Consider the following 124,317-nt stretch of genomic DNA (forward strand, 5'->3'; position numbering starts at 1 on the left):
CTTTTTTCTTTAACAGATCTGTGTGCTGCTTTGGAAACTGAGGACATCGACTACTTCTGACATGTGCAGATTAAAAATCTTGTGTAGTATTTTTCTAAGTTATTAACACCTGACAGTTTAGCTTTAGCATCACACTGCTAACATTTAAGTAAACATACACTCACTTAATTAGATAAATGACTTCACCATACTTACATCAATAGGAGAGACTTTTAAAACCTGAAGACACATTCACAGCAGGAAATGTTAAGCAAAAGAACAAGTAACACTGATCCTGGATCTCAGATGAGTGGGGCCTTGACTGTCAGAATTCTGCTCTAAGTATTAAACATTCAGTCTGAAGCATACTCGCACTGCTTTTCTTTTACAGGTATGTGTGCCACTTTGGAAACAGAGGACTGCAGTCATTTCTCAAAGCACAAACATTTACTTCTATCAATAAAACACATCTAAAAACTTTTGATGTCTCATTATTCCTCAACAATGTTTGGTTCAATAACAGCTCCTCCCAGGACATAAGGGAAGGAAGTCAGATTACTACCTGTTCTTCAGTAAAGGGCCTCAGAATAAAAAGAAAGCTACAAAGCTCATTAATACATACTGAGATTTCACCGTGGAATAACTTGACTTTCATATTAATCTGAGTGGGTTTAAGTTGCTTTGAACAGTTTACTGAACACAGAGGTTGAGAACTTGGAAGTAGTCACAGTCCTGTTTCCAAAGCAGCACACATCTGTAAAAAGAAGAGCAGTGTGGTTAGAGTGAGCACGTTTCAGACTGTTTGAAATAAAGGTTTAATACTTTCAGGTCAGCATGCTGACAGTCCAAACAGCTGGAGGCAGAAATAAAACCTGATCTCATCCTGCTGATTAAAGAGTCAATGATAAGATAAACTTACTGACTCATTCTGTGCTTTTCTGCATCTCGCCATCATTAACACTTGTCTGATCAATGAAGAGTGAAGCTGCACACTTTTACCTCTGCTGAAGAACAAACTGATGACGTGTGGTGTAAATGATCTACAGCCTGAACCTCTGCATTGATACCTTTATTTACATGTTGCCCTCCAGGCTATCATTGAATATGGAATGAGTCAGAGAGCACATTTAGATATTTTATGTAAACATGACTTTATTCTAATTCAAAACACTAAACACTTTCTAACAGAGACAAATCATCTTACCACAGAGGTTCAGCAGCTCACCTGAAACACAGGACAAACACAGAGGTCAAGATGCGAGTTCATCTTCAACACACTCAGCGTTTACTTCACTTTATCCCACATGACTAACAGACATCAGAAACACGAGGATGTGACGTCAGCTGTTCATTTCACTCTTTGCTTTAGGATTCAGTGAACCCATGTTAGTCCTTTCTCATCCTCCCATTAAACACTAATATAATATGTTCTCTACTTCATGCTTTTAGAAGAAAAGAGAGGACTCATGTGATCTTGTAAATTTAGCATCTATTCCTTCTGATCCACAACCTAAACATTAGATCACAGGCTGTGCACAAACTCTTCAGTCTTCATCATGTTGATAAAATGTTCTTATCTTAAAGCTTCAGCAGAGACTCCGTCATCACTTCAACGATCCTTCTTCTCAACGTGTCGTCCAATCAGGCCGCAGATCTACACCGACGTCGCTGGACTTCCTATAGAGGAAGAGAAACACATTTTAGTTCCTGACGTCAAATACAATAAAGAATATATTTGATAAATACTGAGGATTAACAAGAAGACTACAGAGAGAAACCTGTTTTAATAAAGGACATAAGATAATTCAAAACTGACTATTTAAGTTTTATGAGTCACCGATTTATACTTGAACATATTTAGAGTGTATATACTGAAGGTTAAGAAGCGTTAATTCAAAAACTTGTAGCTGGAATAAAATGTTTAAATTGTAAATGATTCCATCATATGTTTAAATCATCATTTAAGTTTAAACAGGAAGGACTTATTTTAATTATTACTTTAATAAGCAGTTTAAATATATATATATATATATATATATATATATATATATATATTAATAACTACCACTAATATGTATGTTGATTAAAAATGTCAAAGACACCAAAAGAAACTTTGAAACATATTAGGGGGTTAAAAGTTGAATAAAAAACTTTGAAGACTCAATTAAATACAGGTTTAAGGTAAAACTGTATAACATTTCTGATACAGCAGTTTAAACTCCAATATATAATAGCTTTTTTAGACTTACAATATGAACTGTTTATAAGGAGTTCATTTAACTGCTTATCACTTTATTTGTTGTCTACGAGGACATGCTGCATTCAGAGAAATGCATTTTATGGCTTAAATATCATTTTACATACAAACAGCGCCCTCTGGTGGATATTTGGAAATTCATACTAGTAACAACCACATAGCGTAATTTCCCATTTTAATTAACTAATTCGGTGTAGACAAACTCTTCAGTCTTTATCATGTTAATCAAATGTTCTTATCTTAAATCTTCAGCAGAGACTCCATCGTCACTTCAACGATCCTTCTTCTCGACGTGTCGTCCGACCAGGCCGCAGATCTACAACAACAAAAACAGGATATTTCAGAGACACGCTTCTCTTCTTTGTTTTCTCTTCTTACTCTGCACACAACTCGATCAACACTACAGAAACGTGTTTACGCGTAAATGTTTAGCGGAATAAATCAGAGGAACAAACAAACTGGTGGACTCACCTCAACAATCCTCCACAGTCCACTCAGAGTCCATCTGCAGATACCTGCTCACAGCTCACACCTGTATCCCATCACAATCACACACAGCGCCTCCAAACACTCACACCTCTTCTTTCCGTCACTTTCGTATTTTTAACACTTTGACTCAACAACAACACCGTGTTCACTTCTTCATCTTCTCACATTATTCAAAACCAAAGTACAAACTGTTTACTGGTAGCCTTAGCACACGTATTAGCACGCCGTAACGTTACCTGGCTGACGTCACACTGACGCTCTTCCGGTTTTTCATTTATTTTATTTTTTTTGTGCGATCTTACATGCAGACATAAAGCAATAAATACTTATAGATATTCAGGGGTTCACAGTAGAGCAAATCACTCTACAGATCTTTATATGGCTCCGTCATAGTGTCTGTTTGGGCAGCTTTGTTTTTCTTCATGACTTTCGTTTTAATCAAATTCATTCATAAATATTGTTTTAATGACGAGTACTCAAATATCTTGATTAAAAATGTCAACGACACAAAAAGAAACTTAAAACAAATTTGAGGATTAAAAGTTACATTTAAAAAAGCGATGAACAAAGACTCCATTAAATACAACATAACTTATGTGAATACCAGCAACCACCAGATGGCGCCCTTTGTATGTAAAATGATATATTGGCCATAAAATGCTCTTCTCTGAATGCAGTTCCTTGTAGGCTTTACAAACATCCACCAGATGGCGCCAGTTCTCATTTTAATTAACTAAGTTGGTCTAAATGTTATAGCAAAAAAACAATAGGCCAAATTCAAACTTGACTCTGCTGACAGCTACGATTAAATAATGGTCACATGTAAAATACAAACAGACTGATGACTTACTGAGTATCTACACTTCTGTTTCCCCTGGTTGATCGGAGGAGCTGATAGTCGCACAGGTTTAATCTTAGTCACGTAGGGGGCTTCTAAATGAAAAAAAGGACATATGGTAGCTCTGTGGACTTCTTTATTATGTTTCTCTGTAGTCATAAAAACAGACATGTTACACAAAAAACCTGCATGCATTTATATTAACACAGGTTTTAAGAAGAAATACTAGCAATGCAAACATTCATGCTTCATTATTACAGCATATATCGTCACCTTTTGGACACTGTTTGGGACCCCAGACCAGTTGAGGCCCCCTGAGGGCTTACAAAGTTTAAACCAAAGCAGTAGCCCTAAGTATGTATTTTTTGCAATGACAGTAGGAAACCTTCTGTGATATGGCTGTTTGCGATGTTAAATGACTCTTTTGAGTTTTAAAAGATATTCAGTTTACTGTGCCAGTTTGAAGGCTCCTTTTGCGTTAACTGACATCATTTTAGTTGCCATTCAATCTGTGTTTGTGTCTTTAGCTCTGTCTGCTAAAAGCCCAGGCAGTTCTGATGAGACAGCATTTTGTTCAAGATGTCATCTAAAATGTCTGTAGAAAAAAAACATTTGATCAGGAATGACTCTACCACTTTATTTCAAAAGTGCAATATAAAAAAAATATCTTACTATATTTTGTACTCTCTGACCAATTAGGAGTATTTCTCTCTTCTCAAAAGAAGCAATATCTCACCTATGCCACAAGGGGGCAGCATATAACCGGTACAGACCCAAGAGTTAAACACTCAGGACAAAACCATTCATTCAATGACGAGTTCAAATTACAAGTTTTAATCTGAACGTATGTCTGGCACACACAAGAAGTTTGCAGCATTTAAATAAACATGTGATGCATAAATAAAGCGTAACATTAAACTAATTAAAATATCATTGTTAGCACCTTTTTGTCCCAATTCTGAACCTGTAGTGTAACGTTCTCACGTGCACCACAGGTTATATGTACACAAAACCTGTTATACATTTGCACATTTATACACCTTTTCAAGAGTCAAAGTGGTCAAATGGATCTCACTGTTAAAAATGAAATAAGTCCATTTTCCTCCCTTTGCCCTGACTGTTTTATTCATCCTCTCCCACAGCCGAGCTCACACATCTCCCACTCATTCTCCCTGGTCTCTTTTCATCCTTTGAACCACATGTCAACTGACCTGACATTTCAACATCTCATAGGCTCTTTTTTTTTTACTGTACAGGCTGCAAGTCGTTTCTACCAAAGCTGGAGAAGGATGAGAGACTTTCTGAACTCTGAAATCAAGAGGGTCCTAACTGTCTTCACTTCCTTCCTGAGGCTTTCTGGAGGCCTTTTAGACATGCAAGGAATCCTCAATAAAACACTTTCAAATTGCATTGAGTCGGAAACGATTCGTGAATTATGTTTGGAATCAAGTGTATGACTCTCTTTTCAGCTGCAGTACTTTCCCCACTGATATTATAAATAAAATTAATATAAAATGCTTAATATAATAAAAAGGGGCAGAAGAAACACTGACATATGCAGAGACTATAAGCATGACACACAATCCAGTGAAGAGACTGTACAATTCTTGCCTCGTCTTTTCTCTCTCAGTCACAAATACAAAAGACGCGTAAACACATGCAGCGTTTGTATTTTACAAACATCAAAAAGCCCAGTCTGTCTTCTGGCTGTCACAAGCTCTAAATTAATTGGCGTCGCCCAGCATCCCACCCACATCTTGTCGTCTTGCTGCCCACAACCCTCCCCAGTCGCAGTTTATTTATTGAACAAACTGGCATTTGACTCTCCTGAAACGCCTCAGTGAGTTGACACCTCAGCTTCCATCCCCAAACCATGCCCGTGTTTGTCCCCATCAAAGCAGCAACAGCAGCAGCATCCAACTGGATGGAGGGGGGGGGGGGGGGGTTTAGAGAAAACTCCTGACAGGGAGCATTTGTTGCTGCTCCAGCCTGAGCGGGAACAGCTGGGGTTACTATACTGTACATGCAGCCCTGAGGAGTTAGTCAGTGACATGAGGATGAACGAGAATAATGTGTTTGTCGGACTCGTTTTTATTTTTTCTAAAAGGAAGTGAGGGACCGAGTGTGCTGCACAAACTATAACACACACACACACACACACACACACACACACACACACACACACACACACACACACACACACACACACACACACACACACACACACACACACACACACACACACACACACACACACACACACACACACACACACACACACACACACACACACACACACACACACACACACACACACACACACAGTCCAGTGACTCTGCAGTCTCACATTGTGCCCTCTGGACAAACGTCACTTCCCATCAGTCTTGTGTGCCCTGTCGAACGAGCTCCTGGAGCAGCGGTGTTTTCGATATTGAAGTAATGAACAACATTAAATTTTTATGCTTTAATATAACATTCTTTATGTTGTCCCTGATTTTTAAAAACATAGTTTTTCATGTTGGCATATGTAAGGAATAAGAGCTCATGTCATTACTTATCAGCAGCTAGAAAGCTAATTAAGCTATTAGGGCAGAACCTTATTAGCTGGCTGTGAAATGTAACAAGCAGTGAATACTTGTTTTTCTGTGTAAACACGACAGATAGTCTTAAGATGGACAGAGAAACCTGAGAGTGAAGCCAAATTATTAGAGCTCCCCCTGCTGACTGCTTACAGTATAGGTCATAAGCCACACATCCTCCATGTAAACAGATGGGGAGTGGGTCAAACTCTAAAGTCCAAATACACGTTGATTTCTCATTATTTAAACCCGGATTCTTTTGTGATCATTATTTGTTCAAATGCTAATTTAAGCCTAAATGTTCATATTTTCATACTTGTGTCTGTATTAGTTATTTCATGCAAAGAGAGAATATGTATGTTTCTAGCATTGGATTTTATTTTACTATTTTAAAACACGAAATAAAGAAAAATACTTAAACCTAATATAGCTTTCTGTCCCACATTAGTAAATTACAAGTTAAACCGGTTATGCTTCATGTAATGTAACCCAATTAATATAGTGTGGCAAGTTCAGATAGTATGGTCCAATTTACAAAAGACACATTGACATAGTTCAGAGTACACAGCCAAGCTAAAGTTTTAAGAGGCTCGACTGCAGTGCAGCAGTCCTCTGCAGCCAACGTCAGCATTTACAATGTATGCCAAGTTCAGCTGTTTACTTACATGTGTTGGAATAACGATCGTGCTAGTACGCTTCATGCACAGTTCAGTGTGTTTAAGCTACACAGGTGCATAACGCTGTATGTGCAGAGTTTGTGATTGGAAAGCTATCGTCACATTAATATAGTGAAAATCTAATTCAATAATTATAAAGTGTGTGCAGATGAGGATGTGACGTTTTATATGCTTTCTGTCCGTCCATTAAACCTTTTCATTCAACAATATACACATGCATTGTGACTTGCTCGACGTTTCGCTGGTAACAATTAAACATTCTTTTCTCAGGCTTTCAGTACTGCTAGATTCATTTAAAGCTCCTGTTCGGAGTTTTTATCTGGTTATACAACAGACTGAAATGAATACTGATGCCTCTTTATGAGCTACAAAAGCAAACAAGTCCATAGGCATTAAGTTTGACTACTTCTATATAGTGATGGACTTTAAATGCCTGAAAGTGCTGCCGCAGGGTAGGTGTCACGATGGAATCAACAATATTTACCTTATTCAAGTCATTTGATTACCTGATGAATTCAGTTGCTGAAGGAAACTATTCAAAGTACACATCATATAGGCACAAATGATGCACTCCCCTTGAGCTACTGCTGTTCCTGTTAGTCGTAACGCAGTTACAGTCTCTCCGCAGGTTGAGGTCACGTTGTTGAGAAAAACACTGAAGATGATGTGTTTTTTTTCTGTCTGTACACATGTGTCTCGGTTTTGTAGCCTTGGGTTTCCCCCGAGTCCACACAGTGCAGCATATTAAATTTCACATGTTTTGCAGTCAGAGCAGTGCTTCGTGTCAAGTCTGTCGTTACATTTGAATGCTGTGAGAGTCACGTTACATCAGGACGTCACGGCAGGAATTACAGGAAATACAAGGCTTGGATTAAGAGGGCTCATGATGTTCCAGTTTTTGTACAGTATGACTGTTTCTTTCATTTATTAGGAGTTAAAGAAGAGGACATGGATATAAACTCGACAAGAACTGACTGTAATGAAATCTGGCAACCTAGGTTTACTGATCTCCATCGTTGTGATATGAGCAATGCACGGAGGAGATAAAGTCATCTCTTTTTTCCCCCCTGTTTCCAAGTATCTCAAAATTGCCAGATGGCTTGCGAGACTCTCTCGGCTGCCAGACATTTAGCAGATATCAGTCTTCACGTATCCTTCTGTTGAGCTTTGACACTTTTTGCCTCTGTATTTCTAAGACTTTTCACTGCATGAATCATTCACGCTATAAAGGCACGCCTTTATCGCGGAGCTATGAGTGAATGATAACGATTGACAATCCCGCGACAGTTTGACTAAAATGCACCGCTCAGCTTATTGTTTGATGGATTTTTACATCAGATTTGCCAGGAATATTTTCCTCTGCCAATTAATCGATGATTGTAAGGTCAACATGGGTTGCCAGAGAGACACCAAGACAACGTCATCCTCACTACCAACACACAACCACAGCTGTTAATCAGTCTGATCTATAGGACAGGCTGACATTCCCACTCCAGATGAATAATTAAGCCCTTTGCCATTTTATTTAATTAGAGCTCATATTATCATCATCTCACATCTACTTGTGTGTTAACAAGAAGGAGAAGAAGACGACGAGGATAATCACAATCAAGACACTCGGTGAGAAATGCGATAGAAAGGTCAGGGATGATAAGAGTTAATAGCATGTACTTCTTTTGTGCTGCTGTTTGTAACGAGTAGGATTTTCATGTTCAGTATCACGAGTGCAACAATAGCTTTCGCTCCAAATTGTTTGCACCTTCTTTGTTTTTCTATGAGCAATATATTATAACGTCAGTACTCGAGCACTGTGGTAAAAAAAAAAAAGGCACATCAGAGACGTATTCTCTTTCGACTCCCAAACGGCTCCTTAATTTAGGATCTTTTGGAGTGTAATTTTTCAGCCAAACTTTGCAAAAAAAATTGGTTTGGATGTTGAAAAGCCTTTTTTACGTTCAGTGTTTTTGTGAGAAGCCATTTCACTTTTTCCATTCTGTGCATCTATTCTATTACAAAAGCTTTCTTACTTACGATTTAATATGTCAGTTAAACTTTTCAATTGCAGAAAAACACAAAAATGCAAATACCAAATCAATACAAACAACTGCAAACAAATCCACAGAACACAACCAGAGCTTTTTGATCGATCGTCTGCTGTCTCACTCACATGCCACCAATCAAAACAAACTTCTGCCATTAGCAGAGCTGGTGCTAGCCCGCTGTTAGAGATTCACAGATTCACTGTATAGCATCTTGGAGCCGCATCTTTTGATAATAACACATAACTAACTCACAGGGTAAATAGTTCAGAGACGTGCTGAATTAAAATAAAAACAAGATACATGCTCCTAAAAATAACAGCTCATAACGAGTTTCCACTTTTGACAGAACTAGCTCCTCGTCCTGTGATGCAAAGTTCTCCTTGTTATTGCAAAGTATGATCAATCAGTTCAGTCGTCAATGTGCGTTTGTAAAAGGCCGGGAGGTGGAGGAAGGGACACGGGGTGGAAGAAGGGTGGTAGGTTATTTAACAGCCTGACTGCTTGGGGGAGAAAAGCGCTCATCATCCAGGCGCTCTTTGCTCTGATGGGCCTGTATCTTCTGCCTGAGGGGCTGCAGCTCAAGCAGGTGATGAGCCCGGTCTGATTGGCCACTGATGATGCTGTGTGACCTGGTGAGGGCAGCAGGAGGTGGTAGTGATGCTTGCATGCAAGCACCAAGTTTGCCCCAGGGAACATGAACTGACACCAATTCATAGACATATTTAAAGTGGAGCGCCCACATTTAGAGCCTTCATAGCCAACTCAATGTAATGTGGCTCGGTCACCTCTTATGGGCCTCCCTGTGTGGTGATGAGGATTTGATTTTGATGGTTTTGTCGGCGCGGGGCATTTCTGAGCGTTTCCCAGAGCCAATGACAGCAGACTAAAAGCAGGGGATACAACTCTGTGATTGGACGCCGTTCAAATCAATGAAAGTTGCAGAAGAGACGAGACGCGGCGCGTTCAAGGCGAAGACGAAAAAATATATATAAATGCGGCGAGGTGAAACGCCACACGGATTAAGCTTGCTCCAAAACTCAGTCAAAGTAGACGGACATTGGGGACGCCGAGACTTGATCGTTTAAGGAAGTATTAAAAATGTCAAGCATGTTTTACCAGCGAGAGGTGCTAGAGATAAGAGTGCCGTGATGAGCAAAATGTCAAGGAAGACTTCAATTAAAGTTGCTATTACTACACACACAAACATACACATAGTTTAGAACAAGAGCATCGGTGGAAAGATCACCTAAGCTGTGTCTTTGAATATTTTATTATAGCTTCTTGTAGTCAAACCTGAATCTCCAATATCTGTATCGATATCTATCATTTTGGTGAATATCAGGAGAGTGAAAATCAAAGAGGATGATGAGAAAATTAAGTTGATCAGTATTCCTCGTCAGCCTGCAAATGTTCTGAATTGACTTCAACATTCGTGCTCCTCTCAGTCACATGCAAATGAGCATGGGTTATTACAAAAGGGCACTAATGCAGAACCTCATGAGGAGCTGTAGGAAAAAAAACAAAAAACAAGATGAAAGAATAAATATATTCTCGGGGGGGGGGGGGGGTCACAAATGAGGAACACATCCTGATTGTGTGATTTAGTTCTGTGACCCACACAAACACACACACGCACACACACACACACACACACTTCGGCCGATTAAAATCAATGTGCGTTCCTCCCACACAGTGCCGTCGAGGTGTGCTGGACACCCAAGGCGAGTCGACGCTGTCAGCTACCTGATTAGCTGGTGGCAGAGGAGGAATTAGGGGGTGCAAACACATTCGGCGCTTTCCCATCACCCTCTCTCTCTCTCTCTTGAAAATCACAGCCGGTCCAGATGTGTGTGTGTGTGTATGTGTATTTACACAAATGTAAAAAAACAAACAAAAAAAAACTGAATTAGCCTCTGTTGTAAGCCTCTGCCTAGCTGTACATTACATCAGGTCATACACCTGGGAGGTAAACAAATCCAAAAAGGGAGCAACCAGAAACCAGACATACACTTGAAAACTCCCCATGAAAGAATGATGGAACAATGCGACGTCAGGGAGCACACAATGAACTTGCTATAGCGTTACATGTCCTGCATGTAACATGCATGTTATTGGATACGTGCTTTCACTAATGCCTGTTTAACTTGGCTCAGTGCTGCTCCACGTCCGTCCTGCATGTAGTTCTTAAATGCTGCTTCTTGTTTGGCCTGCATGGCTTATGTGTTTTCACTTCTGATCTGTCCGCCTTAATTACTTCCATGTTGTTACTTCTAGCTTTTTGCAATGTCTGAATTTGTTTTGATTTTCCAGGAAGCCGTTTGTAAAATCTGTCCTGGGACAAAGGATAAAAATTAGCCTTTTTTGCAAACTCTGGCATATTTATTAAAATGTTTTTTTTTTTTTTTAAATATGCATTGTTCCTGTAAAATGGAAAAATAAAACAAAATCAGGCAGGATCAGAGACTGTAAATATTAATGGACCTGATTAATGGTGCCTCAATCTAACTTTAAGTGAACCTGACGACAGGCTCAGAGCTGGACCTGAGGCGGGTTTGAAGCCTCTTGATAAAGAGTTACACAGGTTACGTAGCTACACGCCTCACTGTGGATAACATTTTTAGTTGACAAAATAAAGGAGGGGGAAAAATGACCCATTGTAAAGCGTGTGCCCACGATGACAAGAACTAATCAGACCTATTTCGTTTTTTTTGTAGACATACTTTCTTGTGCTTTTCTTAACAAAACGGTACAAAGAAAAAAAGCTTTACGGCGACCTTTTCAGCTGAGTTTAAGTAGAAAGGATAATCTTGTTCTGTGGTAAAAATGTGTCTGTGGGACTTTTGTGGCCCCTGGAGCCCGCCCTCAAGCGGACCCCAGATCAGGGGCGATTCTCCAGATAACTCCTCTTCACTTTCCTTCATTGATACATTCTGGTTTTCACAGGACTAATGCTGCAACCCTTAGCTGGGCATCGAGAGTGAGTGCTGTCAGATGGGGCCCCATTAGGGAGGTTTCCGACTGTCGTTGCAAAACGTGCACATTTTGAGGCAATGCTTTTGTTTAAAGTTTGTCAACCCTTAGGAGGCCCCCTATTGGCCTGGGGTCCCAAGCGGTTGCCTGTTGACAAGCAGCACCTTTGCCCCTGGATGAACTGGAGGATATTGCACTTCAGCCTTGGCTTCATTTTTCAAAACCAGAGATTGCTGCTTGGGGAGTTTTTAAGGTGGCCAAGTAGCTCAGTCAGGTCCAACAGCTCTTCTTGGAGGAGGATCTCTTCTCAAGCAGGCTGGATTTGAGTGCTTTTGCATATAGTGTACAGATTAAGAGGGTGATAGATGTTGAGTAACTGAAGGCCTGTTTGGTATTCTGCCACCCCTTAAACGAGCCACACACGCTTCACACAGCCACCCCAGACTGATGCATTTCACAGTTATCTTTAAAAGACTTTCCAGTTAAGTAATCAGTGGGCAGATATTGGCGGTCCGGCTGCTCAGAAAGCTGCAGTCTGTGTCACCTTGAGCTCTCATACATAAAGAAGCAGTATACATAAAAAAGGAGTTACGTGAAATCAACGCTCAACAGGGCCATACTGATTATGTGTTTGAGGAGTCGCTGCGAAATCCTCAGAGAAAATCCCCGGAGAATAAAACACCTTTATCTCTGGGAAAATGGAAAAAATCTCACAAAGCGGCTGCATGAAAAGAGGAACAGCTTGTCAAAAGACAATCTGCAGGATGAATAAAAAATGTTTTTTTTTCAGACGGCAAACTATGTCATCTACATTCTGTTTCTTTCTCTATAAAAGATGAATATTGTAAACAAGGGGACAAAGTTGACAGAGTTGTGAGGCTTAACACATGTTGAGTTGAATGCATTAACTCCGAGACAGGAATAATTCGTTCAGGCTCGACTCCCAGACCAGAATATTTCACGGTTAGCTGAAGTGATGGAGCAAAAAAAAAAAAAAAAACTAATTTCCATAAACAGGCTTTTCTTTGGAGCCGAGCAGTGAGACTACATTTTCTTCTCAGATGATTGAACTTCTGTTGTGTCAAGGTTGCAGCAGCGCTAAGTTCCTTGAAACGCTGTCGAGTGCCAACAAAACATTGGCGGCAACAACTCGACATTAAAACAAGCAGTCACGACCGAAGTCGGGCCGAGGAAGGCGAGAGATCGGGCGGCGAGAGCATCAGCGTGATTCTTCAGCCTGGATGAACAGACTCTTTTGATAATAGAGACGATCTTGCAGGTGAAATGGTGCCTGACTGCCATTACTACGATGGTTACGCTGTTTGAAGAGATTATGAAAAACCGGACAGCTCTTTGTGATTTAGTTTACATCTTTCCTGGCTGTCACTAACCTTGTTTTAACTTACGTGGGGTAAACACTACAAGATAATCGGACCCCTTCAGTCCAAACTCCGCAAAGACCAGATTATCTGATGGTTCCAAAGATGATCTTCTCAGATCCTCCTGTGGTGTGAGGTGTGTTGATTTTAAACTCCCGCATCTCCTCGGAAAATTATCTAGGCAGCCCAGAATTGAAATGGTAACGTGTTCAATATGTACGGTATGATCAGAAATCCTGTCGCGTACGGAAAACAAAGAGGAAAGCTCGTGGAACAGAAAAGCCAATAGGGAAGCGCGCTGAACGCAGCCAGGAAGCAAAACGAACATCACCATGACGACAACAGCTGACGCAAAGCATAAAGTGAAATGGACATAAACAGAGGCGCTGCTTGTATACAGGCAAGGCAGGCAACTGCTTGGGGCCCCAGGCCAGTAGGGGGGCCCCCAACAGAGGACAAACTTTAAACAAAAGCATTGCATAAAAATTTGCAAATTTTGCAACGACAGTCGGAAACCTCCCTAATGGGGCCCCATCTGACAGCATTCACTCTCAATGCCCTGATAAGGGTTGCAGCATTAGTCCTGTGAAAACCAGAATGTATCAATGAAGGAAAATGAAGAGGAGTTATCTGTCTGGGTAATAATAATAAACACGAGCTGGAGGGGCCCCCAATGAGTTTTTGTCTGGGGCCCCAACAGTCCATAGAATCGCCCCTGGACATGAATACAGGACCAACATGTTGATTGGTGGCAACAACAAGTGTTTATACAGTGTGTCCTGTAAAATCAAACCACAATCAATCAAAGAAAGGAGTTGGATGAAAATGTTTAGCGTAGTGGATTTACCAGCCAACAGCTCGCCACATTCAGCTCGCCACATTCAGCTCGCCACATTCAGCTCGCTCCGGTGGGCAGCAGTGTCGTTCTTTTCCATCACTGCAGAGGCCTCACGGTGCACCTAAAGGGACAAAATAACGTGATTCATCAGGATCAAAAATAATGAATTCATTCATTTCAGACCTTAATTAATCGCAATTAAGTAATTAACACTGACAGCCTCAATTGAGACCTTAATGTATGAATTATTTTCAACGGGAACGAATCACCTGACTTTCACGCTTCATATGCAAGTTCATATGGAGCCTCGTTAACCTTTAATTATATGTTTTTTTAAAAAGGAGTAAAGATGATTACAAACTGTGATGCTGACTCAGCAGTGAACGGGAGACCTGCACTCACCCTCCGGTGCAGCCATCCATTTCATATGAAACCATGTTTGAGCATTACGCCTCGACAGTCATCCAATCCAATGCAGGTAATTTCCAATCCCTTGTAATAGCGAGAAAAAAACCCCAAATTGTCTGTTTTTAACACTAGCAGATGTTGAATCCACTGCTGCTGAGTTTTATACAACATAGTCAATGTGTAAGTGCTTGTTCATTGTCGGGCACAGCTGCCTGTTAAATCATGTGTCGCAGTCATTAGACACTAACACACACACACACACACACACACACACACACACACACACACACATGGATGGAGAGAGAATAAAACATGGGCACAGTTTCCAATTCCACCCTATTATTAAAAATATATTCAAACTCACCACTGATGTTTTCAAAAGGAGCTCAATCCAAGGTTTTTTTTTTTGGTTGGAGGGAAACAAATCATGATTGGGCCTTTGTTCTGTGTTTGTAGTTGACAGCCAGCAGACTGCCAGTTTGCCGTTTCCGCTGATTATTGTTGATGCGACAGAGTCTGTGTGTAAATCGTTCACCTGGTGCTGCTCTGCAGTCTGGTTCTCCAGAAAACAGGGCCATGGGGCTGCGGACATGTTGCATATGTTGCTGTGAGTCCAAGTCCCTCTTCAGCTCAATCTCTGTGTCCTCTTGCTCCAACTCCTCTTCCCCTTGCTCGTCTACTTGGCAGATACCATGACAGATAAGTTGGCTGGCACCTCTCCTGTTTGACGGTTGGGTGGCTATCCCTTTACAAACTAACAAGCTACGCTCAGGTGAATGATGAAAAAATGAAAATAACAGAACTTCTGAACTCAGATCAGTGTCAGGTATGATTGCTGTATAACTCTGCATCACTGCACTTCGCTGAATCGGGGCTGGTGGGCAGTGGAGGTGATGACATTGTCAGCAGCGGAGCGTTCAAAAGTAAATGAAGGTGGAATGGGTTGAATTATTTTGATCCTTATTTTTGGGGGGGTTAAAAGTAAGGGCCACACAATTGTCAGTATGGCCATAGTATAGCCTCAGTATGTGCAGTAGCTAGTGCAGTTAGCTGGATTGGCTCTGGTTGGCTAGTAGGGGCAGATCAGGGGGGGGGGGGGCCAGAGCCGAACTTGAAATGTGATGTCCCACCCCAAAGAAAAAATCCTGTGCTGTGTTGCAAGAGTCTGCTTGTAGCTTTGTTGCACGCACCGATAAACATTTAAAAAAGTAAATGATAACTTACAATCCAGAAAATATTATAAAGACAGTCCAATCGGCTTACATCTTACAGTCGACGTACATTAGATGTCCTCACTAATCCTCCCTCCACTCATGTTTTTCAGTTCTCTTGTAAATATTAGGTTAATAAACAATTTATCAAGCTACGGTAGCTAGCTTGTTAAAACCGCTGATAAGATCGATGAAGCATAACGGTGGTGATGTCAAACGTTCAAACCCATGGATACTTCTGGGTTGGCCTTCAAAAATACATCATCATTTTTCAGCTGTCGGCCATATCTGCTCAGAGCTCCATCTCAGAAAAATAAACATTTGGTAGCTAGCTAGGAAGAAATCAGACATTTGTATCAGCACAGACCTGGAGGAAAAAAAAAGTATTAGACACACAGTTAAAATTACACAGCAGTGTTGTGTTTCAGACTCGTTCTGCTGCCCACATGTGGCAAATCATTATTTAGCCAAATAGTGAAATTCACCTGTGTGTGAGCCAAATGTTTAAAAAACAGAAATCCACCCACAAACATCCTCTGCAAACATGAAACACGGGCTCAAGGGTAGAACCAAAACTAAGAATGAATTAAAAACTTTTGGTACAGATACGTCATTATGTGCAAATGGCATTAAGTGTAATGACACCTGACGTCTTTCCTCGCCTTTGCTTTCACAGCCTGATGATACCAAAGAAAATGTAAGTTGTTAGAAATGTGTGTGATCGACACACAAACGAAGCCCCCACTTGTTGTTTGCGACCTTTATCACACGTTTCAGGGCACACGCAGGGAAATCCAATCTAGCATCTGTGTGAGTACAGAAAGGTCAAGTTGTTCAAATGAGATTTTATGGGATTATTTTAGTGTTGACTCAAGCGAGGTGTGAAAAATGAGCAGAGCAGTTTGAATCTAGGCCAGGATACAAAAGTAAATGTAAGACGACTTCAAGTTTTGCAGCCATGCCGTGAAAAAAGATTTTCCTCATAAGAAACTCTTGCAAGTGTTGGGAAGGGTTTCCCCTCTGAAACTTTACATTTTTGTAGTCTGTCTATCAGCCACATTCTCTCCCTCTCTTCTGTCAGACTCTTTGAAACGTCCAGATGGATTTTATTTCTCAAACTCTCTTTTCTGACGGCTCACTTCTCGACTGTGGTTCGGGTTGTGCTGGAAACATAACTGGTTGGTGTAAATGTAGTTACACCTCATTGGGAAAACAGAAAAATGTCAACTCACTTCACTTCTATTCAGTGTAAGAAAAAAAAAAGAGCAATTATCGAACTTATAAATAGATATCTTACATGCCAAATGGTTTAGTCTGTTCAAAAAATCAAAGCATCGAATATCAATTTACAAAGGGACACTCACGTTCAAAGGCGAGGCGAAGGCTTGGTGACACTCTCAGGGATTAGAGGTACGCAAATACGGTATGTGAATATCATAAAGGGCATTCATAGTGTTCCACTCAGGTCACAGGAAGAGTGGCACGGATACCTGTGTAACAGATTGTGATCTTACCCATTGGTTTGATATTTTCGTGCCATATTTGGGCAACAGGGAGGCTTCCTCACAGACACAACAGAGGCGCTACTTATCAGCATTGCCCTCAAAATGTGCAAATTTTGCCGTGACAATCAACCTCCCTAATGGGGCCCCATCTGAAAGCACTTACTCTCAATGCCCTGCTAAGTTTTTCGTGCATTATTGCTGTGAAAATAATCAAGGATGCCAATAAATTTTCCCGAGGGACCCAACAGACCCTCGAGAATCCCAATCTCCACCATACAGCGTTAGCACTGAACCCTCAGGGACTCATGGACAGTGGGTGTGTGAGTGGGACGATCATATGGTGTGAATATGGAACGGTAAGTATTCAAATTACGCGACCGACACTTTTTCTAAACTCCTTTACAAAGCTGTATAATTAAGATGTGGCACATTGTGTAGATGTGTGATAAAGTTGGTGTTAGGGAGAATCAATATGCTCAGGCTGTGTGACTCACTCGAGGTTTCTCTGCGGCTGCTTGATGTCCACTGTTGTCTCATTGTTGCCTGAAGTCAGTGAAATGCTGCATGTTAAAAAAAAAAAAAAAAAGCCAGCTCTTGGGAAATGATCCCTAAAGGAAGGAGAAAGAAAAAAAGTTCAACACTAAATGAGTCAGGATGGCAGTTTGTGACTTCTATGACAAAGCATGGCTTCTCTTTGTGATCTATACACAATAAAAAAATGATACATCTATTGATCCTTTTGTCTTTACTTCAGCTCACTGACTGATTGTAATGCATTTCATCAAAAGGCAGGAAAAAAAAGAAACGAGCCAAGCTGACAATGAGACGCTGTGCAGGAGGAAGAAGCAGCTCTGTTACATGTTCAGACGACTCTGTTGAAGAGCATTTAATTTGTGAGCGCTCGTTACTCGGGCTGTCAGAAGTCCCATACAGCCCTTCTATCTCCTCTCTTTTCCAAGAGAACGGCGTAAACATTTCAACCGGAGCCATTGTGTCTTCTTTGAAAAAGCGGGGCATTATCATATTTCTTTGAATCCTGAGTCTCTCTCACTGCATTGTACCCCTGCAGTGGTGGAAATTGGATGCAGGTTTGGGTTTGTGCTTCGCTGGAAAAATGTCACACGCAAAGTAGCTCCTGTACATATGGTGGGTCCATCTGGAGGATTGATCTTGTGAACAGCTTTTCACAGACAGTATGCAAATGTGGACATTATGTACGTATTAATGGAGAGGTCATACATGCATTTTCAGCCCTTAGATGCAGGGTTTTTGCTGCTGAAAATCCCATTATAAAAACACATTTTCTCCCTTTTTGTCTCCTGTGTCTCATTTGTATCTTTCTATAGAGCTTTTGTCTTTTACAGCTTTAAAACACGGGCCGTGTTTATCCCTAATTTTAATATCCCTATATTGCCCTGTCTTTATCCTTTCCTCTCTTTTCTTTGTATTCTATCACTAAAAGGCCAATTTCCTTCCAGGGAACATTGAGCCTCATGCATGAATCATGCAGAGCTCCCTCTAAAAGTAACATTATATAACTATTTCACCTTAAAATGACAGCTTCAAGGTACACTGCCTTGTAATTGTGAGAACGGTGTCTGCTTCTTTTTCTGCTCCGTGCCCAAAATGCATGAAATGTGCAATGTAACTTTAATTGATGGGGTACAATCATCCAGGTGACGTTTTTTTTCTCCAGTAAAAAGCCTTGGAGGATTTTTCTCTCAAATTCTCAGTCTTGCATTTTATTATCAGGGGAAAAGATACCTGAGAAGGAAATGACTGGAAACCTGTAGTGGCACCAAACAAGTTTTAGATTTGCCTGCCATGATGCTGGTTACACTTCGGCCAAAAGTTAGAGAATTTGGACAAGAGGGCGAAGCTGGAGAGGAGAGAGGGCTTTGAAAACGCCAATTCATCAAAGATAAACCGTCTGTGCCTACAGCCAATTCATTAGCTTGCAAATTAGCAAGTGAATAACCATGAACAGCGTAGATTCAACACAGACATGAAATCAGGCTGTCAAGCTTGCTGTTTAAGGTTTACTCAATGATTCCCTCTGCCAGAGAAACACTGAAAACTGACTCACACTTCCCAAGTAGAGAAGCTCCCCATTGGTACACTGAAAGGCTGTTTACATTACCTGTCAAATGTCAGCGCTGTCTTCCCAGTGCAGTTTTCAATAATCCCATGCAGGGTTTTCTATCTTCCCTTTTGTTGCTTTGCACGGGAAAGAAAGACTCATTCATGAAGTATATTAAGCTTTTTCTTTCAGTACAGTTCTTGAATCAGAATCAGATTTATTGTCCAGGTATGCATCCAAGGAATTTAACTGCAGTAAATCGTTTTCTCCAAATAAACAAAAAAATACATAGCATTAAATATTAACTATAGACGAACAAATACAAATATGTGCAGTGTGGAGGAGTGCAAAACATGCTGAAAGGAACATAATAAATTATGTATGCAGTATGTAACAGATGGGTCCATGTACATGAGGTGGAGTATTTACTTTACTGTAAAAACAATATCAGACCAGGATGATACAGTGAGGTTATTTTGTTGCAAACAGTAAAGTTTCACAAACCCGCATTACATGGTCTGTTATTGGCTGAGTCTGTAAAGTGGACCACGATTTGTCCAAAACGACTAAAAAGCTCATTATAAAGAATACGGGCTCATTTTTAACGTGGCTTGAAAGGCACGGGGAAACATTTGGGGTTAGCGAATCGTAGGAGAATTTGAAAGTGAAGTTCAAGGGTCAGTATTTGCATGAAGAGAGATCGACTTCCCCTTTCTTTTTCTCAACAGTGCTCAAATATTCATGCGTCAGGTATGGACTGCATGTATTTGGATTGAAGCGCAAACAGACACATTGCGACCTGCCATGCTCGTTCTAGAAAAAACATATGATATACACAAACTGTGCGACAAAGACAACCTGTAAAGCAAATCCCTTAAGCAAACCATGCTTATTGATTTAAGACATTTGCATACCGTGTGACTCAGGTAAGTCAAATGTTTGTAGGTTCACACCTAAACCTGTGGCATGGCATGTTTTGAAGTTTAAAGCCACAAAAATATTTGCACTCCGAAGCAAGAGTGACATGTGACTCCTTACAGTCGGGATGCTGAAAGCCGACACTGCTGCTTTACATGTTGAAAAGACTTTCTGAGAAACTAATCCAGAGGAAGTGAGAGGTTAATATTTCAAAGGAGATCAGGAGTGTGGCTAACTTAAGCAGTGCTAGCACACTTGCAGCCTACATGCATCTTTATTACCATTTTGTACATTAAAATACTGGGCGGCACTACTAAGAACAGCAAAATGGTCCAATTGATGAAAGTGTGATCACAAACTCTAGAGGTCTTAGTCCAATTGCTTCGATCTAGCTGAAAAAGTCCGGGGCATTTAATGTCAGCCAGTTTCTTAGAAAAAGAAAGCTGTGAAGTAAACAACACAGCAGAGAGGTTACAACTGAGAAACAAACAAAACTGAAGATGTGAGACACGGAGTAAACGCTTAAAAGGAAGTTCAATTAAACTTTGGAAATATTTCAGAAACTATTTATGTCGAGGAAAAGGGCAAAAGACTTGAGGCAGTTACAGGCCTATAAACTCCAATCAGGCCTTTGGCTACGATCAGCCACAGCAACAAATGGCTTTGTTGAACCTTTGAGGATGTTTTCCAGACTGTTGCCTGTTTTAGCTGCCTGATGGTGATTGACTCCCACCTACGATAAATAAACTCATTTTCAACCGCCTCTCTCTTTCTGTGTGGGCGGACGCTGACCATTTATTTTACTGGAAAGAACAAAATAAAGGACCAGAGGAATATTGAGCATCATGTTGATTATTCAACTGTACTTTGTTTAGCTGTAAATGGGAGGTGGGGAAAACTGCCTCTTTTGCATAATGATGTTTTTTAAGTACGTGAACCCAGTTAAGACTCATGTTGGTCCATCAGTCCCTCAGGCCCGCTGCCTGTCAAAATGATTGACAGCAGCCCGCAAGGTAACTCAACTCTAAACCTCTCCACTGGTTCAGTCACAATATTATGTTTCTCCTCGCTATATTGAGTTACGTTTCAAGTATCAAGTGTCATTTTAAATCAGTGAAAAATGTCTTTCTCCATTCGACAGACAGACACATTTATGACTTAAACAGTGAGCGATGAAGGTGGGAAAATGTTCTGGGTTACTTCAGCAGGCTTCGTCTTATTTTAACCATGTATGAAAATAAGCAACGGAAAAGACAGCTGCAGTAACTTCAAAGACTGTAAAGCAACTTGTGGCAAAAAAAATAAATAAATAAATTCGGATAAAAATCATTGTGACCATTGAATTCAAATCCGTTCATTTCGTATCCAAGTTGACATTGGTGACAAATTGGAAGAAATAAAGTCTCTAATTTATGCTAGCATGGGACTTTAAAGATAAATCCACGTTTTTGTTGTTTTATCTTCTCGAAGCTTTAAGTTGACACCCCACGCAACACATGATGCCACAGCTGCCATTTCAGACTTATTAAGTGTTTGTGAGGTGGTCCTCTAAAAGAGACACGTTATACCAGCTGATGACCAAAAGAGCAAAGTGCTAAAGGCAATAAATGTCATTAGCTGTAACTCCTCCAAAAGATACCTGCTGCCAGAAAGACTCAATCGGATTCTTTTAAACGTCTCATGTTACACTCTTTTTAGGGTTCATACGTCTCATTTATGTGTCAACTAAAGTGGCTTCACAAAAGTGTCTGTTTTCATGTCTCATCTGTATTTCTAAGGGTCCCATTATCTCCGAGTCTGATCTGATTGGTCGGCTGATTTAATCCCTCGTAGTCAGTCCGGCCAGTTCCCGCCCCTTTTACCATATTGGTGATTATACTCAGGATTTTTACAGATATTATTCAGTGAATTCTTCAAACCAATAAAGAAATAGTTGCAAAGCCTAGCGTTGTTCATGCTCGTCTTTGGAAACCCACCAAGCTGTTTGTAGTGGCCCATTTGTTTTCTACAGGAGAGAGCGCGCCAAAGGGAAGTTCGATACGTACTGTCTAACTCGTCACCCTTTAGCAATGCATTTATAACTCTGAGGACAGACAGTGACAGTCCGGTTAATGTTATATATGCAGTATGTATGCTCACTGCTAACTTTGATACGCATTGCAAAACACATTATACTCCTCATTGCTTATTTAAACCGAATAATATCCCCGCGGCGAGGCCCCTGCTTCCCTGACTCAGACGACCAAAGAATACAAACAGGCTGCCACAATGTCACAGCTGTTGCTTTAAGTGTGATATCAATCATTAACGTTGTACACAGTCTTTAGCAATGTTATAAAACAACATTCACTGGGTTTTCTTATCGCTATTAATGATTATTTGCTTCGATATTTGTTTTAGCTTCGCAAGGCTCTCGACTTTGTGATGCATTTTAGGTCCAATTTCCAATGTGTAAAATGACTTGCAGCGATTTTAAACCGCAGGCTGCTATGTAAAGAGTCCATCAGTGTTAACTAATCCCATTCCTACAGGTGTAGGAGCTCCTTGGGATTGAGTGTCTTACCTAATGAGACATCGACATGAAGCTGCAGGAGCTACTAAACTGCAGCTTGAGAGACGATCGGCTCGACTTATTTTGGCGTTCCGTGTGTCGTGTTTGACAAGACTCTGACCCTTCTGTTTTTTAAAAGTCAAATTTATCACCCAGTGAATCTTTTCTCCATCTTTTCTTGATATGTTCTTATGATGGAATGGTTGTTGATCTCCTGACTCACACCTACACAGTGTGTGCAGGCATTCAAATAACAATACAGTACAGTAATAGACAATCATTTAGCTGATTTCGTTTGTTTGTTTGCTTTTGTAGGTCAGATAGAGGCATTACTTTCAGTCTGTTTTTATACCAGCTATGAACTCCTCAAGGAAGCTTAACGTTGCATTTTACTTTGAAATCGTTCTTGACATTTCTCCAAAATTACATCCATGTTGTTTCTTCATCTCTGTGCGTTCACCATTAAATAGTGAGCCATCGAAGAAAGTAAGATGTACTCTCAGTGTGGCCCTTTTTTTCCCTCTGTGTTCATGTCAACTTTAATCAACAACTAATCTGCCAGGTTTAGATGTCACATGAAAGGGCATCTTCATTTCCAGGGAAGACGACGCGATCAGGACCCCGGGGGGATGCAATAGTCCTGATCTGAGAAATCCTTTGGAAGCTGAGAGAGATGTGCGATATTTTCTGCCTCTGTTCTGTCCGTGCGTGTTTGTTTGTAGCGACAAAAACGTAAAATATCAGTTGGATTTATCGCTATATATCTCGTATTTTCTCCTTTTATTGTTCTATCTTTCTTCTGGTTGTCATCACACACATTCCCACATGTCACTGAGGCAGCATCCTCTGACCGCCCCTGCTGGCTCACCGACTCTCAGTCAGCCATCTGAGCCAGCAACAGGCGGCCTGACGCCACCGTGCCATGTGGCGAGGCTTCGGAGATCACCGTTTTCATAATGAGGTGTCAGCAAAGGATGACGGATGATGCCTCTCCTCCTCAGTTTGGACTCCGAGGTGCAGGGACTTGGCACGCAGGGCCAGAGGGAAGTCAGAGAGCAGAGGAAATGTCGGACATGTGGGCCGAGTGACTGTGTCGCATGATTTCCACTGTGACGCAAGCGAGTGCCACAGTCCCTGATATTACAGCCAGGATTAGTCTGATCTCCTTTCCAGCTTTCATTGCTATTGATAATGTGATTCCCCCGGAGTCACAGGAGTTAATCAATTCTTTGTGCTGTGGGCCAGTGAATTATATTTATTGCCACTTGTTATCTTGGTTTGAAAATGTGTCCTTGCTACCTCTTATGTGATTTCTTAGCCTTTCTTTGCAGCTATGCGCGGTCTCCATCATTTCTACACGTTTTAGCTACAGCTGCATGTTGCTCACACAAAGCCCTGTGCATGAAAAAAATCCCCTTTAACCTGCCGCTTGGAAACAGGTCAGTGAATGTGCATGATTCCCTTAAAAAAAAAAAAAAAAACCTAACGAGAGAAACTTTGCAAAATTTTGATTAGATAATATCTTAAGAGCTTCAAATCTGTGTTGATACTGTTGAATTTGGTCCTTTAGAATTGCCCTGTTGAGTTCACCCCAGTATAGTCCTCTGTATATATCCCCTCCTACTACTTTGAAGTTGTATTTATGTTGCTATTTTATTCAGTTTCTGACTTTTTTTTATTCTGTACTGCTGCAACGCCTGAATTTCCCCATTGTGGCGATCAATAAAGTTACATCTTATCTTATCTTATAAATGTTAATTGTCTCTTAATAGAAAACACATTGACCACATGAATAATCAGCTAAAGCTCCACTTTCACATGTTGGTCAAAAACACATCAACATTAAAACGTTTACATGCCCAGATACATTAGTCCAATCGCAGCTTTGCTCAAATTAGCAACCAATCACCAGTGTGCATGTAAACCAGAGGTGTTCATAGTGTGAACGTTGTTGTTTGACGCTCACTCATTCTCTCCAGCAGAGAACAGAGTTTGGTGTGCAGCTGTGCTCAGTAATTATTTCATCCATTCGGGTATTCCTTATTAGAAAATCATCCTGATGTCACGATCGGGATGGAATTCAATTTTGTTTTGCTAATAGCCTTCAATTCGTTTCCTGAGCCACGTCACGTCTGTACCTTCACTCATGGAGTATTCTTACGAACAAATTAGTCAGGAGATCATTTTAAACACGAGGCCCCTGAGTGCTTCCTGTTGTCGCTGGAAAGATAACTGGAGCTGTAATGATCATGTAAATGAAGGCCCTGAAGAAAGCGCTCATTACTGGAACAGTTATTGGGAAAATAACCCAGCAATGCGGCGCGGTTGCTTTCAAATACTATGAGTTTACGGCTCATCGTGGATATTGATTTATTCGTCAAGGCTTGAGAAATGTTCCTCCAGGGTTGTTCATGTTGCAGTAAGATTTCTTTTCTTTTGCCTCATATGTTCTGATTTTATTTACTCTGTCCCCAGTGAGTGGGGTTTGCATTAAAAATAAATTAAATTTGGCCAACGCAGACATTTCTCATAACAGGGTTGCTGATAAAGTAGCCTACAGATCTTACACTCTCGTGTTCACTGAATGCTGGATAATTTCAGAAAGGCGAGTCTGAACACTCAAATCAAGTACAACGAAAGCTAGCTATCAAACAAGTCTGGTTTAATTCACTAAACTAGTGTTAGTAAAAAAAAATATATATATATATATTTGTGATTTAAAACTGAATCACATAAAAAAAAAGTGTATTGTACACCTGCTGTGAGGGATGATATGCAACAAAGGGCAGAGGTTGGATTTGAACCCACAACCTCTGTGACAAGGACCAGCCTCTGCACACGTGGCACGCGACACAACGTTGAGCTAGGCCAACCCAAAGTCCATTTACTCCGACGGGAAGCTCGGTGATATCCAGTGAACGCGCAAAACTCCTCGTCTTCATTTCATTTCGTTCGGACGTCAACTCAAGGACATTTAAAAATAATTTGGCGCAAAAAAACATATGTAGAAAGTGAATCTTGCTTTTAGCTATTTTAAATCTCTTTAACTTTAATCTCCCTTTTCTTTTAAGGCCAGACATTTCTTGCAGTGGTTGAATACTTCACTCGTTAATGATTTGACAAAGTTGGCATGCCAAAGTGGACGAGTGTATGAATTATCCATCCAGAGGTTTGGACATGTTTCTATGTTTGCATGTGATGCTCTCATGCTTTGTTGCTGTAGACTCACCAAATGCTGCTCATTTGCAGCCTCGTCGAAACAACATATTGAGGCATTAAAATGAACCCAGCAGCCTTCTCTTTGGATTCATTGTTGCCTTATTGCTCTCTCAATATCTCACTGCTCGTAGATCACAAACATGCAAAGTGTTCTGGGTATAAAAAGCTGTTTTAATAAGACAGCAGAACGATTTCTCTTATGGCGAAGTCAGGCCGACAGCAGGGGGGATATTACACATCCTTAGCACTCCTCACATGAAGTGTTTTATATCTTTTATCCCTCGTTTTTGCCCCACAGTGAGGCACTTGAATCCATTTTCCCTGTGAGTTAAACTTCAAAGTCCCTTTGAGGCTGCATAATAGCTAAACATGTGAGAGAACATCTTACATGGAAAATACTAAATGTTCTTGAGAGAAACAGTCGAGTGCTTAAAAACTAAAAAAAAGAGTTAAGACATTTATTTTTTCCTCAAATTGAATTTAAAAAAATGTTGGTTCCCATGCTTGTAAGTGATATAAGAACCAAGCTGGACGTATTCATCTCAGAAATAGATTTTCTCAGGAGGACTCTTCTCCATCTGTTCGGCTCAGATTGATTGTGGTTACAGTGAGATCCTGCAAGAAACAAGGGGAAGGTTGAACTGTCTTTTGATGGTCGGCTCCAATCGGCTTGGATAAACAACATCTTGAACCAACGCAGAAAATGAGAAAAAAAACGGCGGCAGAGATTGGAGAGTGAAACTGTTATACATCACTCTTCTTCACACTACTGATGGAAATGAACGCTCGGCACTTGCCAAGCAGGACCAGGACACGTCACTAATGCCAAATAAGGAAGGTGAAATCCAAACCCAATTCTGTTTGCACCCTCGGCGGAGGCTGAGCGATTACTTCCTGCAATAAAATATAACTGTGTGCCAATTCCATCAGCAAGCAGAGAAGCCCTGGGAGAGGACGTTTCCCACAAGTTGTCACATTTGAAGTTCTTAGATTGTCTGATTCAGATATATTTATAGCTATATCTCATTCCCATGCACTGAAAACAATATGCTCTAAATTTAAACTTTAAACGCTGCTCCCATATGACAGATCGTTTCCCCTTTCAGCTGTTCTTTAAACGTCATTTTCATAGCAACACAATGACACATGTCCAACATTAAAAAAAGCTAAACCCTGAGCGGTGAGAAAACGTCACAAGGACATCGTGATGACTACAATAAATCCGTTTTTATTTCCGTCTGACGTGTTCAAGGTTTTCCTCACAAAGGAGCTTTATGGCTGTTAGCACATTCTAGTCTAGTAATGGGAGTCATTAAAGACGTCAGAGCTCTGAATGGTAGGACAAGTAGGACAGCTAGCTTATAATAGCTTTAATGCCATTCATGAAGCTGCTTAAGTGTAGGCAAAAGTTTGACTTACTGAAGGTTAATTCTGTCAACTGCAGTGAAGGAAAGGTTGGCTGTCACAAACCCCGATGGGATGTTTGGTATCTCTCACACTGGGAGCACAAAGTGATGCTTAAAAACAGTTTGTGTAAAGAGTGAAAGTGGGACCAGTAACCAACCCAAAATTTAGCTTGAATTAAGTCAATAATAGTTCAAATAACAGCTGAAAATGGCAGCCATCTTGAATTTTTCCAAATCGGGGGTGATGGGGTGCGTGCAAAAGTAAGTCCATTTATGATTCATACATTGAACAAATCACAGCCATCACACATCAGAAAACAGTTAGGAGTGGTGGCCATTTTGAAAAATGGCTGCCATGGCCGCCATATTGAAAATTAAAGATCCATATCCAATTATATGGCTGTGGCTTCCACTGTATCACAAAAACGACAACATTGAATCCACAAATCAATAGAAAAAGTTAAATTGCAGCTATATCACAATATACTTTACGACCTCATTGAGGGTAATCCCCTGTATTTGACAGCTGTGAGTGATTTTTAGAATCAAACACAAATCTTTACTGTCTCAGTTGTTCCAGTAGTTCAGTCATTCAGCTGTGCAGTCACAGTCTAATGGACAGCTCTAAGTCTAACTGGTAACACTGATATGGATGGATAGTGTTCACCATTGTGGGACTCATAGAGCAGAACATTTCCAGAAGCTTCTGCTCACTCCTCATGTGCTGTCTCCGGTGACTCAAACATTTGAAGCTGCAGTGGACTGCTGCTCTGTTGTTCTGGGGAGCCCGGGAGCTGTCAATCAAATGGGATCTGTGACTGTTCATTCAGTGTGGAGAGAATGGTCGAAATGGCAAAATGCAATAATGTTATAAATGTAGGATAATTTTAAATGTTAATTTGGCTCTTTTAGTGGATACTGAAGGGACTTAACGTTATCACTTATGCTGTTATTCTATTAAAAGTCATATTTTCAGAGGCCTTCAGGGTTCAAATTCAACGTCTGTACAATGTCATCGAGCACAACTCATTTAGAGAATTGACACAAACAAACGGCCCAAATTATTTCCACATTTGGTAAAACAACTATATTATAAGATGTGGATTTGCCAACCAGGGTTGAATGTTTCCCCCAAAAAAACAACCCAACAACAACAACAAAAGCCTCCCCTTTCACTTCCTCTCTGCTTTTGAAAGCTGACCTTTTAAAAAGCACCCTTCGCCCTTTGGATCCATAAAACTCTAAAGGTACATTGAAAAGCTCTTATTATATCTGAATGAGCCTCACAGGGCGCTAGTTTGACATCACTAGTCATTGGTGCACCATGGTTTGGCGCATATTGGAATTGCACAGAAGAAAAAAGGGGAATAATTCATGTCCTGAAGGCTTTATAGCTCCTACTGGCTTCCTTTATAACATCGCTCTATGTGTCGAGCTAGAAACCACCTACAGCAAGCCCCGGCTCCGATGTTGGAAACATTACTTGAATGAACCAGGTACCAGCTACAAATGGAATGATTATACAGAGGGAGATGTTGTATATTCCTTCAGGCTCTTTAGATGCAGCGGATCATGCTGCTGTATTTTGTTTTGGTTAGAAACCACCCAGCCTACATAGATAAAAAAAAAGAAAGACAGGGCATATCATTCCCTGCTTTATAGAAAAGCCAGCGTTCCCTCTGTTTTGTATCGAGGAAGAGGGAAGAGGAGCATCGAAGAGGAAGTGCCGCAGGTGGGTGACAGGCGAAGGAATACCTGCAGAGGGCTGCAAAGAAGATAAATGTGCTGTCCACGTTTTTCACGTGGGAGGCACAACAAGAGAATACGTGCCCACTTACTCAACGCTCAACTGCTGACGTCCATTACCGGACCCTGTGGCAGGAAGACGGCCATGACAAATAGCGTAGAAATCAGCGCGCTACCCGAAAGCACCGAGGGACAGGGGAACACGTGTATTGGCTGGAATTACAAATAATGTAACAACAGTGTACAGTTGTGGAAAGGCGGAATTACATTGATTTTTTAAACGCATTAAGGATGCAGCATCAGTCTGCCGGCGCTTACCTCCGGTCAGTGACTTTGTCGATCCCACTTAGCAGCGTGTTTCAAAAGGAATACAAATCAGTTAATGTGCACTTCTGTGGAACGGAGGCTGCCATGAGCGGAGCGACTTCTGCTGCAGGTGTTGCAGCACACGTACAGAGGAACGTACACCTCTGAATGCTAATGTTAAAACTCCCGCTCAGCGAAAAAAAAAAAAAGTTTGTTTAGAAGTTCGACAGTGTTCAGGAGTTCACCTTCATGTTTTTTAATGTCCACATGGATCTCCTGCGAGCCAATCAATTACACAGATGTGCAAAAGTTTGATTCTATTTTATGTATTTTTGGAAGCGTGGAGAAGCAAAGTTGGCGTGTCTGAAATTAAGTAGGTCAGTTTTTTGAACATCGGCATAAAATTCATGACTTGGCGCAATTCCTCATCCAAATCCTACAAGCCTCGATCATGCATCGAATGAATCAAGCTTTTATATGGCATGCAGCTTAAATTGATCAGGAACTTTTTCATTCCAAAACACTCGAAATGCCAAAATTAAAGTCTTCAGATCTTTAATTCCTCCGAGTCATTCAAGGTTTTCCGAGCTGTTTTTTTTTTCCTTTCCCCCCCACAGGCCATGCTCCTCGTCTCTGAAGGATGACTTGAGGGAAAAAAAAAAGAAAAAAAAAAAAGTATTTCTCAGTTTTCTGGTCCAAGACGAGAGATTAAAGTTGTTGCAGGGAGCGTTGCTATGGCAGTGAATCCTGAGCATTCAGCCTCTTCCTTATCCCAGTGCATGAAATGTGAGTTTGAACCTCCTCTGGGCTTTTCCTCCCTTGAGAACTTTGATTTTTGCCAGAATGTATTCAGGGGGGGGGGGGGGGGGGGGGGCAGCTGGCTCGCCACTGTTTGCTGCTACTTTATTATTCATCTTCCTTTTTCATGTTTCGGAGCTGAACACTCGCATACAGTCCAGCTTCTCTCAGCTCGAGACGCGTTTCAAACATCAGCGTAGAAGAACTCAATCAGAGGCAGAGTCTCAATTTGTTAACCAGAAAACAGTTTTATTGAAGTAATTACACATAACAAAGACATAACCATGATTTCCCCAATTATTATTTTTTTTAGACATTTTGCATGATAAATATCAAATCTGTTACCACATACCAAGAAAAACAAGACTGCATCGTAACAATGAGATCACACTGGAGATACAGCTGAAGCAAAACATCACAAACATCAACAACCTTACATTTCAATTCTCCCAGACGCGAGAGCGACAGACTCTTTTTTTTTTTGACACGTTTTTTTAAGTATTACAAATGTAGCACGAGCAGGCACCAGATGTGGCAGAAAGCAGTGTCAGACTGCTTCAGTAAACGTTTGAAGACGCACAAACACGGACGGCTTCGTCACCTCGGCGTTTCACCGCAGATGCTCTTCTGCCCACTTTTGAAGCTCCGACTTTAACTTGATGTACTTTTTTTTTTTTTTTTTTACACTTGACGGCGTGGCCCCCACTGCTTACGACGAATCACAGCATTTTGTGCCGTCGCCTTGTCTAACTTCTTACTTGCGTGAACAAGCAGCTGTCAATCACAGCAGAGCTCGCGAAGGTCAAACAACCTTTTTATTTCATGACACATTTGTGACACCAAATCAGTCAGAATGATTTCACTGCACTTTGAAATGTCTTTTTACTTTTTATGTATTACATTTTTTTTTTATATTTTTTATTTTTGTATCATGAAAAAGCCGCCATGTTGTTTGTAGTTTGAATGCCGGGGAAAACCCGCCTTTCCTGTCAATCATGGGAGAATCCAATTCGGCTCACTTAAGCTCAACTTTTGTCCCGCCCCTTTCTCTCGCGTCTCGTGGCCGAGTCTGCTCGCCATCTACTGATCCTTCATCGCCCTACTCTCGCGTCGCGTCCGACACAAAGCGAGTGGGACGTCGCGCACAGTGGGTTCCGGCTCCGACGGACGCCGTCTTACATGAACAACTTTGTCTGCTCGAGGAGAAGGAGAGGAAACGAAACACACAACGCAGACATGTTTTTCTTCTTCACGAGAACATATTCAGTAAGGCCGAGTAAAGAAAAACCAAACAAATGCACACAGATTCATGGACGACTCACGTGAAATATGTTTCCTGGTTGCACTCAGGACCCTGTAGGCCAAAACTAAATACGTCTCCCTGCGTCTGAGGCAAAGCTACAAAATCCTCTTTGCAGTGATTAATTATTCTGCAGAAAAACAAAATTAAAACTAATTCAGCAGAGGCACATTTTTCTCACAGCTACTCCTCCAGGAGGCCATTATAAATAATTGAGAAAAGACTTTTTCTAGTGTACTTATTGTCCGCCATTGCTGCCAGCTGACAATCCAGCACTCACTATTTGAGCCACTATAAAAAAGCAGCTTTGTTTGTCAGCACTGTTAAATAAGTCAATCGAAGGTCAGGGAGTTTCCTCGGGATGTGTTCACCTTCAGTTAAAAGGGAAATACTCACTAAAAGCAGAATCAAAAATGAGCCGCTTGATTATTTCACTAATGAGCGAGCAGGATTGGTTTGACCCCGGGGGACGCGGTGTTATGATGTTGCCAGACAAAAGGGACGTGGAGGAAAAAAGCTGACGCTGCAGTTTTCTGTCACGCCGCAGAGTTGATCAAGCTGCTCCTCGCCGAGCTAAAGAGGCAAATGAGGTTCGCAGTTTTTCCTCTTCTTGTCTGCTGCCTGAAGTGCTAATGGGATTCTTGTTGGTTTTGGGGGGGGGGGGGGGGAGGAGATAAGGAAGAAACCGAGTAAACGTACGGTCCTCTGCCTCTGTCTCATTTCAGTTTCAATTTGCATCAGGCACTATTTCTGGGGAAGCGGGAAGACTTTCTCACCCCTCGAGGGGTTTCTTTTCTTTGCAGACTGAAAACTTCCCAAGTCCTGATAAAAATGTTTACTTGCTTCCTTTTTGTTTTTTTAGGTGACGTTCAAAAGGCACTGAAAAGTGTCTGACAGTTTTCCTTTAAACTTTTCACAAGTACTCGTGGGACAATGAGAAGATTGATAACACATTATTTGTCCGTCATTAAAGCAGCTACACACTTCAGTGATCAGATTATTGGTCTATTTTTCACTTAAGCATGTTATTATCATGCTTCAGTGTGTGGGGTCAATGCAATTATTTTATAATAATGGAGGAGGAGCCTCACCGATGTGGAAACCAAAACTATAGAACCGCTCAGACTGCCTCCAACAGAATACCTACAGCAGCCAATGATGGACAAATAAATACACTAGCCATCGTTTCTGCTCCTCCCTATGTTGAAACGAGCAAATAAAAAATACAAAGAAAATTACAAAATTAGCCACACTATAAAAGAGGATGTTATAACTCGTAAATTAGAAGGTAGAAAATGACGTCTAATACATTCCTGTTTTTAACCAAATGTTAGCGGTTAAATCCGGCGTGTGCTCACGAGTGTTGAATACATTCAAATGGAGATTAGTTGCTTTCGGTTTAGGTAAGATAACTGCCTTCACTTTGACTTTCTGTAGCTGTCAAACGTTTGATTGAAACACTGAAGTCGGATGATGCGTTGCGTGCGCGTTTTTTCCTTAAATGGAATTTCCTGATGTAGGAAAACAAGCTGAACTTTAAGTCGGCTCCTCGTTTACTCTAGTAGGAGCGAAAAGGGAATCGGGAGGTAGCCGCTCAAAGACTGGATGTTCTCCTCATATAAATAATGCATGTGCACACCTGCACGATATACGATTCAATAACAGCAGTTTAAAGATCCTCTCACGGGCTTCGTTTTTTCAGGAAGTTTTGTCTTTTTTAAAATGCAGATGAGATTAATTCATCCTGGGAAAACAGACCCAACCCTGGATAAGAGGCTTACATTCATTATCCCCACTAAGCTCTGCTTATCATTAAATTAAAAAAGACTTAAACTGTTTGCATTTTAATAAATAATCCGCCTGACTTCCTTCCTATGGGAGGCGGTGAAAGGTGAACACGTGGAAATCACTCGTCGCCTCCTGCAGGAATCGCCCGAGCGGAGACAAGCGGACGTTTGGTTTCTGCGAGACTGTTTGGGATTTTGTTTTTGTTTGCAAAGCTGCTTTCGGTCAGCGCTCGTCACATATCTGAGCTGTCACCCACACGCCATTGTAATTCATGTATTCATACGTCTGCATTGCAGAAGGATACAAAGGAGGAGGAGGGTCAACTTCCTGCATCCATCCAATGTTGGAACTGTTTCATGTTCATGATTTGGCACCACTGAATGGATTCGTTCATTCAAAACACAATCCTTAAACGATGCATCGAAGTAGATCCAGCCGAGCGAGCGGCCTCCCCGTGTTTTCACTCCAATCTCTGCAAATCTCCGTCTTCTAGTTTCATAATTAGCACAGAGCGTGGTACCAATCTTCTCATCTCACTCTTCTTTTGAAGCTGCTCGTATTCAAATTGAATATCTGACTTTTGTGATTACGTTGACTTTCTTTCTTTTTTTTACCTTTTCTTGTGTCCCCAAAATTGTCTAATTTTCTTGATGCTCCTTTTTATAGCACAAAGTCTTTTTTTTGCAATTCAAAAAAAAAAAAGAAAAAGAAGTTTGTAGTTACCATTAGTGCTGGAGAACTGAAGGGGCTCAGATGTGGCGCGTCAGAGGAGCAATTTGTCCTCCGTTTTAGAAAGACGAAGCCTGGAAGGTTCGCCGTGGCGGACGAGGCTCCCCGAGAAACACCTCGTTAGTGCGAGCCTGGAAAACGGGGTCTTTGTACTTAGGTTAGCGCTCAGAGTAATTGGCGGCGCTGAAGCAGGAGGCAGAGCGAGTACAATAAAGACGCCGCCGAGATAATTGAACAGAAAAGTTGAGTTTGACTAAAGCACTTCTTTTCTGCGTCGTCTGTGGACGGGGGCAGATTCCCTGCACTTCACCTGTTAATCCACATCCTGTCATTAATGTCTGCATCAGTATTCTGCGTGCACACGCGGAGGAAACAGGAGATTTATGTTGCATGGCCGAGCCTGGTTTGTGATGCTGCAGCGTGGCGTTCTTATCTGTTCGCACATCAAACGTTATCTTTAAGACGTTTATGTAAACATGCCGCCGAATAATCAGCCGCCATCGCTGCAAAAACATCCATGTAATACGGAGACACTGACAAAAATCCTCAACATGTCTACAGGTACATGTTGGTGTTTGGATAGTTGCTGCTTTAACAATAAGAAGTGATGCAACACGAGTCAATAAGAGCAACAACAAAAAAAAGGTAATGTCAGAGCTCATCCAGTAAAAAAAAAAAGAAAAAGAAAAACTGGACTTACTCGGTTCCCTTTGATTTCTTTTTTGGTGTAAACACGCTGAGAGAGAGAGAGAGAGAGAGAGAGAGAGAGAGAGAGAGATGAGAGAGAGAGAGAGAGAGAGAGAGAGAGAGAGAGAGAGAGAGAGAGAGAGGAGAGAGAGAGAGAGAGGAGAGAGAGAGAGAGAGAGAGAGAGAGAGAGAGAGAGAGAGAGAGAGAGAGAGAGAGAGAGAGAGAGAGAGAGAGAGAGAGAGATGAGAGAGAGAGAGATGCCCTGAATGAATGAACGTGAAACGACATTAAATAAAAAAAGGGGTGAAATTCATACTACGTCCTCATTGGTTGACAGTATGTCTCATAATTGACCTTTGGCACGGTAAGTTATTTACAACGTAGTTTTTCCACTAAAATGTCAATCAACCAGTGAGCGAACTCCCAGAACAAACAAAGCCACACAAAGAGCACAGGCACTTGATGTTCCTCTCAGGATGCGACAAAGCGGATGCTGCCAATAAGAGAGAGAGAGGGGGGGGGGGCGCTCCGGCTCACATTCTGCAGCCATGCGCACACATTTGAAGGACACCTTTTATCAAGGCTTCGTAAATGAGGACAGGGGGATTACTCAGCTCGTGACTCACGGCACATTAAGATGAGGAGTGAAAAATCAGGAAACTCGGTCGCGGGGAGTCTCCGCCGCCCCGACAGCCACTGATGCGTGGTTTCCCCTTCTGGCTCAGCAAGTGCCGGTGGTGCTGACCGTGGTGTAGCTGAACTTGGACATGGAGGTGGCCATGGATGTAGCCATGGAGACAGCGGTGACGCCGTCTTCTCCCGCCTCCTTCCTCCGGCACCAACAGCACTGGCGGCAGAGCCAGTTGCGGCAGCAGCAAGCGAAGGTGGAGAGGAGGGCCTTGCGGAAGCGCATGTTCATGAAGCAGTAAATGATGGGGTTGACGCAGGCGGAGGTGTAGGACAGCAGGTGGATGAAGGAGATGGGCGCTCCCGAGAGAGCTTTAGAGGCCGACTTCAGGTCAAAGGCCTTCCAGGTGTTGGCGGTGTACAGCGGCATCCAGCAGATGAAGAAGAGCGCCACGATCACCATCAACATGCGGATGACTCGGCGCTTGGCCTGCAGCTTGGCCTCGGAGGTGTTGCTGCGAGCGCGCTCGGTCTTGGCTTGGTTGGCCGCGGCCGAGGCAGAGAGCGTGGGCATCTCCACGGCGGAGGAGGGTTTTTTGGACACCTGGATGTAGCAGCCGTCGTCGTCATCGTTGGACCCTGTGAGAGGCTTCCCCACGCCGTTCTTCTGACCTGTGGACCGTCAACAAGTTCAGATTGACAAAAAGTTGGGAAATGTAGTTCATTAAAGAAGTGATTGTTTCATCTATTTGAGCCTGTGTATAATCACTCTTAGAAAAGGACTCTTCACCTCTTGTTTTCGGATCTTGACAATCTCTATCTTGTTGTGATTTTTAAAGGTCAAATACTGTCCTCCTTTTAACCCAGTTTACAAAAGTTTCAGAGGTCCCCAAAACAGGTGTGTGACGTTTCTAGTCTGATCCACTCTGATCCTGTATTTGATCATGCCTATAAATCCCTCTATTTTAGCCCTGCTCTGAACAGGCTGTTTCTGTGTCTGTCGCTTTAAATGCAAATGAGCTGTGTCTGGCCACGCCCCCTCTCTGGGAGGGGATGAGACGTGAGCTTTCTTGTTGTTTGTGGCGACAAGGCAGAACAAACACCTAAAGCTGTGGGAGTGTCACACATCTGGGGGAGGGGTTACTTCCCTTTTGTGATGTCATTAAGGGAAAATCTCCAAACAGCCTGTTTTAACAGTTTTACTGAAAAGTGAGGCAGGCAGAAGAGGGAGAGGACAGACTTTTCTCATCATTGTCGCGTCTGTATGTTGACTAGAGACATTAGTTTCAGAGAAACCTGTTCAAGTGTATTTGGCAAAATATGTGACCTTCAAAGCCTCAATTTAGCTGCCGATATGTTTCTGCACTAAGCAAAGACTCTGGCTTTTATTTCCCATTACCTCAACATTAGGAGGGAATCTTATTATGAGCAATGTGAAAGAGAAAAAAAAAAAGATTTAAATCTCAGAAAGCCTTCTTTTAAAGTTCACACAGACACGACGATTGATTCAATTTACAACAGTGATGCCTGAGGGGGGGGAAACAGGAGTGATAATGGGAAAAAGCCGGATACATCTGTAGGCGATGGGGAGGAAAAAGTAGAGCACAGCATCATAATCAACAACATGAACATTCATTTTGTATGACTAAAAGATCTCTTGCTACATCCTGAAGAAATAACACCGTGTTCACACACACACACACATATATATATATATATATATATATATATATATACAGCTGCTTCTGAAGGTTGTTTCAGACCGTCTGAGCCCTTGATGAATCACACACAAGACTGGACGCCATGGAAACTGGAGCCACCTCATGCACACAGTTACACCAACAGTTGAAATTCCCCTGAATGGACTTATGCATTTTTCAGTCACACTTTGCAGAAGGTTTCTGCTTCTTTGAAAAAAAAAAAAAAAAAAAAAAAGGTACAGGTTTATGGAGAAACTCCAAACAGGCTTGAAAAGAAGCTGAGAGAAAGACTATTTGTGGAGGTAACAGGTGCAGAGCCTGTGGGGAGCGACAAAATATGTCACCGTCTGCTTGAGGCAAAACAAACTAATTTCTATTTGCAAACTTGTTGCATTATTAATCTGGCTGTTTATGCCTCAGAGAAGTTATTTGCAGCTTTTAGAGAGTACATTGCATCAATGTTAAAGCTATACAATCACGTTGTTTTTTATATTTTACAGGATGTTTCAGTCGATCATGCTACTTTCTTTTTTTCATGTGATTATCTGTAGTTTCATAAAGGCCCAAAGAGATAAAACAGGTTTGAATGTGATCAACAAAAAGCTGTTTGCAGTTTCTCGAATGCGTTTATGATTTAGCTCACCGGTGGTCTCTTTGTTTTGGCCAAACTCGAACTGAATGCCTCGGTAGAGCTCCCTGGAGATCAGACCGTAGGCTATGATCATCACCACTCCCGGGACGAAGAACAAGGTGAACAGAAGCAGCACATACCTGAAAAAAATGAAAAGAGAGCGGGGGGGGTCAAAAACGAGTCTCCCACACAGAACAAAGTCAGTGCATCAGCCCGAAGAGTCCGATTCTGCAGCTACACATTCAATACATTTCTCTTGAGCCCCGCAGATATCGTCTTCGCCCTCATGGTGTTCAGCTAAAGTTGCCGAAGCATCTCAGCTCTGCAGCTTCTCCCTGCTGGCTAATTTACAACTGGCAGTGTAATGCTGATGCAACGTTCGCTTATGTCCAAGAGTATTATCCCCTCTGCGAGTTCACTTCTTTTCTCTACCTCTTGAGTGTAGTTTTCCAAACATTTCGCTTCACTGTGGGCTAGATAGATAAAAAGATTCTTCACGACACGATTTTGTTAATCAGTCCCTGCTAAGCGCTAAGGCTAGCTCTTTAACTCAAAATGCAGAATAGAGCAGCAACAGATTCAGCCAGTCTGACAGATAAGATCCTGAAGTATGAACACATTTATTGATTGACAAAAAATGGATTCTGAATCGAACCGTGAACCCCTCAAAAAATTGGGAAACGCTCAAAGATTCCCAGCCCTATAAACGAGCTGCACTTCAGTATGTTCTTGTCTAATGGCGCCCCAACTAAACATCTAATGGAGTTCTTCATTTCAAAAATCTTCAACCTTAAAGAGGTTTACGTCCATATTTAATATCCTTTAAATCCTTAAATTAACATGTATGAAGTGTTGGAAGGATAGTTTCCCAATGTTCAGGTGAGAAGTTAGCCGGTGCCCTCTACAGACGACTGTCGTTGGGTGAGATTTGGTTCAGTACCTGGACAGGTTTCATGCTGCGTTTAAGGACATCTCGGAAGTCAGGAAATTACGAATTGTCGGCCCGATACGTCCCGAGGAACGCTCCGTGAAGTCCGAACTCCAAATGGGAAACTCGGAGAATCTTCCGCAGCTTTTGTCATGAAACAAATCACACCGCTCTCTGTGGGAGGTGTTGTCATGGAAACTATCAGGTAGCGTGTCGTCATCGTCTGGTATTAGCCAACTAAACAAATGGTACTCCCTATGCCGCTTATCCGACTTTCAACTGGAACGCAGGAAAGTTTACAGTTTGGCATAAATGTGAAATGTGAATCTGAGTTGAAGTTAAACCTCTGAGTAGGGCTGGGAATCGCAGCGTGACACCCGTTCTGATACGACACACGGCCCACGAAAGCACAAACACATCACAACGCGCAGAATCAACACAGGTATTCATTCGCATTCGTTGTGTCAGCTTTACCTCTTGGTCATCCTTTAAAAACGTCTTATCACTGCTGTCCCTCTTCTTCTGTCCCACCTTCTTCTCTCTTTGGACAAAATCACTTCTGCTCACGCGTCGAAAAGCGCCACCGTGAGCGGTCACGAAGAAGTGGGCGCGGCGAGTCTGAGGTGAATCTGCAGGACGACGAGCGCATTTTTATAAATTGCGTGTCCGCGTTGAAACGAGCCACGTGAGTCAGGACCACGATATGTTGTTGTGTCGATCGTTGTCACGCAGGAGTTTAGTCTTTACAGTTTCGATAAATAAATAGATACCTTATTGATCCTAAGGGAAATTCAACTTTTCCCTCAGGATAGGACCAGTTCGACGAGTCAGCGTCTGCAGGCCCGTTTGGTTCTATTTCCTTTTTAACCTATGTAAGGTCGTCAGCATGACCTTATTAAAGTGCTGTGTTGACATATTGACAGTTTACACATGTAGAGTGCATATTTACATAAGACACAGACATAAGGAAACAAGCAGGCATTTGTTGGACACTGCACAACAAACAGACAACCCTCAGGGCGATACATTACCAAACACACATTTTCTTCCACCAGAATGAAATTACATTTTGACAAGTAAATGTGGTTAAATATGACAATTACGAGACATTTCTTGTTCCCTCAGGCTGTGTACTCGGCTGGTTTTTTTTTTTTGATCATGAAAAAAAAGAGAAAAAAAAGATCCATTTTCACTCGACGATAATGGCTCTTGATTGCCGGAGTGCCTGGAGTGATGACACCTCCAAGAAGAAAGAAACGAAATGAACAAAGTGCAAAAAAAAAAAAAAGGAAAGGAGAGGAAAAATGAATAAAATATTGTCGAGGGATGTTTGAAAAAAGTACAAAAAAATTCAAAGTGCTCTGGGACTCTTAAAATCTGAGTCAGACTGCAGAAAAGCACTTTGCATATAGTCTCTTTAAGACTTTGAACACTACCTTTGAATCTGTTTTAAAATAAGATGAATGTAGAACCACTTGGGATTGTAAAGTGTCGACTCTCAGTGCATTAAACGAATAAAACTTTAAGTGAAACAAACTAAAAAGAGAATACAGGGAGAAGGTGGTTACAGGCAATTACTTTGGGAAAGAAAAAAAAAAAAAAAGAGAAATCCATGAAAAAATATGTTTGTTTTTTTAAACCGCAGCCGTCACTTTGATGGTACTACATCTTTACAATCTGAAAGACGTCACCCTCTTTATCTAAATCAGAAAACGCTCTTCTCAACCACCGACGTCCACCGGGCACATCAGTCACATCAAAGTGACAGCGGCGAGGAAGAGGTCAGGGTTTCATTCGCTCTCTGATATTCTAATGTCTTCCTGGGTAATCCTCTGAACCCGGCGCGGCTCGCTCGCTCTCCGGTCACATGTTTTAAAAGAAAGGCTTCAGTCACTGCCTCTCATCAGCCGGCCGTTTGATTCGAACGCTTCAACGAAAGCTGTCAGGAAGTGAACATCAGAGTGCGAGGAACACTTGGGAGCGCTGGTAGATCTCTGCGGCTGTTTTGTCTCGAGGGGGGAAACCCAGATGGAGCAGAGCCAGGAGGACACATGATGTTTAAAAAAAAACATAAATATTCATACATCGCTCTTTTAACTATTCAAACATCACCTGAATGCTTCATGATTCTGCAGGAAATACGTTATTCAGGAGGAAATTAGATGCATGTTTCTGCATCATAAACACAACTACAAATTGATTTCCTCTTGTTCGTGTCTGAAGCGACCCCCGGGGATAAAACTGAAGCGAAGGCAAAATTAAGACCAAAAAAAAAAAAAACGAGTCCCCTAAAGTGAGTCACTACCTATTACACATTTACAGCCTGGAGATGTTTCTCAGTCCAAGTTATTTCTAACTTACAGTTGTGCTTGATTGCGGTCGTGGATGCTGCTAGCTTGTCGACGAGCTGCGACATCAGTCGTGTAAGAGAAGTCAGCGCTTTGGCTTTTCTGTCTTTAATCAAATCGTTTGAAGTGGCATTCAATAGCGAGCGCCAACGCTTGTGTATCGCACTTCAGATTCTCATCGTTTGTTCGTTTTTCGGTGCGATAATTAACTCCATCAGAACGTAAAAATATCAAGTTGTGAAAAGCGCTAATTAGCCACGCGCAGAATATATGCGGCGGTCACAGTTTGATGCATCGTGAGACGGGAGGATTCAATAAAAAAACTTTAATAATAACTTTGCACAAAGAGCGATGAACTTAATGATGAGCAGCGAGTCTTAGCGTTACCCGTGTAATTGTCTTGTACTCACATTATAAAACAATTTGACAGAAAATACACATTTCACTCAGCTTGGATTTCCAATGTTTATGTATTCTGATCAAACACTTTGCTGCGGGCCATTTGTGCAGCGTCGGATGTGAAATGAAGGACAGAATGAAATATTAATGTCACAAATGTCAACATGGTTTGAATGCTCATAAACATTCAAATTTAAGTCCACTTACATGTGCACTTGTGAACAGATATTAAACAGTCGATTCCACCGAGAATAATTCTAAAAATAAACGACTAAATTTGTCTTCCTCTTCAGAAAAAACCCGCTCCATTAAGGTTTTTATGGCTCTTTCTTGTCTTCCACATCATCTGCTTCGATAAGTCTATGCACTGCTTCATTAACTGCAGAAATTGGTCCCATTTTCCTTTTGTCCCCGCTTGATAAAAAAAAAAAAAAAAAAAGATGTTTTAACCCTTAACCCCGGTGTAATCTGAAAGATGGCCATGATGGGCGAAGACCAAACTGGGCGAATTAAAACTTAAAAAAGGACCTCACACTTCATGACACATGTGGACTTTTGACATTTGAGCCCTGACTTTCCTCTCCTCCTCCTCCTCCTCCCCCTCACTGAGCAGACTAATTAACTGCTCTCCCACTGCCTCGTCTTTCCCAGAGAAGCTTTACAGTTTGATAGACGGTCAGAGGAAAGGGAATTCGTCAGAGTGCTAACCACAAAAGGCTGTCAAGTCAAGAAATGTACCAGAGTTTGCCATGTTCAGTTTGGTACATCATTTTAATTGCGCTTTCCTGCAAGGATCCAAAGTCGTTTACGGGAAAATCCCTGCATAGTGCATCCCACGATGCCCGAACATGCAGGATCTTCGGCTGCTTTCTGACAATACAGTCGCATTTATTGGTCCTACGAAAGCATGACCACGGATCAAGCCGACGACCGTGGCAATCGTTCTTGACCTTTCTAGGCTTCCACGCGTCCATATTTCAGCGTGCAGTCAGGAGCACCACGTTAATTGGAAATGATGGCAAAATGGTACAATGCATCCTTAAACGCATCAATGCAAAGGGCAGACACATTATCAAGTATCTGCATCGGATGATGAAGTCCCCGTTCGGAGTTTTGGTGCGACCTCCTGCGCTACTGTAACGAGAGCTGCCTGGGCACCTTTCCAACCCGTCTCCAATTTAATGATTTCATTCGTTTTTTTCCCCCCAGACATCGCCTCCACCTTGAATGGTTTCAGCTCCAAAAAGGTTCAACAGAAATGACAGAAGACTTCTTTCTATCATTAGCTTCTTTTTCACCCATCGCCTAAAACTTCCGATGAAGATATACAGAAAACGCCAACGTCTGCCAGAAGTTCAACAAGGACAAAAATCAAATTCAAATAAGCTTTAACTTGGTCTATTTCTAATGCTCACCGGCCCATTGTAGGATCTTTAGGCTGCAGACAGGGGTCAACATGGGCGCCCTGCTGACAAGCCTTTGCTCCGCACATTCTTCAGTCAGCTTTGACCGCCTTTGACCTCGTTGCCGCTTCATCAGTTTGGGAGGTTACGACCTCCGCAAAATCAGAAATACTCCACAAGGGCTCCGCTTTCAGAGATGCAGACCCTGTTGTCGAGCCGCTGCATACTCCCTCACATCGTTGGCCCGGCCCATTTTATCAACTTTAAAGGACACAATGTTCCCTTACGTCCCAACTCAACTCACGGGTGTAATGGTTGAGGTCTGTGCCTCTTGTTGTGGAGAACAATGGAGACGGTGAAGTTAGCCAAAAGTGGGGTTTCAACAATGCCCCACAGTACACATCGACACTGTTGAAGTGAGAGGCAAAGGGAGCATAGGAGACGCACAGCTCAAAGTGTAATATGACTCAATGATAAATATTCCACAGCTGTAACACTGGTTTTACCTCACACGTGCAGCATGTTCGTTGGCTACGGATATCGATGACGTAGCTTAGTTGGGAAAAGATGGTGTGCAGTGATGGAGCTGGAGTTTCTAAATCAACTAAATCAAATAGTAATCAATGTTCAAACAGTGAGTAATAATCAGAAAGACGTCTCATTGTACTACTCAAATAACAAAGTTTGTCAAGCGCATCGTGAAATGAAAATGATCAAACTTCCCTGAATGCAAATTAGGACATTTTGAGTCTATTTCTCTTTTTCTACCTTTGTGCAGCTTTGCAGTGTTTCCACAGACTTCGTGAAGTTCTCTGGTCAGTAAAGCGTTTGTGAAAGCTTTACATTAGCAGACAGGTCATGCATTCTTTCTGTCATGAAAACCAGATCAGACAACTGATTGACGAACTGATGGTGGACTGAGTTTGTGCCTTTCTTCAGTCATTATAAAGTATGAAGGGAGTACCTACCAGGTCTGCTCAGCTTGGTGGCTGGGCCAATCAAGACGACACATGTGGCCAACGGTGCCGTTGGTCTTGGGGAAAGTCTTCAGGGCACTAAACACCGGATAGGGCACCATGATGAGCAATGACACCACCCATGTGGCAGCGATGACACGGTAGGCGTGGGACCTCGTCTGCCAGGACCGGGACTTGAGCGGGTTACAGATGGCGCTGTATCTCTCGATGGCGATGGCCACGAGGCTGAAGGTGGAGATGCTGACGGAGATCCCTGAAGGACAGAAAAGACGGGCAATGACGTGAATTGGAAGGTCGCCATTTCGCAGGGTGGAACGGAGTGATGCTATTCGTACCCGCTGACCTTTCAAAGGTGGAAAAACAAAATGAGCCATCTCAGTCATCGGGCACTTTCTTTTTCTCACAATAAAAAGCACCAACTCTCAGTAGACATGGATTTCATTCATAAAAAATAGCTGTTACATCATCTATGAAGACGCACCTTTATGCCTAGCCAAGGACACTGTCACTGCCGGGCTTGATACAGGCTTAATGCCTTCATAGAAAATCCAACGCCAAGCTGAATTTCCATGAATGAATATGCAAATTGAAAGAGAGGGGGGCCAAGCTCAGTCGCTGCATAGCATAGCACTGGATGTCAGAGTTAGCAGGCCGAGACAAATGGCATTAATAAACCCAGAAAGGAATTCATCCATCACGCCCATCCTGCAATCCTACAAGAAGGAACAATCCAGCACATATTAATCCCCTTTTCATTGTTCCTCTACAAAAGACGAACACGTCCTGTCGAAACAACTGCTTTCCTTCTCATTCGTGGGAGGACTTCATCCTGCGTTCACTTTTAACCATGCCACTCAATCTCCACGAAGCACACGGGTCTCTGGACCGCTCCGTGGCGTTGTCGAGAACAATTTGTCCTCTCTGGAAAGCCATGATAAAAATCTGTGTTTCTTTGTACTTTCAAAAGCTTTGTTATCAGGAGCTCAGGATTTAGAGGATATCGTCACGGGCAGAATTTGGTGGTTCGTAACACTGAGAGGAGAAAAAGGGAACCACGTAAATCTTCCTTGTAGGATCTGATACGGAGTATGATAGGAGCAAGGGAACGGCTTTATCTTGTTCCTGCGCTTACAGAATAAAGGAGGTGACTTAAAAGGATACTCCAGAACAAAGAGAACATCATCGCAGCAAAGATATCTAAATGCCTTTTTTCTTTAGAGAGCAGCAGGAGAGACTCTGTTGGGCATTATTAAAACCCTTTCAGCTCCTTGAGAATATGGTTATTCTTCTGATTACTGACATAAAACCTGACAGGACACTACATTCAACTCTTTGTCCATTATGACCGATTCTCAAAGTAAGCTTGTTAGCTTAGCACGGGGGGGGTTTCAAACACCTCAGGGTGTGAAAGAGAGAAATATGGGGCATACATAATGCATATCTGACGTACTACAATCCCAAGTACAGTGACAGTGAGTTTTTCAAGCTTGACGTCTCTCTCTCTCTTTTTTTTTTTTTTTTAGCCGAATTTGCCTCAAAATCATGCGACTCAATGGCTTGTCTGAATCGAATCTGAATGAACAGAGATGCTAATCCATTCTAATTATCTCCAATCCACCCCCAACAGTGAGAAGTACATTAATCCAATCGTACAAAAAACATTAAAAAAAAGACTGCCTCTCTTTACCAATGTTTCTACGCTCCTCCTCTGGCCTGATGATGGGAGATAGAATCCCTCCAGGTCTACCTGCGAGCTACCTTTACCTTGCTTAGCATGACTTTGCTTCATTAAGAGTTATTTCTGGGCTGTGCAGAAAGGAAAGTTTAGCTCATTAGCACGCTCCAGCTGACATTAAAGAGCCAGTGGTAGAATATCCGTTTTTGTTGGGATTTTTAAATCAAAGAGCTTTTGACATCTCAGGCTCAGAGAGGCGAGGCCACCAAGATCGTTCAATGGAACAATCCTGATTGACGGTCGACCTTCGGTACACTCCCGGTCACACTGGTCCACCCAAAGCTCCGGTGAAGCAGAAGGAGTCGGGTGGGTGGTACAGACGACGACGTGCCATTTTAACAGTACGCCGGACTCTGCAAGAGTCTGGCACAAACGAGTTTCTCACACCCACACAACTCCTTCAAGTTGGAGGACACAGACACGGAGATTGGAGAATGGGAGCTTTGAGGGGACCGTCGATGCTCGGGGGTGTTCGTGCCCAACCACAGCTCTGATTAAGTAAATGAGAAACACAGAATGCAGGAAGGTAGTAGGTTAGATTTGTTTTGTCTTATCCTTCAAGGAGTCCAAATCACTGAGAAGAACAATATCAATGATGATAAAAGCTGCTTTACAACACAAACAAAAAGCAGGATTAAAGAATCAAGGGCGTTTTAAAGAGAGCTCCAAACCTGTAAGTTGCAGATACAATTATTAATTTAGGACTTCTTCCATAGAATTAAATTCTTTATGTGAGAAAAAATCAGTACCACTAATATTTCTCTGTTCAATATGAGACTGTAGCCTCGTTACAGTTAGCTTAGCATCACATGCTGACATAACTGATAAAATGCAAATATGTCCCAAGTTGGGCGTCTTGTTTCCAAGCTGGACAAATGAAAGTTAAAAAGTCAGACTGACACATTCACAGGATGCTATAGTTGGACTATCAGAGGCAGCGAATCACATTTATACAACGCAGACAAAGCAGCGGGAGCAATTGGGGGTTAAGTAGCGGACATGCTTCTGCAGGAGCTGGGAATCAAACCCCCAACCCTTCCGGCTGACAGATGACCAACTCGACCAACTGAGCCACGGCCGCCTGTTTCAAACGAATGATGTTTTTAAACCTTCACTTACAAAGACTGATAACACAGGTGGACTGAAACAAATTGCCCGTCCGGGTGGCGTATTGCACTTCTCCTCCAGAGATTCAAATTGATGACAGAGTTGTAGAAACAGTTCAAAGAGGACTAATGTGATTCTGGTCAGAGATATCAGATTCGTGTTTGAGAGCGAAAGGCCCTCATTTATCATCTCATTCAACACATCCGTCCAGGTCCACTTGACCATCTGTCTCATTACAGGACACGCCGACACGGACACTCGGACCAATTTGTTTGGAGGACTTATCGAACAGAGTAGGAAATCTTAGTGAAGTAAAAAGAACTTTAAAAAATAGGGCAGCAACAACTATATATAGATTATACTCTCCCATTCAATGAAAGTCTTTGGTTCTATAAGAAGATTTTCTGGTTTGAGACGTTATCACGATCGATGAATCCAATATTCACCATATTCACATGGCAGCCATTTTTCGCAACGAGGGTGGGGATTTTAAAAACAGATTGTGGACCGAGAACAGCCGAATGAGAAACATAGCCTCGAGTCTTTTGGGTAAATAAATGTGTATTTTGTTGACAGGAAAGGTTTAAATGTACTTTTTAAGGGGGGATTTTAGCAAACTTAGAGCTAATGTAAGTTAGGAAGTAATGATTACATTAGCTGCTGTGGCTTAGCACAGTCGCTAATGGATTTGGAGCAGAAATACTCTTTTTTCCCCCCAAGGTTTTTTTAAATGTTGATGATTTTCAGCCTATGCCAGCAGTGTATGAATGGTTAGATCCATTTACCAATGTGTCCCAGTTATTGCTTCCCATTCATTTAGCAGATTGTAGACAGCAGAGCCGATCAAGGCTTCTCTCCCAGACCTGACATTTTCCAGTATTGAGCGGCTAATGTTTAAGCTGAGGAGATTCTGCTGCGACTCGGGCCAAGGTGCTGCCAGACTAATTACCAGTCAACTAAACCAACTAAATGCTCACTCCCCGGCCCCTCCCCCCTCCCGTGCTTTCTCCTCTCATCTGGGGATAAAAAAGAAGCTTTAATCCCTTTTCTTGTTCGTTAGTGCTGAGTCAGGCGAAACACTCCCAGTAGGCTGCTTGATAACTGGCTTGAGAGCGAAACCTGTAGTGTGTGGAGTCGAGGCTTTCTCAGTGCAACTCTTCCTCGGAGAGGAGATTTACATTTTTAGAGCTGAATCTGGGCCTGTTCACTTCATTCTTCAAGCGTTCATTTGAACGTTGGCCTGAAGGAACCTGAAGGGATGCCCGCACCAGCTAGTTTTGTACAACTTTTCGAGATGGAGAGAAAACCCAAATTCTTATACATTATTCAAACTGCACCTCGGGGTGATTCGTTGGGCTGGTACTCAAGCTGCTAGTTGGTTTGTAATTGCATCATAATAACAAGCAACAAAAACAAACAGATTGCAGAGAGGCTTTGACAGAATCAATGAGTGTAGAAAGTCATAATGGTCCGGTGTAGTGATTGGTTTTGGTTGATGGAGGGGTCTCGCTAATTGGAAGAGCACAAGTACCGTAAATTCCGTACTATTGAGCGCACCTGGATATAAGCCGCACCGGCTAAAAATAAGTAAATAAATGTATTTGTACATATATAAGCCGCACTTGATTATAAGCCGCAGGTGTCCACGCTATAACAAGAGCTATTTACACAGACGTAGGCTACCGGTAACATCTGCAAATACTGTAGCGTCCGTACGGACGTTAAAGGACGACGAGAGCGTTCAAATAATAACTTTTAATAACCCGATCACTGTCGGCCGTGACCACGCCGTTTACAGCGGAGGACAAAACCATAACTTGCCGTAACAATCCAACTCTCTCCCCCAGCGTTCTCTCATACAGCCACTCAACACGTTCTCGCTGGTGCATTCACTGACTCTCCACATAATCGGAATTATGAACACATTATCAACTACTGACTTTACGACATGAACCGTTACAATACGAAGCCTAGCCGACGGTGTCTGTAACACGGCTGATGAAAAAGATGACCGTAATATATTTCACAAGAAAAAGTCCATCCATTCACTGCCTCAGAATGACTTCATTACTCACTTCCTCAGTCTCTGTTGTCGCTGTCAGTGTCATCTTAACGTGCAGCAGCTCTGTTAGCTTCTTTGACAGCCAGGTCGATCGCCTTTAACTTGAAAGCTGCATCATATGTATTTCTCCGTGTGTTTTCCATCATGAGGGTGCGTGCATGAAGCGCAAAATGACTGATATTAAGATCCGACGTGACGAAGTCAAATGTTTTTGCGGCAGAAGCTCATAGTCCCCCATAAAAAATCCATGCATTAGCCGCACCGGAGTAGAAGCCGCAGTGCTCGAAGTGAGAAAAAAGTAGCGGCTTATAGTCCGGAATTTATGGTAGACACTTATGAGGGTTCATTAATATGGATTTTTTATACGCAGATGCTGATTTAGTTACATTTCCCAGCAAACAAGCAGCCCTGATTTCTCTCCTGGGCTCGTCAAGGTTTGCTTACTCGTTGGTGGAGGTGCAGTCTCGGCACGTGCATGCGAGAGTCGTGTGCCGCGGATAGCTTCGTCACAATTTCAACTCAGAGGAAAAGGCTCTCAATTGAAAACATCAACCCCGAAAAACAAACGTCAATAAGAAACGCTGCAAATCCAGTCATGGTGACGGGAGTTAAAGGGTTGTTTCTGAAGGATGAGTGATACAGAGACCAGGCCTTGGATGTATTGATTATCACACAGGACAACTGCAACCTCCGAGCGGAGGATTTTCTAAGAGCTTGACGTCTTTGACTCTTCTAACATGTAGAGATCACGACTTTACAAAGTACGAACCCCTGATGCCCGTTGATCATTTGTCTCGTAGATTGTTTGCATTTAACCCTTTTTAAAAGTTTACATTTCATTGACTCAGTTTAAAATCTTATTTCGTTCTGAAAGTTATGAAGCAGTCTGGCACTGGGGTTTCCCTCGGGGTAAATTTCTTCACATTGAACAGGAGCGACGGATGTCCATTCGATGAGCCTCGGGTCGCATCAAAGTTTGTACAGGATGAAAGACAATGTAGTGACAGTTGACTCCGCTCAGCCTATTAATTAATTAATTTAAGGCAACAAGAAATAATGACTTTCCTCCATATCTTTCCTAATGTTTAAACAAAGACCACAATAAAAACTTGGTCACATATTTTACAACGTCACAGAAAAAAAAAAAGGTAGAAATTCAAATGTATTTATATGTACATGTTGGTCAGAGAAAATATCATGTTATGGCAGTCTGTACCACACAGAGGCTGGAAGAATAATCTGTATCGAAGGACATCCTCTGCATATTATTCAGGGGAACAAAAGGCCAGTTTTCAGTTTATTGATTCATCGTTTCCTTGAGTGAAATTGCTTACATACTGCATATGGAGGACAAAATAAAGAAAAGAAAAGAAGAAAAAAAAAGAAAAGACTATCTTGTGATTTTCAGTCGGAGGCAGCTGGCCCTGCTGCGTTCTCGCTCCTCATCACAGCTCCGTAATTGAAAAGGAGATTCAGTCCTGCCTGTCCTCACAGGTAGCATTGCATTTCCGAGACAATAATAGGATTGTGGACCTGACCATTCAGCGGCTCTTCTCAACCATTCAAAGCTCAAAGGGAGGCGAGCAGGAGGATCTCGGTTCCGTTTGCGTCTTCTTGTGCTTGGTCTGACTCGGGCCTCACGTGGCACCTTGAGTCCTGCCTGATGGGCGCCAGCTCATCGCTAAGTCACACTCCCGGAGATGTGTGACTGTTCGAGCACTTTGGGCATGATGGTTATCTTCCGACAGGCGGAATCAAGACCGGAGAAAAGCAGTTTGAAAAGACCGGTTTTGATTCGGATGTAGAGCAATTTTCAGGCAAGAATTACGGACGCACTCGGGATCCTGACGAGTCGAAGGGGAGGCCAAATTTCTCTGGTTCGAACACGTCTGTGAATGAACCGCGTGAAATGCACAATCAATCCAACCCTCCTTTTCTTCTTCCTGACAGCTCTGTTTAGCATAATTAGTGTGAATAAGTATTTGACAATGAATCAGACGTTTCATGCCGCTTTCTCTGCCTTTCATTTGAATAAAAATGGAGAAGGAATGACCCCTTACAGGAAAGAAGAAGACATTTGACTCCAAATGTCACATTTATTATTAATTTTTCTTTTTCCACATTTTTACCTTAATTTTGTCCAAAGTGTTTTTTTTCTCTCCTTTTATAATGGAATACAATAAGATACGAAACGGCAGAGTACAGTACGTCCCTGTACGGGTCTAAGGCCGTGACAATTCTGATGATATTTTAGAGTTTTTTTAGAGTCTGCCGAGTTTTGGTTTAAAACCAAAACTCGGCAGTGTGGATTGGTCGTTTTTTACCTGAAATTTGACAACAGTGTTGGTTAGACAAGGTGGAAACCTTCGGTCGAAATGGAGCCTCAGCTGCAGCTCTCAGCCCGTCGTTGGGTCAGAATGACCTCAATTAGTTTCTGAAATGTGTTTGATGCACCGGGTTGTCCTCGGATGTGAAACAAATCAAAGCAAAGATGATCTTCAGCATCAGCATGTCTTGTGACTGCGAAAAAGTTACTTAACAATGGGGCAATAAATATGATCTCCAGCGCTCTGGACTACCAGAGTGTTTTATTGATCAGTACAAAGTGCTTAGTGATTACTTTGCCAGCCGAGGAGATCTATGGCTTCATCATTTTCTGCCAACTTTCAAAGCACCGCACGCCCTACATCAAATTAAACAAGCTGCTTGACGACTCAATTTAGACAAAAAACACTTCATCCTCACCCATCAGGTAAGTGACGATCTTGCACATGGCCCCTCCGAAGATGAAGTCCTCCAGGATGTTGGGGATGAGGGTGAACGGCATGCAGAAGACGGCCATCATGAGGTCGCTGACCGCCAGCGACAGCAGGAAGGAGTTGGTGACCGTCCGCATGCGCTTGTTCAGCATCAGGACCACGATGATGAGCAGGTTGCCGAAGGCGCTCAGCAGGAAGATGAGCGAGTAGAGAATGATGCGAAAGGAGTCCATCTCTGTGCGGGTAAAGAGAGAGGACATCAGAAGTTTAAGGTTTTAAAATAATGATGAGCTTTGTGTGAAAGGAAAGCAACAAACTGCAGCATTAGCCGTGAACTAGTTTGGTACCTAGAACCCCCTTTATCGCTCCTGCTTCAACTCTGATTGGTCGATTGATCCAACACATGAGCCTGATCCTGTACCACCAACCTGACATTTTCTAAATCCACTGTAAACATTAAATCAAAAAATGAGAGAAAAAAAACCAAACTTACTCAAAACTCATATTCAATTATTAATGAAGTGATAAAACAAGATGACATTGAGAGAAAAACATGGAAGTAGATGAAATGAACATGAAAGTGTGTGACTGGGTTCACCGGGGAAATAAGAGTGCAGGCGCATCAACAACAGCCAAGTCTATTATGAGACAGAATAACTTCGCATAATCAACATCTTCAATTGAGCAAGTGTCAATATTTGTCTTCTCACCCTGAGCCGAGCCATAACTGAAATGATAATATTGACAGGAGAGGATGAAGATGAAGCAACGTCGTCAGAGCCGAGCAGACTGCGGAGGAGGTGAGCGGATTATCAGCTTTATCATCCTCGTGTAGACCACATACAACAAGATCACTATGAGACAACAAGGAGACCCGAGAAGGTGTTTTGGGACCCAGTCTGGTGGGTCCTGGATCTTCATTGAACCGACTGAGATCCAAACGCCACAATTTGTCATTTCTATAATTGTGATTGGTCGAAAAATATCAGAAACGTTTGGGTCCCTATTTTTAAACGAAGGAGTTGGTGGTCCTGAGGCGAGACAAGTTGAGAACCGCCCCTTTAAACGACGAGAGAGAGAGAGAGAGAGAGAGAGGAATGACGTGGAGGAAGGATGCCGCAGGTCGGATTTGAACCTGGGCTGCACGCTCTGAGGTCGCACTAACCACGGCGCCACCAGCACCCCCAAGTTGAGGCTTTCTATGGACTGTTCCTTCATATTAGAATAATTAGAGTTGTTGATTTGGCATTCAATGAATATATGTAATATAATATTTAATATTTGCCCCCCCATCAAGGGCTTTGAATATGAGCTCAATTCAAGCAGTGTGTAAATGTCAAAAGAAATAAAACACCGTCTGTGCAGCTCTATGACAAAGTAAGAATGAAACAGTGTGATTTACGTCTTTCAGCACGGACGTACAGCTGAGCATCAGGGAGGCCAGGACAGTCCAGCTCGGGGCTTTTTGGGATGCTCCGTTCACTCACACCGGCCTGTCACAGCGAATCTGCTCCAGAGTGAGCGCATGTGAGAGAGGACAAGGTCGGGCCGGGCCATGTGCTGCGCTGACTGAGTCCTCGGATTTAAAGACAGCGACACGGGACAAGTCTCGCAGGGATCAACCTTGAAGGCTGCCCTCGCCACGACTCGAAATCAGGACACAAGTGTTCAAGTCTGGCTTCTTCAAAGTGATTTTAGGAGGACAATTTGAGAAGAACCCAAAAAACAAAGCCTGGAAATTCACACTTCCCAAATCTCACTGAACAAACATCCAAAACATTACTTTCAAATAAAACAATGTTTTTTTAACAGAATGATGCGACTCTTTATTATTGGTTTTCACTAATACAAATAAACATTAACTGTTATTCTCCCCTGTTGCTTTACATCATTCAGCAATGAGAGTTGAACTCTTGGTTCTCCCTATTGGTGGAGGCGTCGTCTGAAGTCACCGTTTCAAGTTCTACCACAGGAAAACCCAAAGAGCTACATCCTGCTACAATTTAAATAGCCAATCAGCATTCAGGACTTTTCAGCACTGGATCAACTTAAAAGTGGGAGTTGATTTACATCCATGTTTTGGTTCATTAAAGTGATACTTCATCATTTGAAACATTAATCTGTAGTGAAACATGTGTCATATATGGAGTAGAAATGTGATTTTTTTTTTTTATTTGGTGCCTTCTTGACCTAGGAAAAGCAGAAAATCTATTTTAAACTGATTTTAATCAAATACCGCAACTCCCAGAATGCACAGCGCCACAGGCCACGCCCACTGATCCCACTGAACACCAGAGCGAGCCTATATTTCTGTAGACTATATTTGACCATCTGTCAAATGGTCAGACTATATTTCTGTAGCTTAAGTGGATCAAAACATGAGGATCTAGACTTGTAGTTCTTCCCTGCCTTTACGTGACGCAACATGACCATTTATGCGTCATGCAAAAAAAAATATTTTTCTCGTCTCAGGGCAAAATGAGGGCTGGATTCACGACCATTCAACACTACTACCATGTTTCTAATGATACACAGCTTCATGTAAATGGGTGAAGTATCCCTTGAAGGTGTTCTGCGTTTTGATGTCATTGTCTAAACTGTCTGGTTTCAGTCATCACTGTGTAAGTTCATCTTGAAATAGCCGACTGGATAACACATTTACAAAATGTTCAATGACTATCAAAAGCGCTTTTCACACCTGAAGTGCCGGTTACAGACTGTTACCAAAGAAAAAAAAACAAAACACATTTGGCGTTGAATCGAGTGGCAGAGTACCAAACTCCTGACAGATGTTGTCAAAATAAAAAGATGTTCGATTAAAAGATGTTACATTTCTGTTTGACTCTTCGTCCCTGGAAGGATTCTCACGCCGCACCAAATAATTTTTAAAAAACAAACAGCAGTCGAGGAATTGTTGGACAAATCTAAGAGGCAAAAATTTAGATGGAATTTATCAGGCAATCCACTGAGTTACTCGATCTAACATGAGCTGTTTTCACATATGAACTCCGGATAACATCCAGATAATTACGGGGGAATTGCTCCGGAGATTCTTCCGACCTGGCTGTTCACATCTGCTGGAGCTCGTACCCGTCAGACTGGAGGGGGGGGCGGGGCTATCCTCAGGTAAGACTTGACGTAAAGAAGCGACAGAGTCTGCTACGCGAAGCTACAACGACTTCATATCAATGCTACGTGTGGTCCAACGGAGCGACAACGTCAAAAGAGTGGAGAGTGACGTGCACGGGCGGAGATCGCGGTGCTCACGTGCGGACTTCTCGATGCACCGTGCAGCAGTAACAGCATACAAACGTCACCCCCCCCTCCTATTGGCTCGCGCTGAATTCTCTGGAGAATATCCTGCAGCGTTCTCACAGCCGCCCGACTCGGACTTGCGGCGGATTCAATACGAGGCGTCTGGAAGAAGAAACTCCGGGTGAAGAAAAAGACTGTTTGCGTTCACACATGCAGACCCCCTTTCCGGAAAAATCTCCAGAGTTTTTTTCTCGTACGTGTGAAAAGAGATGAAAGACCAACTGGGCCGAAACCACCAAGAGGAATTTACTCTCTGACATGAAAATCATCAGATGGCTTTCAGGGCAATTTCCTCATCTGAATATTGAAATTAAAGTCAAAAGAACTTGCAGCACACGTGATAAGTTGGGTAAGAGTTTGATGAACAGAGCAGCATCATTTGACACATGCAGAATCAGCACTAACTCACGAGTCTCACTCCGTAAACACAAAGCAGGCAGCTCAGACGGGCTCAGCGGCTCCTATTGTGTAAGATCTCTGTGCGACGCAGCCGAGCGAAAACAGAATTATCTATTCATTGAGCAGCAGAGGTATGTGTGCTCCCCTGAGCGACTGCAGGACAATTCACTTCGGCTCCTCCGACTCCCTCAAGCATGACAGCTGAGTTCCAAAAACCCGACGCATCTATAAATACACCACAGGTAAGAGAGCGCCGCTCGTCTCGGAGATGCTCGCGTGCAGCACGAGTCGTTGACGTGGAACGTCGCAGCGATGACCCTGAGCTGATAGATGAAGTCTGCAGCTTCTGTTCGGGTTAAGTCTGTTTATTTAACCTCCATCTGCTCTGGACTGGGACGGTGGGTGGAAACCGTTTAGTAGCAATGATCATTCACATGTGTAATTTTTCCTCTTTTTTTTTTTTTGAGCTTATTAAAGGCAGGGTTGGTCTTTTTTTTTTTTTTTCCCAGATACACTTCTTTAAGATTTTGCTTGAACTTGTCTTTAAGTCCTGACAGACATTAATAATTATGTCCAGTGAATAAACTGAATGAAGAAAATCTGTCACCTGTAGCAGCTGGAAAAACTTCAATTCCATTCCATTTCAATAAACCAATCACATGCCTCCCTGTCCTCTCATTCTCTACCCCATGCCTTTGAGCAGTACTTTGCAGGGACAGGAAGTAGTCTGAAAGCTTGGCCAATTATAAGTGGTTATGGAGTAAGTTTAATGGAGTGGGATGCAATCTGGGTAAATGATGAAATCGTTATAAAAGATCATTAGCAATCACAATCTGACAGGTGGCGGAGACGCGAGCGTCAAAGTTCTGAGAAATCATTTTTAATAACAACCTGGCTTTGAGGCTGTATTTCAGTCCAAGCACCAGAGAGATGATTAAATTACAGTCAGCGCAGTCCAGATGTGAGGTTGTTGCTAATTATAAAAGAGCAGAGAGTCCTTTCCAATGAACCGGCGAAGCAATAATCACAAGTCAGAACGGACGTGTGGAATGATGTTGAGGTGAAATGGGACTGAGCCTTAGACGAGCAAAGAGATAAAAAAAAAAAGCATAGGAGGTTTAGCAATGCGTGCATCATTTTATTCAAAAACCTTTTTCAGTAATGTTTGAATGAATGAATGAATCATCATTTCTGCACTAATATCCTGTCCTCTGATATGTCAGACTCCTTCTATTTCCTATATAATATTGAAATGCTATCTGCAGCTACGGCTTTAAGGCCTTTCAGGGTGAAAAAAGAAGTTCGCTGGTTTATATTCGGACCCGTTCACATGATTCAGCGGTATCACATGTTAACTCGAGTATACATGTGATCAAATCTGCCTGAACGCATCTGGAGGCGAGGGTGGTCACATCTCTGTGCATCCATCAACATCATCAAACGACGAGTGACCGATGGCCGGGAATCGATTCAAAATCGATTCTGGGTGCATTGATTCATATTTTTTTAATTAGTACATACTTCAGGATTCACTGGCTGGATTTATTGCTGATCTATTTGCTATTCTACAGAGTGTTGCTGATTAGCTCCCCCCCCCAAAAAAAAAAAAAGAAAAAATCTTTGGAAGATATGAATTGAATTTCAATCTTTGAGAAGAATCTCACGATAGTGACCTTGAATGATTTTTTTCCCCCTCTCCAGATGACAGCGATTAGCCTTCAAGTAGGTCTGAGTGCACAGTGGGATTCACATGCTGCCATTGGTTTCACATTTTCATTCAGATCAACAGCTGGCTGCACCAATGCTACGAAAACACCTGCATAATTTGCCAATTAAGTGGATTGCAATCATCGACTGCTAGCAGGTGGACGTACAGTTAATAATGCAATGTTCAGCTTTGCAAGTAAATTTGTCATGAGAGAAAAAGTAAGGTATAGTAGGAAAAGTGTCTTCACGCTACCTTTTTGAACACCAGCTCAAACATCGTGTTTGCATCTGGCATCTTACCGATGAGCAAATATGGACGTTAGCGAGGCAGCTTAGAAACCGTGTGGCTTATGTACACATCACAGTGCGACTGTGTGGCTGCATGTCGTCTGATGGCTGCAATATTCTAGAAATCAGATCCGCTTTCATGACATTTACATTTAAAGTGCTTTTCTCTTCAGACATGTTTCAGGATTTTTCTTTCAGGGCAAAAAAAACACATTTGGAACTTTTTCCATTTGCTGGAATCAATCTTTAAAATAAAAACACTTGTCGTCCCTTTGCCGTCGTTTACCTTCTATGGCGTCAGCTCCGTAGCACATTCATTCACTCACTAGGTTCATTTCTGTGGAGGCGGCTTTGCGAGGTTGTTTACATGTAAACATTCGTCCTTCATCACCATTAATGGACGGGTTTTGGAGCCACTCCATCCGAAACTCGTAAACACTTCAAATTGTGAATAAACTCCTGCCTGTCACTGTTTTTCTCAGAGTGGATGTGTGTGTCAACAAAGCCGATTTCACTTCCCAGAGAACTTAATAGCGCCCGCTTTAATTCCCTATTATTCTTTTTCCAGGTTCAAACAGCCAATCTGCTGCTGCTGCTGCTTTTCAAAGAGTCGACTTCCTTTCTGCTCTCCTAACAGAGCCAATCAAAAGATAGCGATCAGGGGGGAGTGTTTGTTTGACATCTTCTTCATGCTCGGACCATTCACAAAAGACAAATAAATGAAAACCACGACTGTTATTCACCTCGGGTCAGACGTGTGGATCTCTTTTAGACTTCTCTGGAAGGATAGTAGTGGACGCGTGGGCTTTTGTCCAAACAAACCTAATTTGTGTTTTTTTTTTATTTTTTATGCGTCTTGATTGTATGATTTTACTCAAGGGGTGACCCTGACTCATTGAGTGGATTTAATCTAGTGGTTGGAGCTGCACTCCACACATGGCCGCGCTGCATGGATTGCAAATGAATCCTGACAGCGATTTAGTACAGTGCTCAATGCGCAGGAGCTCCCTCTCTCCTCTCTCTCTATTGCATTTGATCAATGTAATGAGGCGAGTTACTGTTAAAGTCAGCACAATTACACCGATGCCGCCCCATCCGAGGAGACTATTGATCTCGTGTTACTTTGGGAATTTAGTTGGAGGGGCCGTGATTGTGCCGACCAGCTCAGCACATATTCGATTACCCACGAGGGTTTGACGTGTTCGTTAGCGACCAACGCCATTCATCCTTCCTTTCCCTGCTTCATTAACAGTCTTTCTCTCACACTGTCGACATATACTCTGCTCCCCTCCAAAAAGGTTGGATTGGTTATCAGTGAGAGAACCCAACAGAAAGATGTTATAAGGTAACATGACGTGAGCGAACAACAAGGAGGAGTCTGCTTGCTAAGGTGCTGCTAATAATAGACGAGTTTGTTTAAAGCATGAAGGAACTTTGACAACATCTCTGAGCAAATGTGTTCACGTAAAACCATTTTTTTTTTTTAAATTCTTTTCCGATGACTTCAATAGCAGGCTGCATGGGGCAATCAGCTTGATTTGCAGATAGCGCGTGTACGGTAGGTGTTAGCTCATTGCTATTTCAAGGAAAGCATTTGGCACACAAACAGAGTCACCGCGCTGCAGCTTCTCCTACGGGTGGCAAATTCAGTAAATCCCTCATCTATTCTGCTGTCTCCGCAGACACAATGAAAGGAGGCCGGATTCCTGCCAATCGCCTGTTCAGCTGTAACTTATATTATCATGGAGCCTTTGTTTCTCCTAAGTGTGCACAGCAATTACTACGGAAGGACATTTGAAGGCGTCTCAAAGTCAAAAAAGTAACAGCAGCACTCGGTGTGCAACGAACGAGCTCTCAAACCTTCACTATAAATCCAAAATGTACTTTTTCTTAAGTCTAGGCCGTGCATGGCAACAACTACTGCTCCTGGAAGGAAAATAGCGTCATGGTTAGCATTTAGCAACTTAAACGCCTCAAGAAAGAGAGTGTAAAGGAATAGGGATATTACAAGGCAGCTCATTCCCTCGTCAGTGAAACAGAAATGTGCACACAGAGTTAAGAAAACGATCGAAACTGAGCAGATTTATCTGAAATTGTCGGTAAAGGTAAAGGACGCAATTTGGTTTGCAGAGTGAGGCTAATGTTAGCAGTTTTAGCAACAGCAGCCTTTGGTGCCCTCTGCAGGTTAACAACCACATTATTGTGCTAAATTGGTTACTTATCGCTCCGGGGATTATACCTCAATTTTCTCTAAATATGATCTTACTTCCTTTCTCTTCTCTTATGTGCACACACGCATTTCTTTAACTTACTGAAGCAATTCAAAAAATGTGCCGAGTCAGACTCTTTGCATGGCGAGCTGACAAAAAGACAATACTACAAATATGATACTGACATGCAACCATCTCTAAAGAAAAACCAATCAGAGAAATTTTATATTTCATCAAATAATTCCTTCAAAATAAATGATTAATTTTCCTCTCTCCTTTGTGTACCGTCCTTTTTCTTCTTCCTTTAAAATCCACCGTATGAATGCAGTTAGCTTTCAGCTTGTTCATGAAATCTGAAAAAAAACAAAAACACCTTGAATTACACGAACAAAAAGCAATCTCCGTCGCTGTAATTTCAACAAGGTATTCATTAAACGCCTGTCATGAAGTGTTCTGACCCCTACTTGCTGCAATTGATTAAACAACATTTTCCTAATTTGCATCAGATGTAATCTAACTGTGCCGATCACCCCGGCAACCTATTAAAAGACCAGCACCTTCTCGAATTTAACATTCAGCGGCGGCGCCACTCGATGCCAATAAATCGCCACGTCAACAAGCTAACGCGGAGCTGGAAGTGTAAGCAAAGGGGAAACGCACAAGTGTTGTGAACTTTGCAAACTTTACGAGCCAAGATTACAGCTCGCGCGTTTCACGGCGGTTTAATTTCCGAGCTTCGCGTGGCTGCACACGGGTTCAAAGCCCTGTAAAACAGACTGGTATTATACTGGGGAGTCACAAAACTGAGGATTAACCGGGAGTGAAATAAATCCCTCATCGTCAAACTGATAACCAACCCCCCCCCCCCTTCAGTGCTCCTCTGTAGCATAAAGCTAGTGTGCAGACAGACAACATCACAGCTCAATACTGCGGCTGCATGGCTGAGAGAGCGCAGCACACGGCCGCGGTCCTTTTTTACGGACCCTCATAAATCCTCTACTTTTATTGAGTGAACTGATGAACTACACGATTATTAAAAAGGTGCAACCTCACATTGATTTGATTTGTGTGAACACAGGCTACAGTACTGGGATGTTTCGTCGTGCACATGAGGCAGCCGCTCTTTATTATGAAGAAGCATGCTCAATAGGTTTCGGTACATTCTGTGCTCGCGTGTGTGCGTGCTGCTCGTTTCGACTCACCAGGTCGCTTCCAATAATTTGATCTGATTACCATGATCATGTTATGACAGTCTACATCACAGGGCACGTACCCAAGGGAACGAAATGCTAATTTCTTCAACACAAGACACCCCCTGTTAGGTATTAGAGAGTCCCATTCTGCGCCCCCCCCCTGCAGTGACGGGCCGCTCGTTCTTTTCTTCCACCCAGAGGACAAGGTGACTGGTCGGTCGGTTTTAAAGTGTTGTTCACCTCATGCTTATGAGAGCCACTTCATGATAACTTATCTCACAAAGTGACGGGGCTGAGCTCAGCAAAGTGTCACTTTGAATCAGCTGGAGAGGGGGGGGGGGGCGAGTGTCCTGGCCCGAGCCAAGGTGCAGCTACAGATGTTGCTGTGCGTAAGCAGAGCCCCCGTCTGAACTCCACCGCTCTCTGGAGTCCTGAAAGATTACTGTAATGTGATGCATGTCAGATGTTGTTTTGTTGTTTTTTATTCGAGCGGTCGGAGTTTCGCAGCTGCTCCTTCAAATTGTAGCAGGAAGAAAATGGCGACAACAAATGGAGGAAAACAGCGTGTGTCTCCGGTATTAACATGCAAATACAGGTCCCCAAGGATAGGATTGGAGTTCTGCGCATATGAATCAAGCAGTTATTTAAATGTCTACATTGGGATTACATTTTTGCAAATTGGCACCGTCAACTGTTTGCAGAATCAGCCATTAGAAGTTCATGCTGCAATAAACCAAAGGATAAACAAACAACTACCGCTGGATTAATTAGACACTTAACAACGAGAAAATTCGACAGAAAGTTCCGACTACCATTTTTGAAATGGTTGTTAAATTGGTTTTATGGATGTTTGCTTTAAAGCACATCAGAGATAAAGTAATTCTTGGAAAATGTTAGTCACATGTGCATCATGCCTGTGTGGTGCACAAGGCTCCCATTTCTGACGACTCAATGATGAAGTCACGACCAAGCCAACCAAATCCCTGATCCAACATTTCTATCCCATCTTGTTGGGCTAACACATTAGCTTAGCTGAACAGCTTTCCTTCCAACCAGTTCCGATACAATCGATACTTAAAAAGGGGGAAATAATTCCGATAGGAGGAGGGAAAACTGAGTATAGAGGGTATGGATTGATGTCACTTTTCCTTCTGATCCCCCCCCCCCCACACACACACACACACACCTTTAGCTTTCAGTCGCGCTGGCTACTGTACGACGGCTTAAGCTAGCTCGATTTAACAAAACCGTTGAACTGTCGGCCTCTCATTTCTTTCTAATTTAATTTAATTTTTATCACTGTTAAGAGTTAAACAGTTAAACACGTATTAACCGACAAGCTTTTTTCAATTTTACCGGCAGTCACGTGTAATACCGTTTTATACCAAAAGGGGGCGTCCGTCACCTTTGTGACTCACAAAACGTCTGTTTTTAAAACTAAAGGAAGAAGCTGTAATGATTGAGGCAAAAGTGAAGCGGGAGGCACAGAGTTCCTGCAGCTGAATGTTAATAGAGCGATCACGAAATGTTCCCATCTGTCTAAAAACAAACACGCAGATAAGTTATGGTGAATCGAGTATTTTATGCAGTCACAACTCACTCCTGAAAGAGTTGATTTGTTAATTTGCCAACAAAGCAGATGCATTAAGTGTTCAGTATTATTAAAAAAAAAGACTGAAATTTGCATCCCTACTAGACAGGAAATGTTATTCAATGGGATACTGTCACTTCATAAACAATATGGTCAAATTATTCCAGTATTTGGCCAAACACAAACAAAGTTAATTCATTCATCCATCTGTGATGAATATCGAAAGACAGAAATTTTTCTTTGACCATCGACCAATCTTTCGATATTTAAGCAGCCGTGTCAATCAGACAGAAACCTAATCTGTTGTCCTGAGCTGCTGAGTCATCGTCGTTCTTTTACTGCTCATATTTAGAGACGCAAACACAGAGGAGGGAGAATGAAGGGGGCTCAGATTATATCCATCACTAACTGAATGAACGTGGTTACCTGATGCGACTGACTGTTTCCAGTGTGTGCTACTGTAACTGCACCTGCTTCATCCTGTGGCTTTATGACTGTCATGCATTTAAAAGCTTCCATGAAAAAAAAGGCGTCCATCATGTTCATACAGCACTTTTTCTCTGATGGAAAGTTTACTGCTTACTTCTTATTGATCCCTCACAACAGTACACGCTCTCTGCCACTCACTGGCTTTAAGTGCACTAACTCCGCCCACCATGACATCACATGCATACCCTCTAACGGAGCAGCCTGTAGTGCAGAGTAATTGTTTGAAATTTGATAAGCAGCCTTAAAGGAAGGGTTGGTAATTTTCTCTGGATACGCTTTTTAAGATTGTCGTTAAAATTATCTTTAGGTCCCGACAGAAATTAATAACCCCTGTGCTCTGAAAAAGGAACCAGGAAAATCCTTCATCTGTCGCAGTTTGTCGGCCTGGAAAAACTTAAACCAATGTCTGCCATGAGGTACCAATCTGACAAACCAATCACACGCCTCCCTGCTCGTTCTCTACCCTTGTGTGCACGAGCCCACACTCGGAGTGAATAACCGATGATGGAGTTTGTACTGGGAGTTTTGTCGTTGGCCGTTGTGAATGGTTAAATACTGTAGTCACAGTTTTTCCAAGCATATTATGATCGTGATGTTTCGTGTTCACTAACTGCTGAATGGCGCTCATGCACGTAAATGAGGGGCGTGGCTTTTGAGGGAGCACAGAGGGAACGTTCAAATCAATAAAAAAGAAAAAGAATATATTGAGTTCTGATATCCAGAGAACGTTTGTAGACTTGGATAACAATTTTAAGAACACACGAAAACAAATGCAAAATAACAAAATACTTGATGAAATGGCTCCCACAGCTTTCATTTTTGAAAATCTGGTTTCACCTGAAGCTCCCGTTCTGTAATTAATCCTCTCTTTGGGTGCGGGTGATTTACGAACCTGCACAAACAACCACTGGTTCCAGCTTTGAAAATCTGACTATTTCATGGCTTTCTAGTGCAAAAAAAAATGGATTTCACACTGTTCTGGGCGGACAAAAACAAGCCATTTGAAGATGAAGCTTTTGCAACTCAGAATCAGTCATGGCCGATTTTATAATATTTTTGTCAAAGACCAAACGCTACATCAAAATATCAATAATACAAAGTAAGTTATTGCTTGTTACACATAGAAAATGAAACTCTAGAGGTAATTCTCATTATTTTCCATTGAGGTGTGGTTACATGATAAAATGCATACAGTAGTTCTTGTTTGTTTTCAGCAGGCTGCTTTTTTCCTGCCTCTAAAATATCCGATCTACGGCATCCTGTTTACATTTTATGGAGGAGCTGAAAACAGTCCCTATATTAGTTGAACATTCGGAAGAAAAAAAAAAAGTAATTAAGTATGAAAATAAACAATGAATCATGTCATCAATCATCGTCGATTATTGCCTAAAATATATATTCAATGCACCTTTTCCCAACAAAAACTGAAACTTTTTTTCACAATCAAGCGAAGGAGCAAATCTTAAATTCAATGAATCTGGCAAAGATGAATCCACAAGTGGAAGTTGGAGGTTTGGCTTTAATCCCCCCCCCCCCCCACAGTGAAACAAAAGGACTGCTGCATTATAAGTCGTCAGTGCAGAGAAGGAATGGCTCCTCTAAGGATTGAGGTAAATACAACTACCTGGGCAGCATGTGAGGGAGGGAATGAAATTCCTCTTGTTCAAACACTGAACACGCCCATCAGTGTTTAATTGCTCTGCAGGTATACAAGCCTATACTGATGATGTTTTTTTTTTTTTTACACGTCTGTTTGAGGTCATTAAAAGTAATGCAGCACTGATGCTGTGAATTATTTAGGGGGGGGGCTTGAAATTTTCTCCATACTGCAGCAGTGAAAAAAAACTATGAAATAAGAAGTCTCGCCCACGCTCAGACTTCATTACCCTATCAGCCCTTATTTTTCCACTGCTGTCCTGATAGCAGGGTAAGCTTGGAGGGGAATTATCTCCTCTGATGTGGGGTTTAAGCTGCTCAGCTGTAAATCAGCAATTTGGGGAATTGTAATGAAGGAAAGATGCATGAATTGGCTGCAAAAGAAAAACACTGCTGATAGGAAGAGCTGCAGCAGTAAAATGAGCAGCTGCTCACATTGAGTTATTTATTTTTATTTTATTTTTAAACTGAACTCCTTATCATTTTATGCAAAAATGCAAACCAATGGGGTAGAAAAATAAGGAAACCCTGTGATGGTTAGGAGGCATCCAGTGAATCCGACTACATTTTAAAGCAGGTTATCAGTCAGAGTTGGCAGTCTGTAATTAGTGGTAAACTGCATTATTGAGCTGAAGTCAGAGCTGCCTGAGGCCAGCTGTTTCAAAAAAAAATTTTAAATATTCAGTGGTATTTCAACCTAAAGAGGCTATCGTAAAGGCTACTTTAAAATAAACACTTTAAAATAGTTTAACACCAAAAAGAAACCTTCCCTTTAATCTGACACCACTTTGCAAGCATTTCAAGAAGCATAAACCCCAGCAGTGATGACTTACTGTGTAAGACATTATTAAGGGGGGGAAATGATGAATTCCTACCTTTGACTCTGGCTGACGGTCTGGAGACGACTGAGCTGTTCGTGCAGCTGATGTTGAAGTCGGTCACTTGCACGCTGAGGTTCCCCTGCTCCACGCAGCTCACCAACACCTCCGTCGCACTCTCGTTCCCCGGCTGCAGAGCCATCTTTTCTCACTCCAAAAAGAAGAAGAAAAAACAATAAAAAAAAAAAAATCAATCAGGTGTGTATTACCACACCTGTTTCAAACTGGAGCCGAGCTGCAATCAATTTGCAACCGTGGCGGTTTTCGTCATAACAGCAGGGAAAGGGGAGGTTTGAAACTTGGGAGGAAAAAGCCCAAGTAGTGGGTGTTTAGTCGTTAAAAGCCCACAGACCGTGGAAGTAGTGCAGAATAACCAGAGTGTGGCAGGTTAATCTACTAAGTAGTGAGAGGAAACCCCGTGAAGCGCAGTGCTGCTGCTACTGCTGCTGGACTGAAGCCCGAGTGTGAAGGAATGAAGCAGCGCTGCTAAGGCAACTGAGCTCTCTCTCTCCCTCGCGCGCTCTCTCTCTCTCCCTCTCTCGCGCGCGCTCTCTCTCTATTCAACTCACGACTTCCACTGTACAACTTAGTCAAAGCTCATTAGGCATTTTATATCTGCCTTCAAAGAGGGATACCTTGGGTTATGAGGGCTGCTCACCTGGTGTGTATGAACAGCTAAGGTTCACCTTGTTGTAGGCTTTGCTGTGTTGTTCACTTGTTTAATTTGAAGAGCTATTAAAACCCACTACACGCGACTAACTGCTGGAAGCAGGTGGATTTCTTTTTTGCATCTAAAAAGCAGCAAACCAAACAGACGAAATGGAGAATATAATTCTGGCTAAGCCTTCATTCACAAAGAAGCTTCCTGGTAAATTAAATGCACATGAAGAAGAATCATGAAACACGGGATGTGATGGAAAACTGTCTATAGTTAGTTAGTTGCTTTTATAGTCTCCCATAGGATAAGGGGACATAGTTTTGGACACAGGAGAAAGTCAAATATAGCTCCACACAAAAACAACAATCGTCTGTATACATGTAATGTACATTTCCTAACAGCACAGAACACATGCATCACTTCATTTTCACTTTTTGCACACGCTCTTTCAATTGCACTTACACCCATACAACATGATTAATACTACTGCACTGATTTTTTTTATTGCGCTCCTATACATGGTGCCAAATGGGTGGAGGTTTGCCTTGATGTTGAGAGTGGAGTAAGAGCTGTATCTCAGGTGTGGGGAAAAATGTCAATCTTTCGGCATTTCAAAACTCAAAGAGGGGAGACAAATCATCCAAGCAAGCACTGAGTCAGGTCAAATCAAGTCTATTTTTATAGCACATTTAAAAATGGCTTCAGCTGACCAAAGTGCTTTTTACAGATACTTACCGAGACTAAAAATATAGTCAGAGACTCAAATTATCAACAGGGTAAGAAAGCACCATTCTGTACTAATGGCCTGTTCTGACGGGCAGCTGTGGCCTACTGTTGGAAGGTCGGGGGTTTCGATCCCTGCATAGCTTAACACTTGACCCTAAATTGCTCCAGTTGCTGCATTAGTTACTACTGATGAACACGTGAAGATGTAGAAAAGGGGGCCTTGGGGTGGCTCCATCAGCTCACACTTCACTCAAGGACATGAAAAAGCTGAAGCCACCCCTGATCATCAAGTTCTTGCCAAGTCCTCGTCTCCTTATTCAATATTCAATGTCACTTGTTTTGTTAGAATTACTCTTTCATTGTGGACTATTTTGGCAAAAACAATCCCAGAACATTCTTGTTTTCTCAAGGAGTGGATGTTGTCGTTTGCTCTTGTGAGAAAAAAAAAAAACCTTCAGGTCTCCTCGGCTGTCAGACGGGATCATCAGTGTGACAAAGAACCCCAATTCTGCTCTGGAGGAGAAAGCGGGCAATATTTTTTCTTGAATTGTCTCATGATCTAAGACGGCTCTGCGGATGCCTTTGGGTCTTTGGACAGACGTTTTTTTTTCGTTAAGTGTTTTTCATTTTTGAAAGCCTCCGTCTTGTTTGCACTTGTTTCAAATGATTAGTTTCAAACTGGAAAAATGTTTCGGAGACCTACTCCGTGGAATAACTGGAACATTTTCCATTTGGCTATTTGGCCAACTCACAGGATGTGGTGAGAGTTTTATGGTCTCCTGGTGTATTCAGTTTATGTTTTATAACTTCAGAAATTACGCAGATACTTTAGAAAATGTCTGAAGGCTGCGGGGGAGGAGGGGGAGTAAAGTTGCACTACGGGGGAGGAGAGCGTAACTATTTGTGTTTGTCATATGTTCGGTAGTTGCTGTCAGTCCTTCAGATGGTTTTTACAAGTGTTGCTGCCGCTGTTGTTTCTGCTTTTAAAATGCTTCTGTGTGGGAGGTTTGTGTTGTGCTGCTCTCGCTTGGCTAACATGTGCTGGTGTTTTCTTCCACATTTTTCAGATAAAAGACTTCAAAGTAGAGACAAAAGTCTCTCCCTTCAGCCCTCTCTCAAACATACAGTGCTGTGATTTCAGCAGCTGCTCCACTTTGATTTTCACTGCATCAAGGTCTTCACACAGGTCAAGACCAGCGTGACTGATGAGAGGGGGAACTTAAATGCAGATACTCCCGGGTGTCGGGCTCCAGTAGAAACATTTCGTGAGTATTCTTCTTTGCCATGTCTGAAAATCCTTCTGTAAAACATACTGAAGCAAAGGCCACAGACACTGAAAAATAAGTGTACATAAAAGGAAGGAAGGTCAGTGTATCCATTTAAAAATTCATGGGAGCCCCAGGAAAGCTCAGTGAATGCTAATGAGCCTACAACACTGGTTCTTGCGATAGCACTGCATGGTAACGCTGTGCAACCAGCTTGGACAAACAGTTTGATGCATTAATTAATTGAAGAAGTGGATTTCTCTGACGACACATCAAGGGTCTCATGAGTCACATGATGGATTTCACTCTTTCCACTTCCAGCCCCGTGAAATACAGTAAAACCCCAGTGAAATATTATCCATCTCAAAAGGAACTTAACATGAATAAATAAGAATGAAGCAATAAATATTCAAACTTGGTGCTATGAAATTGCAATTACTGCTTAAAATTTAAGGTAAACGTGTCAAGTCTGTAGACACAGAAGTTATGTACCTTTATCTTCCTAATATATGTAAGTGATGGACAAGTAGTTATAACATGTTATTTTTAAAGGGGACATATTATCCCCATTTTTCACCTTTTTAAACAGTCACCTGTGATCTAAATGAAACATCTGTTCTGTGTTTTGGTCCAAATATAACATGAATCAAGCAGCAGAGGAGGTTTGTGACGCTGTAGAAACCAGCTCTCTCTGAACGCTCTGTTTTGGTGTGTGTCTCTTTAAATGAAATGACCCCGCCCCCTGAGTTTTCCCCCATAGACATCACTCCTCGTGTAGTGAGAATAAAAATGGTTGACTTGGGCAAAAATATTACTCTAGGCTGAAGGTGGAGTCCATGGGTGGAGATACCAGGGGAGGGGGAGGGGGAGGGGGGAGAATTTTCCTAAACAAAATCCAACTTGTGATGTCACAAACTGAGAACATTTGAAACGTAGCATTTTTCTCTGTGTGGTAAGACATAAGCAGACCACAAACAAAGGACTGGATGGATTTGTTTCAAATTGTGTGGGTAGAGAGACACTCAACTTACCCAAATAAATGTTCAAAAACATTTTTCCCAATGTCCCCTTTAACATCATTGCTTATCAACTTCATTACAATTATCATTTGCTCAGTTATTTCAAGAAGGACCAGGATAAGTTGTATGCGCAGCTGCACTGAACACATTTGGTGCTGCAGACTGACTGCCATGCGTAATGTGAGCACAATTTGCCTTTTCGTCCTTTACGCCCTCTTATCACCCACTTGTCTCCTGCAACACCAACTTGTCTGCTTCACAAGGTTTTTTTACATGCTTTGTGCAGCGAATCAGGCTCCCGCCACGGGCAATGAATGAGTGTGAAATGTCTCTCCACTCAGAGTGCGTGCAGCGGGGCGGATCCATCATTCAGAGATAAGACATGGCCTATTAATTCCACACAAACTGCACAGTCCTTCGAAGAAACTGTGAAAATGATCATTTGTTAGTCTTAAAATAATACACTTGCAACGTTGCATTTTTTAACACCGGTTTGAATGGATCACACGTCGCATGCTTCACTTCCATTTACAACGGGACACAGGCTTCTGTTTTTAACCTTTAAATGAACAGAAACTTTATATTACTAATGGCCGTATCGTACGCAAACAGGGCAGGTAGAAGTACATCAATGCATCGTCAGCATTTGTCTTGCATTGGATTTTTACACATCATTATTTTTTGGTTGGATTCAGACAAGATAATGGTTCAAAATCAGTTGTACACTTGCTTTTTTAAACTTGAAGCAACTTCCGCTCACCATAATTGACTTCGAGCACTTTAAACTACATCACCTTATTTACATGTATGCTAGACTATTCTAACCACTAGAGGTCACCACATAACTACAATAAGAATGGCTCATAAAAGGCGAGTGAAGATGTGTAAATATGGGACCTGTTTCCATAGTAATAAAGCTATGAGGTGCAAACACATTTAAAACAACAAGATGTGAAGGCTGGTGTGCGAAGCCATAACGCACTTCATCTGCCAAAGTTACAAACTACAGTCAAGGGTTAGGCAGACATGGGAGATACTCCAGTCTACCTGTTGTGAGTTATTGTGCTATTAATGAATCTTTGAAACTTCTAATCTACGGTGGGAAAGTTACACATTGTTGCTTCGATGACAAACAAGGTCCCTCTCGTGTCCTTGTGTCACCAGCTGAAACTCCACCGTCCTGTAAGAACCCGAAGGCCCCTGAGGAATGTATCCAACAAAAACCCTGGCAGTAACCCTCCGCTTTGCAGTCTGTCCAGATGTTGACACAGCTTTTCATCACGCCACGCACTCTCCATGTCACCTGCACCTCGTGAAACAAAGGGTCAGCGCTCCAATGACCTGCAGGAGTCAACATCACATGTTAATGAGAGACAGTTTGCTCGTCTATAATTGAAAAATGCTGCTCCAGTCTTAAGGTAAAATAATTTACCTCAGCAGTGCATGGAGCTTAAATCAAACTTGAGTAAGTTTTCTGTGGCGTGTAGGTTATATTGTGCTGAGCGCGCACACAGATAGTTTTTAAGATGTTGTAAGCTTGTGTCTAAGTGCAACACGGCGGCCTGTCCCTCTCATCCAAAAGCATTAGTCCTTTCATCTATCACAATGAAGAAATAGCCTGTGATGCAGCTGCACACATTATGCACACAGGGCAGAAGCAGAGACAGGTCTTGTCTTTGTATCTTATGAGCAGCTAATAAGTAGACATGATGCACGTGTCAGCAAAGGACCAGGAACAAAGACTTGAGGTGCTGAGGCTTCGTGAGCGTGAACTGTCACGGTGTGACCGCAGAGAGGAAAACACTGCTGAGCTAATTAATCTCAGTGGGCAAAGACGTTGAATTCAAACTGTTGACATAAATGTGAACAAGTCCCAGATGCAAGACTTTTATAGTTAAGAGTAAAATACTAATTTACAACACTCCTGAACAAGAAGTAAAAATAAAAAGAAATTTGTGACATGATTCACTCCCATTAATGGATTTATTTATTTTTGTCATCTTATGCCCCGTTCATCCATTTCTGGTTATACTATTTCTTTACAGGTTTCTTTAAAGCAAGCACTCTACTGACATCTGCTGGTCAGATATTAAATGAAAGATTTCTTTTATTATCTGTACACTGTGATGGAGGCATATTAAATCACTCTTTTAAACTGACAAAATGTTGAAGTTGAATGAAAAGCCTGAGATATTTGCAGTGTTACAGCACTTATTTAGTAAAGTGTTTTGTGTGTGAGATGTTTTAACGTCTACAAACAGTCAACAGTACAAGACAACTTAATGCAAATGACTCAGCATGGTAATAAAACGATCACTTTGGGTGACCGTAGGATTTATTGTTGTGCCAAGTCAGACTCATTATAATCAATTATTAAAGTTAGAATTGTTGAAGTCAATTAATCGCAGCATTTTTTCAACACTGACTTCCTTTTCTCTTTGCTGTTATCTATCATCTTAAAGTATGGACGACTGGAGAATATTCTGTGTAAAGTAATATTTTAGGAACTAATATGAGAAGTATAAGATTTCTTGTTTAGAATAATGTAAATCAAAGCGTCTATGAAATCTGTTACACAGAAATTACAAACAACTGACATGTCCAAAGAAAGATTTTTAACCTTTTAAAGTTTTTGAACTTTTGTTGACTGGCCCTTCGATCCAATCAGTCTTAGACGCCCAGATAGCATGCAATAATTATCATTATCATTATTTGGTCAAGGATGATTGAGAAAAATTTGAAATCAAAGTTCAACTAAACATTGTAAACATTTTTTAAAAATTAGCATACTTAAAAAAAAAATGCTATCTCAGTCCTTTGGTCCAAAGATTACAGGTGCACAACCTGCATTTATGAACCAGCACATGTGGAACTTTGCTCGCTGTCAAGGCGCACTGTTTACTCTCATGTCAGTGTGCAAGCTTATCTAATCAATATTCACATGATTAAAACATGTTCTTTTCAGCTGCTAGGCTAGGCTAGGCATAATGAGACAGGACTTAGACGGATGGACAGATTTCCTCGGAATTTCTCCACTTTTTTTAGAGTTGGAGTCAAAGCCGCTCGCTTAACATTCAAAGGTGTGTTGTAAATGAGAAAACAATGAGCTTGACTGATAATACTGACGATGTAAAAGACAAATGGTCAGACCAGATGGGAAGTGGAAAGAGCAGACAACAGTTGTAAAGGAAAAATAAATCTGACACAATCTGTAAAACATTAACCAACACCGTGATAAGGTGTGCACCAACAAGTCAGTGACGAAGGAAAACGTGTCTCTTTATCTGATGGATGTCTTTAATAAAGGCTTGTGACTTTCTGAAGTAGCTGTAAGCTGTGAAGACGCACACAAGGACCGTACTCTAAAAAAGTGAGGATGATTACGGCGCTGAGCTTTGTAGCATTGCTGTCAGTGGTTGGAGCAGCCGCTGTGGAGAGGTGAGTTTGTTTCATGTCTTACTGGTGGCTTTTGTCAAAAATTGCTAACAATAAAGAAACACTTTAAGGTCTCTTTATGACCTACAAAAGCAAACAAGCTGATCAGCATGAATAAAAACTATTCTTACAATGGGATTTTAAATGCCTGAGACGACTGCCACAGGGTAGGAAGCTAGAGGATCGCTGCAAGAACCACCATTTTTTAATTTTCCATATCAAAGAGTATTGATGAGTATTATACATTTTACTAAAAAAAAAAAAAAATGAGCGTGAGAAAATCACAAAATCTCCAAACAATTGGAGGTACCACTTTGTCCAAAGGGGGGCGCCAAAATCGCCGCAGACGAAAAGTTAACGCGACTGGAATTATGGGAATTAGATTTGGATTTTAAACTCAAACTTCAAAAATCCATCTATCCACAACATTCAATAGATTTGAAATGTGCTTTAAACTACTGTGTCCTCCAGGTCAGGGTTTTTTGGCAAAGAGGAATGTTTTTTGCTCAGCATGTCATGCGTCTGACGTTTTTTGGTTCTGTTACAGAGCGGAGCATGACTACTTTAAATACCATCCCATGGCAGAGGTGAGGAAGCCTGTTCGCTGTTCTCAAACACTTTACTTCGACACGACGCAACATAACTTCTGAGGTCTAAAAAAATGCAACTCCTTACAGATCACTGACTGGATGACTCAGATTGCGAAAGATTATCCTGAAATTGTGACCATCATGGAGTACGGAAAAACCTACGAGAAGAGGACTATCAGCCTGATGAAGGTGAACCTCTCTTTTTAAAGTTAGCACATCCCAAAAGGATTCTTCAGTATTGTTATTGTGGGTGCTTTCATGTTATATCGAAGCCTAAAAAGATTCGATTTAAACACGTCTACCAGATTGGCGTTGATACAGGAGAAAAGAAGAAAGCCATCTGGATGGACTGTGGTATTCACGCCAGGGAATGGATCGCCCCAGCCTTCTGTCAGTACTTCGTCAAACAGGTAGGAGACGTGGGAGCTGTTCAAAAACACTTTCACTGGTCGACACATTTTAACTCCATCATATACGTCCTGACCAGATCCTGGATGCATCCAAGAAAGACCCAAAAATGGAGGAGATGATGAAGAACGTGGACTTCTACGTCACCCCTGTTCTGAACGTGGACGGCTACATCTACTCCTGGTTAAACCAATCAGTCAGTGCTGGGATTTAAGAAGATATTATTTTTCTCGGTTTCTGATTGGTGGCTAGAAGAGACACAGATCCATAGGAAATGCAATATTATGAAGTAATGCAATCAAGGTTCAAATAAGCTAAGTGAATCGATTGGTTTCCGATGTTCAACATGGCCGCAGTCAAAGTCAGCATTTAAGTAAACATCGTAACAGCCCTTTTATTTTTTACTAAATTGATAAAAGTTGATGTAACAAACACTGACTGAAAACTTTGCACTGTTCAGACTCGATTGTGGAGGAAGAACAGGTCTCCAGGACCAGTCAGCTGTGGATGTTACGGCACCGATCTCAACCGCAACTTTGACGCCAACTGGGGAAGTGAGTCTTACTGCGATTTCATTTGAAGACATGATCAAAATCTACGGAAAAAAAGACTAATGTTTTCTGAAGCTTAGCGAGCGTTTATGTTGGACTTAAGATTGTCAGCTGCCTATAAAATATTTTTTCTAATGAATGCTAGGTGTTTTGCTGCCACATGTTTACAAGCTCACCCGTTGTGTTCACAGCTCATTTCTGCTTCCCCCAAGTGGCCAAAAACAATTACTGCAGCTCTTAACATAAACCTGCTAAAAAAAATGATATGGAATTTTCTTGAGTTATTTTTAAGATTCTCACGTATTAATTTACATTATGTTAAATATGTTTATGTCGTATCTGCATTTACAGCAATCGGAGTATCAAAAAATTGCTGCGACCAGACTTACTGCGGCAGCCAAGCTTTGTCTGAGCCCGAGGCCCAGGCCGTCACTTATTTTGTAGGAACCCGGAAGGAAGACTTCCTGTGTTTCCTCACCATCCACTCCTACGGCCAGCTGCTTTTGGTTCCTTACGGCCACCCCGACTTCACCGCCAGCAACTACAAAGAGCTGGTATCTACAGTGATGACACAGTGATGCATGCTCAGCGCTTACACACACAAGAGAAACTACACTAGACGGGTTATAAAAATTAAAATTAAAATTAAAAAAGTAAAATAAGAACTGTGATCGGAAGGAAAAATCTGATTCTTGTAAACATTTATAAATTAATTTCCCTGAATTGAGTTTTAATGGCGCATTGAAAAAAATACATGAGCTTCTTCTGAAGCCTGAAATGTCATACTGGAAAGGTCTGTTAATGTACTTAAAGTCATTGTCTTGATCCTCAGATGGAGGTGGGTTTGGCTGCAGCAGACGCCATCAGGAAGGTCCACGGGATGAACTACACCGTCGGAACCTCACCAGATGTATTGTGTAAGCACTCACAGCACATCTGGTCAATGAGTCACTCGCTAGCAGCAGGGTTTTTACTGAAATACTTTAGTTTAAGAAATGGCTAATTGGAGGCACCAACATTTGGATGATGCTACGAAGATGCTATTATCTAAGACGGTGAAAGAATCAAAGTTGATGTAATTGTATGTATTCACGTTATATATCTTTTTAGGCTTCTATATAACATGAAAGCACATTATATTTTTGTGTACAGTGGGCTCACTGGTTGTATTATATACACACCATTTAATATTTTCTGCTGCATTCACATATCTGCTTACCCCAACTTCATGTGAACATTTTATTATCTTATTTAAAAGGAAACAAAATACATGGTTTATATGATTCAACCAGAAGTGTAAGAGCCTCTTCCGAAGCTGAGTACGTTGAAACGGTCACACGATACAGTAACATCGCTTTTTTTTCTTCCTGCAGACCCAAACTCTGGTTCCTCCAGAGACTGGTCTCGGATGCAGGGGATCCCCTACGCCTTCACCTTTGAGCTGAGAGATAACGGGATGTACGGCTTCGAACTCCCAGAAGATCAGATCAAGCCGGCCTGCGAGGAGGCCTACGAGGGAGCCCTGCACATTATCACCTACGCCCACGACAAGACCTTTAACAGTGCTGTGGTGACCACTGCTGCCACCCTGTGGACATTACTGTTAGCCGCTGGCGTCACCAGCACCAACCTCATGTGAGGGGAATCTGACCAAACCTTTAAGTTTCAGTCATGTTGAATACATGACACCAGTATTTAGCTAATATGATTTAAGTAGGTTTCAAAAAGAGTTCCATTTCTTTAGATATTGGGCGTGTAAGGTGTTCACATTTAAGGTGGAGTTTTTGTGTTGATAAATGTCGCTAATTATTGTATTCATGTATTTCATTACGAAAAATATTCAGATTTTGTATAAATTATCACTAAACTGTTGTAAGAAATATTTTTTTAACTGTAAATAAATGTCATTTAACAACTGGTGCATTAGTCTTTTTTTTTTAAAGCAAAGACAACAGAATATTTAATTTATTGTCCAAAAAAAGAACCGTAAATTTTAATATTCTAAATATTTGAGCACATTTGTTTGTCCTAATATGGGAAGCACAACATTTCAATTGCATTTAATTTTTTATATAATTTTCTTGAAACTCAAAGAGTACAACCCTTAAAATCGACGTCATGCGACCCTAAAGTAGAAGATTTAACTGCATAAATAATAAAGGGAAAAATAACAGTGGTAAAATGTTGTCAACAATCCTCTGGTGTAAAACGAGAGGTTGAGTTTTGATGAGTTGGTTCATGGAAAGAAAACAAAATGCTGAACAACGTGCTGGCATGTTAAAACTGGGGAGTCAGCATAGACTTTAAATAAAGCAATAAAGACAAGAGCTATATAGACCCAATTTTGTTTTTGAACCCGGCTGCAAACACTTCCTGGTCTTCTACAGTCGGCCTCAGATGGACACTTGAAAAAAGATGAAGTTCAACTGAACGATTATACTTTATAACCCCAGCGAGGGGGAGCAAAATGATTATTACTTGTTTCTTACATGTTGGATCTCGATGTATGTACAAGCAGTATCGCAGACACACACTAGCCGGGGCTGTAGCCAAACACCGGCTAAAGGTCCTGTCATTGGGCTCCTGTCAATGAAGATGAGGTTGTATGTTGGCTGTGTCAGCTTTTATCAACTGGTGCATTAAGTAACAAGATTCAGCACAGACGTGGATGTTGATGTGCAAGGATCCCCTGTTTAAACTTGTCCAACTTTCTGAGTTTTCTGAACCTTGAGTTGTCGGTCAATCTGAATTTAAAATTTGAGTTTCGTTTGGCTTTGAGATGAGTTTTCTGGGAACATCCCTCGCAGTGATCCTTTACAAAGCCCTTAAAGATTTCTTGACTGGACCGATAAAAGGGAATTGAAAAAAAGGGCAGATAACAGCCATCAAGAGTAGTCAATGTGTAATTTTATGGCCTGACACGTGAACGAGATTATCTGCACAAATTCTGTAGAACAATGGTCAATCACTGGCTGTTCATATTCTATTTTAAAGTACAGAGTAATAAAGGCTCTCAGCTTAGATTAAACATTAGCACACACGTTGATATGGTACTGACTAGTCTGTGACGTAGGCTAAGGCGTGTCTTTAATGAAGGCTCGTAACATCCTGAAGGCACCGTCAGCTGCAAACACAGACTGTACTTTTAAGAAGTGGCGATGCTTGACGCTGTAGGACTGAGCTTTGTGGCGTTGCTGTCAGCGGTCGGAGCAGCCACAGTGGAGAGGTAAGTGTGTCCTGTACACTCTCCTCTGTGATCTAAACTCGTCTGCAGCTCTCAATTTAGTTGCAGAAATGTTTTTTGTCAAGAGAGGCAACGATCACTATTTTGTGCAGGAAGAGGGTTTGTTGTTGTTTTGTTTTTTTTGGGGGGGGGGGGGGGGACGACTTAAACTAGATACAAAAACTTCTTCTCTTGTCTCGTGTTTTCTTTGACAGAGCGGAGTATGACTACTTCAGATATCATCCCATGGCAGAGGTCAGCAAGCTCTAATCATAGTTCAAAAAGTGCTCTTCTGATACACACAAATTATCACGTCTAAAGAATGCAACTCCTTACAGATCACTGACTGGATGACTCAGATTGCGAAAGATTATCCTGAAATTGTGACCATCATGGAGTACGGAAAAACCTACGAGAAGAGGACTATCAGCCTGATGAAGGTGAACCTCTCTTTTTAAAGTTAGCACATCCCAAAAGGATTCTTCAGTATTGTTATTGTGGGTGCTTTCATGTTATATCGAAGCCTAAAAAGATTCGATTTAAACACGTCTACCAGATTGGCGTTGATACAGGAGAAAAGAAGAAAGCCATCTGGATGGACTGTGGTATTCACGCCAGGGAATGGATCGCCCCAGCCTTCTGTCAGTACTTCGTCAAACAGGTAGGAGACGTGGGAGCTGTTCAAAAACACTTTCACTGGTCGACACATTTTAACTCCATCATATACGTCCTGACCAGATCCTGGATGCATCCAAGAAAGACCCAAAAATGGAGGAGATGATGAAGAACATGGACTTCTACGTCACCCCTGTTCTGAACGTGGACGGCTACATCTACTCCTGGTTAAACCAATCAGTCAGTGCTGGGATTTCAATATTTCATCATCATCATTTCTTCATTGATATTTTAAAAAAGCCAACCATATTCATGAACTGACGGTTATGACCTGTTCAGACTCGACTGTGGAGGAAGAACAGGTCTCCAGGACCCGCCGGCTGTGGATGTTACGGCACCGATCTCAACCGCAACTTTGACGCCAACTGGGGAAGTGAGTCTTACTGCGATTTTCCATCTTCATATGTGTACATGTTTTATTACCATTTATGGCTTTTCCATTCTTAATGTTCAGCAAATTAGATTAGGTTAGATTAAACAAGAGGAACAACAGGGTTTGTTTTAGCTGTTGGGTGGGCTGCACCTGTAGACTATCAGCTTACTGTACATACAAGAGTGAAAAGGGAAAGTAAGGACAAGAGCTAGTAAAATAAAAAGGCACTTAAAGAGGGTCAATGTACAGAAGTTATCATCCTCCAACCATCAGCACTGTACCGCATGTCCTTCCACACTCTCTCATCCTTGTGTCGAACTCTGTCCAGTGTGCTCTTCAACCAAAAAAAGCCCAAAAATTATCTTCAAGCGTCACATAAAAAAAGGTTAAAAATGAATGCTAATATTCTTTTTTGCTAGTTGCAACTGTCTGCTGACATGTTCACCAGTTAGCTAAATACTGGTGTCATGTTCACCAGTTAACTGTTGACATATCATTAATGCTACACACCGTGTGTGACTCATCTGATCTTAACTGTACATAGTGTTTATGCTGGTATTATTCAATTAATTATTGTGATAATTGTATTTTTTTTCTTTGATGTTAAACTCTATGCTGTTTTTGCTCTTGACGCTGTTTATATTTTTCTGTTTCCTGTTTTTGAGCTGCTGTAACAACTACATTTCCCCCATAGTGGGATCAATAAAGTTGATCCTTTTCTTCGAGCTTACAGCTCGTTTCTGCTGCCCCCCAGTGGCCAAGAATAATAATCACCTAATGCCACTCTAAGCATAATTGTCCTAAAATGAATCACTATGAGGATTTCTTTATAAGTTGTTGGTGAAGCTGAGTTTGGGAGGAAGGTGTCTGTAATTCATTTATTTCAAGTTATGATCATTCACATTGATTGGCCATATCTGCATTTACAGCTGTGGGAGTGTCACACGACTGCTGCGACATCTTGTACTGCGGCAGCCAAAGCCTCTCTGAGCCCGAGGCCCAGGCCGTCACTTATTTCGTTGGGACCCGGAAGGAAGACTTCCTGGTTTTCCTCAACATCCACTCGTACGGCCAGCAGCTGCTGTTTCCATATGGACACCCCAACTTCACCGCCGACAACGACAAAGAGCTGGTACCTACTTCTACTGACACAGTGATGCATACTGACACACTTCTGAGAACAAACATGAACGTACAAAAAATTAAGACGTTATAGGAAGATGTGTTTTTAAATAGAACTGAGAAAATATGGATTTGTGGCATCAAGATCACTCCACATCTGATCCATTGTATTGTTGTTGTTTTTTCACACTGCCTAAAATGCAATATTAAAAGAACCTCCCTAATTGTATGACTCAAAGCTTTTGTCTTGATCCTCAGATGGAGGTGGGTGTGGCCGCAGCAGACGCCATCAGGAAGGTCCACGGGATGACCTACACACCTGGAGCCACGGCAGATGTTTTGTGTAAGTCCTTCAGCGCACATCTGCAGCGAGCAGCACAGCAAACCGACAGTTTTAAAATATCTCAAATCTTTGATCACTGGAACGAGGGAGCCTGGTTACCTCTTTGCTTTTCCTCTCCAGCTCGTTTTCTAAATGTGCGGCATTTTAACTTGAATATGAATTAGATGTGAAAGGATTACTCTACAAATTCAAAAGTCTCTTTATAAGCTCTGTTTGTAGAAATGTGTTTAATAGATGGAGTATCAATTCTTTTTTCTTCCTACAGATGCGATGTCTGGTTCTTCTATAGACTGGGCTCGGATGCAGGGGATCCCCTACGCCTTCATCTTTGAGCTGAGAGATAACGGGGCGTACGGCTTCGAACTCCCAGAAGATCAGATCAAGCCGACCTGCGAGGAGGCCTACGAGGGAGCCCTGCACATTATCACCTACGCCCACGACAAGACCTTTAACAGTGCTGTAGTGACCACTGCTGCCACCAGCACCGACCTCATGTGAGGGGGAAAAACAATACGGCACATGGGAAGAAGCTGATCACATTCTGAAGGCTTTATATTCCAGTCACTGTCTATATGGAAATGTGAAACCTCGACATTAAACACGAGTTCCAGATGTTGTGTTTAATCCTTATTGGGTTGGAAAAAAGGCGAAATATAAAGAATTCACAAATAGGAGGTTGAGTATGGAAGAGGTGTGTCTGCTTTATCCTCTGAGCATTGATCGACCCCCAGTGTCATTTTGCAGTTTCAGTGTTGAGTTTCAGTGTTTTTTACTTTGAACGGCTGGAAGCCTTGAAGTCTCAGCCCGGCTAGCGGCAAAAAGAGCTGCTCCTCCGGAGGAAACTGGTCCCACCGTGTCCATGTCCAACCTGAGGGGCAGAGAAAAACCACACCTTCTTTATTGTTTCCGTCTGATGTGGGTTTTTTTACTTGCGCATTTTTTTTTTCCTTTGACTTTGCGTACCTTCGTTCTTCTCTGGCTCCAGGTTCTCGGGCTCTCCTGACTGCTCCCGGTCCAGTTCCCCTTGCATGATTATGGTGACGTAGTGGTACTGCTCCTCCAGTCTGATGGAGTTCACCACTGACGCAAAGTGGACGTCCACCAAACGCACGCCCGCTTCCTCCAGCACCTCTCTGTGAGCACACTCCTCCCACGTCTCTCTTAATGGTGACAGAGAAATGAGCGTCACATGCAGTGGAAGTCAGATTCAACTTTTCCCCTTGCTTAAAAAGGCAATAGAAAACAAACACAAACTTCTTAACTAGCTGGCGATTTACTTTAAAAGTGAACACATGTTAGTGAATGGGGGAGACGTTTTTTAGTTGCCAGTGTAATTGACAAAATGTGCATTTCATACTGTGCTGACACTTTTGGTGACCCAAAAAAACAAACTGAGGAACATTTGGTGTCTATGTATTTTATTTTTTGCTGTAGTATTTAAAACATGCATATTTTCTGTGGCATAGAAGGACACATGAGCATGATTAAAGCATGTCAAGATCTTTTTATAACATTGCAGCCTCATTTGTATCTGTACAACACAAACACATCACAGTGCATGGACACAATGGTTTGTTATAATATAAAATGAAAGCCGTTTTTTTTAATGAAGGGATTTTTTTAGACATTCAAAACCAAACGTAGTTTTTATTGTGAATGAGTTACAGTATGAATGGGTCTGTAAACTGGCTGGTAACATACCCAAACTCCAAGTGTCCACCGGGGAGCTGGTACGTCCCTCTGCCCATCGCGCTTTTCCGTCTTCCCAGGAGAACACAGTCAGGGTGGGCTAAGTCTGTAACCAGCACCCCTACCCCAACTCCTGGACGTTTCACAACTGTATTTGACATATTTTTTTCAACAAAAACACTTCCTAAATTTGACAAAGTGTGCTTAAAAAGCCGCAAACGCGGCGGACCAGCAGGAAGTAGAAGAGCGTGCCCTCCTTTGCACTTCCGCCTTCGCTTTCTAAAACGTCACAGGAGCACATTGTGTTAAAACTGGTATATTTAAATTGGTAGGCTATTGCGGGACCCTCTCGTCAACTGAAACTCTTCAGGTTAAATTATTCAATGATTAGTTCATAAATAATTAGACTAAAAAGCTCCTACTACACCGTGTAGAGGTGCAACAACGCCACCTCGTGTTTAGTAGTCTTAAGTATGATTTCTAGTTAAGGGCCTGCAGTGAATATAATCATTTAGACAGTCTCTCAATGCGATTATAAAAAAAAAGTCTTACTAGAACAAGAGTGTAGGTAGAGGAAAACTGAGTTCATGACTGTTATTTTTTCTGAGAAATAGGGAAAAAAAGGCAATATTGTGGTCTGTGTCTTTGCTAGATTTCTAGATTTGATGATGTGGTTTGTTAGCAGTTCATTTACCCTCCAGAGTTCACAGTCATTGTTCTTCAAGCACATTCTCCTGATGATTCATCTGTACTGTGATGCTGATTGAAGACTTTACATTACACTATGAGCACATTTTCAAAAAAACAATTGATTGGATGTGATTTTTTTTGCAACCGGTTTCATGAAAAAAATAAAATGGTTAGTCCATTCACTCCTTTTCTCTCGTGGCATTAAACAGTTTCCCACCGACACCCGTTTTCCCCGCTAGACCTGCCTGGTGGCTCTGGCCCCACCCTGTTCACCCTCTCCCTGCTCTCACCTGAGAGAGAGACGACAGTTTCCTCCTGCGAGTTCCAGCAGCACCTTCCTCTGGATCTTTCTCTTCTCCACTCCTCTACTTTGGACCATCCCTCCCCACCTTTGGTTTCCTCTCGCTGTCGTCTCTGCAAGGGCCACATGAGTTCGAAGATGTGGACAGAGGAGCAGTTCAACTGCCCTGTTTGTTTGGATCTTCCCAATGATCCAGTCACCATCCCCTGTGGGCACAGCTACTGCATGGCTTGCATCAAGGATTACTGGAGCAAGGATGACCCAAAAGCGATCTACAGCTGCCCCCAATGCCGAAAAACCTTCAGCCCCAAGCCCTCCCTATCCAGGAACACCATGCTGGCTGAGGCTGTGGAGCAGCTTCGCAAAGGGGCCCTCAAAAGTGAAGTGCGTGAGTCGATGCGAAAGGCTTCTTTGGCTCAATCAAAACCCAAGCTCTCCTCTTCCGCGGTCCCATGTGACCTCTGCAAAGGAGAAGAGCGACCGGCGGTCAAGAGCTGCCTGGTGTGTATGAGCTCTTTCTGCCAAGCCCACCTGAAGCCCCACCAGACCAAGAAGAGCCTGAAGCAGCATGAGCTCATCGGACCTACCAGCAACCTAGCTGAGAAGATCTGCACCCAGCACAAATACTTGCAGGAGTTCTACTGTCGCCACTGTAAGATATTTGTCTGCTGGCTGTGTACCAACGACTTTCACAAAGGCCACGAGTGTGTGTCCACCAAGGCTGAACGCTTGGATAAACAGGTAGGCAGGAAGTGATGCTGCCCTGGTTTCTGGTACCACAACAAGGGCATTACCAGTGTATACTGATAAAAGATCCAACGTCATAGCACGTGTTTGGTTTGAGTGATAGGAAAGATACACTTTTCAGCAAGTCACAAATCAAGGCCTTATGTTATTAATTAACAGAAAACGAGGTATAAAAGGATTATACTGTATGCCCATTAAAAGTTTTCCCGTGGGGTCTATTTTTAATCTGATCTTACTGTATGTACATGCTTATAATCAAATCAGACAAGTCTTGGATATTCCCAGTATCCTGGTTAATTTGCAATTGAAAAACCTGTAGAGTGAAATCTGTTTATGATAAAGGCAGAAGAACACAGTTGATATCCTACAAGCTACAATTTCCACTGCAAACATTAGCATTAGCAACTTTACTCTAAAACACTTGAAAATATGTTCAGTTTTACAATTAAGTTTTGGAAAAATCCTTTAGAGTTATTTGTCTACTGATCATGCCACAATATTTGGAAGTTCTGTTTATTTGGCAGGAAATCAGCAGATTAGATTATGTTAGCTAGAAAATGGTTCAATGCTAATGCTAGATCATGTTCAGTGGTAGCTAATTTATGGTGTTCATGGTCTATTCAGTTGCTGAAAAGTTGTCCAAAAGTGGGCTAATGATAAGTTTGTGTCAGACTATTAAGACTTTCAAATCTGATATGACAAGTTGCATGACAAGTTACATAAAGGATAAAACAAGAAACAGGCGCCCAAACCAGTTTCAAACTGAGCTAAAAATAACTGCAATGGATCTTATTAACAAACTAAGTAAAGAGAAAGAATATGAAAAAGACCTCGTGTCGAGTAAGAGACTGAACTGAACCCAAACAGAAGCCATTCATTTAACCGTTCATTGTTCTGTGTGATGGATTTCAGGGTTCGTCCTCTCTTCTTTTGTATCTGACATTGACTCCAGCCAGGTTGAGGACATTCCTTTCCACATTCCTTTCCATTCAAACGCTCCACCCACTGATGTTGTCTTCCCGGTCACATGTACAGCTTTTGTTTATCTGAGAGAGTTTTTGGTTGACGCTATGTCCTCCTTTATAGAAACTGCTGTCAGAGATGCAATCTGAGAATCAACAGAGGCTGAAAGACAGAGAGCAGGAGTTTAAAGACCTGAAGAAGGTGATGGATGTGATGAAGGTTGGTTGACATTTTTGCATTCCTTTTCAATAAAGTTTATGAATTAAATAAAACAAATGTCCTGCATTTATATCAGTTATTTCAGATCTGATCTTGCATGTGTATTTTTGCATACCGGGACATGACCATCAAAATGTCTTTCCACATCCTTGCAAAGAGTTCTACACTCAGGGTACATGGAAACATGGAGCAGGCTCTGTCGGAGCTGCAGCGTTCAGTGGAGCGTCTGCAGGAGCTACTGGAGGAGGTGCTGGATCAGGCCGGCCTGGAGAAGATGGGCCAGGCTCAGGAGGTTTTCGACAGCCTGGAGGCTGAGATCAAGGAGCTGAGGAGGAGGGACACAGAGATGAAGGACCTGGCCCGCTGTGAAGACCACATCTATTACTTACAGGTATTGAAATCCCAGCATGGGCTTTGCTAAAGAGCAGCGGAAATAATTTACATCAATGCAATGTCTGGTGCTTGTGTGTGGGGTCGAGAAGAAAACAGTCAAAAGACAAAGCCAGTGAGAAAAGATGGTGTTACATGCAGTAACTACGTATCACCATAGGGGGCATTGAAGAGAAAAAACAAATATTTCCCTGAAAAGGTCGAAGTAACAAGCAACTTTTTTTCTCTAGACTTGTGATTCCATGTGCAGTCCCCTGGAGTCTGGAGACCTACCTGCTGTGGTTGTCAATCCAGAAGCTTCCTTTGAGCCTGTACTCGACTCCATCTTGGACCTCAGGGAGAAAATTGAGGACATGTGCAACCACGAACTGGGAAAGATCACCAAACAAGGTCTGTGAAATGACACCTCGAATCACTTTTGTACCATCTTTTTTTATTTTATGCTTTTGAGGTCATTTATTATAATTTCTGTTCTCTTCCAGTCAATGACACGACACTGTTCACTTTGAGTGACTGTAAGTTGATAAAAAAAAATTCTCTTTTTAAACATAAGCATGGAAAAGTTTTTACTTTCATTTAATAGTCTTCACTAACTTTTACTCCATTTTTTTTTTTATTTAGCCAACCGCTCAGGAAACAAAGGAGGGATTTTTAAATGTGAGTTATAATTTTTTTGATTTTTAATGTAACTATACAAGAGGACTACAAGGACCATGATTCTAAAACTTCTTATAAAACATTCCTGCTTTCTTTACCGCTTTCCTGCAGTGTTCTCTGGTCTGGGATCTCGCAACACAAACAGCCGTTCTACAGGTACGTTTTGGGTTTTTTTAGATATTAATTTAAACTTTTTGTGAAATAGTGTAATTAAAAATTATTTATTTCACAGCCGCCATACCCAGTTTCTCAGTTGGAGCACGAAGCACTGACAGACGGGGACTTGGTATTGTGCATTATTGTTCATTATTACATTAAACACAATTTTAATATGCAACCCTCACAAAAATAAACATGTTCATTTTTTTAATTTTCAGGTATAGGCCACAAAAGTGCAGATGTAAGGAGTAGAGACTCACCAAGAGGTGAGACTTCTTTGTGAATTGAAACCCGCGCTAAGCTAACTTCTAAACTGAAGTGTCCTTGTCACTGCAGAGGTAAAAATGTGACTTCTTCCTCGTTGCAGAAAGAGGAAATACAAACTCGCCAAGACTTCGAGACAGACAAAGAACAGAGGAAAGAGACTCTGGTAGGTATTCTTTGCTTTGACGAGCTCTGCTTTGCGGCTGCTTCCTCCTGCAAGAACGCTTTCCATGTTACTGTCAACACCTCATATACTGAAAGTCAAGATCAAGAACTGTGTAACGAAGAAGAAGGATTTTTTTAGATGCTCACGTCACAGCTTCTATACGCTGTTATAGAGCTACAGTACGCTTAGCTATTTTGTTGGCGTCTCTTGGTCAGCACTGGAGGGTTCGACCTGCTCTGATGAGAGTTTAGCTTTGCTTTTTGGAACGACGGAATATTTATGTAATAAATATGAAATTAATAAATAAATAATAAAAATCCCCCTGCAATACAGTATGATGTAACTGTCGTTTCAAACTGGGATTTCATACATGCAACTCATTTTGGTGTGCCACATGGTCTGAGTCTGGGTCCTATTGATTGAACATCAAACATGTCGTCTGTTACAGCAAGGGAGAGCAACCACAGACTCAGCCCCAGACCTAGTTCCAGACCGAGCCCCAGCCCCACTCCCAGCCGCCGAGAGTCTCCGTCCCTCTGGAGCAGGTCCAGTCAGAGCCAGGCTGCATCTCATGCACCAACTCCGACCCCAATCCCGGTCAACCGGACTCCTGCCCCGGCTCCAGCTCCAGCTCCGGCAGCTGCAACAGCATCAACTGGAGGTACAACATTCACCGACAGTCAATAAGAACCTTAAAATGTTAGCTGCCACCACCTCATTCTTTCCTTTTCAATAGGATCGGGTTTCAGTCGGATGGCGTCCATCAGCAGTATCTTCCGCTCTCATCGCCGTGGCACCACCCCGGCCACGCCAATCGCACCTGCAAATAACCCGCCGTCTGTCGGAGGAAACCAATGTAAGAGCTGATTCTGTTCTAACCACCTGACTCTTTTCTCCACTTGAGGTAGTTTTAGTATAACAACTGTCTTGGCTCATTTCGAGGATTCATTCAAATGAGGAATTTCTCTCAACCAGAATGAACCTAAATTGCTTGTTATTATACTCAAAGTGTCTAAAGGTGTGTGACTTGTGTTTATTTAACAGGGGGGATGTCTTCTGTGCCGGAAACACCAACAGTTGGTGAGAGAGCTATCTTCATATCATATTTAACAAACACCTTTCGGATAATTTCCACATTAAAGCTCCTGTGAAGAACTTTGATGCCCCCTGATATCAAAGTGTTTTTTTTTTTTTAAATTTGGCCAATAAATGTGTACACATTCTTAAATCCTCCTGCTTCATTTTTACAGTCAAATGTATCCCCCATTGAGAATATTCACCATGAAAAAAAAAAAAAAAAAAAAAAAAGACTATTTCTTCCCGTCTGACACCTTAAAGCCATCAAATATGTGTTGATTACAGTCGGTTTCATAACCAAATAAAAATACTTGCAAAAGCTTGAAGGCCTGTGACTTCAACACAGACATCTGATACTGATGGTTCTAACACTGTTTTCTCCTTTGACAGTAAACACCAGTCTGTTCTTAGACTCACCAAGTCCTGACTCCATGATCCAATCTCCTGTTTTCCCTGCATGTACGTAAACGTTACTTATTATCCTCACTGGTTGTTTATTATGGGCGTCAACGTGATTTTATTTTCTGCTTAAATAAATAAAGTAACTGAATTGAATCGAGCTTTTTATGCATTGAGTGAGATATTGTTTGGTTTTTCCAGTGAGAGAAATCAGCATTAACAGCATCCAGGCGCCGGAGCCAAGGGCCAGAGAGGAGTTTCTACAATGTGAGTCTCCATGTTTATCATTTTACATGTTTATGTTTACATGTCTGCAACAGGGAAAACAATCAGTCACAGTCCACTACACGTTCCTCGTTTACTCCTAAAGACACTGTAAAAAAAGAAAGAAAGGCATCCGTTAACCGTTACCCGAGGAGGTCAGAAATAACATTGAACTTTAAATCCAATCTTATGCTTTCAGGACTTCTTGCATAGTAACTAATTCTTCACCTTGAAAGTTGCAGTTTGACAACAACAACATCGGGTCCCGTTATAACTTTTCTTTGCCAACTAAATTCTAATTGTTTTAATTAAGCTGTTAATTCTGATGACATGCTGGGACGCCACAAGGGAAACCAAAACAGCTGCTGAGCGAGAATAAACTGAGCCATCTCAATCTGCTGATGTGAAGCGTGACCTTAAATTTGTATATTTTAGGCAGGCTTATATTTACTACCTTTATAATTAACTGTAATTTGATTCTTCATTTTAAAACCACTTCACTCATTTTAATTCAACCCTCTCTTTCCTAGACTCTGTGAACTTGACCCTTGACCCCGACACAGCCCACAAACGTCTGGTTCTCTCTGAAGGCGACACAAAAGCTACTCTTCAAGGGGCGGCGCAGCCTTACCTCGACACACCGCGGCGTTTCGACGGCTGGACCCAGGTGATGTGCCCGAGCCCGCTGTACGACCAGCGCTCTTACTGGGAGGTGGAGTGGAGAGGACGGGGCTCCTCCATCGGTGTAGCGTACGGGGCGTTGAGCAGGAAGGGCTCAGATGCAAGATCCGGGCTCGGCTACAACGCCCAGTCCTGGACCATGGAGCTGTCGGACACCTGCTGCTCTGCCATGCACGACAACGAGAAGAAGGACATACCGGTCACCTACTCCCCCCGCCTGGGGATCTACCTGGACCTGTCTGTGGGGACGCTGGCGTTCTACAGCGTGGCGGAAAACATGACACACCTTCACACCTTCCGCGCTAACTTCACCCAGCCGCTTTACGCCGCGTTCGGGGTCGGCAGTGGAGTTGGCGTCGGTCTGGATTTTGCCCTCGGACAGTTCAGCTCCAGCTCTGACAGCATCAAGATCTGTCCGATGTGAAGGTCTACGTCATCGAAATGTTTGTTGGTGGGTCGACCGCTCATGTCCAGATTAAATAAAAATAAAAGGAAATATTGGGAAGATATGTTGTTTTTGTTGTTTTTTATCTTACAGGCATGAGTTGTCCCTAAAAATACTTGTTAGCAAAGTCGTGAAATCAATTTTAATTCGGTCAATTTCTCCAAAGAATTGTCGGCAACATATTCACGTGTTACAATGAGAAAATGTAGCTAAAAGGCTCAGATTATGAGCTTTGAAAAGTTGACACTTAGCGTCTGTGTGTTAGCATACTGATGTTATTGTGAAGTTCAGTGTCTCAACAATCAAAGCTGTAGACTCAGATTTGTTTTGAACTGGTGTGGCATTACTGGCTAACTGGGACACTGACTGATGCAGGGGTGAGCTGAAGAGTAATGTGCGAATGAAGTAGATGAACAAAGTTTTGTGCAAAAAAGAAAAAGAAAAAAAAGCTACGAAAACCAAATTTAACTTGATTGTTGGATTAAACATAAGTCCCGCCTCCGACAGGCAAATGACAAAACAAAGTTTAGACCAATCAGATGTCTGGATACGACCATGCCCATCGTATTTGCAGCTCAGAAAATATACCATGAAGTTTCTCATTCAGTTAACACCCAGCTGTGTCACTTCATTAAAGAAAAGAAAACAGTCAACGTTTAAGTGTGATGAAGGCTCTCATCCTGCAGCACTGTCCCTGCTTCACATGCTTTACACTTATTCCAAATGTTGTCCACTTATTAGGTTTTTATAAATCACTATGAAACTAACTAGACTCTCTCTGGTCGTCATGGAAACCACATTTGAAGCTTTAAAACAGCCTGACCAATCACATCAGAGGGAACATGGTTTGTTTGTTTTTAAACACAAACAAAGAGTTTGGAGTCTTTTCTAGAACAGAATCCTCGATTGAGACATCAAAGGAACGCTGAGGTCACAAAGCGCTCACAGTTCACTCCCAGCTTCATAACCACTTTGAGTAGCCCCTCGATCAGTCGCTATTTTCACAGCCAGTCGGTACTTTTACAAACCTTTAAAAAACTTTCAGTTCCTCGGTCAGTAGTTTCGACCTCTGTACGAAGTTTAACTGCAGCGATGGATGAACGCTTTTACAACGAAGCTCAAAATCAGGAGGAAACCTGCAGCAGCATGGAAGACTTCCAATACCAGTTTGAGTCAGAATTCGAGGAGGACAAAATGTCCCGGCTGATGGAAATAAACACTCACTTAACGGCGCAACTCAAAGATGCCGAGTACCAGCACAAAAAATGTTACGATAAATATGTAGCTGCAGAGAAGAAAGCTACACAGCTGAAGACCAAGCTGAAGAAGACTCGCTCCGATCTGCTCCAAGCTGAGAATAAAGCTGCAGCTTTGGAGAGCCAACTTGAGATGGTCAAACAGAAAGAGGAGCAGCAAAGCACCAACGCCACTGCTGAGGTTTCTGCAGCCAATCAGTGCTCCAAGACTGAAGACAAAGACGCCTCCGAGCTGAACCTGCAGCTGCAGACAGCTCATGAAGATCTGAACAAATTCACCCTCAAACATCAGTCCAGTAAAGACTTGAAGGAAGAGAAAGAGCACCAGCAGAAGGTCTGTGCTCTGAAGACGAGCATCCTGAGCTTCAGTGAGAAGCTGCAGCAGGATCAGACTGCTCTCATGAAGAAGGCCACACAAATGGATCCCTGCACCAGCCAGTCTGCTGAGGATGAAGAGGTGGAGAAGATGAACTTCCACCTGCAGAAGCTCCAAACTGATCTCCTGAACCAGGCCCTGAGTCTGAATACAGTCTGCAAGGAGAAGAAAGCTTCCAACCAATCCAAGTGGGTCAGAAGCCACCGGGAGCAGAGGCAGCAGGCTGACGAGCTGCACGAGACAGCAGCGAGTCAGACAGCTGCCGATGTGAAGAAAGACCTGCAGAGGATCAAAGAAGAGTCTCAGGCAGAGCTGGAAAGATCCCGCTCCTCCTTCACGGCCGACCTGGAGAGCCTCAAACTGGTCAACGCTCAGCTCGCTGCGGCCCAGAAAAATGCCAAAGACGAGCTGCAGCAGCGACAGAAGGAGTGGCAGGAAGAGAGGAGCTCCCTCTTAGACGCCATTCAGCTCCTCCACAAAAGCCTGAAGGAGAAGGAGGAGAAGTGGGCGGAGAGGGAGAGCTACATGGCCTACAGGATAGAAGAGCTGGAGAGCAAGATGGAGGAGATGTCAGAGAAAAAAGCAAAGAAGAAGAGAGGCTGGCTGAGACGAATGTTCACCTGCTCCAGCTCCAACTAACACGGCTGGCCTCCTGCTGGCTGCACTGAAACATGTGCATGTGAAGAAATCAATAAAAAAAATTAAACTAAATTAATGAATGCATTCATGTTTCATGTCTGTAGAGAAGTGTAGGCCACATTTACAGTCAACACTCCAGTCATTTTAATTCAACCCTCTCTTTCCTAGACTCTGTGAACTTGACCCTTGACCCCGACACAGCCCACAGACGTCTGGTTCTCTCTGAAGGCGACACAAAAGCTCCTCTTCAAGGGGCGGCGCAGCCTTACGTCGACACACCGCAGCGTTTCCACCTCTGGACCCAGGTGATGTGCCCGAGCCCGCTGTACGACCAGCGCTCTTACTGGGAGGTGGAGTGGTGGGAATGTTTGTCAGTGGGTCGACCGCTCATGTCCAGATTAAATTTAAATAAAAGGAAATATTGGGAAGATATATATATATATTTATTATTATTATTTTTTTTTTTACAGGCATGAGTTGTCCCTAAAAAATACTTCTTAGCAAAGTCGTGAAATCGATTTTAATTCGGTTAATTTCTCCAAAGAATTGTCGGCAACATTTTCACGTGTTACAATGAGCAAATGTAGCTAAAAGGCTCAGATTATGAGCTTTGAAAAGTTGACACTTAGCGTCTGTGTGTTAGCATACTGATGTTACTGTGAAGTTCAGTGTCTCAACAATCAAAGCTGCAGACTCAGATTTGTTTTGAACTGGTGTGGCATTACTGGCTAACTGGGACACTGACTGATGCAGGGGTGAGCTGAAGAGTAATGTGCGAATGAAGTAGATGAACAAAGTTTTGTGCAAAAAAAAAAAAAAAAAAACTACAGAAAACCAAATTTAACTTGATTGTTGGATTAAACATAAGTCCCGCCTCCGACAGGCAAATGACAAAACAAAGTTTAGACCAATCAGATTTCTGGATACGACCATGCCCATCGTATTTGCAGCTCAGAAAATATACCATGAAGTTTCTCATTCAGTTAACACCCAGCTGTGTCACTTCATTAAAGAAAAGAAAACAGTCAACGTTTAAGTGTGATGAAGGCTCTCATCCTGCAGCACTGTCCCTGCTTCACATGCTTTACACTTATTCCAAATGTTGTCCACTTATTAGGTTTTTATAAATCACTATGAAACTAACTAGACTCTCTCTGGTCGTCATGGAAACCACATTTGAAGCTTTAAAACAGCCTGACCAATCACATCAGAGGGAACATGGTTTGTTTGTTTTTAAACACAAAGAGTTTGGAGTCTTTTCTAGAACAGAATCCTCGATTGAGACATCAAAGGAACGCTGAGGTCACAAAGCGCTCACAGTTCACTCCCAGCTTCATAACCACTTTGAGTAGCCTCTCGATCAGTCGCTATTTTCACAGCTATTTTTACGAACCTTTAAAAACTTTCAGTTCCTCGGTCAGTAGTTTCGACCTCTGTACGAAGTTTAACTGCAGCGATGGATGAACGCTTTTACAACGAAGCTCAAAATCAGGAGGAAACCTGCAGCAGCATGGAAGACTTCGAATACCAGTTTGAGTCAGAATTCGAGGAGGACAAAATGTCCCGGCTGATGGAAATAAACACTCACTTAACGGCGCAACTCAAAGATGCCGAGTACCAGCACAAAAAATGTTACGATAAATATGTAGCTGCAGAGAAGAAAGCTACACAGCTGAAGACCAAGCTGAAGAAGACTCGCTCCGATCTGCTCCAAGCTGAGAATAAAGCTGCAGCTTTGGAGAGCCAACTTGAGATGGTCAAACAGAAAGAGGAGCAGCAAAGCACCAACGCCACTGCTGAGGTTTCTGCAGCCAATCAGTGCTCCAAGACTAAAGACAAAGACGCCTCCGAGCTGAACCTGCAGCTGCAGACAGCTCATGAAGATCTGGACAAATTCACTCTCAAACATCAGTCCAGTAAAGACTTGAAGGAAGAGAAAGAGCACCAGCAGAAGGTCTGTGCTCTGAAGACGAGCATCCTGAGCTTCAGTGAGAAGCTGCAGCAGGATCAGGCTGCTCTCATGAAGAAGGCCACACAAATGGATCCCTGCACCAGCCAGTCAGCTGAGGATGAAGAGGTGGAGAAGATGAACTTCCACCTGCAGAAGCTCCAAACTGATCTCCTGAACCAGGCCCTGAGTCTGAATACAGTCTGCAAGGAGAAGAAAGCTTCCAACCAATCCAAGTGGGTCAGAAGCCACCGGGAGCAGAGGCAGCAGGCTGACGAGCTGCACGAGACAGCAGCGAGTCAGACAGCTGCCGATGTGAAGAAAGACCTGCAGAGGATCAAAGAAGAGTCTCAGGCAGAGCTGGAAAGATCCCGCTCCTCCTTCACGGCCGACCTGGAGAGCCTCAAACTGGTCAACGCTCAGCTCGCTGCGGCCCAGAAAAATGCCAAAGATGAGCTGCAGCAGCGACAGAAGGAGTGGCAGGAAGAGAGGAGCTCCCTCTTAGACGCCATTCAGCTCCTCCACAAAAGCCTGAAGGAGAAGGAGGAGAAGTGGACGGAGAGGGAGAGCTACGTGGCCTACAGGATGGAAGAGCTGGAGAGCAAGATGGAGGAGATGTCAGAGAAAAAAGCAAAGAAGAAGAGAGGCTGGCTGAGACGAATGTTCACCTGCTCCAGCTCCAACTAACACGGCTGGCCTCCTGCTGGCTGCACTGAAACATGTGCATGTGAAGAAATCAATAAAAAAAAAAAACTAAATTAATGAATGCATTCATGTTTCATGTCTGTACAGAAGTGTAGGCCACATTTACAGTCAACACTCCAGTCATTTTAATTCAACCCTCTCTTTCCTAGACTCTGTGAACTTGACCCTTGACCCCGACACAGCCCACAGACGTCTGGTTCTCTCTGAAGGCGACACAAAAGCTCCTCTTCAAGGGGCGGCGCAGCCTTACGTCGACACACCGCGGCGTTTCCACGGCTGGACCCAGGTGATGTGCCCGAGCCTGGTGTACGACCAGCGCTCTTACTGGGAGGTGGAGTGGTGGGAATGTTTGTTAGTGGGTCGACCGCTCATGTCCAGATTAAATTTAAATAAAAGGATATATTGGGAAGATATATATATATATTTATCATTATTATTTTTTTTTTTACAGGCATGAGTTGTCCCTAAAAAATACTTCTTAGCAAAGTCGTGAAATCGATTTTAATTCGGTTAATTTCTCCAAAGAATTGTCGGCAACATATTCACGAGTTACAATGAGCAAATGTAGCTAAAAGGCTCAGATTATGAGCTTTGAAAAGTTGACACTTAGCGTCTGTGTGTTAGCATACTGATGTTATTGTGAAGTTCAGTGTCTCAACAATCAAAGCTGCAGACTCAGATTTGTTTTGAACTGGTGTGGCATTACTGGCTAACTGGGACACTGACTGATGCAGGGGTGAGCTGAAGAGTAATGTGCGAATGAAGTAGATGAACAAAGTTTTGTGCAAAAAAAAAAAAAAAAAACTACAGAAAACCAAATTTAACTTGATTGTTGGATTAAACATAAGTCCCGCCTCCGACAGGCAAATGACAAAACAAAGTTTAGACCAATCAGATTTCTGGATACGACCATGCCCATCGTATTTGCAGCTCAGAAAATATACCATGAAGTTTCTCATTCAGTTAACACCCAGCTGTGTCACTTCATTAAAGAAAAGAAAACAGTCAACGTTTAAGTGTGATGAAGGCTCTCATCCTGCAGCACTGTCCCTGCTTCACATGCTTTACACTTATTCCAAATGTTGTCCACTTATTAGGTTTTTATAAATCACTATGAAACTAACTAGACTCTCTCTGGTCGTCATGGAAACCACATTTGAAGCTTTAAAACAGCCTGACCAATCACATCAGAGGGAACATGGTTTGTTTGTTTTTAAACACAAAGAGTTTGGAGTCTTTTCTAGAACAGAATCCTCGATTGAGACATCAAAGGAACGCTGAGGTCACAAAGCGCTCACAGTTCACTCCCAGCTTCATAACCACTTTGAGTAGCCTCTCGATCAGTCGCTATTTTCACAGCTATTTTTACGAACCTTTAAAAACTTTCAGTTCCTCGGTCAGTAGTTTCGACCTCTGTACGAAGTTTAACTGCAGCGATGGATGAACGCTTTTACAACGAAGCTCAAAATCAGGAGGAAACCTGCAGCAGCATGGAAGACTTTGAATACCAGTTTGAGTCAGAATTCGAGGAGGACAAAATGTCCCGGCTGATGGAAATAAACACTCACTTAACGGCGCAACTCAAAGATGCCGAGTACCAGCACAAAAAATGTTACGATAAATATGTAGCTGCAGAGAAGAAAGCTACACAGCTGAAGACCAAGCTGAAGAAGACTCGCTCCGATCTGCTCCAAGCTGAGAATAAAGCTGCAGCTTTGGAGAGCCAACTTGAGATGGTCAAACAGAAAGAGGAGCAGCAAAGCACCAACGCCACTGCTGAGGTTTCTGCAGCCAATCAGTGCTCCAAGACTAAAGACAAAGACGCCTCCGAGCTGAACCTGCAGCTGCAGACAGCTCATGAAGATCTGGACAAATTCACTCTCAAACATCAGTCCAGTAAAGACTTGAAGGAAGAGAAAGAGCACCAGCAGAAGGTCTGTGCTCTGAAGACGAGCATCCTGAGCTTCAGTGAGAAGCTGCAGCAGGATCAGGCTGCTCTCATGAAGAAGGCCACACAAATGGATCCCTGCACCAGCCAGTCAGCTGAGGATGAAGAGGTGGAGAAGATGAACTTCCACCTGCAGAAGCTCCAAACTGATCTCCTGAACCAGGCCCTGAGTCTGAATACAGTCTGCAAGGAGAAGAAAGCTTCCAACCAATCCAAGTGGGTCAGAAGCCACCGGGAGCAGAGGCAGCAGGCTGACGAGCTGCACGAGACAGCAGCGAGTCAGACAGCTGCCGATGTGAAGAAAGACCTGCAGAGGATCAAAGAAGAGTCTCAGGCGGAGCTGGAAAGATCCCGCTCCTCCTTCACGGCCGATCTGGAGAGCCTCAAACTGGTCAACGCTCAGCTCGCTGCGGCCCAGAAAAATGCCAAAGACGAGCTGCAGCAGCGACAGAAGGAGTGGCAGGAAGAGAGGAGCTCCCTCTTAGACGCCATTCAGCTCCTCCACAAAAGCCTGAAGGAGAAGGAGGAGAAGTGGGCGGAGAGGGAGAGCTACATGGCCTACAGGATGGAAGAGCTGGAGAGCAAGATGGAGGAGATGTCAGAGAAAAAAGCAAAGAAGAAGAAGAGAGGCTGGCTGAGACGAATGTTCACCTGCTCCAGCTCCAACTAACACGGCTGGCCTCCTGCTGGCTGCACTGAAACATGTGCATGTGAAGAAATCAATAAAAAAAAAAAACTAAATTAATGAATGCATTCATGTTTCATGTCTGTACAGAAGTGTAGGCCACATTTACAGTCAACACTCCAGTCATTTTAATTCAACCCTCTCTTTCCTAGACTCTGTGAACTTGACCCTTGACCCCGACACAGCCCACAGACGTCTGGTTCTCTCTGAAGGCGACACAAAAGCTCCTCTTCAAGGGGCGGCGCAGCCTTATGTCGACACACCGCGGCGTTTCCACGGCTGGACCCAGGTGATGTGCCCGAGCCCGCTGTACGACCAGCGCTCTTACTGGGAGGTGGAGTGGTGGGAATGTTTGTTAGTGGGTCGACCGCTCATGTCCAGATTAAATTTAAATAAAAGGAAATATTGGGAAGCTATATATATATATTTATTATTATTTTTTTTTTTTTTACAGGCATGAGTTGTCCCTAAAAAATACTTCTTAGCAAAGTTGTGAAATCAATTTTAATTCGGTTAATTTCTCCAAAGAATTGTCGGCAACATTTTCACGTGTTACAATGAGCAAATGTAGCTAAAAGGCTCAGATTATGAGCTTTGAAAAGTTGACACTTAGCGTCTGTGTGTTAGCATACTGATGTTATTGTGAAGTTCAGTGTCTCAACAATCAAAGCTGTAGACTCAGATTTGTTTTGAACTGGTGTGGCATTACTGGCTAACTGGGACACTGACTGATGCAGGGGTGAGCTGAAGAGTAATGTGCGAATGAAGTAGATGAACAAAGTTTTGTGCAAAAAAAAAAAAAAAAAAAACTACAGAAAACCAAATTTAACTTGATTGTTGGATTAAACATAAGTCCCGCCTCCGACAGGCAAATGACAAAACAAAGTTTAGACCAATCAGATTTCTGGATACGACCATGCCCATCGTATTTGCAGCTCAGAAAATATACCATGAAGTTTCTCATTCAGTTAACACCCAGCTGTGTCACTTCATTAAAGAAAAGAAAACAGTCAACGTTTAAGTGTGATGAAGGCTCTCATCCTGCAGCACTGTCCCTGCTTCACATGCTTTACACTTATTCCAAATGTTGTCCACTTATTAGGTTTTTATAAATCACTATGAAACTAACTAGACTCTCTCTGGTCGTCATGGAAACCACATTTGAAGCTTTAAAACAGCCTGACCAATCACATCAGAGGGAACATGGTTTGTTTGTTTTTAAACACAAAGAGTTTGGAGTCTTTTCTAGAACAGAATCCTCGATTGAGACATCAAAGGAACGCTGAGGTCACAAAGCGCTCACAGTTCACTCCCAGCTTCATAACCACTTTGAGCAGCCTCTCGATCAGTCGCTATTTTCACAGCTATTTTTACGAACCTTTAAAAACTTTCAGTTCCTCGGTCAGTAGTTTCGACCTCTGTACGAAGTTTAACTGCAGCGATGGATGAACGCTTTTACAACGAAGCTCAAAATCAGGAGGAAACCTGCAGCAGCATGGAAGACTTCGAATACCAGTTTGAGTCAGAATTCGAGGAGGACAAAATGTCCCGGCTGATGGAAATAAACACTCACTTAACGGCGCAACTCAAAGATGCCGAGTACCAGCACAAAAAATGTTACGATAAATATGTAGCTGCAGAGAAGAAAGCTACACAGCTGAAGACCAAGCTGAAGAAGACTCGCTCCGATCTGCTCCAAGCTGAGAATAAAGCTGCAGCTTTGGAGAGCCAACTTGAGATGGTCAAACAGAAAGAGGAGCAGCAAAGCACCAACGCCACTGCTGAGGTTTCTGCAGCCAATCAGTGCTCCAAGACTGAAGACAAAGACGCCTCCGAGCTGAACCTGCAGCTGCAGACAGCTCATGAAGATCTGAACAAATTCACCCTCAAACATCAGTCCAGTAAAGACTTGAAGGAAGAGAAAGAGCACCAGCAGAAGGTCTGTGCTCTGAAGACGAGCATCCTGAGCTTCAGTGAGAAGCTGCAGCAGGATCAGACTGCTCTCATGAAGAAGGCCACACAAATGGATCCCTGCACCAGCCAGTCTGCTGAGGATGAAGAGGTGGAGAAGATGAACTTCCACCTGCAGAAGCTCCAAACTGATCTCCTGAACCAGGCCCTGAGTCTGAATACAGTCTGCAAGGAGAAGAAAGCTTCCAACCAATCCAAGTGGGTCAGAAGCCACCGGGAGCAGAGGCAGCAGGCTGACGAGCTGCACGAGACAGCAGCGAGTCAGACAGCTGCCGATGTGAAGAAAGACCTGCAGAGGATCAAAGAAGAGTCTCAGGAAGAGCTGGAAAGATCCCGCTCCTCCTTCACGGCCGACCTGGAGAGCCTCAAACTGGTCAACGCTCAGCTCGCTGCGGCCCAGAAAAATGCCAAAGATGAGCTGCAGCAGCGACAGAAGGAGTGGCAGGAAGAGAGGAGCTCCCTCTTAGACGCCATTCAGCTCCTCCACAAAAGCCTGAAGGAGAAGGAGGAGAAGTGGACGGAGAGGGAGAGCTACGTGGCCTACAGGATGGAAGAGCTGGAGAGCAAGATGGAGGAGATGTCAGAGAAAAAAGCAAAGAAGAAGAGAGGCTGGCTGAGACGAATGTTCACCTGCTCCAGCTCCAACTAACACGGCTGGCCTCCTGCTGGCTGCACTGAAACATGTGCATGTGAAGAAATCAATAAAAAAAAAAAACTAAATTAATGAATGCATTCATGTTTCATGTCTGTACAGAAGTGTAGGCCACATTTACAGTCAACACTCCAGTCATTTTAATTCAACCCTCTCTTTCCTAGACTCTGTGAACTTGACCCTTGACCCTTGACCCCGACACAGCCCACAGACGTCTGGTTCTCTCTGAAGGCGACACAAAAGCTCCTCTTCAAGGGGCGGCGCAGCCTTATGTCGACACACCGCGGCGTTTCCACGGCTGGACCCAGGTGATGTGCCCGAGCCCGCTGTACGACCAGCGCTCTTACTGGGAGGTGGAGTGGTGGGAATGTTTGTTAGTGGGTCGACCGCTCATGTCCAGATTAAATTTAAATAAAAGGAAATATTGGGAAGATATATATATATATTTATTATTATTATTTTTTTTTTACAGGCATGAGTTGTCCCTAAAAAATACTTCTTAGCAAAGTCGTGAAATCGATTTTAATTCGGTTAATTTCTCCAAAGAATTGTCGGCAACATTTTCACGTGTTACAATGAGCAAATGTAGCTAAAAGGCTCAGATTATGAGCTTTGAAAAGTTGACACTTAGCGTCTGTGTGTTAGCATACTGATGTTATTGTGAAGTTCAGTGTCTCAACAATCAAAGCTGTAGACTCAGATTTGTTTTGAACTGGTGTGGCATTACTGGCTAACTGGGACACTGACTGATGCAGGGGTGAGCTGAAGAGTAATGTGCGAATGAAGTAGATGAACAAAGTTTTGTGCAAAAAAAAAAAAAACTACCGAAAAACAAATTTAACTTGATTGTTGGATTAAACATAAGTCCCGCCTCCGACTGGGAAATGACAAAACAAAGTTTCAACCAATCAGATTTCTGGATACGACCATGCCCATCGTATTTGCAGCTCAGAAAATATACCATGAAGTTTCTCATTCAGTTAACACCCAGCTGTGTCACTTCATTAAAGAAAAGAAAACAGTCAACGTTTAAGTGTGATGAAGGCTCTCATCCTGCAGCACTGTCCCTGCTTCACATGCTTTACACTTATTCCAAATGTTGTCCACTTATTAGGTTTTTATAAATCACTATGAAACTAACAAGACTCTCTCAGGTCGTCATGGAAACCACATTTGAAGCTTTAAAACAGCCTGACCAATCACATCAGAGGGAACATGGTTTGTTTGTTTTTAAACACAAAGAGTTTGGAGTCTTTTCTAGAACAGAATCCTCGATTGAGACATCAAAGGAACGCTGAGGTCACAAAGCGCTCACAGTTCACTCCCAGCTTCATAACCACTTTGAGCAGCCTCTCGATCAGTCGCTATTTTCACAGCTATTTTTACGAACCTTTAAAAACTTTCAGTTCCTCGGTCAGTAGTTTCGACCTCTGTACGAAGTTTAACTGCAGCGATGGATGAACGCTTTTACAACGAAGCTCAAAATCAGGAGGAAACCTGCAGCAGCATGGAAGACTTCGAATACCAGTTTGAGTCAGAATTCGAGGAGGACAAAATGTCCCGGCTGATGGAAATAAACACTCACTTAACGGCGCAACTCAAAGATGCCGAGTACCAGCACAAAAAATGTTACGATAAATATGTAGCTGCAGAGAAGAAAGCTACACAGCTGAAGACCAAGCTGAAGAAGACTCGCTCCGATCTGCTCCAAGCTGAGAATAAAGCTGCAGCTTTGGAGAGCCAACTTGAGATGGTCAAACAGAAAGAGGAGCAGCAAAGCACCAACGCCACTGCTGAGGTTTCTGCAGCCAATCAGTGCTCCAAGACTGAAGACAAAGACGCCTCCGAGCTGAACCTGCAGCTGCAGACAGCTCATGAAGATCTGGACAAATTCACTCTCAAACATCAGTCCAGTAAAGACTTGAAGGAAGAGAAAGAGCACCAGCAGAAGGTCTGTACTCTGAAGACGAGCATCCTGAGCTTCAGTGAGAAGCTGCAGCAGGATCAGGCTGCTCTCATGAAGAAGGCCACACAAATGGATCCCTGCACCAGCCAGTCTGCTGAGGATGAAGAGGTGGAGAAGATGAACTTCCACCTGCAGAAGCTCCAAACTGATCTCCTGAACCAGGCCCTGAGTCTGAATACAGTCTGCAAGGAGAAGAAAGCTTCCAACCAATCCAAGTGGGTCAGAAGCCACCGGGAGCAGAGGCAGCAGGCTGACGAGCTGCACGAGACAGCAGCGAGTCAGACAGCTGCCGATGTGAAGAAAGACCTGCAGAGGATCAAAGAAGAGTCTCAGGCTGAGCTGGAAAGATCCCGCTCCTCCTTCACGGCCGACCTGGAGAGCCTCAAACTGGTCAACGCTCAGCTCGCTGCGGCCCAGAAAAATGCCAAAGATGAGCTGCAGCAGCGACAGAAGGAGTGGCAGGAAGAGAGGAGCTCCCTCTTAGACGCCATTCAGCTCCTCCACAAAAGCCTGAAGGAGAAGGAGGAGAAGTGGACGGAGAGGGAGAGCTACATGGCCTACAGGATGGAAGAGCTGGAGAGCAAGATGGAGGAGATGTCAGAGAAAAAAGCAAAGAAGAAGAGAGGCTGGCTGAGACGAATGTTCACCTGCTCCAGCTCCAACTAACACGGCTGGCCTCCTGCTGGCTGCACTGAAACATGTGCATGTGAAGAAATCAATAAAAAAAAAAACTAAATTAATGAATGCATTCATGTTTCATGTCTGTACAGAAGTGTAGGCCACATTTACAGTCAACACTCCAGTCATTTTAATTCAACCCTCTCTTTCCTAGACTCTGTGAACTTGACCCTTGACCCCGACACAGCCCACAGACGTCTGGTTCTCTCTGAAGGCGACAGAAGAGCTCCTCTTCAAGGGGCGGCGCAGCCTTACGTCGACACACCGCAGCGTTTCCACCTCTGGACCCAGGTGATGTGCCCGAGCCCGCTGTACGACCAGCGCTCTTACTGGGAGGTGGAGTGGAGAGGACGGGGCTCCTCCATCGGTGTAGCGTACGGGGCGTTGAGCAGGAAGGGCTCAGATGCAAGATCCGGGCTCGGCTACAACGCCCAGTCCTGGACCATGGAGCTGTCGGACACCTGCTGCTCTGCCATGCACGACAACGAGAAGAAGGACATACCGGTCACCTACTCCCCCCGCCTGGGGATCTACCTGGACCTGTCTGTGGGGACGCTGGCGTTCTACAGCGTGGCGGAAAACATGACACACCTTCACACCTTCCGCGCTAACTTCACCCAGCCGCTTTACGCCGCATTCGGGGTCGGCAGTGGAGTTGGCGTCGGTCTGGATTTTGCCCTCGGACAGTTCAGCTCCAGCTCTGACAGCATCAAGATCTGTCCGATGTGAAGGTCTACGTCATCGAAATGTTTGTTGGTGGGTCGACCGCTCATGTCCAGATTAAATAAAAATAAAAGGAAATATTGGGAAGATATGTTGTTTTTGTTGTTTTTTATCTTACAGGCATGAGTTGTCCCTAAAAATACTTGTTAGCAAAGTCGTGAAATCAATTTTAATTCGGTTAATTTCTCCAAAGAATTGTCGGCAACATTTTCACGTGTTACAATGAGCAAATGTAGCTAAAAGGCTCAGATTATGAGCTTTGAAAAGTTGACACTTAGCGTCTGTGTGTTAGCATACTGATGTTATTGTGAAGTTCAGTGTCTCAACAATCAAAGCTGTAGACTCAGATTTGTTTTGAACTGGTGTGGCATTACTGGCTAACTGGGACACTGACTGATGCAGGGGTGAGCTGAAGAGTAATGTGCGAATGAAGTAGATGAACAAAGTTTTGTGCAAAAAAAAAAAAAAAAAAACTACAGAAAACCAAATTTAACTTGATTGTTGGATTAAACATAAGTCCCGCCTCCGACAGGCAAATGATAAAACAAAGTTTAGACCAATCAGATTTCTGGATACGACCATGCCCATCGTATTTGCAGCTCAGAAAATATACCATGAAGTTTCTCATTCAGTTAACACCCAGCTGTGTCACTTCATTAAAGAAAAGAAAACAGTCAACGTTTAAGTGTGATGAAGGCTCTCATCCTGCAGCACTGTCCCTGCTTCACATGCTTTACACTTATTCCAAATGTTGTCCACTTATTAGGTTTTTATAAATCACTATGAAACTAACTAGACTCTCTCTGGTCGTCATGGAAACCACATTTGAAGCTTTAAAACAGCCTGACCAATCACATCAGAGGGAACATGGTTTGTTTGTTTTTAAACACAAACAAAGAGTTTGGAGTCTTTTCTAGAACAGAATCCTCGATTGAGACATCAAAGGAACGCTGAGGTCACAAAGCGCTCACAGTTCACTCCCAGCTTCATAACCACTTTGAGCAGCCTCTCGATCAGTCGCTATTTTCACAGCCAGTCGGTACTTTTACAAACCTTTAAAAAACTTTCAGTTCCTCGGTCAGTAGTTTCGACCTCTGTACGAAGTTTAACTGCAGCGATGGATGAACGCTTTTACAACGAAGCTCAAAATCAGGAGGAAACCTGCAGCAGCATGGAAGACTTCCAATACCAGTTTGAGTCAGAATTCGAGGAGGACAAAATGTCCCGGCTGATGGAAATAAACACTCACTTAACGGCGCAACTCAAAGATGCCGAGTACCAGCACAAAAAATGTTACGATAAATATGTAGCTGCAGAGAAGAAAGCTACACAGCTGAAGACCAAGCTGAAGAAGACTCGCTCCGATCTGCTCCAAGCTGAGAATAAAGCTGCAGCTTTGGAGAGCCAACTTGAGATGGTCAAACAGAAAGAGGAGCAGCAAAGCACCAACGCCACTGCTGAGGTTTCTGCAGCCAATCAGTGCTCCAAGACTGAAGACAAAGACGCCTCCGAGCTGAACCTGCAGCTGCAGACAGCTCATGAAGATCTGAACAAATTCACCCTCAAACATCAGTCCAGTAAAGACTTGAAGGAAGAGAAAGAGCACCAGCAGAAGGTCTGTGCTCTGAAGACGAGCATCCTGAGCTTCAGTGAGAAGCTGCAGCAGGATCAGACTGCTCTCATGAAGAAGGCCACACAAATGGATCCCTGCACCAGCCAGTCTGCTGAGGATGAAGAGGTGGAGAAGATGAACTTCCACCTGCAGAAGCTCCAAACTGATCTCCTGAACCAGGCCCTGAGTCTGAATACAGTCTGCAAGGAGAAGAAAGCTTCCAACCAATCCAAGTGGGTCAGAAGCCACCGGGAGCAGAGGCAGCAGGCTGACGAGCTGCACGAGACAGCAGCGAGTCAGACAGCTGCCGATGTGAAGAAAGACCTGCAGAGGATCAAAGAAGAGTCTCAGGCAGAGCTGGAAAGATCCCGCTCCTCCTTCACGGCCGACCTGGAGAGCCTCAAACTGGTCAACGCTCAGCTCGCTGCGGCCCAGAAAAATGCCAAAGACGAGCTGCAGCAGCGACAGAAGGAGTGGCAGGAAGAGAGGAGCTCCCTCTTAGACGCCATTCAGCTCCTCCACAAAAGCCTGAAGGAGAAGGAGGAGAAGTGGGCGGAGAGGGAGAGCTACATGGCCTACAGGATGGAAGAGCTGGAGAGCAAGATGGAGGAGATGTCAGAGAAAAAAGCAAAGAAGAAGAGAGGCTGGCTGAGACGAATGTTCACCTGCTCCAGCTCCAACTAACACGGCTGGCCTCCTGCTGGCTGCACTGAAACATGTGCATGTGAAGAAATCAATAAAAAAAATTAAACTAAATTAATGAATGCATTCATGTTTCATGTCTGTACAGAAGTGTAGGCCACATTTACAGTCAACACTCCAGTCATTTTAATTCAACCCTCTCTTTCCTAGACTCTGTGAACTTGACCCTTGACCCCGACACAGCCCACAGACGTCTGGTTCTCTCTGAAGGCGACACAAAAGCTCCTCTTCAAGGGGCGGCGCAGCCTTACGTCGACACACCGCGGCGTTTCCACGGCTGGACCCAGGTGATGTGCCCGAGCCCGCTGTACGACCAGCGCTCTTACTGGGAGGTGGAGTGGTGGGAATGTTTGTTAGTGGGTCGACCGCTCATGTCCAGATTAAATTTAAATAAAAGGAAATATTGGGAAGATATATATATATATTTATTATTATTATTTTTTTTTTTACAGGCATGAGTTGTCCCTAAAAAATACTTCTTAGCAAAGTCGTGAAATCGATTTTAATTCGGTTAATTTCTCCAAAGAATTGTCGGCAACATTTTCACGTGTTACAATGAGCAAATGTAGCTAAAAGGCTCAGATTATGAGCTTTGAAAAGTTGACACTTAGCGTCTGTGTGTTAGCATACTGATGTTACTGTGAAGTTCAGTGTCTCAACAATCAAAGCTGCAGACTCAGATTTGTTTTGAACTGGTGTGGCATTACTGGCTAACTGGGACACTGACTGATGCAGGGGTGAGCTGAAGAGTAATGTGCGAATGAAGTAGATGAACAAAGTTTTGTGCAAAAAAAAAAAAAAAAAAACTACAGAAAACCAAATTTAACTTGATTGTTGGATTAAACATAAGTCCCGCCTCCGACAGGCAAATGACAAAACAAAGTTTAGACCAATCAGATTTCTGGATACGACCATGCCCATCGTATTTGCAGCTCAGAAAATATACCATGAAGTTTCTCATTCAGTTAACACCCAGCTGTGTCACTTCATTAAAGAAAAGAAAACAGTCAACGTTTAAGTGTGATGAAGGCTCTCATCCTGCAGCACTGTCCCTGCTTCACATGCTTTACACTTATTCCAAATGTTGTCCACTTATTAGGTTTTTATAAATCACTATGAAACTAACTAGACTCTCTCTGGTCGTCATGGAAACCACATTTGAAGCTTTAAAACAGCCTGACCAATCACATCAGAGGGAACATGGTTTGTTTGTTTTTAAACACAAAGAGTTTGGAGTCTTTTCTAGAACAGAATCCTCGATTGAGACATCAAAGGAACGCTGAGGTCACAAAGCGCTCACAGTTCACTCCCAGCTTCATAACCACTTTGAGCAGCCTCTCGATCAGTCGCTATTTTCACAGCTATTTTTACGAACCTTTAAAAACTTTCAGTTCCTCGGTCAGTAGTTTCGACCTCTGTACGAAGTTTAACTGCAGCGATGGATGAACGCTTTTACAACGAAGCTCAAAATCAGGAGGAAACCTGCAGCAGCATGGAAGACTTCGAATACCAGTTTGAGTCAGAATTCGAGGAGGACAAAATGTCCCGGCTGATGGAAATAAACACTCACTTAACGGCGCAACTCAAAGATGCCGAGTACCAGCACAAAAAATGTTACGATAAATATGTAGCTGCAGAGAAGAAAGCTACACAGCTGAAGACCAAGCTGAAGAAGACTCGCTCCGATCTGCTCCAAGCTGAGAATAAAGCTGCAGCTTTGGAGAGCCAACTTGAGATGGTCAAACAGAAAGAGGAGCAGCAAAGCACCAACGCCACTGCTGAGGTTTCTGCAGCCAATCAGTGCTCCAAGACTGAAGACAAAGACGCCTCCGAGCTGAACCTGCAGCTGCAGACAGCTCATGAAGATCTGAACAAATTCACCCTCAAACATCAGTCCAGTAAAGACTTGAAGGAAGAGAAAGAGCACCAGCAGAAGGTCTGTACTCTGAAGACGAGCATCCTGAGCTTCAGTGAGAAGCTGCAGCAGGATCAGGCTGCTCTCATGAAGAAGGCCACACAAATGGATCCCTGCACCAGCCAGTCAGCTGAGGATGAAGAGGTGGAGAAGATGAACTTCCACCTGCAGAAGCTCCAAACTGATCTCCTGAACCAGGCCCTGAGTCTGAATACAGTCTGCAAGGAGAAGAAAGCTTCCAACCAATCCAAGTGGGTCAGAAGCCACCGGGAGCAGAGGCAGCAGGCTGACGAGCTGCACGAGACAGCAGCGAGTCAGACAGCTGCCGATGTGAAGAAAGACCTGCAGAGGATCAAAGAAGAGTCTCAGGAAGAGCTGGAAAGATCCCGCTCCTCCTTCACGGCCGATCTGGAGAGCCTCAAACTGGTCAACGCTCAGCTCGCTGCGGCCCAGAAAAATGCCAAAGACGAGCTGCAGCAGCGACAGAAGGAGTGGCAGGAAGAGAGGAGCTCCCTCTTAGACGCCATTCAGCTCCTCCACAAAAGCCTGAAGGAGAAGGAGGAGAAGTGGGCGGAGAGGGAGAGCTACATGGCCTACAGGATGGAAGAGCTGGAGAGCAAGATGGAGGAGATGTCAGAGAAAAAAGCAAAGAAGAAGAGAGGCTGGCTGAGACGAATGTTCACCTGCTCCAGCTCCAACTAACACGGCTGGCCTCCTGCTGGCTGCACTGAAACATGTGCATGTGAAGAAATCAATAAAAAACAAAACTAAATTAATGAATGCATTCATGTTTCATGTCTGTACAGAAGTGTAGGCCACATTTACAGTCAACACTCCAGTCATTTTAATTCAACCCTCTCTTTCCTAGACTCTGTGAACTTGACCCTTGACCCTTGACCCCGACACAGCCCACAGACGTCTGGTTCTCTCTGAAGGCGACACAAAAGCTCCTCTTCAAGGGGCGGCGCAGCCTTATGTCGACACACCGCGGCGTTTCCACGGCTGGACCCAGGTGATGTGCCCGAGCCCGCTGTACGACCAGCGCTCTTACTGGGAGGTGGAGTGGTGGGAATGTTTGTTAGTGGGTCGACCGCTCATGTCCAGATTAAATTTAAATAAAAGGAAATATTGGGAAGATATATATATATATTTATTATTATTTTTTTTTTTTTACAGGCATGAGTTGTCCCTAAAAAATACTTCTTAGCAAAGTCGTGAAATCGATTTTAATTCGGTTAATTTCTCCAAAGAATTGTCGGCAACATTTTCACGTGTTACAATGAGCAAATGTAGCTAAAAGGCTCAGATTATGAGCTTTGAAAAGTTGACACTTAGCGTCTGTGTGTTAGCATACTGATGTTACTGTGAAGTTCAGTGTCTCAACAATCAAAGCTGCAGACTCAGATTTGTTTTGAACTGGTGTGGCATTACTGGCTAACTGGGACACTGACTGATGCAGGGGTGAGCTGAAGAGTAATGTGCGAATGAAGTAGATGAACAAAGTTTTGTGCAAAAAAAAAAAAAACTACCGAAAAACAAATTTAACTTGATTGTTGGATTAAACATAAGTCCCGCCTCTGACTGGGAAATGACAAAACAAAGTTTCAACCAATCAGATTTCTGGATACGACCATGCCCATCGTATTTGCAGCTCAGAAAATATACCATGAAGTTTCTCATTCAGTTAACACCCAGCTGTGTCACTTCATTAAAGAAAAGAAAACAGTCAACGTTTAAGTGTGATGAAGGCTCTCATCCTGCAGCACTGTCCCTGCTTCACATGCTTTACACTTATTCCAAATGTTGTCCACTTATTAGGTTTTTATAAATCACTATGAAACTAACAAGACTCTCTCAGGTCGTCATGGAAACCATATTTGAAGCTTTAAAACACCCTGACCAATCACATCAGAGGGAACATGGTTTGTTTGTTTTTAAACACAAACAAAGAGTTTGGAGTCTTTTCTAGAACAGAATCCTCGATTGAGACATCAAAGGAACGCTGAGGTCACAAAGCGCTCACAGTTCACTCCCAGCTTCATAACCACTTTGAGCAGCCTCTCGATCAGTCGCTGTTTTCACAGCCAGTCGGTACTTTTACAAACCTTTAAAAAACTTTCAGTTCCTCGGTCAGTAGTTTCGACCTCTGTACGAAGTTTAACTGCAGCGATGGATGAACGCTTTTACAATGAAGCTCAAAATCAGGAGGAAACCTGCAGCAGCATGGAAGACTTCCAATACCAGTTTGAGTCAGAATTCGAGGAGGACAAAATGTCCCGGCTGATGGAAATAAACACTCACTTAACGGCGCAACTCAAAGATGCCGAGTACCAGCACAAAAAATGTTACGATAAATATGTAGCTGCAGAGAAGAAAGCTACACAGCTGAAGACCAAGCTGAAGAAGACTCGCTCCGATCTGCTCCAAGCTGAGAATAAAGCTGCAGCTTTGGAGAGCCAACTTGAGATGGTCAAACAGAAAGAGGAGCAGCAAAGCACCAACGCCACTGCTGAGGTTTCTGAAGCCAATCAGTGCTCCAAGACTGAAGACAAAGACGCCTCCGAGCTGAACCTGCAGCTGCAGACAGCTCATGAAGATCTGAACAAATTCACCCTCAAACATCAGTCCAGTAAAGACTTGAAGGAAGAGAAAGAGCACCAGCAGAAGGTCTGTGCTCTGAAGACGAGCATCCTGAGCTTCAGTGAGAAGCTGCAGCAGGATCAGACTGCTCTCATGAAGAAGGCCACACAAATGGATCCCTGCACCAGCCAGTCAGCTGAGGATGAAGAGGTGGAGAAGATGAACTTCCACCTGCAGAAGCTCCAAACTGATCTCCTGAACCAGGCCCTGAGTCTGAATACAGTCTGCAAGGAGAAGAAAGCTTCCAACCAATCCAAGTGGGTCAGAAGCCACCGGGAGCAGAGGCAGCAGGCTGACGAGCTGCACGAGACAGCAGCGAGTCAGACAGCTGCCGATGTGAAGAAAGACCTGCAGAGGATCAAAGAAGAGTCTCAGGAAGAGCTGGAAAGATCCCGCTCCTCCTTCACGGCCGATCTGGAGAGCCTCAAACTGGTCAACGCTCAGCTCGCTGCGGCCCAGAAAAATGCCAAAGACGAGCTGCAGCAGCGACAGAAGGAGTGGCAGGAAGAGAGGAGCTCCCTCTTAGACGCCATTCAGCTCCTCCACAAAAGCCTGAAGGAGAAGGAGGAGAAGTGGGCGGAGAGGGAGAGCTACATGGCCTACAGGATGGAAGAGCTGGAGAGCAAGATGGAGGAGATGTCAGAGAAAAAAGCAAAGAAGAAGAAGAGAGGCTGGCTGAGACGAATGTTCACCTGCTCCAGCTCCAACTAACACGGCTGGCCTCCTGCTGGCTGCACTGAAACATGTGCATGTGAAGAAATCAATAAAAAACAGAAAACTAAATTAATGAATGCATTCATGTTTCATGTCTGTACAGAAGTGTAGGCCACATTTACAGTCAACACTCCAGTCATTTTAATTCAACCCTCTCTTTCCTAGACTCTGTGAACTTGACCCTTGACCCCGACACAGCCCACAGACGTCTGGTTCTCTCTGAAGGCGACACAAAAGCTCCTCTTCAAGGGGCGGCGCAGCCTTACGTCGACACACCGCAGCGTTTCCACCTCTGGACCCAGGTGATGTGCCCGAGCCCGCTGTACGACCAGCGCTCTTACTGGGAGGTGGAGTGGAGAGGACGGGGCTCCTCCATCGGTGTAGCGTACGGGGCGTTGAGCAGGAAGGGCTCAGATGCAAGATCCGGGCTCGGCTACAACGCCCAGTCCTGGACCATGGAGCTGTCGGACACCTGCTGCTCTGCCATGCACGACAACGAGAAGAAGGACATACCGGTCACCTACTCCCCCCGCCTGGGGATCTACCTGGACCTGTCTGTGGGGACGCTGGCGTTCTACAGCGTGGCGGAAAACATGACACACCTTCACACCTTCCGCGCTAACTTCACCCAGCCGCTTTACGCCGCATTCGGGGTCGGCAGTGGAGTTGGCGTCGGTCTGGATTTTGCCCTCGGACAGTTCAGCTCCAGCTCTGACAGCATCAAGATCTGTCCGATGTGAAGGTCTACGTCATCGAAATGTTTGTTGGTGGGTCGACCGCTCATGTCCAGATTAAATAAAAATAAAAGGAAATATTGGGAAGATATGTTGTTTTTGTTGTTTTTTATCTTACAGGCATGAGTTGTCCCTAAAAATACTTGTTAGCAAAGTCGTGAAATCAATTTTAATTCGGTTAATTTCTCCAAAGAATTGTCGGCAACATTTTCACGTGTTACAATGAGAAAATGTAGCTAAAAGGCTCAGATGATGAGCTTTGAAAAGTTGACACTTAGCGTCTGTGTGTTAGCATACTGATGTTATTGTGAAGTTCAGTGTCTCAACAATCAAAGCTGCAGACTCAGATTTGTTTTGAACTGGTGTGGCATTACTGGCTAACTGGGACACTGACTGATGCAGGGGTGAGCTGAAGAGTAATGTGCGAATGAAGTAGATGAACAAAGTTTTGTGCAAAAAAAAAAAAAAAAAAACTACAGAAAACCAAATTTAACTTGATTGTTGGATTAAACATAAGTCCCGCCTCCGACAGGCAAATGACAAAACAAAGTTTAGACCAATCAGATTTCTGGATACGACCATGCCCATCGTATTTGCAGCTCAGAAAATATACCATGAAGTTTCTCATTCAGTTAACACCCAGCTGTGTCACTTCATTAAAGAAAAGAAAACAGTCAACGTTTAAGTGTGATGAAGGCTCTCATCCTGCAGCACTGTCCCTGCTTCACATGCTTTACACTTATTCCAAATGTTGTCCACTTATTAGGTTTTTATAAATCACTATGAAACTAACTAGACTCTCTCTGGTCGTCATGGAAACCACATTTGAAGCTTTAAAACAGCCTGACCAATCACATCAGAGGGAACATGGTTTGTTTGTTTTTAAACACAAAGAGTTTGGAGTCTTTTCTAGAACAGAATCCTCGATTGAGACATCAAAGGAACGCTGAGGTCACAAAGCGCTCACAGTTCACTCCCAGCTTCATAACCACTTTGAGCAGCCTCTCGATCAGTCGCTATTTTCACAGCTATTTTTACGAACCTTTAAAAACTTTCAGTTCCTCGGTCAGTAGTTTCGACCTCTGTACGAAGTTTAACTGCAGCGATGGATGAACGCTTTTACAACGAAGCTCAAAATCAGGAGGAAACCTGCAGCAGCATGGAAGACTTCGAATACCAGTTTGAGTCAGAATTCGAGGAGGACAAAATGTCCCGGCTGATGGAAATAAACACTCACTTAACGGCGCAACTCAAAGATGCCGAGTACCAGCACAAAAAATGTTACGATAAATATGTAGCTGCAGAGAAGAAAGCTACACAGCTGAAGACCAAGCTGAAGAAGACTCGCTCCGATCTGCTCCAAGCTGAGAATAAAGCTGCAGCTTTGGAGAGCCAACTTGAGATGGTCAAACAGAAAGAGGAGCAGCAAAGCACCAACGCCACTGCTGAGGTTTCTGCAGCCAATCAGTGCTCCAAGACTGAAGACAAAGACGCCTCCGAGCTGAACCTGCAGCTGCAGACAGCTCATGAAGATCTGGACAAATTCACTCTCAAACATCAGTCCAGTAAAGACTTGAAGGAAGAGAAAGAGCACCAGCAGAAGGTCTGTGCTCTGAAGACGAGCATCCTGAGCTTCAGTGAGAAGCTGCAGCAGGATCAGGCTGCTCTCATGAAGAAGGCCACACAAATGGATCCCTGCACCAGCCAGTCTGCTGAGGATGAAGAGGTGGAGAAGATGAACTTCCACCTGCAGAAGCTCCAAACTGATCTCCTGAACCAGGCCCTGAGTCTGAATACAGTCTGCAAGGAGAAGAAAGCTTCCAACCAATCCAAGTGGGTCAGAAGCCACCGGGAGCAGAGGCAGCAGGCTGACGAGCTGCACGAGACAGCAGCGAGTCAGACAGCTGCCGATGTGAAGAAAGACCTGCAGAGGATCAAAGAAGAGTCTCAGGAAGAGCTGGAAAGATCCCGCTCCTCCTTCACGGCCGATCTGGAGAGCCTCAAACTGGTCAACGCTCAGCTCGCTGCGGCCCAGAAAAATGCCAAAGACGAGCTGCAGCAGCGACAGAAGGAGTGGCAGGAAGAGAGGAGCTCCCTCTTAGACGCCATTCAGCTCCTCCACAAAAGCCTGAAGGAGAAGGAGGAGAAGTGGGCGGAGAGGGAGAGCTACATGGCCTACAGGATGGAAGAGCTGGAGAGCAAGATGGAGGAGATGTCAGAGAAAAAAGCAAAGAAGAAGAGAGGCTGGCTGAGACGAATGTTCACCTGCTCCAGCTCCAACTAACACGGCTGGCCTCCTGCTGGCTGCACTGAAACATGTGCATGTGAAGAAATCAATAAAAAACAAAACTAAATTAATGAATGCATTCATGTTTCATGTCTGTACAGAAGTGTAGGCCACATTTACAGTCAACACTCCAGTCATTTTAATTCAACCCTCTCTTTCCTAGACTCTGTGAACTTGACCCTTGACCCTTGACCCCGACACAGCCCACAGACGTCTGGTTCTCTCTGAAGGCGACACAAAAGCTCCTCTTCAAGGGGCGGCGCAGCCTTATGTCGACACACCGCGGCGTTTCCACGGCTGGACCCAGGTGATGTGCCCGAGCCCGCTGTACGACCAGCGCTCTTACTGGGAGGTGGAGTGGTGGGAATGTTTGTTAGTGGGTCGACCGCTCATGTCCAGATTAAATTTAAATAAAAGGAAATATTGGGAAGATATATATATATATTTATTATTATTTTTTTTTTTTTACAGGCATGAGTTGTCCCTAAAAAATACTTCTTAGCAAAGTCGTGAAATCGATTTTAATTCGGTTAATTTCTCCAAAGAATTGTCGGCAACATTTTCACGTGTTACAATGAGCAAATGTAGCTAAAAGGCTCAGATTATGAGCTTTGAAAAGTTGACACTTAGCGTCTGTGTGTTAGCATACTGATGTTACTGTGAAGTTCAGTGTCTCAACAATCAAAGCTGCAGACTCAGATTTGTTTTGAACTGGTGTGGCATTACTGGCTAACTGGGACACTGACTGATGCAGGGGTGAGCTGAAGAGTAATGTGCGAATGAAGTAGATGAACAAAGTTTTGTGCAAAAAAAAAAAAAACTACCGAAAAACAAATTTAACTTGATTGTTGGATTAAACATAAGTCCCGCCTCTGACTGGGAAATGACAAAACAAAGTTTCAACCAATCAGATTTCTGGATACGACCATGCCCATCGTATTTGCAGCTCAGAAAATATACCATGAAGTTTCTCATTCAGTTAACACCCAGCTGTGTCACTTCATTAAAGAAAAGAAAACAGTCAACGTTTAAGTGTGATGAAGGCTCTCATCCTGCAGCACTGTCCCTGCTTCACATGCTTTACACTTATTCCAAATGTTGTCCACTTATTAGGTTTTTATAAATCACTATGAAACTAACAAGACTCTCTCAGGTCGTCATGGAAACCATATTTGAAGCTTTAAAACACCCTGACCAATCACATCAGAGGGAACATGGTTTGTTTGTTTTTAAACACAAACAAAGAGTTTGGAGTCTTTTCTAGAACAGAATCCTCGATTGAGACATCAAAGGAACGCTGAGGTCACAAAGCGCTCACAGTTCACTCCCAGCTTCATAACCACTTTGAGCAGCCTCTCGATCAGTCGCTGTTTTCACAGCCAGTCGGTACTTTTACAAACCTTTAAAAAACTTTCAGTTCCTCGGTCAGTAGTTTCGACCTCTGTACGAAGTTTAACTGCAGCGATGGATGAACGCTTTTACAATGAAGCTCAAAATCAGGAGGAAACCTGCAGCAGCATGGAAGACTTCCAATACCAGTTTGAGTCAGAATTCGAGGAGGACAAAATGTCCCGGCTGATGGAAATAAACACTCACTTAACGGCGCAACTCAAAGATGCCGAGTACCAGCACAAAAAATGTTACGATAAATATGTAGCTGCAGAGAAGAAAGCTACACAGCTGAAGACCAAGCTGAAGAAGACTCGCTCCGATCTGCTCCAAGCTGAGAATAAAGCTGCAGCTTTGGAGAGCCAACTTGAGATGGTCAAACAGAAAGAGGAGCAGCAAAGCACCAACGCCACTGCTGAGGTTTCTGAAGCCAATCAGTGCTCCAAGACTGAAGACAAAGACGCCTCCGAGCTGAACCTGCAGCTGCAGACAGCTCATGAAGATCTGAACAAATTCACCCTCAAACATCAGTCCAGTAAAGACTTGAAGGAAGAGAAAGAGCACCAGCAGAAGGTCTGTGCTCTGAAGACGAGCATCCTGAGCTTCAGTGAGAAGCTGCAGCAGGATCAGACTGCTCTCATGAAGAAGGCCACACAAATGGATCCCTGCACCAGCCAGTCAGCTGAGGATGAAGAGGTGGAGAAGATGAACTTCCACCTGCAGAAGCTCCAAACTGATCTCCTGAACCAGGCCCTGAGTCTGAATACAGTCTGCAAGGAGAAGAAAGCTTCCAACCAATCCAAGTGGGTCAGAAGCCACCGGGAGCAGAGGCAGCAGGCTGACGAGCTGCACGAGACAGCAGCGAGTCAGACAGCTGCCGATGTGAAGAAAGACCTGCAGAGGATCAAAGAAGAGTCTCAGGAAGAGCTGGAAAGATCCCGCTCCTCCTTCACGGCCGATCTGGAGAGCCTCAAACTGGTCAACGCTCAGCTCGCTGCGGCCCAGAAAAATGCCAAAGACGAGCTGCAGCAGCGACAGAAGGAGTGGCAGGAAGAGAGGAGCTCCCTCTTAGACGCCATTCAGCTCCTCCACAAAAGCCTGAAGGAGAAGGAGGAGAAGTGGGCGGAGAGGGAGAGCTACATGGCCTACAGGATGGAAGAGCTGGAGAGCAAGATGGAGGAGATGTCAGAGAAAAAAGCAAAGAAGAAGAAGAGAGGCTGGCTGAGACGAATGTTCACCTGCTCCAGCTCCAACTAACACGGCTGGCCTCCTGCTGGCTGCATTGAAACATGTGCATGTGAAGAAATCAATAAAAAAAAAAAACTAAATTAATGAATGCATTCATGTTTCATGTCTGTACAGAAGTGTAGGCCACATTTACAGTCAACACTCCAGTCATTTTAATTCAACCCTCTCTTTCCTAGACTCTGTGAACTTGACCCTTGACCCCGACACAGCCCACAGACGTCTGGTTCTCTCTGAAGGCGACACAAAAGCTCCTCTTCAAGGGGCGGCGCAGCCTTACGTCGACACACCGCAGCGTTTCCACCTCTGGACCCAGGTGATGTGCCCGAGCCCGCTGTACGACCAGCGCTCTTACTGGGAGGTGGAGTGGAGAGGACGGGGCTCCTCCATCGGTGTAGCGTACGGGGCGTTGAGCAGGAAGGGCTCAGATGCAAGATCCGGGCTCGGCTACAACGCCCAGTCCTGGACCATGGAGCTGTCGGACACCTGCTGCTCTGCCATGCACGACAACGAGAAGAAGGACATACCGGTCACCTACTCCCCCCGCCTGGGGATCTACCTGGACCTGTCTGTGGGGACGCTGGCGTTCTACAGCGTGGCGGAAAACATGACACACCTTCACACCTTCCGCGCTAACTTCACCCAGCCGCTTTACGCCGCATTCGGGGTCGGCAGTGGAGTTGGCGTCGGTCTGGATTTTGCCCTCGGACAGTTCAGCTCCAGCTCTGACAGCATCAAGATCTGTCCGATGTGAAGGTCTACGTCATCGAAATGTTTGTTGGTGGGTCGACCGCTCATGTCCAGATTAAATAAAAATAAAAGGAAATATTGGGAAGATATGTTGTTTTTGTTGTTTTTTATCTTACAGGCATGAGTTGTCCCTAAAAATACTTGTTAGCAAAGTCGTGAAATCAATTTTAATTCGGTTAATTTCTCCAAAGAATTGTCGGCAACATATTCACGTGTTACAATGAGCAAATGTAGCTAAAAGGCTCAGATGATGAGCTTTGAAAAGTTGACACTTAGCGTCTGTGTGTTAGCATACTGATGTTATTGTGAAGTTCAGTGTCTCAACAATCAAAGCTGCAGACTCAGATTTGTTTTGAACTGGTGTGGCATTACTGGCTAACTGGGACACTGACTGATGCAGGGGTGAGCTGAAGAGTAATGTGCGAATGAAGTAGATGAACAAAGTTTTGTGCAAAAAAAAAAAAAAAAAAACTACAGAAAACCAAATTTAACTTGATTGTTGGATTAAACATAAGTCCCGCCTCCGACAGGCAAATGACAAAACAAAGTTTAGACCAATCAGATTTCTGGATACGACCATGCCCATCGTATTTGCAGCTCAGAAAATATACCATGAAGTTTCTCATTCAGTTAACACCCAGCTGTGTCACTTCATTAAAGAAAAGAAAACAGTCAACGTTTAAGTGTGATGAAGGCTCTCATCCTGCAGCACTGTCCCTGCTTCACATGCTTTACACTTATTCCAAATGTTGTCCACTTATTAGGTTTTTATAAATCACTATGAAACTAACTAGACTCTCTCTGGTCGTCATGGAAACCACATTTGAAGCTTTAAAACAGCCTGACCAATCACATCAGAGGGAACATGGTTTGTTTGTTTTTAAACACAAAGAGTTTGGAGTCTTTTCTAGAACAGAATCCTCGATTGAGACATCAAAGGAACGCTGAGGTCACAAAGCGCTCACAGTTCACTCCCAGCTTCATAACCACTTTGAGCAGCCTCTCGATCAGTCGCTATTTTCACAGCTATTTTTACGAACCTTTAAAAACTTTCAGTTCCTCGGTCAGTAGTTTCGACCTCTGTACGAAGTTTAACTGCAGCGATGGATGAACGCTTTTACAACGAAGCTCAAAATCAGGAGGAAACCTGCAGCAGCATGGAAGACTTCGAATACCAGTTTGAGTCAGAATTCGAGGAGGACAAAATGTCCCGGCTGATGGAAATAAACACTCACTTAACGGCGCAACTCAAAGATGCCGAGTACCAGCACAAAAAATGTTACGATAAATATGTAGCTGCAGAGAAGAAAGCTACACAGCTGAAGACCAAGCTGAAGAAGACTCGCTCCGATCTGCTCCAAGCTGAGAATAAAGCTGCAGCTTTGGAGAGCCAACTTGAGATGGTCAAACAGAAAGAGGAGCAGCAAAGCACCAACGCCACTGCTGAGGTTTCTGCAGCCAATCAGTGCTCCAAGACTGAAGACAAAGACGCCTCCGAGCTGAACCTGCAGCTGCAGACAGCTCATGAAGATCTGGACAAATTCACTCTCAAACATCAGTCCAGTAAAGACTTGAAGGAAGAGAAAGAGCACCAGCAGAAGGTCTGTGCTCTGAAGACGAGCATCCTGAGCTTCAGTGAGAAGCTGCAGCAGGATCAGACTGCTCTCATGAAGAAGGCCACACAAATGGATCCCTGCACCAGCCAGTCAGCTGAGGATGAAGAGGTGGAGAAGATGAACTTCCACCTGCAGAAGCTCCAAACTGATCTCCTGAACCAGGCCCTGAGTCTGAATACAGTCTGCAAGGAGAAGAAAGCTTCCAACCAATCCAAGTGGGTCAGAAGCCACCGGGAGCAGAGGCAGCAGGCTGACGAGCTGCACGAGACAGCAGCGAGTCAGACAGCTGCCGATGTGAAGAAAGACCTGCAGAGGATCAAAGAAGAGTCTCAGGCGGAGCTGGAAAGATCCCGCTCCTCCTTCACGGCCGATCTGGAGAGCCTCAAACTGGTCAACGCTCAGCTCGCTGCGGCCCAGAAAAATGCCAAAGATGAGCTGCAGCAGCGACAGAAGGAGTGGCAGGAAGAGAGGAGCTCCCTCTTAGACGCCATTCAGCTCCTCCACAAAAGCCTGAAGGAGAAGGAGGAGAAGTGGGCGGAGAGGGAGAGCTACATGGCCTACAGGATGGAAGAGCTGGAGAGCAAGATGGAGGAGATGTCAGAGAAAAAAGCAAAGAAGAAGAAGAGAGGCTGGCTGAGACGAATGTTCACCTGCTCCAGCTCCAACTAACACGGCTGGCCTCCTGCTGGCTGCACTGAAACATGTGCATGTGAAGAAATCAATAAAAAACAGAAAACTAAATTAATGAATGCATTCATGTTTCATGTCTGTACAGAAGTGTAGGCCACATTTACAGTCAACACTCCAGTCATTTTAATTCAACCCTCTCTTTCCTAGACTCTGTGAACTTGACCCTTGACCCTTGACCCCGACACAGCCCACAGACGTCTGGTTCTCTCTGAAGGCGACACAAAAGCTCCTCTTCAAGGGGCGGCGCAGCCTTATGTCGACACACCGCGGCGTTTCCACGGCTGGACCCAGGTGATGTGCCCGAGCCCGCTGTACGACCAGCGCTCTTACTGGGAGGTGGAGTGGTGGGAATGTTTGTTAGTGGGTCGACCGCTCATGTCCAGATTAAATTTAAATAAAAGGAAATATTGGGAAGATATATATATATATTTATTATTATTATTTTTTTTTTACAGGCATGAGTTGTCCCTAAAAAATATTTCTTAGCAAAGTCGTGAAATCGATTTTAATTCGGTTAATTTCTCCAAAGAATTGTCGGCAACATTTTCACGTGTTACAATGAGCAAATGTAGCTAAAAGGCTCAGATGATGAGCTTTGAAAAGTTGACACTTAGCGTCTGTGTGTTAGCATACTGATGTTATTGTGAAGTTCAGTGTCTCAACAATCAAAGCTGCAGACTCAGATTTGTTTTGAACTGGTGTGGCATTACTGGCTAACTGGGACACTGACTGATGCAGGGGTGAGCTGAAGAGTAATGTGCGAATGAAGTAGATGAACAAAGTTTTGTGCAAAAAAAAAAATAAAAAAACTACAGAAAACCAAATTTAACTTGATTGTTGGATTAAACATAAGTCCCGCCTCCGACAGGCAAATGACAAAACAAAGTTTAGACCAATCAGATTTCTGGATACGACCATGCCCATCGTATTTGCAGCTCAGAAAATATACCATGAAGTTTCTCATTCAGTTAACACCCAGCTGTGTCACTTCATTAAAGAAAAGAAAACAGTCAACGTTTAAGTGTGATGAAGGCTCTCATCCTGCAGCACTGTCCCTGCTTCACATGCTTTACACTTATTCCAAATGTTGTCCACTTATTAGGTTTTTATAAATCACTATGAAACTAACTAGACTCTCTCTGGTCGTCATGGAAACCACATTTGAAGCTTTAAAACAGCCTGACCAATCACATCAGAGGGAACATGGTTTGTTTGTTTTTAAACACAAAGAGTTTGGAGTCTTTTCTAGAACAGAATCCTCGATTGAGACATCAAAGGAACGCTGAGGTCACAAAGCGCTCACAGTTCACTCCCAGCTTCATAACCACTTTGAGTAGCCTCTCGATCAGTCGCTATTTTCACAGCTATTTTTACGAACCTTTAAAAACTTTCAGTTCCTCGGTCAGTAGTTTCGACCTCTGTACGAAGTTTAACTGCAGCGATGGATGAACGCTTTTACAACGAAGCTCAAAATCAGGAGGAAACCTGCAGCAGCATGGAAGACTTCGAATACCAGTTTGAGTCAGAATTCGAGGAGGACAAAATGTCCCGGCTGATGGAAATAAACACTCACTTAACGGCGCAACTCAAAGATGCCGAGTACCAGCACAAAAAATGTTACGATAAATATGTAGCTGCAGAGAAGAAAGCTACACAGCTGAAGACCAAGCTGAAGAAGACTCGCTCCGATCTGCTCCAAGCTGAGAATAAAGCTGCAGCTTTGGAGAGCCAACTTGAGATGGTCAAACAGAAAGAGGAGCAGCAAAGCACCAACGCCACTGCTGAGGTTTCTGCAGCCAATCAGTGCTCCAAGACTGAAGACAAAGACGCCTCCGAGCTGAACCTGCAGCTGCAGACAGCTCATGAAGATCTGGACAAATTCACTCTCAAACATCAGTCCAGTAAAGACTTGAAGGAAGAGAAAGAGCACCAGCAGAAGGTCTGTGCTCTGAAGACGAGCATCCTGAGCTTCAGTGAGAAGCTGCAGCAGGATCAGGCTGCTCTCATGAAGAAGGCCACACAAATGGATCCCTGCACCAGCCAGTCTGCTGAGGATGAAGAGGTGGAGAAGATGAACTTCCACCTGCAGAAGCTCCAAACTGATCTCCTGAACCAGGCCCTGAGTCTGAATACAGTCTGCAAGGAGAAGAAAGCTTCCAACCAATCCAAGTGGGTCAGAAGCCACCGGGAGCAGAGGCAGCAGGCTGACGAGCTGCACGAGACAGCAGCGAGTCAGACAGCTGCCGATGTGAAGAAAGACCTGCAGAGGATCAAAGAAGAGTCTCAGGCTGAGCTGGAAAGATCCCGCTCCTCCTTCACGGCCGACCTGGAGAGCCTCAAACTGGTCAACGCTCAGCTCGCTGCGGCCCAGAAAAATGCCAAAGATGAGCTGCAGCAGCGACAGAAGGAGTGGCAGGAAGAGAGGAGCTCCCTCTTAGACGCCATTCAGCTCCTCCACAAAAGCCTGAAGGAGAAGGAGGAGAAGTGGACGGAGAGGGAGAGCTACATGGCCTACAGGATGGAAGAGCTGGAGAGCAAGATGGAGGAGATGTCAGAGAAAAAAGCAAAGAAGAAGAGAGGCTGGCTGAGACGAATGTTCACCTGCTCCAGCTCCAACTAACACGGCTGGCCTCCTGCTGGCTGCACTGAAACATGTGCATGTGAAGAAATCAATAAAAAACAGAAAACTAAATTAATGAATGCATTCATGTTTCATGTCTGTACAGAAGTGTAGGCCACATTTACAGTCAACACTCCAGTCATTTTAATTCAACCCTCTCTTTCCTAGACTCTGTGAACTTGACCCTTGACCCCGACACAGCCCACAGACGTCTGGTTCTCTCTGAAGGCGACACAAAAGCTCCTCTTCAAGGGGCGGCGCAGCCTTACGTCGACACACCGCAGCGTTTCCACCTCTGGACCCAGGTGATGTGCCCGAGCCCGCTGTACGACCAGCGCTCTTACTGGGAGGTGGAGTGGAGAGGACGGGGCTCCTCCATCGGTGTAGCGTACGGGGCGTTGAGCAGGAAGGGCTCAGATGCAAGATCCGGGCTCGGCTACAACGCCCAGTCTTGGACCATGGAGCTGTCGGACACCTGCTGCTCTGCCATGCACGACAACGAGAAGAAGGACATACCGGTCACCTACTCCCCCCGCCTGGGGATCTACCTGGACCTGTCTGTGGGGACGCTGGCGTTCTACAGCGTGGCGGAAAACATGACACACCTTCACACCTTCCGCGCTAACTTCACCCAGCCGCTTTACGCCGCATTCGGGGTCGGCAGTGGAGTTGGCGTCGGTCTGGATTTTGCCCTCGGACAGTTCAGCTCCAGCTCTGACAGCATCAAGATCTGTCCGATGTGAAGGTCTACGTCATCGAAATGTTTGTTAGTGGGTCGACCGCTCATGTCCAGATTAAATAAAAATAAAAGGAAATATTGGGAAGATATGTTGTTTTTGTTGTTTTTTATCTTACAGGCATGAGTTGTCCCTAAAAATACTTGTTAGCAAAGTCGTGAAATCAATTTTAATTCGGTTAATTTCTCCAAAGAATTGTCGGCAACATTTTCACGTGTTACAATGAGCAAATGTAGCTAAAAGGCTCAGATTATGAGCTTTGAAAAGTTGACACTTAGCGTCTGTGTGTTAGCATACTGATGTTATTGTGAAGTTCAGTGTCTCAACAATCAAAGCTGTAGACTCAGATTTGTTTTGAACTGGTGTGGCATTACTGGCTAACTGGGACACTGACTGATGCAGGGGTGAGCTGAAGAGTAATGTGCGAATGAAGTAGATGAACAAAGTTTTGTGCAAAAAAAACAAAAAAAAAACTACAGAAAACCAAATTTAACTTGATTGTTGGATTAAACATAAGTCCCGCCTCCGACAGGCAAATGATAAAACAAAGTTTAGACCAATCAGATTTCTGGATACGACCATGCCCATCGTATTTGCAGCTCAGAAAATATACCATGAAGTTTCTCATTCAGTTAACACCCAGCTGTGTCACTTCATTAAAGAAAAGAAAACAGTCAACGTTTAAGTGTGATGAAGGCTCTCATCCTGCAGCACTGTCCCTGCTTCACATGCTTTACACTTATTCCAAATGTTGTCCACTTATTAGGTTTTTATAAATCACTATGAAACTAACTAGACTCTCTCTGGTCGTCATGGAAACCACATTTGAAGCTTTAAAACACCCTGACCAATCACATCAGAGGGAACATGGTTTGTTTGTTTTTAAACACAAACAAAGAGTTTGGAGTCTTTTCTAGAACAGAATCCTCGATTGAGACATCAAAGGAACGCTGAGGTCACAAAGCGCTCACAGTTCACTCCCAGCTTCATAACCACTTTGAGCAGCCTCTCGATCAGTCGCTGTTTTCACAGCTATTTTTACGAACCTTTAAAAACTTTCAGTTCCTCGGTCAGTAGTTTCGACCTCTGTACGAAGTTTAACTGCAGCGATGGATGAACGTTTTTACAATGAAGCTCAAAATCAGGAGGAAACCTGCAGCAGCATGGAAGACTTTGAATACCAGTTTGAGTCAGAATTCGAGGAGGACAAAATGTCCCGGCTGATGGAAATAAACACTCACTTAACAGCGCAACTCAAAGATGCCGAGTACCAGCACAAAAAATGTTACGATAAATATGTAGCTGCAGAGAAGAAAGCTACACAGCTGAAGACCAAGCTGAAGAAGACTCGCTCCGATCTGCTCCAAGCTGAGAATAAAGCTGCAGCTTTGGAGAGCCAACTTGAGATGGTCAAACAGAAAGAGGAGCAGCAAAGCACCAACGCCACTGCTGAGGTTTCTGCAGCCAATCAGTGCTCCAAGACTGAAGACAAAGACGCCTCCGAGCTGAACCTGCAGCTGCAGACAGCTCATGAAGATCTGAACAAATTCACCCTCAAACATCAGTCCAGTAAAGACTTGAAGGAAGAGAAAGAGCACCAGCAGAAGGTCTGTGCTCTGAAGACGAGCATCCTGAGCTTCAGTGAGAAGCTGCAGCAGGATCAGGCTGCTCTCATGAAGAAGGCCACACAAATGGATCCCTGCACCAGCCAGTCAGCTGAGGATGAAGAGGTGGAGAAGATGAACTTCCACCTGCAGAAGCTCCAAACTCATCTCCTGAACCAGGCCCTGAGTCTGAATACAGTCTGCAAGGAGAAGAAAGCTTCCAACCAATCCAAGTGGGTCAGAAGCCACCGGGAGCAGAGGCAGCAGGCTGACGAGCTGCACGAGACAGCAGCGAGTCAGACAGCTGCCGATGTGAAGAAAGACCTGCAGAGGATCAAAGAAGAGTCTCAGGCAGAGCTGGAAAGATCCCGCTCCTCCTTCACGGCCGACCTGGAGAGCCTCAAACTGGTCAACGCTCAGCTCGCTGCGGCCCAGAAAAATGCCAAAGATGAGCTGCAGCAGCGACAGAAGGAGTGGCAGGAAGAGAGGAGCTCCCTCTTAGACGCCATTCAGCTCCTCCACAAAAGCCTGAAGGAGAAGGAGGAGAAGTGGACGGAGAGGGAGAGCTACATGGCCTACAGGATGGAAGAGCTGGAGAGCAAGATGGAGGAGATGTCAGAGAAAAAAGCAAAGAAGAAGAGAGGCTGGCTGAGACGAATGTTCACCTGCTCCAGCTCCAACTAACACGGCTGGCCTCCTGCTGGCTGCACTGAAACATGTGCATGTGAAGAAATCAATAAAAAAAAAAAACTAAATTAATGAATGCATTCATGTTTCATGTCTGTACAGAAGTGTAGGCCACATTTACAGTCAACACTCCAGTCATTTTAATTCAACCCTCTCTTTCCTAGACTCTGTGAACTTGACCCTTGACCCCGACACAGCCCACAGACGTCTGGTTCTCTCTGAAGGC

The 124,317-nt window shown here is 43.2% G+C and overlaps 5 protein-coding genes and 1 long non-coding RNA gene across 7 annotated transcripts in view; 4 read left to right on the top strand and 2 right to left on the bottom strand.

Moving 5' to 3' along the window:
• Positions 1-592, top strand: part of LOC306818661 — a 4,093-nt gene extending 3,501 nt beyond the window's left edge. The window contains exon 5 of the long non-coding RNA XR_013778338.1: positions 17-592. This is a non-coding gene — a long non-coding RNA (uncharacterized lncRNA). The remainder of the gene's footprint in view (positions 1-16) is intronic.
• A 34,164-nt stretch (positions 593-34,756) lies between these two features.
• On the bottom strand, positions 34,757-80,350 carry LOC306818676 (cholecystokinin receptor-like). 2 transcript variants are annotated; one of them, XM_079336370.1, is made up of 6 exons: positions 80,265-80,350; positions 65,101-65,254; positions 51,364-51,612; positions 43,706-43,967; positions 37,672-37,799; positions 34,757-36,000 (listed from the first exon to the last, which is right to left on the bottom strand). In XM_079336370.1, the coding sequence occupies exons 2-6, from the start codon at positions 65,243-65,245 to the stop codon at positions 35,423-35,425; spliced, it is 1,362 nt and encodes a 453-aa protein (XP_079192496.1). In that variant the 5' UTR covers positions 65,246-65,254; positions 80,265-80,350; the 3' UTR covers positions 34,757-35,422. The 2 variants fall into 2 exon arrangements, with proteins under 2 accessions (XP_079192496.1, XP_079192497.1); XM_079336371.1 differs by lacking the exons at positions 65,101-65,254; positions 80,265-80,350 and adding an exon at positions 52,780-53,099.
• LOC306818678 (carboxypeptidase O-like) lies at positions 71,930-75,674 on the top strand. The gene is made up of 9 exons (XM_079336374.1): positions 71,930-72,209; positions 72,754-72,793; positions 72,884-72,985; positions 73,102-73,206; positions 73,284-73,400; positions 73,665-73,758; positions 74,107-74,309; positions 74,588-74,672; positions 75,129-75,674. Exons 1-9 carry the CDS (start codon positions 72,148-72,150, stop codon positions 75,392-75,394), a joined length of 1,074 nt encoding a protein of 357 aa, XP_079192500.1. The 5' UTR covers positions 71,930-72,147; the 3' UTR covers positions 75,395-75,674.
• LOC306818679 (carboxypeptidase O-like) lies at positions 76,985-79,996 on the top strand. Its single transcript, XM_079336375.1, has 7 exons — positions 76,985-77,418; positions 77,535-77,639; positions 77,717-77,833; positions 77,933-78,026; positions 78,956-79,158; positions 79,407-79,491; positions 79,757-79,996. The coding sequence occupies exons 1-7, from the start codon at positions 77,329-77,331 to the stop codon at positions 79,987-79,989; spliced, it is 927 nt and encodes a 308-aa protein (XP_079192501.1). The 5' UTR covers positions 76,985-77,328; the 3' UTR covers positions 79,990-79,996.
• nudt15 (nudix (nucleoside diphosphate linked moiety X)-type motif 15) lies at positions 80,000-81,518 on the bottom strand. Its single transcript, XM_079336376.1, has 3 exons — positions 81,193-81,518; positions 80,455-80,651; positions 80,000-80,359 (listed from the first exon to the last, which is right to left on the bottom strand). Exons 1-3 carry the CDS (start codon positions 81,339-81,341, stop codon positions 80,238-80,240), a joined length of 468 nt encoding a protein of 155 aa, XP_079192502.1. The 5' UTR covers positions 81,342-81,518; the 3' UTR covers positions 80,000-80,237.
• A 98-nt stretch (positions 81,519-81,616) lies between these two features.
• trim25l (tripartite motif containing 25, like) lies at positions 81,617-88,589 on the top strand. Its single transcript, XM_079336630.1, has 16 exons — positions 81,617-82,912; positions 84,005-84,100; positions 84,258-84,491; positions 84,721-84,880; positions 84,973-85,005; positions 85,112-85,147; positions 85,259-85,303; positions 85,380-85,433; positions 85,525-85,572; positions 85,674-85,736; positions 86,185-86,397; positions 86,473-86,592; positions 86,781-86,816; positions 87,204-87,272; positions 87,414-87,479; positions 88,007-88,589. Exons 1-16 carry the CDS (start codon positions 82,298-82,300, stop codon positions 88,579-88,581), a joined length of 2,463 nt encoding a protein of 820 aa, XP_079192756.1. The 5' UTR covers positions 81,617-82,297; the 3' UTR covers positions 88,582-88,589.
• The last annotated feature ends 35,728 nt before the right edge of the window (positions 88,590-124,317 follow it).

The sequence above is a fragment of the Symphodus melops genome (genome assembly GCF_947650265.1).
Source record: "Symphodus melops genome assembly, chromosome: 23".
NCBI classification, from domain to species: Eukaryota; Metazoa; Chordata; class Actinopteri; order Labriformes; family Labridae; genus Symphodus; species Symphodus melops.

What these genes read in the sequence shown, in the direction of transcription:
- LOC306818676 (XM_079336370.1), bottom strand. Translation starts at nt 65,245, where the DNA reads ATGGCTCTGCAGCCGGGGAACGAGAGTGCGACGGAGGTGTTGGTGAGC. An exon ending in ACCGTCAGCCAGAGTCAAAG is followed by an intron (nt 51,613 to 65,100) that starts GTAGGAATTCAT and finishes TTACCCGCACAG; the next exon opens with AGATGGACTCCTTTCGCATC. An exon ending in CCAAAACAAAGAGACCACCG is followed by an intron (nt 36,001 to 37,671) that starts GTGAGCTAAATC and finishes GACGGTCCACAG; the next exon opens with GTCAGAAGAACGGCGTGGGG.
- LOC306818678 (XM_079336374.1), top strand. Translation starts at nt 72,148, where the DNA reads ATGATTACGGCGCTGAGCTTTGTAGCATTGCTGTCAGTGGTTGGAGCA. An exon ending in GGAGCAGCCGCTGTGGAGAG is followed by an intron (nt 72,210 to 72,753) that starts GTGAGTTTGTTT and finishes GTTCTGTTACAG; the next exon opens with AGCGGAGCATGACTACTTTA. An exon ending in AATACCATCCCATGGCAGAG is followed by an intron (nt 72,794 to 72,883) that starts GTGAGGAAGCCT and finishes AACTCCTTACAG; the next exon opens with ATCACTGACTGGATGACTCA.
- LOC306818679 (XM_079336375.1), top strand. Translation starts at nt 77,329, where the DNA reads ATGACTCAGATTGCGAAAGATTATCCTGAAATTGTGACCATCATGGAG. An exon ending in GTCAGTACTTCGTCAAACAG is followed by an intron (nt 77,640 to 77,716) that starts GTAGGAGACGTG and finishes CGTCCTGACCAG; the next exon opens with ATCCTGGATGCATCCAAGAA. An exon ending in ACTCCTGGTTAAACCAATCA is followed by an intron (nt 77,834 to 77,932) that starts GTCAGTGCTGGG and finishes TGACCTGTTCAG; the next exon opens with ACTCGACTGTGGAGGAAGAA.
- nudt15 (XM_079336376.1), bottom strand. Translation starts at nt 81,341, where the DNA reads ATGTCAAATACAGTTGTGAAACGTCCAGGAGTTGGGGTAGGGGTGCTG. An exon ending in GGTGGACACTTGGAGTTTGG is followed by an intron (nt 80,652 to 81,192) that starts GTATGTTACCAG and finishes GTCACCATTAAG; the next exon opens with AGAGACGTGGGAGGAGTGTG. An exon ending in GGAGCCAGAGAAGAACGAAG is followed by an intron (nt 80,360 to 80,454) that starts GTACGCAAAGTC and finishes TCTGCCCCTCAG; the next exon opens with GTTGGACATGGACACGGTGG.
- trim25l (XM_079336630.1), top strand. Translation starts at nt 82,298, where the DNA reads ATGAGTTCGAAGATGTGGACAGAGGAGCAGTTCAACTGCCCTGTTTGT. An exon ending in GGGAAAGATCACCAAACAAG is followed by an intron (nt 84,881 to 84,972) that starts GTCTGTGAAATG and finishes GTTCTCTTCCAG; the next exon opens with TCAATGACACGACACTGTTC. An exon ending in CAGAGAGGAGTTTCTACAAT is followed by an intron (nt 87,480 to 88,006) that starts GTGAGTCTCCAT and finishes TCTCTTTCCTAG; the next exon opens with ACTCTGTGAACTTGACCCTT.